A 143,845-nucleotide genomic window follows, 5' to 3' on the forward strand; every position below is an offset into this window, starting at 1 on the left:
AAATAAATAACTGCCAAATCAAATATGTGTGTAAATAGTGTCTCTGTATGTTGCTATCAACTTGTGCGGTGGAGGTCTGAGCAGTTTGTTCTCAATGTGCCATATCTGGAGTGGAAACTTGATCTGATTTTATCAAGTACATAAAGAACAAGGGTATCCATGTGCCAACACCAAGAATGTATATTAATGCAATGCACAGCACATCTGTTATTTAATCTGCTTGGAGTCCTGCTGTCAAGTGTGATGGATCCATTACATCTGCATTGTGTACTTTACTGAGCACCCTATAAGTATGGCCTCTGCACTAGGCTGAGGTTAGTTAGAGGTAGGAGATTCATTTTTCTCTGAATCGTAAAAGGTCAAATGATTGTGGGGATACTTTTCCTTTTCCGGTGGAGTAAGAGCTACTCTAGCTCATCAAAGTCCTTTTGTCTTCCACTCGTAAAAAGAGCCTGACAAATGCAAGAGGTGCTAGAGTGGAGATTTATCACCACCTGTACGTTCCTTCACATAGCTGGGCAGCAGTGGAGTTGCATAAAATAAAATAATATTGAACTGAAAGTAACCCTAAGATCACATATTCAGCTTAAGGTAGTGATATTTAAGCGTGCGCTGCTCCTAATATGTTGCAATTACAATTTTGTGACTTAAATTCATCTGGCGGTGGAAGTATTTCTCATACTTGCTGCACTACAGGAAGCTCATTAGATCCCTTACCAGTGATGTGCAACTGCAGTTGTGTAAATAACATATCCAGCGTATTTAGAATTTTGTTTCCATTTAATTTTCACAAAATAAATAATTGCTTTCAGCTCACCCTACACCCAGTTTCGCTTCTGTATTTACAGCGGGGGAAGTGTTTATGTGTTCTTTTATCATTGCTGCCAATGACTGGACAGACTAGGAGAACACAGAAGGCGAAGGTCAGTTTCATCCAAACTCTCGGAGCCTCTCAAAGAACACTTGAGCAAACCAGAGGTTGACCAATTCCTTCCTGCTCTTCTGTGAAACACTGGTTGTGTTCTTTTGCACACTTACTGAGGATAGAGCTGTTTAAACAGATAATAACACTGGCCTCAAGTCTTGTTTACTTCTGAGTAACTTTCCACTTGTCTCGCTGCTCCTCTCAGAAGAAAGTGCCAACGCACTCATTGAATTCATATGTTCACCAAACTGGCTGGATAACAGCAAGGGGAAGAGTTACAAAAGGAGCAGGGGTCCATTAGTAGCATGTGATTATGTGTCCACTGTGTGATGCTGGTAAACAAAACCTGACTCTGAGGCTCAAAATATCCTTTTGTGATGAAATCTATAAAACACTGTCTTTACACTGTTTTACTAACAGCAGGATTGTGTAATACTTTCACAGCATTTTATTGGACCAATATTGGAATAATGGGAATTGTTTTGAGTGGTGATGTGCAGAGGTCTTTTATTAAACTTCAACATTTAGAACTACTTGGGTCCTTGTTTTCAGTATTATGTTTATGAATTTTATGATGTAAAGGATGATTTTGGGCCAAATTCTCAGTTTTCAGAAGGCTAGAATGTATTATTGCCTTTATCTTTAAGTTTTGTTATGTATACTTAAAATCTTAAAATCAGCTATGATAACTGCATACATGGGGTAAAAATTAACACACCAAAATAAACAACGTATTAATAATTTATAAATGATCTGGTTTAGGGGTTGCATTTGAACTCTACAGTTACACTATTTTTTTTTTTATCAGAGCTTTGAACTCTTCCTGGGAGACAGAATCACTGAGCGGCATTGTGTTTTGAAGGTTGTTATTCTGTGTGCCCAAACGTTGGTTGACCAGTCTGCTGGAGAGGAGTTTGAGCAAGACAACTTCAAGATCATCTTTTTCTTAGTCATTGCACATTTGCATATACAGGGAGTGCAGAATTATTAGGCAAGTTGTATTTGTTAGGAATAATTTTATTATTGAACAACAACCATGTTCTCAATGACCCAAAAAACTCATTAATATCAAAGCTGAATGTTTTTGGAAGTAGTTTTTAGTTTGTTTTTAGTTTTAGCTATTTTAGGGGGATATCTGTGTGTGCAGGTGACTATTACTGTGCATAATTATTAGGCAACTTAACAAAAAACAAATATATACCCATTTCAATTATTTATTTTTACCAGTGAAACCAATATAACATCTCCACATTCACAAATATACATTTCTGACATTCAAAAACAAAACAAAAACAAATCAGCGACCAATATAGCCACCTTTCTTTGCAAGGACACTCAAAAGCCTGCCATCCATGGATTCTGTCAGTGTTTTGATCTGTTCACCATCAACATTGCGTGCAGCAGCAACCACAGCCTCCCAGACACTGTTCAGAGAGGTGTACTGTTTTCCCTCCTTGTAAATCTCACATTTGATGATGGACCACAGGTTCTCAATGGGGTTCAGATCAGGTGAACAAGGAGGCCATGTCATTAGTTTTTCTTCATTTATACCCTTTCTTGCCAGCCACGCTGTGGAGTACTTGGACGCGTGTGATGGAGCATTGTCCTGCATGGAAATCATGTTTTTCTTGAAGGATGCAGACTTCTTCCTGTACCACTGCTTGAAGAAGGTGTCTTCCAGAAACTGGCAGTAGGACTGGGAGTTGAGCTTGACTCCATCCTCAACCCGAAAAGGCCCCACAAGCTCATCTTTGATGATACCAGCCCAAACCAGTACTCCACCTCCACCTTGCTGGCGTCTGAGTCGGACTGGAGCTCTCTGCCTTTACCAATCCAGCCACGGGCCCATCCATCTGGCCCATCAAGACTCACTCTCATTTCATCAGTCCATAAAACCTTAGAAAAACCAGTCTTGAGATATTTCTTGGCCCAGTCTTGACGTTTCAGCTTGTGTGTCTTGTTCAGTGGTGGTCGTCTTTCAGCCTTTCTTACCTTGGCCATGTCTCTGAGTATTGCACACCTTGTGCTTTTGGGCACTCCAGTGATGTTGCAGCTCTGAAATTTGGCCAAACTGGTGGCAAGTGGCATCTTGGCAGCTGCACGCTTGACTTTTCTCAGTTCATGGGCAGTTATTTTGCGCCTTGGTTTTTCCACACGCTTCTTGCGACCCTGTTGACTATTTTGAATGAAACGCTTGATTGTTCAATGATCACGCTTCAGAAGCTTTGCAATTTTGAGACTGCTGCATCCCTCTGCAAGATATCTCACTATTTTTGACTTTTCTGAGCCTGTCAAGTCCTTCTTTTGACCCATTTTGCCAAAGGAAAGGACGTTGCCTAATAATTATGCACACCTGATATAGGGTGTTGATGTCATTAGACCACACCCCTTCTCATTACAGAGATGCACATCACCTAATATGCTTAATTGGTAGTAGGCTTTCGAGCCTATACAGCTTGGAGTAAGACAACATGCATGAAGAGGATGATGTGGACAAAATACTCATTTGCCTAATAATTCTGCACTCCCTGTATCAATACTTTGAGATGGACTAAAGTGTTCTTTCAAAACAGCACTGATTATGGTCTACACCACAAAACCCATACTGCTGAATGAGGCATAAGCATGTGCGCACAACATTGTTTGATCAGTGGGCTCTAAATCTTCGGCGCACTCTTCCAAGAGTAAAAGTGCGTCACGAGTGAGAAAGAAAAACTGTCTATGTGTCTGTCAACACAGACATCACTGAGGTCCTGTCATTTCAGCCCAATACATGGGGCTTATAGAGCTACCCATGGCGTGAAGCTTTAACTGTTCCAGTCCACATTGGTTGACTACACACCATCACCACAGACTTATCATCATCTCGCTGACAAACAGCCTTTGTTCTCGGGCCTGGGTTTGCCTCCTTCTGGACTAGAATTCAAACTGGTTCCCTGGGGAACCCAGCCAGGGATTCACTACGCTGGCTCTCATGCCGAGAAAAAACAAAGAGAGCCCAACCAAAAAAAACAGCAAGGGGGATACATTACTTAGCAGCGCGTCATCACATGAATTTCCGTGTGTGGTTTGGCTGCATCTGTGCTGGATGTCACTTAAACATCAGACTATTCGTCCTATCTGACAGAGTAAATGGAGCAACGCCTTCAGACTGCTTCAGACAGACAACTCGATCCGCATGCATCATGCCCATATATCACACATCGCTCATCTCACGTAATACCAAACACTCCCTTTTTTCAGCCATCAGTTTCAGCTCCAAACTTCTCATGACTCCATCAGATATGTCAGTGTTGCTTCAACACCTCCATAACCACAGGTTAACGAGCAACTGTTTACTTATCACTCTGCAGTTTTTGTATCTATGTCTGCAGAGAGCAATAAGCTCAAAGCCCAAGCACCAAGCTTTAACTTTATTCTTCAGCTGTAGTGAATCCCTGCTTGTCTAACTCAAATGGTTTTCTTACCATAACCATAACAGAGAGTCCACGTCTGAGCAGATTCTCTGCTATCACTTTGTGCGTGCCTAATATTTTGTTAAATGTAATTCTGATGGACTACAACTATGATGTTTTCCTTTATGGTATTAGAATGCTAACACATATTAGCTAAAGCTGATGTCAAATAGAAAAGGATTTGGTCAAAAACCAAACCTAACCAAAATTCAAGCTGTGGCTTTTGAGATTGGTACCGAGTGAGTTTCCAGAGGAATTTCAGTTCATCATGTGAAGAAGATTAATGTCTGCATAAATATCTCAGCAATCCAAGCAGAAATTGTCAAGATAATTAACTGACGACCGCAACTGTCCACCTGTTTTTAGAGGAAAGGACAGATGATAGCTAAAACTATTACTATTCATCATTTGGTAACCGTGACTGTTACCAGATGAGGAATATTAATGAATGAATAGGCTTTATGAAAATTTGGACCAATCATTGATGAGGTAAAAGGATGAAAGTCTCTCCAACATGAAAAAAAAACCAAACCTTGGTGTCAAACTAGTGGAGCAGCTAGCGTTGCCATTCATCAGGATCTCCAGACAGCCAGAACAAAGTGGACCTTCATGGGTCCTTATAGATGTCGTTTTGTTGGCTGTGGGAGGCGCAGGTGCCGGTGTGAGGCTGGATGCAGAGGATAGCTGCTGTAGCACAGTGTGTATGGATGATGCTTACAAATTATTACGAAAGGGAAGTAAGACAGCAGGTACGATGGTTGGTAGACAGCAAAATGAGTTGGAGGCCGCCAAATAAACGACACAAAAAGGGGAAAAATTATGTATCTACTATTGCAGAATAGTGATAATCAGTAGTTAGGAATCTAATCCTTTGTTGTACTGGAACCTTAAAATGTAGATAAGTAATAAATTAATCATGTAAGCAAACATTCGATTCTGCCGGGGCCGAAACAAAGTCCACATACTCCCTTTAAATAGATTTGGTAAAGCCCTCTTCCTCCATTTGTTTCTACAAATCTCAGAGCAATCTTGTGATTAATAAGCATAAACTCAGCTTTGTCTCTTTTGGCACTTGTTTTGACCAGAAACCTAACATCACAATCACATAATTTGAGTTGTACAACAAATTTTTCTCCAACGATCAAAATACTGCTGGGAGGTCCTTTGCGGTATATACAGACTATACTTGGAATAAGCTCTCGTCTTTCCTTCCAAAACCCCAATAATAAAATTGTCAATATTCGGTTAGCATGGCCACACACAAAGTTGTTACACTGTAATCATCTAAAATTGCAAATGAAAGCACAAAGCAGTTCTCTCTGTGTTTCAGACTTCAGCAGCACCTACTGTATGAGTGCTACATGTCAGACAGCATTTCATGCAAAGCTGAGTCAAAGCTTTGTCAAAAACACAAAAGTCAGCTTACTGTATGATTTAAAAATCATCAGAATTAATAAACAATCATGAATGTCTGTCGTTGTGACAGCGCATCCATGACATTTAAACAGTAACAATCCCAAAAGCACAAATGCTGCTGCTTCAGAAAAAGGGAAAAAGGATTATCTGTGTCAGCAGAATTCATTTTATAGGCATCGATAAACGTAGCAGTCTCAATCAAAAATGGTAAATGGTCTGTATTTATATAGCGCTTTACTAGTCCCTAAGGACCCCAAAGCGCTTTACATATCCAGTCATCCACCCATTCACACACAGGTGATGGCAAGCTACATTGTAGCCACAGCCACCCTGGGGCGCACTGACAGAGGCGAGGCTGCCGGACACTGGCGCCACCGGGACCTCTGACCACCACCAGTAGGCAACAGGTGAAGTGTCTTGCCCAAGGACACAACGACCGAGACTGTCCAAGCCGGGGCTCGAACCAGCAACCTTCCGATTACAAGGCGAACTCCCAACTCTTGAGCCACGAAAATGTTTACAGTGTCAGTAAATTGATAAATCAGTGTAAAGTTCTGCATAGGTTACATGTCTCTAATGTAAAACTTGAAACACTGTTTTACACGAGTGAGGCAGATGCTCACTGTCGCCGGCTATTTTGGCCCTCTTTTTTCAAAACACTCTTAAAAGCTTTTTAAAAACTCTTGGATTTATAGTCCTTGACCTCTTTTTTTAAGTGTCTGAAGAATTTAGATGTTTCACCAGTTGGGAAAATAATATTATTGCTGCTGTGTCACATGTAGCCCAAAGACGTAGCTTATTTCTAAGGAGATAGTCGAAACTCTGTTTTTTTTTTTGTTTGTTTTCTTTCTTTCAGTGGTCCACTCTATTTACTCTCTACACTTTCTGTGTAGAGTTTGCATGTTCTCCCCATGTCTGCGTGACTTCTCTCTGGGAACTCTGGCTTCCTTCCACAGTCCAAAGACATGCAGTTAGTGGGTTAGGTTAACTGGTGACTTTAAATTGCCCCTAGCTGTGAAAGGTGGTCTGTCTCTTTGTCTTGACCCTGTGACAGATTGGCGACCTATCCAGGGTGTACCCCACTTCTTGTCTTATGGAAGACTCAAGATTTAAACTGGAGCTTAAAATGATGATACTGATGCTGATAAAGTTTACTAGAGTCGGTTAGTTACAAAATCGCAACACAAGAGAAGATGCCAGTAGAGGCAGAAAGTAATGTGCACTGTTTGTACATCTGTACGAGGAAAATAGAGTGTATTTGTGAGTTTTAACCCTTCAGGGGTCTTAATGTCTGCGGCAACAAACAAATGAGATTCTTCTGCTTTTACCCTAGGAATCCTTTGTGATGCAACAAAACAGCCTGTTTGCAAAGTACTTCTTGAGCACAAGAAAACATAAAGTTGGTCTGAAACCAGGAATCTTTTTTCCTTAGCAGACAGGGGATTTACTGGGTGAGTACAAATCTTTATCTCCATTGACAATGGGAGTAAAACAGTCATCACACAAGCCAGTTGCAGCTGTTTATCAGTAGGATAGTCAGGGTCCTGTCCAACGAGGGCTTAACTGAAACTGAACATCTGCCTCTCATATAACCCCTGGGCTTATGAGGAGTTATTATTGTTTACAAGATTGTTTTTTCCCTCTTTCTCCATTCAGCCACCTTTACCCCAATCATAAATAACACATGACCTTTGGCCTTGATTTTTTAATTGGAATTACAGGATGATGATATTATAGTCATGCAGACAAACTTCTTTCTTTCTTTCTTCTTTCCTGTATTATTAAGACCCTATTGGCAGATTATGTGTAAGTCCGTGAGAAGTGATCCCTATTTGTGTTGCTCAGCTCCGCCCATTATGCTTGTGCCCACAAGAAGCAGAGCCAGGTTGTGAACATGGTCAGTTATATTTTTCCAAAGATAATGGACAAATCCTGGGTGGCCTGGATCTAAATTTCATTCATAATTCATGTCACACAGATTTTAGTCCAACATTGAGGCCAAAGTACATTTAATACAGTTACAAGATCTTATTAAAATACATTTTTTTGCAATCTGCACAGGCATTGGTTTCAACCACGTTACTGTGGACACCAGTTAAAGCCAGACTTGTAACATTTCATGGTCATGAAGTCAGGACCTTATGTAGCTAAGAGTAAGCTAAGGGTTGCTTCACTTTTCTGGATATGGATATTATCCTTTACTTAGTAAAGCGGCTCATTCTTCAAATATTATTGCTCACAAACACACAAAAAAAATCACAAAATAACACCCATGATGCGTAATGATTTCTAAAATATCATATTTGACAAGACTTTTTAATTTAAAAGAAAAAAAGAATTGTGTACACTGGGATTTGTAAGACACTCGATTTTCAAACTGTGCAAAAAGTATAGAAGGCACCCTAAACCTGTATAAACGCAATACATCCAAGACAATTGAAACAAATTCACACAATTACTTAATTTTAATCTTACTGTATAAAGATGATTCAAAAACAAAAATCTTAGTATTTACAGATCCCACAACTTTACAAAACCTTTAGCGTTTTCCACAAAATTCCCACATAGAAAAGATCTAAATACTAAGCACAGCGATAGGACTGAGGTAGGATAAAGAGACAGGAAGTTGGAAAAGAAGAAAACCAGCAGGTAGGTTAAACGGGCTAAATGGGACTATGATGTTGGGTGTGTTTTGCAGGAGGGCAGCACTTCTACACAAAATGGACTTTACATTTATTTCATTCGTTTCTACTGAGTATCATTCCCTCATGTCTGTGCATGTAAAATTATATCACAGAGCTAAATGAAGAGCAAAACTATTAATCAGACCTGACCAAACACAACCGTGCTTTAATCCACTATGGTGAGAGATATTACACTTGTCTCCTGTGTGTTCTGCACAGTGTTAGTGTCAAACCTTCACAACGTGGTCCAGTCTCTGAACAAAAAGCACTCTTTGTACCTGAAACATGCAACACATTCAACGGTCTCACGTGGGAAGGGGGGGAGCATTTTGCATTTTCATGAAATGTATTTATTAGAAACAAAGAAAAGAAGAAAGCACTGAGCAGTTAATAAATATAAATTGGGATGTTACTACTTATTATTATAAGTGCACAAACTGTCTCACCTACACCGGCTCTCCATCCACATGGCAGGCACTGAAGCAACACTAGTCTTCTTAAGGAAAATATTACTTCTCTCCAGCAGTGCCTGCTGCCTTTATACACATTCATTTCGCAGAATATTTGTGCTTCAAAATTTCTGGTCAAAAAAACCCAGCAAAACATCTTTGCTCACACTAAACTTGGACTTCGCTGCTAAGAATTAGAAAAGCAATGATGAAGAAGAGGGCTATATATTTTTTAAATGGCTAGAACTTAAACATGTTATTATTTCTTTAAAAAAAACAAAATATAATATATTCTGTACACAATGATTAAATACAGTGTGATCTGGATACATTCCTGTGTATGAAAAACAAATAACACTTGTAATAAGAACACCAATGTAAACATATTGCTTTTTGTAACACAAGTCTAACTCAAAACTTCCAGCACCAGCTGTTCAATGCATTTTATATAATATAATTTAAAAAAAAATTCTGTATTCACAGATTATGTAAGTCTAAGAAAAGATGAAGGAACATGAAGGACTATCAATGTGTTGGATGAGTGGATGAATTTTACTGTATGACTACTGTTTGTTAACTGAGTGGGGAAAGTTTCTGTCAGTCAGATGGGACAGACAAACAGCCATGGCATCAAAGCTATGGGCACTTTCTTCTCTTCGAGAGCAGCTGAGGTGACTCTGTTGGTCTTCAGGTTACTGAACTTAAGTCTCACTGCCTCACAGTAAAGACTCGGAAGGATCCTCCCTCCATGTTGCTTCTGCTGCAAATGGACATGACAAAAAAGTGTTAATTTTATCACTACACCATGAAAAAGTATGTTCTTTCAAAATTCTGAGAAGCAAATTTCAGAAGCCTGATCAAAGGTGAAGGAGCAAATGTGGAATAATCTTGCTTTCCCGTGAGTTTGTGTGCTCCTTTAAGTCAAATGAGACCCCTCCAGTTCCTCAACCAATCAGAGCCATCAAAAGCACACAGTCATGGTGCACATGATACATTTAGGAGGAAAGGACACATTTGCAGAATCACTCATTGTATTTATATTTCTGTGACTGAATCTTCCAATTACCTCATGTGTTGAACTGGACGGCTGTAATTTGTTCATTAGCGGAAATATCTCAAAGTCTTGCCATGCTACATAATCATGATAGGCCAGTGCAACTGGTATCTAATCACAAATAATTGTCCATATAGGAAAGCACTCTAAGTGGCTGACAGCATTTCCAGCCTCGAGTAATTGGATAGGATGTGATTACTTCACCAGTAATCCAAGCTGCCCACCCTGCCATGATGTTGGCACATGGCACAGACTTTCTCTCAGCCATCTACTGACCTCCTATCCGAATGCCCCGAGTGAAACCTTCACAGCTCTGCATTAGATTTCAGAGAATAAGACTTGGCATGCTTTTGACCATTCAGCACTTTGCACACTCAATTGAAATGCCTGAGTAAAGTAAGCAAAGGTCCCATGTGTGGGCCGTCCACACACCAAACCACACCATTACTCTTACAACCCCATATGCCACTAGAACTGGCCACAAGGGCTTCTTTGCCTGAGCTTAGTCCACTGGAGCCGGCCACAGATGTGAGACTGATTTGAGAAGCATAGTGTGCATGAAGGGAACCCACTACTTGCAGTATTACAGTGCACATAAATCAAGATAGGGTATAGTGAATAAAAGCACTTTTCTCTGGCATATTTTATAGTCTCTTTTACAGCTCCAAGGTGTAATGGTTAACACATTCACCTTAAACACGACAGATCCCCAGTTTGAGACTGGGAGGAGACACAAACCCAGTCTCAAGGGGTCACGAGCTAATGTAATCTCAGGTCTGGTCCTAAACCTGGAGAAATGAAAGAGTTGTATCAGGAAAAGCATCCAGTGTCCATCCATTCGAAATAAGGGAGCAGCTAAAAGTGCCTTGTTCTATTTCAGACTCTCTTGGACAGTTTACTTGTCTAAATTTCAGCAAGCTTCTGGTTTTTATTTCAGTTGCATTTGACTTTTTGGTGACTACACTTTATACAAAATTTGATATAAAACTCCACCTTCGATTAACTTTAATTTGATTTTTATTAAATTAACTCCTCCTAAAAGAGAAATAAAATGTCCCTTTTTGATAAAGCATATAGTTTGAGATGGAACAGGTGTCTCTGAATCCTCCCTTGAGTTACTGATGCTGCTGGGGCTTCCCTTGATCCACTGACCTTTTCTTCTTTACTCATGTGTTTTCCCTCTCTATGTGTTTATACACCATTGCTATATTTCGTTTAATAACTAAACTCTGCCTCTCTCTCCCACGGTGTGCCTTTTTGCTATCCTAACTTCCCCCCTGACCTCCAACTAGTAGTGGCAGATGGCTGCCCCTAACAGAGCCTGGATCTGCTGAAGCGTTCTTCCTGTTAAAAGGAGTTTTTACTCCTCACTGTTGGCAATTGCTTGTTTAAAGGGCTACATTTTAAACATAGTTGTCAGGAATAATAGTAATCTCCAAAATCCCTGTGGAGCAGTACCTTTCAGATTGGATGCCATTTTTCAGAACTCCTGTGTAGCTCTTTCTCTTGTCCAGAGGCAAAACATCAACAAAACCGCCATTGGGTTTGATTACGCCTGCATGGATGGCCGCTTTGCAAATGCTGGAGTTCTGTGAAGAGAAGATATGGTGAACTTGAGAGAGGATTTAAAAAGATGGAAAACCACTTTTTCACTGTGCAAACATTACTTCAGTTTAATAATTGTTTAATACAGCATGAAATATATTTTACAGAAAGACGTCAGCAACCACACACACACACACACACACACACACACACACACACACACACACACACACACACACACACACTCAAGGAGTAGAGTTTGAGCCAGAAGCATGGCTCCAGCAAAACAGACCATGAGCTCTTATCAACAGTTTGGAGTACAATCAATCATTTCTACTCCAAACATAGATCAGACTGTCCATACACCCTACCAGAGATTGTAACCAGACAGTTTATGCCTCATGTTTAACCAACATTCAGCTTATACACCACTGTGGAAACAGATGTGGGTGCCTCAGATTGCAAAGCATTCCTGGGTGCTGGGCATTTGTTATGAGTCAAGTGTGCTTGTTTCAGGACCTCAGAGGACCTGTGATCTGGTTAAGAGTCAGTTTCATCAGTGGTTAAGCTCTTTAAACCCAGCATTGACCTCATGTGAATTCACAGATTAGCAGCTCTAAAATAAACTTCGAAAGTAACATAAAAGCTTTTACATTTTACATCTGATATGTTTAGTCTGAAGGGCACTTTACAGTGTCCTCTCCACTGTAAACATCTTTTTAAGTCACTTCAGAGAGATATTCTAAACCAGTCTTCCTAGGAGTATTTCTTTCTGTGTCTTCTTCAGTGAAAAAGAGGCACTTAGTTTGAGATAATGCTTGAGTGGTAAAGCCCTATAGAGTCAAAGACATTCTCCGGTTTGTCATTTCATTACTCCAATTCTCCATGATCCTATGATTCAGCTGTTGTTCATGGCCATGCAACATAATCACGCAGACATAATCATTCAGACATCTCCCCGTTTTTGCTGAGGAGGCCAAGTTATAATAAACAATCAGCTAATTTTTTTTATTTATTTTTTATTCCTACCATCCTAGCATTATTGGAATAAAAAAATACACTTTAAAAGCACATAAAAGTACACACCAGCAGGTAGGTTGTGTATTAGTTGCACAAACTGAAACACATACGTTTACTTGATTGTGGTTTATTGCCCCTTAATTCAGAAGATACAGATTGGAAGCTAGTGTTACTTACATCTGTGTAAATCTTGTTTCCAATAACAGGCGACCAGTATGAGGGCTGAGCCTTGCAGTTCTCTGGACAGAAGACTCTGAGAAACAAATTGCACTTGAGTATAAATCTGACAGACAAGAGTCATAGAAAGATGTTTTGCTATGGGAGGGTTTCTTCAATAAGTGGTAATATTTTAGCACTTTCATTTAGCATTCCTATATTCTCAGTTAACGGATGTAGTTGGCAAAAAGACAAACATTTACATTTTATTTTCAACTGCATTATATTAAATTCGAAACTATTTATTTGCTATGCATACAGTGCTGTGCAAAAGTCTTGGGCCACCCCTCCCACCCTTCTTCATATTTCGCTTCCAAGGAGCCAGACTTGTTTGTTCTTGTTCTTGATTTTCAGTTATGTCCTTTTACCCGACAATCTTCAGGGGGATATATTTATTGTTTGTTAAACTATTAATGTATGCTGATGAATGAAGGTGCTCGTACCAAATTTTGATTTTGCAGCTCATCAGAATTGTACAAACTCTATTTTAGCCCTTTACACCATGTTTCTATGTATGTTTGCACAAGTTTCAAGAAACTATTTCTCATTTTCCTAGCAAAATATAAAGAAATGTGGGGTGTCTCAGAACCTTTGTACAATAATGTAAATAACTAATACAAACACCAAGTGTCCATTTACTTTAATTTACTTTTTATCTGAGAGGACAAGCATTAAATATGTCATCTACTGTTGTAGTAAAAAGCTGTTTTTGAGTAATCAAATGTTGGATGTGTGGTGACACCTTGGACAGTGTGAGTTTGGTTCTTTGTAAGGGCAGATTTCAGCCACTGTGGTGTAACAATCAGCTGTCATTTCTGTCACAGAGAGAGAGAAAAGAAAATCACTTAAAACTCTAATATATATCTGAAAATAATGCAAATCAGCACACAATCGTGACTCAAAGCTCCTCCGAACAAAAGAAATGCTTCACTTACCTTTCACTCTGGCCACTGTGAAGGCATTTCCAGCTTTATATTTACTGTAAAACACATCAAATTTAGAAACCTGTAAAGTCTTCCGAAACCAAATTATTTCATTGTGTTAGTCACAGAAGCAGGCACATTTGTTTCCTATATGTTCCCTTCAGAGTACATATATCTACCTGAGAGACTCAATGCCATTCTTTGTAGATCTGACAAAGAATGGTAACTTATCCATTCTGGAGATATCGATTAGTCCTCCGTTGTTGTCAATCACACCATGATGGATAGCAGCTCGGCAAATACTTGATTGCTGAAACAATGAAAAACAAACGCTGGGTGAAAATCCTGTAAAAATAGCAAAGCTCTTATTTACAAATCAAATACCAAATCAAAACAGTTCCATAATGCGAGAAAAGAATTTAAAAAATGTGAAAACAACACTCATTAGATTAGGATAAATGATAAAACCGGAATTTTAGGAAAAACCTAAAACTTGGATGTCCTGAAGCCTATTTTACATACAGGATACATATGAGATATTATTTAGTGCCTTATATGTTGTCGTCCAGTGTGAAACCAGACTAAACCACGTTTACGGTCCCATTATAAACTGCTGCATGATGCAGTAAGTTTGCTTCATACAGGACAGACTCACCACATCATAAGTGACAGTTCCCCAAACTTTTCCTTTCTTTTGCACACAGTTAGCAGGACAGTTGTATCTGCAGAGTCAGAAAGCAAGTTGGCCACCACAGTGCATGGATACTGCAAACTGTGTTATCTTATTTGCAAATCTTAAACTAATTTTACATTAAAACACACTGAAATAACCTCACCTGCTGCAGGTTGAGCCACGGCATTTATCTCGCAGTCTTGTCTCACACTTAATATTGTGAGCTGCAAGGGAAAAAAACATATTAAAAAGTGTAAAATATTAAAATTCATGATGATTTTGATAGGTATACAGTTGCTATAGCTACCAAGAAAAGTGCTGCTGGGAGCTTTTGAAGGCGTTGTCCTGGGATTAGTGTTCTTGGGACTGGAGGGTCTGGACACAGGTTTCTTTGGAGCAATAGTTTTAGGTCTGGCAGTGGTACGAGGTGGCAGTGGGACCTGAGGCTTCTCCACCTCATTCATGTCTTCAATCTCTGGCTGCTGAGAGTCTGTAAAAGGACAGATAGGGTTCAGCTTGGTAACCAGTTTAATGTTAAAATGACTGAGGGAAAATCGCGTGGGTTCGCTCACCTTTGTAGCAAAGGTTATTTCTGCATCCTCCTCCATAGCTTGGAGGGCACTGGGAACAAGGTCGGCCATGCTGGTATGGAGCCTCTCCGATCCAGTTGCCCCTGCAGAAATTTTGAACAATGGGCGTCTTGAGTAAGGTGGAAATTAACCATGAGTCAACGTCACTGGGTTCGTGACCTTGTAGCAAAAACACTCCTCTTTGTCTCTAAGGCAATTACATCTCATAGGCTGTCTGGAAAACAAACTCCTACTCTGCTCTTATTTTCTTTCCCCGTACCTCATAATTACTATTTTTACTCTGACTTCTGGAGGAATTTTAATGGCAACAATATGTCATATGAATGCTTTGGACAGCTAGTGTTTCTTATCTACAGTACAACTATATTAACAACTCAAAATGCAGCTTTTGTGAGCCCTGTAAGGAGAAGGTATGTAAACAAGAGCCTGGAGACCAGAGGTGTTAACGATCAGTACAGCATGGAGGAATACTGATCTTACTTTGGGGAATAGTTGCACACAAGGTAAACAGAATTCTCCCATATTTCTCCCCACACGTTCATCCTTGGGCACACGTGCACAGCGCAGCCCACTCGGTTAGTAGTTGCCCACACCAGCTGTAAAAGGGGAGGGGAAAGTAAATGGCAAACATTAGCACGTACAATTTCCGAAAGGACACACAGAAAAGTAAACAGTCGATCTCGTAACCTAGATTTGTTGCCTCTCTTTCCTCACAACCGATAGGTCCACCATCATTCCAGAGGAAGCACCTATTTAGGCAGTTATAACTAATGAGGCCTTTGGGATTTCCAAGACTGCCTGTTCTGTTATTCTTCTTCAGTCACGTGGTCATCACGTGAACCCAGTTTGCCCTCTGTGACACAACCGGGAGTATTTTCATCATCCAGTTAGAAGGAGGAAATGTCAGTTTTTAATATCTTAACTTGGAAAGAAATTCTCCAAGCCCCAGAACTGTCCACAGTAAAATAACGCAGCTCACGAAACGGAAAGCTCCTGCAGTGGTGTTGCAGATGAATGATGTGCCATTTGACAGGGAATACAAGACATCATATTCGAAAGCGTCTCCAAGCTTTCCTCCCAAACGTGCACTCTCCCCCTTCAGGAATGTTCAGTGGAAGCAGTGAGTCAGCTGGTGAGTGCTGGTAATCCAGGATAGTGCGATTAAAATGTGGTTTGACTGCCTGGACTGCACGTGTATCGGCACTTACAGAGAAAAGGTGGTGATGCTCAGACTTGGCATTGCCCACTCTGCAGCATCTTCAAAAGAATCCAGGTCAAACGGTGTGGCATGTCTGGTGGGATGAAAATGACTACCAGATGGCAGCAATCAGGTTTCAGGGAGGAGTCTAAATGTTTCTGTAAACTCATCCCAACATCCACAAAGTAATGTCTGGGGAAGGATGAGGCAGGCTCATTCATTCCTGTTTCTTTTGAGCGTCTTTCTTTCTTTTTTTTTTCTTTTTTTAAAAAAAAAAAAACTTTTTTCTGTCCCTTCTCTTGAATTATTTGCATCAAGTTATCAAACTTTGCAGGTTCTTGTAGTAATTGATCAAGTTAAGAGCAGGTTTATAAGTTACTGCTCAGGGATTTCTTAAAAGAGCAGTCCACCAGCTTAAATTTAAACTGTCAGACTCCCAATGCAGCAGATGGTGCAGTGGAAATTTCATGTATTCTTTTTACTTGTCCAAATATGGTGCCAACATTACCCACATTCTGACTTGACCACCAACACTTAAGTCAGAGATTCAGTTGTGTTATGCTATGCAGAGTTAATTGTGGGCTTCAAACAAAGATGACAAACCTTTTTCTTGTATTTGTCTCACCTGGGTGTAATGAGTGCACATTGGCCCAGAGCAACGTTCTGGACACCAGGGATTGCACTCATGAGGGTAGGGGTAGGTGTAGTCCTTCACTTCATCGTACCAGGATTGGACGTGGGAGGAAGGTGAACGGTATCTGTAGGATACACACACACACACACACACACACACACACACACACACACACACAAACAGACAGTAGGCTCAGTCACAGGGTACCAGGGGCAAAAGGGAAACATCTGGGGTATCTGCCAGGTGCTTTGGCTAGACTTGAGAAACTACATGAACCTGCCTTGCTCTACCCTTGCTCTAACCCTTTTGTCCTCAAATGATGAGTCTGAATATAACCTGGCACACGGAACAGCAGTCTGTTCCCTCCATAACAGAGGGAATCAAATCAAGCTAAAAGACAACAACAAAAAGAATTAGAGCAAAGCTAAACACAGCTTCCCAGTTTAACAAATCAATTCTAGCTCCTATTATAAACATCTCTTTTTACGGTGTTGAAACGTGCAGAGCTTATAAATGGAGAGCAGAGGGGGAGTGAAAAAATGACTCCGCATCAGGGTTTTTTGGCACAGGAAGAAAAGAAGGGAGTAGGAAGGGGGAATGGGTTTGTGAGAATGAGGGCAGATTCCTGGAAGGGCACCTGCTGCGATAGCCATACACTATTAAACACAGAGGCCTACTGTCTGATGTCCACTTGGACACACACACACAACCTCATTCATATCAGACTCCATATGAACAAGGACTAGCAATACCTATGGTTCATGCACTGACACTTTTGTTATAGTTTAAGTAGCTCAAGTACAACATTCATCACTTTTGCTTAGAGTTGATGATAATCTCTTATAAGGACGTTTAGGAGTCACTTGGTACAAAAAAGCTACAAGAAAACTGCCACTCAGTTAAAGTTCAGATTTATAGCCTTCAGAAAAATGATTGCAAATCTGCTTAAAGGAGCAGTGGAAATAAAGTTGCTCTTAATCCATATAGTAGCTGCTCAGATTTTTTATTCTGGGCTAAAAATGGTGGACTGACTGACTAACAATTCCACCGTGCTAGTCCTAGAGCATGTTTAAAACTCCTGTTGATCAAGCAGCCACCTTAAAGGGCTGAGACCCAACTTTAGCTATGAAATTTGAATTCTTACAAACTCATACAAGCCCTTTTTGGTTTAACTTAAAACGAAAACTGCACAGTTGAGAGGAGGAGTGGGATTATAACTCACTTGTTTGGGACTTAATATTAGGGGGCATGGCCATGTTGATTAACAGCCTTACGTCCACTGATTAAAGTCTTTTATCTGTACTTTGCTTAATACAAATTACCCAGCAAACATGGCTGAAAACCAGGTGTTATCCCCTTCATCAAAACTGGTCACAATAAGGTGAATGAACGCATGTAGAACACAAGCCTCCTCACGCTCTTACAAAGTGAGAAATAAAGTTTTGACTATTGCAAAGAAGGAATTCATTGCTTTGTTTTGTTTTTTGAACAGCAATGCAATGTGGTCAGTACATGGTTGTCAACAGATGTCTAGCATCACTAAAAAAAATTTTTTTAGCCATTTACAGTTTTTACATCTAAATTCCAGTTTATTTGTTGTGTAGTGAACTTACCTTATTTTGTTTAATATATACATTATATACACATTTAGATGAACTTTCTCTTGCCAGAAATTCTAACAAGGACGTCCACACATCTCAAATGGACATAAAAAAAACATCCATGACATCAGTTAGATGGTTATTCAACATCAAAGGTGGTCGCATTCCTACAAATGTCTAACAAATAATCTACAAAGTACAGAAGAGGATAAGGTCCAATGATTTTTTTTCTCAGATTTTGAAAAAAAGTCATTTTCCAAAATAAAGCAATAAAATATTCATATTTAATAAGAATGTGTCTCACCTGCCCCAGTGAACTGCCAGGTTTTGTCCAATAGACATGAGCAGGTCCTGAGGTCCATGGTCCCACTGACACTCCTCTGCCCACTGAGTGGCAGATCGCTCCAACTCATCATCCCAAATCTGCATGCATATAAGAAAACAATCATTCATCACCTGCTGTATCAAGTGCAATCCACACTATGCTTTCCTTCCCTCAACCTGCTCTTCTGCTCTTGCACTTCCTTCTCTCCCATTAAGCTGAAACTAAGCCGCACACAAGTACAACAATATCCTTAGATGGTGACATTTGAGCGGAGCTCCTAGCGCCTGGCCTTGGTCCACTACAAATCTCCAGCAATCACAGCTGAATTATCCAAATTTCCTCAGTGGGATTTATTATAGCAGTGGACAAGAGGGTGGAAAACAGAGAAGATACCTGACTCCCACTTTGGAGGGGGCACTGTGAAGTGACTGAACACTCCATACACCATGGCCCCTCAAAGTACATCCCTTCAGTAAATTTCCAGCCTTTTGGTGGTCGCTAACACATGCACACACAGACAGCACTGTAACTCCAAACACCCTTACACTAACACAAACACATCCACTGCCTGTTCGCTGGAATTTGAGAGAGCAAAGACAGTCTGCAGACATTTTCCTTCACAGTGTAACCACACTCCAGAGACACACAGGCCACCACTGCTTCTCTCAACTTTATGGAGCACGTGGTTTTCAATAAGCTTATTTTTGTCTCCACAATAATCCCTCTCCTACTTTATGTATTAATGTGCCATGCGGTCCCTTAAGTTTCCCTTTTCCAGCCTTATTCTCCTTCCTCTTTTAACCAAGCCGCATGTGCTGAGCTGTTTGCAGGTAGGACAGAGTCAGCATTATTATCCTCCCCATAAAAGCGTGGCACAGCAGGCTGGCAGTAGTTCAACATCTTGACTACATGTTTCCAGCAGAGAGAAACGATTGTTTTTATTACGGCAACACCACTTTTTGTACGTCAACTAAAACCCTGATTACCAACCTCATTGGTGCTGCTGACAGATGAAAATTACCTGAGAAGCTGCTATGTTTATATATCATTATATATATTATATATAATCCTGTGTTCATATCATTTGAGTATATATATCATATATATGATGATACATGGTAAAAGATCTGCTTCTCTTACTATGGCTCTTTGTGATGTCACTTAGAGGAGATATTCCTTATATCGTGATCTCAGGCACAACCTGACTGTGAGCACAGAAGCCCCGCCCACCTACTGTTCAACTCCTGTGTTTGCAAGGTAAAGCCAAAAACATGAAGGTTGGCATAAAGAGAAGCTTGTTTCACACAGTGATTAAACTGATGAGCTGAAGAAGGTTCAATATAAGGTAAATAAATGTAAGACTGAACTGTGAATTCTGCAAAACCACTCAAGTAAAGCAAATTAAAAAATCAAGTGCAAGAAATAAGTATAACAGTTTTTTTCCAGGGTAAAGTAAAAGGTTAGCTTTATCTGCATGATAATACTGAAATAGGTCAATAATCTTACCATGTATTCCATGTTTGAAGCAGTGGGGTAAACCCCACCCCTCAGCTTGTTGTGCAGCTGCAGGATCTCCTCACGGTCTGACCAGAGGATGGCTCGGCGGGTCCTGTTACCAGCTGTGTTGCTGGTGCCTTTCTGCTCTGCTTCCTCCTCATAGCGGCTCAGTAGCTTCCTGAGCTCACTGGAGTCTGGCAGGAAGAGGGAAGCCGAGTCTCTGATGCACAACAGCACGAGGACGAGGACAAGGGGCCAGGTCACTGTAGCGCAGGTCATCCTGACACTTGAGCTGCGTAGTTTATACTTTAGGACTAGACAGCAGCTTGTGGATATAGAGAGGCTCCTTTCACAGTTCCAGATAAAATCTGCAGGGTGGAAATGACGATTCAATGATGGTTTCCTTCCTCTGTGATTCAAGAAAATGACCAGATTACAAAATATGGGCACACACACTTCCCACACTTAACTAATATAGGAGGCACTTCTTCTAATAAAGTTGCAAAATAAATGCACACACCTAGAAACGACTGCACAGCAAGACTCTTCTTTAATATCTGTCTCTCCTTCAGGTTGTTTTTAGTTGATAACTCTTCAATATTCCCTTTGCATTGCTATGTGTTATAACTCCTACTGATGAAGAGTGTTTGGTGATGGGGAGGAGCAGTAAAATAAAATTTCCTAACTCAAAGGTGGACTTTTTTTTCTCTGCAGTTCTGCTTTGTGTAAGTTCGGCTTTTGGCCATCTTATGACTGTTTTACTATTTGGGCCAATAGACTCTGATGCAATCCAAAATAACTGCCCTGCAATAACAACATTTCTTTGAGAAGCTTCTGAATGCTTGGTTTTATTTAGGCCAAAGCATAAAAGAAATACTTCAATGTTCATTTTTTTGAGGTTATGAAGGTGTTTTTGTTTATTTGCAGTGCCATAAAATATACTGAAAGGTGTATGAAACAGATATTGGCCACAGAGTTCAATCAACCACTCTCATATAGCATGAACAAAATTATAATCATAAACTTCCATTAGATTTATCTGATAAATTGCTGATTATTTGAGGCATTTTGTTTCCTTTTCAGACACTGTGAAGTGTACATGATCAGCTTGTAACATATTGTGACATTAAATGCTTAAATGATCATTTTTAGTGGCCTCAGTCTTAATGTACAAGGATCTGTCTTATTCATAAAAACCTCAATTATTTGACCATAAACATTAATATGACATAAAGTGTCCCTAATAAATTAGTTTTATATTCATGACTAAAAATGTATGAAAAAGTCTGTGTACATAACCCACCTGGACCTAGTGCACCTTAATTATATACAACATCCATCCTGTATCACTCCAGTTATTTTAGCCAAGCCAAGCAGCACAGTGAGATCTGCTGAGGGGGACCTGAGTTCAAGCTGACAACTTCTCACTCAGCTCTCATTAGGCAAAACACTGCATTCCTCACACATATTAGGAAGGTTCATAATATTGTGTAACTGACTCTTTACCTGACCTCGCTCCGAAAGGCAACAAGGTGGAGGCAAGACGTCCAAAACTAAAGCTAAACCAAATATCCCTAAGTCATAAACTTCTAGAAAGAGAGAAGAGCAGTCAGTCAGGGTGATCAGAGAAGAAAGGAAAAATAAACCAGCTTGCACTGGTTGCTCTTATCCTTGAATCCCTTCACCTCTTTCCCTTTGGCTGGAGATGCAGCCTGAGGTCTGGCATCGGCTCTGTGTCAACATGCTGTGCCAGCTCAGGGAACTGTGAGCCAACAGGCAGCCCAGCCGCCACACCCTTCTTCTTTCCCTGTGCCCCGTCTTCACACTGAACCTCTACCAGCTTCTCTGTCTGGGCCCTTCTCAAGGCTCTCATGAATTCGATACCAGAGTGACAGACAGAGGAGAAAACCTGAACGCACGTACGTATCGACATCTCGTCTATGTAAACTTGACTCCTTTTTCAACTTCTGGAGCTCCTATCTGATCCAAAGACGGACTGACCTCATCTCCAGCTCACCACGAGGCTGAATGTAAACAAAAACACATGCCATAATGTAGATTCTATCATTTATATAACTTTTTGCAGTCACTTGAAATTTTTGTAATTTGCAATTACTTTTTTAAATTTCATTTTATTGTTTTGGGGGTTTGGGCTTTTTTTTTTCTTCTTCTTCTTCTTCAGAAACCTTAAAGGTCATCATTAAGTAAGTTATTTCTTCTGTTATATCCTGGTCCCAGAATTCTAAAATATAGGCTTCCATAAATGAAATATAATCTTTTGATCATATCGATAACCTCCAAATACACTTAAAATGCTTTGCTCATAAGGTTACTTCCTGCACATAGGGTTTCCATCATGCTACGGCACTTTCCGGGCTGCAGACACTGAAGACCGGTGTCTTGCTAACATCAGAGTTACAATGTGTCAGAAGTTTATATCGCGATGTGAGTGCATGAATAAATCTGCAGCAAATCTCACCAGGTGGGCAGTTCTGCCTTTCCTGCTGTTGCAGAGAATGTGCATTATAAAGTACGGGTTGTTTCGGAGAAAGAAAGAAAGAAAGAAAGAAAGAAAGAAAGAAAGAAAGAAAGAAAGAAAGAAAGCGTGCTCACCTCTCTGTTTCTTTGTTAGTATCCAGTAGATTGAGTATTTTCGGTGCAGCTTCCTCTGAGCGCCGGAAAGCTGTTAATTCTCTTATGAGAGGAGCAGGCTGCTGCTATTGGTGGTGTTCCCGGGGAACATAGAGACTGTGTAACTCCTGAGAACTCTGAGAGCCTTATATAGAGAAGGAGACCCCTTAGGACCAGAGGAAAAAATTAGTGTCTCTCCCCACTCGCCAGCTTCCCTTAAGCAGACTATGTTCTTGGCACACAGAGCGCACAGTGCGCAGACTAATGTCAGGAGGACATTTACAAATATTGTAAATCAGCGGTCTGTCAAAACAGCCAGCGGCAGGCGGTGGGATTATAATGAGTCATTTACGTTTGGCTTAGATAAGAAAAAACGCTTCAGAAGAAACAAGCGCATAAGTGGACCATCAGCAGTTATAACAAACATGACGAAATTAAAGGACAAACTTTTTATGCCGACGCCAATTCCAGGGTCATTATTATAACTCGAGACCACACACGAGGATCGATAAGTTGTAATTATTGGATTTGTGATGGTTAATAAATAATTTGCCGATGCTTTCTGGATTAGTTCATCCACCACTGTCCATTGGCTGGAAGTATTTTCTGTTCGGTCATAATTTTCATATAAATGCCGGTAATTCACTGTTATTAAAAGACAAAACAAATAGTGCTGCTACCATTTAAAAGAGCCATCAGGTCATTGTGAGGATAATTTATCTCATGACTTACAGCTCTGCGCAAAAATCTTGAGCCACTCTCGATTTTGTTATATTTTGAAAGGAAAATTGGAAATCGGTGAAGCGATTTGCTGAAAAACGTGTAAACAACCATGGAAATAAAGTATATAAGACGCATGTGCGTTTCGTAAGTGCTTCAATGTCAATCTTTGGTGTGGCCACCTTTCGGCACAGCCTGGACGCTCTCAGGCTAGCTTTCTTGTAATTTCTTTAAGTAGTCTTCAGGAATAGTTCTCCAGGCTTCTTGAAGGACACTCAAAGTTCTTCTTGGATTCTTTTTCTTGGCTGCCTTTTGTTCTTTGTCAAGATGATCCTACACTACTTCAGTAATGCTGAGGTCCGGGCTCTGGGGAGGCCAATCCATGGCTCCTAGTGATCCATGTGTGTTTTTCTATCCATCTATGTTTTTACTGCAGTGGCAGTGTTCTTGGGATCATTGCCATACTCAAAAATTAAACCACTGTCAATCAGATACAATCCAGATGGTTTTACATGTTGAACAAAATCTTATGTTACTTTTCTGTGTTTATAATTACATCAGTTTTGACAAGATCCCGAGCAATATTGGCAAAAACAGAGCACCAAATCATGACGAGCCAGATAAATCTTTAGACCCTTCTTGTGTCCTCTACTTGACAGTTTCCTCATTTTTTTCATGGCACAGAACGCCAAGGATATGCCAGATTTTCAGCTAACATGTATCTGGAAATCACCTTGTTGGTGAAAAAACACTATTTTAGGTCAAACTGTTTATAACTAACAATGGCTATCAAGTGCAAGTATGAATGCCGTCCTACATCCTGACTTGCACTTACATGTGGGGACTCATAATTTAAAAATAAATTATTTACAACCCATTTAGGATCTGTAATTTCTTGTGATTGTAAAATCTGAATGGCATCGTCTTGGATTGTCAGTTTAACATGAACATGTAAAACCATCTCAGCCAGATCAGATGGAGGCCTGAAGGCCAATTGTAGGAAACATATCAGCTTCATCTGAATTGCAGCCACATCAAAGGGTAGAGCTTTTAAGAAGGTTTTATCTGTAAAAAAGCACTTCCTATAATTTGCGTCATTTGGATGAGAATGAAGAGGAAGGAAGGAGGCTTTGCGAGCTTGCATGAGAAAACACGAATCATCTGCCCTGAAAAGCGGCTTCATGGTATGATGCTGCCATATCGCCTTACTGACCCTGCAGTGTTCTAGCTGTGTTATGACCCAAATAGTTTAGATTTTATTCCATCGTATACTTGATTTTTATTCTGAAATATACCAGATACGTACAAGAGCGTGGCACTCAGAGGGCATGCCAGCAAACTAAATCCCCAGACAAATTCTCTTCCCACACGGTCTCTGCCAGCACAGGCTCTGAACTTCTTCTTATTATTGCTTTCTTTTGTTTTCTTAAATACATGTTTAACAGGAAGTCTGGCCATCATACCCTGCAGAGATGCTTTTAGTGATGCTCATGCTTGATGAACTTCATTACTAATAAAGTATTCTCTGACAAAATGTAAGAGACGTTTCATATTTACACAGGACGTCAGACCAGTTTTCAATGAGGAAAATCTTGCTTCGAGAGAATTGTGATCCAGATTTTGAAAATAAATACATTTATTCATTTTTAAGGAACTATAAAATAGAATTATATAAATACAAGCTGCATCGAGCAGATAAGGTCAGTAAAATGACACAATAGCTCTGACCTCATTCAGTTCTTGACCTTGCTGACTAATCGTTACGGACTGATTAGTCAAACATAAATCCATCCATGTGCCGGGAATAAGCGTGAATATTCGATCATGTTGCATAAGATTTCATGATATTATCATCGTTGGTATTCCGGATTTGAATCTTATTGTGGTTTTGATCACAATCGGTGTAAATATGAGGTAACATTTAATAGTATCCAGATTTCTTATTATCTAAGAACAGGCAAGTGTTTCCCCTTTAATGTGTCAAATATACTTATCTCAGCAGATGAGGATGAGCAGTTTCTGGTTGTGTGATCTCTGATACATTCGAGTGTTTTATTTAACAAATATTTTGCTGCTTACTACTCCAGACTTTAAACTAATAACACAGCTGTATGCCCGTGTGATAGGAGTAAGGATAATGCCATCTGGCTTTGTAACACTTGTTTTGTGTGCCGTTGCAGAGCAGAGGCATTGAATACATTAATGGCTAAAATATTTAGGACAAGAGCTTTGTGATTTGTATATTTCAGATTGTTTTAAAACTGCTCCCCTTCTTTTGTCTTTATGGTGCCACCGTCACTCTCCTTGAACTCTTTATGCACAGATACTTCAGATAAACCTAATGGCTTAACAGATTTGTACTTTTCTGTTTTACATTTAGTCAGCGGGACTCCTTTGGGATTTATCTATGTTGTGTGCTGTAGCCACTTGTTGACAGAGTAATGATATAGATAACCCATCCTTGATGACTTGTTACAGATGTTGAGGTACAATAACTTACTTCTCAGAAATGTTATTCATTACACGGGTCCATTAACCTTGATATATATTATTCATTCCGGGCCAAATGGAAACTGGAAACTCTCAACTCTGCATTAGTCTCAGTTGAAGACAACAGAAGGATTGCACAACTCAAACATCCCCTTCTTGTTTACTTGGGTAGTATATAAGCATTAGCGGGTGGAAAACAAGTTTCCTTTTTGTAAAGATCAAGGAAGAACCACCATCCGTGACATACAACTGTGACAGGACAGTTTGTTTGGACAGACATCCTTGAAATTCTGGTTGCCATGTTGTTTACCTTCCTGAGAAGGGAACTGAGAGCAAGTGAACCTCTAAACACGAAGCAGTAAAAGAGGAGGAAAAACTGGGGGAGAGTGAATGAAGAAACCATATGGTACACGGGGCCGATTATAAAAACTAGCCAGTGGGTGGATTGTAATGGAACAGGAAATGCATAAAATCACAAGTACTGAGGGAAAGATTAGTAAACTGTAAGCACTAACACAGGAATTAGGTGCGGAGAAGCCTTTTTACTGAAGCTTTAGAGGTTTGTAACATCTTTATTGAAGGATGCCATGTACCTCGTTCAAGGTTACTAAATTTCAAATAAACATTAGAGTAAGAGCAGAAGCACAGTGTTGTTTTTACCTGTGTCCCAAATGTGTACTATACACTCACTTGGCAGGTCATTAGTTACACTTTCCGACTACCAGGTTGTAGTCTTTTCTGCCTCCAGAACTGCATTTCTTCTTTGTGGAATAAAATCATATGACATGATGTCAATCTCCCATTCCACCACATCACAAAGGTGCTCTACTGGACTAAGAGCTGGTAACAGTGGAGGTCATTTGAATAGGATATTCAGGAAGTGTGAGATGCCTATAGCGCTTTGGGGTCCTTAGGGACTAGTAAAGCAATATACAAATACAGGCCGTTTACCATTTACCATGATTCAAGCTTTGTTATATGGCACAGTATCCTGCTGGAAGTAGGCATCAAAAGATGGATGCACTATAGGGCCAGCATACTCAGATTGGGTATGGTATCAGAATGATGCTCATTTGATACTGAAGGAGCCAAACTGTGCCACGCTATGACACCACCACAACTAGCCTGAAATGTTAATACAAGACAGGAAACCAACCACCAACTGGATGGAGGCACACATAAGGTTATAGTACAGGGTTTTAGAAGGGTGCAGTTACAATCTATGGCATTGATTTAATGCAGACATAAATCCACTGAACTTCAGTAGGTCATCTTGACCTTGTCTAGATGTCTAAATGCAGTGAGCTGCTGTCATGTTATTGACTGATTCTACACGTGCAGCTAACTAACAAACTGACCTGTGAGAGTCTATCAGGAAATACAAACTGGCCAATTTGAAGCTTTTAAAGAGATTTTTGATTCTTGACAACAGATTTAATCATATCAGAAAAGTAGATAAGCGACAGTCTGGAGGTAAATATTAAAGGGAAAAAGTCAGAGTCTCCTTGAAGAGCCCAGTGTGACCCTCGGCGGGGCTTTTAATAATGGAGTCACAGAGCATTGTGCTCTTACATTTTGAAGTCATGGATATCCTTAAGTGCACATTCTGAACAGTAAGAAACTAATCTTGCATTGCAAATTGCAGCTTGCACCCAAGGCATTTGAGAAATGGCAGCTGGACCTTTAAGTGTATTATTATGATCCTTGTTAACTTTTATATAAACCCAGCCACAGGGGGCCACAAGCCAGTATACTCTTAGTGCTGCTCCGGGTGAATGGGAAGGGTTGCATCAGGGAGGGCATCTAGCATAAAATCCTTGCCAAATCAAACACGGGAATCATCAAAAATGTGATCGGTCTGGGCCTGGGTTAATAACCCAGTGCTGTTGGCCAACAGGGTGCCACTCAAAACTGTGCTATTGTTTGCCAAAGTCAATAGAAGAGGAGAGGCAGAAGGTGTATTCAGAGGCAGCTAGAAAGAAGGAAAAGCAGGAGTGTGGAGGTGAGAGTGGGAACTTTAAGAGGAACTATGACTGGAAGATAGATATACTGTGTGAGCAGGAGACCAGGTGGAAGGGAAGCAATGCCAGGAGGTTTAGAGGTGGATTTGAATCGTTTTACCACAATGTATATAAGAATCAAAATAGATTAAAGCCTTTTTTTATGTAGTTAAAGATTTATGCTATATAATCGATCCAAAGTGGAAAAAGAGTCATTAAAAAATTAATTAATTAAAAGCCCAAAATTACCATGACATTCATGGCCATGATCACTGTACCTGCAGATACACAGAGATGTCCAGGAGAGAGGGCAGAGTACTGTTTTTTACCATAATATTTAATACAATCTTGGAACGTGACCTGACACCCGAGGCAAGACCTTTAGTGGAATCGATTTTCAAGAACAAGAGTGATGTGCAGGGCTTTAGTAACTACAGATGGATAGCGTTTGAGTTATAACATGAAGACAGGAAAGTTGTTGAAGATGGGTTAAGAAGAGGTGACGATCAGCAAGCAGCACTATGGCTTTATGCTGAGAAAGAGCACTACAGATGTAACGTTTGCTTTGAGAGCATTATGGTAAATGGTCTGTATTTGTATAGCGCTTTACACTATACACAATCATCCACCCATTCACACACTGATGATGGCAAGCTACAGTGTAGCCACAGCCACCCTGGGGCGCACTGACAGAGGCGAGGCCACCGGGCCCTCTGACCACCACCAGTAGGCAACGGGTGAAGTGTCTTGCCCAAGGACACAACGACCGAGACTGTCGGAGCCGGGGCTCGAACCGGCAACCTTCCGATTACAAGAGCCCAACTCTTGAGCCACGATCGCCCGCATTAATGCAGAAGCATAGAGGTGGGTCAGGAGTTGCACCATCTCTCTGGATCTAAAGAAAGCATGTGATAAGGTGCCAAGAGACGAACTGTGGTGCTGCATGAGGGAGTCAGGAGTGACAGAGTATGCGATGGTGGTGCATGTACAAGAAACAGACAATGGTAAGGTGTGCAGTAGCAGTGACAGAAGGGTTCAATGTAGAGGTAGGAATGTAGGGAGTGATAGCGCATGAGTTTACATACCCGGGGTCAACTATCCGAACCAAAGGGCAGAGAGGTGAGGAAAGCAGTGCAGCTATTGTGCAGCAGGTGGAGAAAAGTGTCAAGGGTGACTTGTGACAGAAAGATGGCAAGAGAGAATGGGGAGACTTACAAAGGACCTGCTATGACATACAGTTCAGAGGGGAAGGTGGCTGAAATGAAGACAGACCAGATTACAAATGAGTACATCAGAGGGACAGCTCAAGATGAGATATTTAGGGACAAAAAAGCAAGGTCAAGTTGGTCTGGGTGTGTGCAGAGTGGGGATATATTGAACTAAGCATGTTGAAGATGGAGCTGCCAGGCAGCAGTTAAAGAGGAAGACTTAAGAGAAGGTTCATGGTTGTAGTGCAGGATGGAGGCAGATGATCTGCTGTGATAACCCTTAAAAGGGAGTAGCTGAAAGTAGCAGTAGTACCACGTGTCCTGTAGTGTTTGCAGCTTGAAGTGTTTAAATGGTTCTTCTGTCTACCAAAACATGTGCCTCGCTGTAGTTAACAGTTTAGTTGTTTGTGTGGTAAAACTCAACTGCTCCACTACATGTGGTTTGACTTTGTTGCCTAAAGAGACTCAGAATAATCACTAATTCCTGTTGCTTCCGTCACCTTGGCCCAACAATATTCTCACATTACAGAAAATAACATGTGGTGCTGAACCAGTTCCATGCATTCTTGCACTTAAGATCTGGTAGTGAATGGTGCAATACTTGCTGTTGAAAAATAGGCCCTAGTTTTAAAATCAAAAAACAAAAACAAACCATAGGTAGGAGCAGGCCACGACATCATTCCTGAAACAGTTGAGAGAGCCTCTTTGTTAGTAAAGGTGGTCTGTCTGTAGATGTTCCAACGTGACATTTTCTTTTCAGGCTATAATAGGGAAGATCTTAAAGTAGCCTTCTAACGTTAACAAGAAAAATACTACACTCCACTGTAAATTTCACAGTAAAGCCACATTGCAGTAGAGGAGTGAGCTATAGTAAGAAAGGAATAAATAGTAAAGAACACTAAAGGGCAGAAAACCCTTACACTGCAAATTTTTCAATGATAGGTCTGCTTCCCATTAAACCAAACGGAGGCGAGAGCAGCCATGGCCTTAAAGAGCACTGAGGCTGCCAGTGAGACCACAGGAGGGGGAGATATAACATACTACAAATACTACACATAGTACATGTTGACATACAGAAACAAGAGACCAATTAAAGCATGTGTGGTAGACCAAGACTCTGTGGATCATTTTGGGTTTGTTTGTTGTTTCAGTTTATTGTGCACATGTTTCTGTAAGCCAGGCCGCGGAGTAGAGGCTGCAAAGGTTTTCAGCAGATAATGAAGCCAGGTAGTCTTTAGACTACACTTGATTAGCAAACTGCTTTTTGCACAATCCTTTATTTGAACAATAAACAAAATAGATGCTGGAGGCTTGAAATTAAAAGACAGTATAGATTTTTTTTTATGTCAATAATATCCCAACAGTTCCCAGCAGACATTAGAGTTAGGAGCACATACTGAAAGAAAGACATCATTGAAGCATTTCACCAGCACATTTCCTGACCAGCCATCTGAGACCCGAGATAAAAACTATACAACTGAAAGCATAAGCCATCTGTTCTAAAGTCCCATCATCCAAACATTCTTTAAAAAGGGAAAAGAAAGAATGCAAATCAACAATGTCACAATGTGTGCAGAAATGACTACGAAGCCAGCGGCAAGACTGAACCAGATTTTAGGATGTACTGACTATCTAAGCAGCATGCCATTCCCTGTGTGTGACGATCAGCGGACTGTGATGACAAATGGCAACGAGACTGAATGAAAAATGGTAGGATATAAAGTGAATGGTAGGCTGTAGGGCCTATATATAATGTTGACCTTTGGTTTCACGTGGGGAAGGCTTCTGATTTGAAAACCTACAAGGAACTTTAATCAATATTTTCACCACGTAACGATGCTAAAATACTTTAAATCTAGTGTGTAATTTTGAAAAATGTTACTATGTTACTAAACTTTAATTTAAAGATAGGAACCAACTTTCTCATTGATTCCCATTTCAAGAGACTTATTAAATTCACACAAAGCTCTTAAAATAAAAGAAAATAAATGTCATTACACTGCAGCTTTTCTTTGATCAGAGGCAGGGAAATGGTTAACCACTATCTCGCCTATGTCCCCAGTTCTTATTGTATAAAATCATGTGAAAATACTTGTGCTGCTGTGTTAATACTGAGATACTGACAATGGTGGTTGGAATAAAATGGGCCTTGAGCAAAACAAACAAACAAAAAAAAAAACCCATGACATAAATTGAAATAAAATTCAAGCAAAGAACTAGTTCAATTTTATTTGTTGTGCTTTAGCCGCTGTAATTTCTTTTCAAACCAACTTAAATGCAAGCATATTGTTCTGAAGGGAGCAAGAGCATTAGGACATCCGATAAATGATCAATGACGAAGAAAAACAGAAAAGAAATAAACCTAACATTTTTTTTAGTGACATAAACAAAAATCATCACAATAAGTGAAATCATCAACAGAAAATAAAATCATCTTCAACAAAAGCAAACACTAGCTCCTTTTATGTGCATGCCTGGGGTCTTTATGCAGAGCTTAGCACAGATGTTGTCCAACTTCCCCGCAACACTCAGTTTTCCTCCCTCCACTGTGAGGAGCCACGGAGCCACAAAAGAGTAAATACACAGGTGTCAGGTACATTCCCTTTACTCTTCACCTACATTAGACTTGCAGTCGCTGCCTGATTAGGGTTAGACTCGTACACTGAGTGGAAAAACGTCACACAATGAACCTAAGGCAGCCCCCCTGCTTTCTGCTGAGTTGGGGGTTAAGGAAGATGGTGTGGCTCAAAACTACACTGATAAGCCACCAGTACACAGATGGAACCTTTACATAAGAAAAGACAAACAATTAAAAATCATGATAGGAGAAGAAAATGTACAAGGGTGGGGTTTGCAGTGGGATCTGTCTTAACTGGCTGCCACTTCTCCAGTGTAAGAACTGAGTCTTAAAAGAACAAAACAAAACAAAAAAAAACAGGCACATTCCTTCAGAACCCAAACAGGCATTCAGTCAGCTAGACCTTAGACTTTTTTCCTTTACATTTGAATCTAAATATTGGTAAATTATGCATTTTACTGTACTTGTAATCAATCAGTTTATATTTTGTGCACAGAAGCTTGTTAAGTTCTAAAGCTCATTAATATTTTGTAGATATTTTTTCTTTTACCCCCTAAATCTAAACCCGAATAACATAAGAAGGACCTCAAAAACAACAAAAACGTTCAGTTCCCATTCCCAACTCACTTCCCGCCCCCCGATGTTTTTGATGGCTCCAGTAGACTTAAAAAGCATCATAAAAGTGACAAAACGGAGGAGAAGGAGTTGGTGGTGGTTGTGGTGGTGGCAAAGAAGAAACCTGGCCTTGGGAGGAGAGACTTGTGATAATGCTGGTGCTGGGCCTTTTCAATGCACGAGGGCAATTAACAGGCTTTTAAACTGCTGCAAATTCACTAGGCCGACAGTTCCCCCTTAACTAAAAAGGCAAACACTGATAGTCCATTTGCAGCCCGTGGTGGATAGTTTTTCTTGCATGAGTGAGTCCACTGTTTGAGCCGAGCTGTGGGCTCAGTCAGAGGTGAGTCTCAGGTCCTAACCTGCAACCCCAATCTGCCTATTCAACAGTCCTTCCTTGCTGCTTTAAAAATAAATCAAAAAAAGAGGAACTCAAAACACAGCAGTGGTGCACAGAGAAGAGAGCAGTCACAGGGAAATCTTTGTGAATGCAGCTTGCCTCTCTTCTTAAGAAAAGGAGAAGAAAAAAAGGAGACGAGGAAAAAGGTGTTGGAAAAGCTGGTTCTCAGGAAAGCGGGGACAGGAGGGAAGAAGAGGAAAATCTTGCAAGAGAACAAGTTAGGCAGTGTTCCTGTTCATTAGTTTTGTGTGTCTGTGTCGTGTGTAGATGTACTGTCAACGAGTGCATTGAGGATGCATGTTCTGTGTGTGTTTGTGAATATATTCAGGGTATCTTGCATGTACGTTGGGATGTGCGTGTGTGTCTACAGCAGGTCGACGCGACGGTAGTACAGCAGGTAGGCGGTGCGCTCTGCAGTCTGCTTCACCACCTGGTACTGGTTGATGACCTTCACTGTCTGGTCGTCAATGCGCAGCCAGCCGTTAAGACCGATGTGGAAGACATCCGTGGTGTAATGACCGCCTGTCGCACTGTTTCCATGGTGATACACAACTGGTGAAGTTGGAGAAAAGTGGAAAATTTTATTTAAGGTATTACTCATCCATGACCTCAATGTTGGGCACTGTAGTGCCAGCAATTCTTAAGTAAAAGCAAGCCAGTAAAGATCAGGTGATCAGCACATTGGTGTAGCGTAAAGAATACACTATACCTACAGTACATATTACAATGTCTCCTCATATATTTAAGAATAAATAAACCAAAAATGCATAAGCAGCTTTATGTGTCAGCTTCATTCTCTCACATGGTTGGGAATTGTGTTTGCTTTGGTTCATTTAGGTTTGCGGGCATTCATTTATGCACAGCTCTCAAGGTCACATCACACAACATTTCAATGGGGTTCAGGCCTGTTCTTTGACTGGAACACTAGAACACCGATTCTCTTATTTTTCAGTCATTATTGTAGATTTGCTGCTGTGGTTGGGAACATTATCCTGTTGCATCGCCTAATCTAGGAGTCCTCTGGTTGTCAGATGGCCTAACATTTGATTCTAGAATACTTTGGAAGACACAGGAATCAGTTCTTGGTCCACTCAGTGACGTGGTGCCGTGCATTGTGGTCAAACATCTCTAATTTGGTCTCATCTGTCCAAAGGACATTGTTCCAGAGGTGTTGTGGTTTGTTCAGATGCAACTTTGCAAACCTAAGCTGTTCTGCCACGCTCTTTATAGAGAGAAGAGGCGTTCTGTTGGCAAACCTTCCAAACCAGTCATACTTGTTCAGTTTTAACATGCTAACTACAAATGATTTAACTCTTGGGTAACCTGCAGTTTCTGAGAAATACCCAGCCAGGCCTTGGGGTGAATTCGTTGGAACACCCACTCCCAAGATTGTGGTATTTTACAAACACGCGCCTGAATGCTGCAGACCAGCAAACTGCCAAAATGTCTGCTTTTACTGAGGTGTTGCCAATGATCAGTTGCACCTGGCTGCTATTTACCCTCTTAATTCCTTTGAAAGCAGTAAAGATGTATTTAAGCTTCACTCCTGCATTTTTGGCTTGACTTTAATTAACTAAAAAAATGACACTGTGTGAAATTATGTTGTTGAGGCTGTATTTACCCAATTTTAAAACCCGCTAAGGAAGATGACTTTGTTCCCTGATATGACCTTTGAATTTTTTTAACATGACTATGTTCCTGATATCCTAATCACTAAATCTATTTCTCTGACATATTAGGGATAAAGCAGAACTCAAACCATTCCAAGCTCGAGCTTGTTATTGACAGTTGTTTGTGCATTTTTCATATTTTGTATATTGCTCAACACTTGAAAATAAAACAGGATGTTTAATGTGGCTTTTGCTTGAGCTGAGTGATGTTTGTGTTTTTTGTATTACTATCCAAAATAATTTCCTGGCGTGAAATGAAAGAACCAGCTGAGGTTCAACAAGACAGAACAGCAATCTTTTTTCACCCTTGGCAGCATTGTTATTTTGTGGTCAGTGGAATCGCATCACAACGAATTACTAACTCCCAGAGTGACAACAGAGTATAAAATAAAGCTTAATTACAACATTATGCAGCAGATATAAAAACAATATGGCCCAAATTAACAAAACACAAACCTGCAAAGAGCCTGTAAGTTCTTTGGCCTTTCACAACTTTGCTTCGCACTCCAGAGGACAAAAGATCTGAAAGAAAATCCACTAATTAGACCATGATGTTTTTAATGACTGCTTAAACCAGGACTAAAAAACACAGAACGTTCTGCACCATGTTTTACTGTTGCAATGTGAAATTTGACAGCCTTTAATGAAAATCATGCTGATGTTGCTGTAATTAACAAGCAGTGAGGTCTGAAGAGTCACTTGGAAACACATCTGAGTTTGCACAATTTCTGTCAAATCAAGAAGTTGAAATGTCATAATTTGATGGTATAAACTGCAGCTGTAAGCTCAATTTTATCACATTCACTTGTGGCATATTTGACTACAGCACAGTATTAAATTCAATATCACTTTAAAAACCACATTTTTTTAACATTAATTCGAAAAGCTTGAAACAAAAAACAAAAACAATATACACTTCTCAACTTTTGCCAGTCTGCTTTGTTATGGTGCACACCAATTATCTGGATCAACTCTTAAAGGCACTGTGGGCTGTTCATGAACCAAGTATAACACTGACACATATATAGACTAGGTAAATCGAATTAAAGGCCTTGCAATGACACTGACACCTCAGTGGAGTGTTGATCGAGCCATACCTTTGCTGATTTCCAAGTCAACGGGGTAATCAATATTCTTTGTCAGTTTCTGGCAGCCTCCAGACTTTTCAAAAACAAATCTCTTGAGATGGAGCACCAGCACAGGGGGCAGCTCTTCTAGAGTAACCCTTCGGCTTATCTCAATCTGAAAGCAACAGCGAGAACAGTGAGCAGTCGCAGAATTTACCATGCACATTAAATAATACAGTTTCACAGTTACAAAACTAACTGTAGAAATAAAATTTGTCAAAAAAAGTGAACACAAAGCAAGGCTTTAACATTTTGCTGGAAATAAAATCAGCTAAGACATTCAAAGCAGCAACTAGTGTTTTTATATTCTCTGGCTTTTAGAAGTACCAAAGTAACATTTCAGGACAAAAAGACCAACGTAAGATCCCCCCCCCCCCCCCAAAAAATGCTTATTATACAGCTGTGGAGCAGATGTTCCTGCACCAGTTCTTCTAGCCTGATGTTCTAACACAGCACTGTTGCACCGATCCCTGAAGTTTTCCTCCTCCTTTAGTTGTTGTTGGGTCTATACCATGGTTCAAGGCAATGATTACAATATGTGTGATGAAATCAGTGATGTTGTGTTCTACAGTGTGTACCCAACATCACTCTTCATCTAAACATCAATTCCAAAAATAAATTACTACACAAAATCACGTTATTTTGTGTGATCTGTTAAAGTCAGAAAAAACATTAAGAAAAAAAAGAAAGGGGAAAAAAATGGAATTCGAGATCACAAAACTGCAACGCAACACCGATCTGAACTGAAACATGTCATCAAAGTTTACTTTTCTAATACCTCTTGCTTGGTTTTAGAAGTGTAGCCCTGGACTGACTCTCGAGCCACCAAGGTTTCGAGAGCTTCCTGGACAGTGCGGATCTTGTCTGACTGGATGTCCAGCTGCAGGGTAAAGAATGGCTGCAGAGTGGCCGACTCTTTAGAGTTTTGCTGATACACCACCGATCTAAGAAAGAAGCAAAACAGCCAGTTGTTAGAACTGTAAACCAATACCAGCAAGATTTTTAATAATATTACCTCTCAGTAGTCAAAACATACAACATAACACAATCAGCTCAAATACATTATGATGCACTTTCTAACCACTTTCTGAAATTCCTGTTAAAACTACTCAGAGGGATTCAGTTTGTTTTGCAGTTTACAGCTTTCACTATAATCATGCAAGTCATTTAATTAAACCTTTAAATTCAAGAAAGATGATAATCTACTAATGATTACTGCTGTAATTCCCCAAGTCAAACCAATTTCTCTGAACAGCGGTTTAAAAGGAGTAGATGGGTTATAGCCAAGCTCTGTGGGCATACCCACCACTCTGTAAACACATGCCTATATTCAGTTTCTCTCACAACCATTTCGGAGAAAAAAATCCTTAAGGACATTTAAAACACTGTGCAACCAGCATACACCATCACCGTGCCAGACCAGAACCTCGCAGAACATATTATTTAGTCAGGCAACAGCCGCAGATTCTTAACTTTGCAATTTGTCTGAAAGTTAAGACCTTTGTTTGTGGATGGTTGCCCCACGTCATGCTGTCGAGACTTTTGACCGCACTGACCCACATGGGCTGCCATTCTGAAGTGCTGTGGTGCGTGCTGGAGAAGAGCTGGAAAAAACTGGGGGTGGATGACTAATTTGTGATGTCACCATGAAACGAGGTCAAAATCTTTAACCCAGTAACCAGCTGAGGACTCGTAGATGGAGCCGATACAAATTTTTGATTGGTGTATAACAGGAAGCAAGACAATGCAACATTATTAAGTTTAATCAGAACTTCTTCCTATACAGAGGGTTTCACAGCAATCTGGCATGTACCTGATGTGTCCACCAAAGATATCAGTTATGGGTGTGCGGACAAAGTCAGCTTGGCGAGTGATTGAAGTCTTGTTTCGGGGACCCACTTGCTCCCACTCATCCTCACTACCTTCCTCCTCCTTATCAGCACCATCCTCCTCCACACCTGGCTCGGACTCTGGCCCATTAGGTGTGAGAGCTTCTGTTAAAAAAAACATAAATAAATGTAAACCACTCTGAAGAACAGCTATTTGATCTTTAAAGTGCATGAAAGCAAAATCTCTTCTAAAACTGAGCCGTCTTAACTGAGATAAGTACAAATATCTTCCATTCTGAACTACAGGGCTATAAGTTTTGGATTGATTGGCTCTCATTTGAGTAGATTCTCATTTGCTGGACAATTGCCAGTGCTCCTTTCAAAATAAAAATAAATAAAAGTGCTATATCAACAGTCATTAATTCATTCTGTGATGGGAAGAGCTCCACAATACCTGTGAAAAACACCCCCGCATATGGGTGGCTGCCAGCAAACTAACAACACATTAAATAAGCCTTTGCTTTGGCTGCGTTTTGTAAAAACGGCCAAAAGGGTTTACTGTAAACTCTGGAACAATTTCCATGTCAAAGCTTAGCTAGCAGTCCTTTGGCCTTTGGTTGTAAAGTTATCAGAATTGTTATAATGTTTGGTCTAATGATGAAGGCATGAGAATATGTCCACAGCTTCACTCAGGCACTTCAGGCTCTCAGTAGCAGCAGCTCTGCCCAGACCAAGCTGGATGTGAAGTTTCCCTCTGAGCCATTTTTCCATTTTGGCAAGAGTCAATTAAAATGATTTCAGCTTATAATAAAAAAAAAAATAGAAAAAGGAAAAGAGGGAAATGATTTAATATGCTGCAATACTAGCTTTTTGTTTCTATTTAGAATTAATTTAGGCCAACACTAGGGAAGTTACTCTAAAGATAACATAAGCAAAAAAGGGCAAAGCATGCTTAGACTTAACCTGGCATATGCTATTCATAGACAAGTTACTTACTCTCTTCCTGAGGCGAGATTAGTTTCTTCAATGCTAGCATCTCCTCATGCAATCCATTGAGCGTGAACCCAAGATACTCCTCCGCGTCCTCTTGTCGACCCTGAGATTAAAGCATAAGGACATCAGCCACATTAACTCTTCAAAGAATGCCTAAAGTCAAATAAAAATCTTGCAGACATTAAAAAAAAAAAAAAAAAAAAAAAAAAGCAAACTCATTCACTGAGGTAAACAGAAAGAAAGCATGCACACAGTAAGAGGCAGGATGAAAGGAAGCCTCATTAAATATCGAAGATAACCATCTCCTACAGTGCATCAGAGTTCTTTTCTTAATTAAAACCGATTCAGACTTGAATCAGCAGGTTGAATGTTAAATAGGAAATAAGTTATGTCCTGCTAAGATGTTTCTTAAATACAACAAAACCTCCCGTGGGCACTGTCTGTCCCACAAGAAGTACATTTAAACTGTTATTTAAAAACAAAAACACCCTTACATGCTGATTTGCAGTGTTTATATAAAGCTGACACCGTGGTTTACCTTCTCAGAAAGACTTGATTTGATGAGAGTGAGGAGTTTGTAAATGTAAGTTGGTTCAAAAGGTGCACCAGGTCGGATGTCTTTTGTGACCTTATCTCCAACAGCTGTAAACACAGTTAGGAATCTTAAATCATCAGTGACGCCAACAGGAAATGACGCAAATATCTTTGGGCATGCTGTGTTAATATCTTACCCTGCTGTTTGGCTTTAGATGGCACGGGCATATTGTTGAACTCGTTCACCAGTCTTACACTGAGAGACACAAACAACTGCGATGTCTGTATGGCTGATGCTTTTTAATAAAAAGATATAAACTTGTAGAAATGCTACTTACAAGTTGTCTATCATGGGTGTGGAGGTGCATGGTCTCTGCGTTTCATTGTGCAGAGGAATGGACTTCATCAGGTGATACATGGGAGGGCAGGCAATCAGGGCCTGTAGAGTCTGTGTGTTCAGAGTCAAGATGAAAAATGATGTGTAGGAAAGGTATTATGACAAGCTACTTAAAGATATCTGCATTTGATGCAAATGTGTGATTAAGTTTTAAACTGAGGAAATCCCCGGTGGTCTTTAAAAGTCTTAAAATTGAGACGTCTTTTGCATTCAATTAGTTAAAATACACGTGGGAAAAGTCTCAAATTTCCCACCAGTTTGAGAGAAAAAAAATCCCAACACTAAACAAAGAAACAGACACCAAAATCACAGCATTGTTGTCAGCAATATCTTATCACATTTACACGCGACTGATGTTAAGATATCAAATGAACCAGATATACCTCAAAATAACTAAGTTGTTAGCAATCTAAATGCCATCAAACGAGCAGGCCCTATAAAGGTTTTGAAACAACGTTACAACCAAGTAATATTTTTACAGTGACACACGTGCCCTGAGACTTGGGCCATTTGGCTTAATAACAATGTAACATCAAGAAACTAACAACCAAGTAGTTAAAATCAAAAGAACAATAAAATATGAAGCATGAAAAGGATACAGCGTTGATATAGCACCAGTTTCCCTTGTTGATCAGTCCTCTCGGCTGCAAAGACACTGGTTTATGTATCAACTTCACATTCTCAATAAGTTCTGGGGATTCAAAGAAAACACAACATTCTTAAACAGGTAGCTTCGCACAGCTGTGACAATGAAAAAAGTATGTGTCATAGCGATAAATCAAAACAATTGTTTCTTCGTCTATTCCTGCCTCAAATGGCAACAGCATAAGAGACTGAATGAATAAGACCAAGGTCTTGCTGTACCACGCCTAGGAAGGAAGACTGTCATTCAAAAAGACAGCTTCCATGGTAACGTGGGAATAGTTTCATAGTTTCACACAAATAAGAACAAAAAACATCAATTTGGCTGAGACTAAAGGAACAGAGGCAAATGCACATTTAGACAGAACAAATAAATCATAAGTACAATCATTGTTACTTCTTTACAAATTGGTATTGTCTCCATTTTCATAACAAGTCAAACCACTGAGCTCACTTTTAAGTTACAATTAAAACTAAATGTCAGTTAATCGCATCTCATTTATCATGTCAGTCACAGACAGCAACCCTTTAACAGCTTTTTCCTATGGGTATTATATTTTTCCAATATATACATATTTACAGTGTAGAAATGGACACTGTTTCATGTCTGATTATGGTCTACTTTTCTGATTTTACCAACCTCTAACTACTTTTGAACAGTGATATGCACACAAGTGTGAAGTATCCAAGAAACTTGCATATAAAGAAAAGGCAGAAAAAAAAGATAGTTTGCTGCAGTGCTAAAGAATATATATACATTGATAGATTATTTTTTCTTTTTGGTCCATTTCAATCAATCACTTTTATATATACAAACAGCTAGTCTGTGGCTCCAAACTGGTGTATTTCAAGCTAGTCTGGTTGTTTAAGTTCAAGACTAAACACCATCAAATAAACACATTTAAATTAACGTGCTTAGAAACCAACATGCCCGCTACTCAACAGCGAGTATACATTTCCATCTTACAGTAAATGCATTAATAATTATAGCCTACCTTCTTTGCTATGATGTGCCATACTTGCATTGTGTGTACTTCTGCACACTTCTAGAATAACTACTCCCTAAAAAAATGGCAAAGATTGATCGCTGTCACGCTACGCGAAATGAGAAAGTTTTATCTGAAGGGAGACATAATATCTGAAGGGTACCTTAGAAGAGAGACAGTGTGTTGAATATGTGAACTTTCACAGGATTGTGTTTAAATTCTACCTCAAACCAGTGTCAGAGAGGACAAACTAATTAAGCCTGGTAAGTTCCCGTAACCTTCTGTGACAACAACCACAAAATGTAGTGTAATTAGGTTCATCTCCCCAGAAAACAATCAGCACACCACTGTTAAGAGCAAAACACTGAATACGATTTGAGGACAAGAAACAACACAATATTTTGCATTTTTCATTCTGTCTACCAGCTTGTAAAATCAGACTGTTCCGATCAATAACACATTTCAAGATGCTGTTTCACTGTGTGAAATCTGAGGCTGTGACTCATCTTGAATCATTATCTCATTTCCTTAAGTAAAAAAAACAAAGTATTCATGAGGTGTCACATCTCAGCTCCTTGCAGTTGATCATTTATACCCATACTGCAGCTCTGATAGGAATAACTGGAATGATTTAAACAATAAATAAAATCGGATAGCCATCCTGCATGTAGCACCACCATCTAGTGGTCATTTCTTGAAAATGAATGCAACTGTCCCTTAACTTCTCTTTAAAGTAAGCTGTCAGTGAGAAATCTGTGCATCTCAAACTTACCATACCATCAGTATAATGAGCTGCAAAAATGTATCTCTTTTTTAAAATATACCCTACTCTTTCCAGTGATCCCAATTTTAAAAGCTTATTCTGTTAGATATGCAAGTATGAACAGTACAATCACCTCAACACTGCCACCAAGTGGGATGGATTGAATTTCGCAGAATATACTTTTTGCAAAAAAATAAGTTATAAACTTACACCAAATTAAAAAGTAGTAATAGTGGAATGTTTTTAGAAGGTAAATTATCAGCTTCTTTATAAAATACCTGCAAGTTTAGGGGCCATAGGATCCTCAGATACATGGACAGGGCCTTCTTTTACTTCCCCAACTTTCTCAGGCTGCTCTGGCACAGCGACAGAGGGAGATACTGCTTCCACAACATTCTTTACCTCCACAAATGCCTGAGGGCCACCAGGTAGAGGCTTGGAATTGTGAAAGAGGCTAGCCCAGGATTTCGGAAGATTAGCAGTAGGTGCAGCTGGAGTGGCAGGTGAATGTGCCTGCTCTGTCACTACTGACTGGGCAGCTGACTCTGGGATGACCTGCTGAACCTGGTCCCCACTCTCAATGTCCTCTTTGTGTCCATCTACACTGACAGGAGTGGTAGACTCTGCTAGCCCATTTGCCACCCCATTGTCTGCCATCTCTCCTCCCTCTAGTTCAGTAGTCGTAATGGAAGTGATGACAGAGATGACAGCAGCTGAAGTAGGAAGAGGTGATTTGGAGAGGGGGCTATGTGGAGTATCTGAAAGTTCAGGGCTCTGTGGAGCCAAATGATCTGGCTGCTGATCTGCAGTCCTTGGTCCCTCTGTCATCCCTCTGCTTTGAGAGGAGGATGAACAGGGGGAAGTGGCATTGTTGCCATCTGATAAAGAGGCAGCTCCACTTGCTAAGTCCAAAGAAGAGTCATCAGGGCTATCACTAGTCCTCTGATTGGCAGTGGATGTGGGGGCACACTTGGCTGCTGCCACAGCAGCTGTTGGTGTTGCTGTGGAGGCGGGTCCCGGGGTGGAAAGTTCAGCCCCTGACAATGCCTTACTGTCCACATCCTCAGTACTGTGGTGTGGGCCACTGAGTGCATGTCCGTTCACCAGTGCTGTCACAGGTGTCCCATCCGCTGTACTGGTGCTGCTGCTGTTGCTGCCAGTTGACGGTTCCAGGTAATTGTAGTACCCAGGCGGTCGTTTTTTCTTTTTCTTTCGCTCTCTCTGTCCCAGGCTGCCAGGGAGTCCGTCCATGTCCGGGCACGGCTGGTGATTGTCCAGGGCTGAGGCCTCCGAGTCAGGTCCGTCCAGTGAGTTGAAGTGTGCCCCGTCAGGGACATCAGCTGCTGGAGAAGCCGTCTGTTGAGCTTTCTGGGCCGGCTGGCAGCCCAGGATGAACTCAGGAGCCTGTGGGTTTAGGGTACTCGACACCTTGTATAAAGGATCGTTGCCCCCAACAGCCTTGGAATCCATCACCTCGTCAACACCAAACTCAATGTGCTGATAGTCTTCTCCTGCAGATAATATTTCAGTCAATTAGAAATACAGAGCACTGTTTAGATTAATTCCTACATATTAAAACCAGGCTGTGGTATCTGACTTTGCTGCAGAACGTCACATAAAATCCTTTTTCCTGAACAAGCAAACTGTTACTCAAGGGGTCGTGGGAGCTCTGACAGGATCAAAGATACCAACAAAAAGAAATTCTTCTAGACCTATTTTTGACAACTACTGCTGTCCAATCCAAACCAAATTCCTTCTGGTCTCACATAAATTCCAGAAGTGGGGTGATTCAACACTTAAAATTGGGTCTGGGAAGGACAATATAGTCTTATGGATAAAACTTCTTTCACTTACTTATGATTCTGATTTGAAGGGGAAAAAAAACCCCAATAAACTAAAAATAAATAAATAAAAAACATTTTTGGCACAATCCTGTGTGGTCAGTGGCCAGATGTTATCAATATTCTGTTGAAACTATTCAAGTTAAACTGCTACAAAAAAAACATTTAATGTCAAGTTGACAATCAATAGTTTTAACTAATGGTTTATTATAAGCCAAGTTTATTTTGCTGACAATTTGAGATACCATTTTTCTCAATCATTCTTGAAGATTTAATTAAAATGTTTTTGTTTGTTTGTTTTTTATTTAGGCAATGACATGCGATTTAACAAGTGTCTAAAATCACATTAAAAAAAGATTACAAAGGGATACAATACGGTTGATAACCAAAGGTAGTCAATAGAAAGGAAGTCTGGCTTAACTGACTGCAGACACGCATCAATAATCCTTACTTCCTGAATATTTTTAACAGCATTTTTAAGTGTTGGAAACTTCAGCAATACAGAACAATGTAAAACAAATACATCAGTTTTTATAAGTTAATTTTTGGACAAAATGTGTCACACAGCAGTTTGAACTGTAAGTTATTATGCAGCGAGAGGTGCAAAGTGCAAAGGTGAAACATTAGCAAGTGCAAATATGAAAGAAAAAAATCATCCAAGTCATCATGACACAGCTGATTGGCCAACCAAATGTAATCTCTGATCCCCTGCAGAAGGTAAGAGGGCACTGAAACACAAGGTACTCCCTCTACTGAGATGAGAGGAATCTGTTAGTGTTAGTGTTACTGAAATTGCACTTCATTACTGTAAAATGCATTCAGCAGTGAAACCTCAACTTAAGAATAAACATGTACACACATGTTAGCAACCGCATAAAATCATCTCTATGCCCTTAGTAAATAAGCCGTGATTGGTAAGTCATTAAAATGCAATTCAATTTTATTGTAACGGAGACCTACAGTAGTGAAAATGTATTATATGCAAGAAAAGATAAGATACTTCGCAGTACCTTAAGCATGCAAAGCTATATAGGTTTTACCAACAGGCAAGAGAAAGAATACAGGCAAAAAGTTTAGAAAGCCACCAGTTTTTGAAACCTGGATTTTCAGTTTTACAGCAAACGTACAAGAGGGTATCAGACTCCTCAACTCACCGCAAACCTGCAGTCCCATAGACTCCATAATAAAAGGTACAGCAGGAGTGCAGTAAGATCCTAAATAATCAATACAAATCAAGGTAAGGCAATTGTCATGTGCATATAGGTACTATTTGAAAGAAAGGTGGCTGCTCTAACATTTTTGATTTTGGTGGGCAAAAAAAAGAAAAAGAAAAAAAAGGTGGTGGGGAGGGTCAAGATTTAGTGGAATTTATAAACCGTTTCAAACAATATTGCACAAATGTATAAAAAAAATACAAATAAATGACAGGAAAAGCATCTTCCTGCAAGGCCAGCCAGATCAGCTATACCTGGGCTTCAGCCATACATTTAGTCCTGCTCTGAAAAACAACTTGATGCCAACTAAGAGCAGGAGAACAGTCAGCCCATGTCTACTTTAGAGTATTTTGATGTATTTTGAATAATTAAAAAAATAAAATATAGGAAATTAGCTTATGTAAGAAGTACATACCAGAAGACTGAGTGACACACTGGACTTTGTCATTGAACGGAGGAAGCTGCAAAGAGAGAGAAAATATAAGTTGTGATAAAGACCCAGCAGGTAACCACAAAAGTAATACTTAAAATAGACATGACTGATATCTTAAGACCATTGTCAAGTGTAGAATTACCATTTACCAGATATATGCATTTTGGCTCAATGGTCAATTTCAGTAATCCTGAAGCCCTGATTTTGGACTATTAGGGCTGATAAGCAAATTTATTTGAATTATATTTCTCCAGGAACCTTGCTGTTTCCATTGAGAGGATATCCTGACGAGGCCAACACGACTACTCAAAAAATAAATTTAATTCTTTCTCTTTAATTTAATAATGACTTATTAATGGAATAATGACCGCTACTGCTTTTTCTGGACCAATCTGCTTACCTCAACATAACATCGTGGAGTCACAAAAAACTGATTGATCTCATCAGGGCTGAATTCCCCAAAGATGTACTGTGGGAACAAAATTAATACAACCATTAACTGAAAAGGAAAGACAATGGAATAAAATACACTATAAAATAAAATAAAAAGTTAAAAACAATCAAGAACTTTCAGATTATTCATTAGTATAAAATATAAAATCATGGGGAACATTTTTAAGCAGTGTTCACTGTAGACAGGTCATTCAACCTCATAACTGGAATGCAGTCATAAGGTGCCGTCATTTCAGAATCTAGGTATTGGGACACATACAGCAGTCCTTCATCACTCATTCAATTTACAATGCTAACCTGTGCAAACTGATGAGTCATGCAGTGTTATACATAAACCATGAGCACAAACAGCTCTGAATCTAGACCTGTTTTATCTAGGTGAAGTAGGTTTGTCAGTTTGTTAAAGGTTAACACAAAGCATTCAAAAGAATGCTTTGTGTTAACCGTTAGGCATTATAAAAAGCATTGTTGTACTTAAACCAAGCCAAAGCAGGCCTCTGATGTAACTTCACGGACTGCTTTTAACACATGTGTAGCTTTGAGGTGACACAAGATTACTGGGATTTGAATTAAACATATTTTACCTACTTTTCCACCTATACCACCCACTCCCCTTATATAATGGTATCTTCACTTTACTTATTAGTGTAGCTGAGTTAGTTGCTTCTGCTTTGACACACACAGACATGGTGAAACAGAGAGCAGAGGAAAGAATCCATCACTGACGGCATATGAACTGATGAGAATTTAGCCATTCCGATTCCGTTATCAATATCACTTATCAATCGATTCATTTATCAATTGTCATTCCATTTTCACCGGCTCCATTTTGAAAGTCACTACCATCGCTATTTTGCATCTATAACACACAAACTGAAATCAGCCGATTGTAGTGCGAGTGCAAGAATGGATAAGCACTATTGATAGGCAAGCAGACTAACAATTTCAAGGAAATTGACTGCTGGGAACCAGTTTTTGTAGAAAACTGGTTCTTGATTCCCATCCTTACCTCTCAGACTGACCGACAGACCTTGTTATAATCAACAACTTGTGTCACCCGTGTTTACCAAATTAACACTTGTAGTGAGGTAGGTTCCATCAGTTCAAGACGCTACATGCCATTAAACATTCATCAGTCAAGCGCACACACACAGGACACGAGGAGGTGGCACTAACATAAAATCTATGATCATCTTCGAATTGTTTTTGAAGTTGATATTTCAGGTATCAAAAAATGTATATATGCATTGCAAAATTAAAACTGTTAGAAGTTTATTATTTTGAAATTTTAATAAAGCAACCAGCTAGACTTAAATGAGTAGTCAGCTGCTCAGCCAGCAGACCAGCACTTATGGAAAGCTGCATATATGAACTTGAAATTAAGACTTCAAAGTTAACTCGTTTTATTAGATTAGCCAAAAACAATCAAACTACAATATTACTCATTGCACACACTACAACCAGCTTCAAATGAAGCCAGGTCTATGGTAGTAGGGGTTCATATTATGTGTAGTGGATGCAGGCAAAATGAATTAGAACGCTTAAAAATCTTCACGCAGCGCTTCGTCATGCACCCTCTGATGACGTTTAGGCAGACTGTATAAAAACCGACATTATTTGTCATGTTTTTACTACACTGCTGTTTTCTGATGTTGCTTACAGTGTTATTAATTAATTTTCCACAGAATCACCACGACATCAACTATAATTGTGCGTTATACCTTGAAAGGAAAAAAAAAAAAAAAAAAAAAAAAAACACTGAGCCACTGAAGGGCCCACATGCACAACTTAAAAAAGGTAAAATGGACTCACTAGCCATGCTGTTAATCTTTTCGGTGCAATAAACAGTGGAACGTGAAAGGGTAGTCACAGAGAAAAGAAACTGCAGCTCAAGCATATATAACTTTTTGCAAACGAGGCCCCACGCGAGGGCCCACATTGCTGAAATGGCACTACAAGCGACAAACAGCCAGCAATGATCCAGCGGCCTCAGGATGGCTAATACAATCACAACAGAAAGAATGTCCCTTTGCTCCTTTCTGCAGGCATGCCACACGTACCACACTAAGCTTCCCTTGCTGATTGTTTGGACTGCGGATTACAACAAATTAGCCATCTGTATGATTTTAGCACAATTTAATGACGACATCACACAAACAAGAAAGAGCCAAGAATAAGAAGTAAGAAGAATAAGTAGTCATAAGTAAGAATAAGACTAGAAAGATAAGGTGATTTATAGACTTTAGTGAGTTTCACTATTGGTGACTGACTATTAGCGATAGTGTGGTTCACAAATTTAAAATTATGTCAGTGCTGTGAAATATACAGATATGTACTACGACAATTCTAAAACTGATGTCGCGCAAACAATCTTGTTTTATTCTAAGCACAGGCTTGTTTACCTAAACTGATCTGCGGAGTTATTAATGGGCAACTTGGCTGAACATAAAAATGCTGCAGTGCCAGTACAAATAAGGTCAGACTAGTTTTTCAATGAGTTTGCCAAGCATGCCTGTGCCTGCCTGGTAGTGTGATGTAGTAAAAGGGTGGCAACAATTACAAACCATTAAAATTATTAAAAATTGGGACAAATAACGGCGTTACAATCATTTCCATTTCGTCTGCTCTCAGCCAAAAGCAACTGCTCATAAATGTGCGAACACTTTCAATTTTGCTGTATCAGAAAATTGATTCAGCAGACTAAGCCATAACACAGGCACATATTCCCTTTTAATTAATATGAGGACTTATTTGAACATTCTGATTCCCATTGGAAGATGAAACAATGATACTAGAAGAACAATTTAATCCTGTGGGCCCCCGATATTAATCATCCCAAGGACAAGTTCCAGATTAATGGCAGCTAAACTCACTGAGTGATAAATGTTTTTAAGGTGCAGATTTATTTTTACATTCATTTTTAGGATGCTTAAAGTTTGATGCTGCTACATTTTTAATGTGTCACATTGAGAAGAGTTTCTAATCTTTAGTCTCAATTGAACTAATAACAGTGGACTAAATAATTTGCTGATAAACGGCCCTCTGCTATCACTATGTCACATAATCATGTAGATCGGCCAATAGTTGTTGATAAAAGTAAAGTTACTCTGATAACTAATCTTCACAGCTGGCATTTTCTTTTTGTTTTTCTTTAAATTGGATTAATTTACAATTTCCTGTTTCCCAATCATGGATTTCTTTGTGTTTCTTTGTGTTTTCAGTTTTCACATCTATAATGGGACACATGCCAATTTCAAAACAGGGATCAAACTACTAGAATCCCTCAGTAACAAAGCTGATGTGGTTTATACTTAAACTTCTTTACAGCTTTTTTTAATCTCTAACAGTCAATGAGTAAGATCTAAAGGGAAGGCCATTGGTTACACAGCCTTGCTGATACAAGGAGAGGAGATAAATACAGCTCCCGTGTTCAGAAATGAAAAATAGCCATCACTGTGTAAAGATCTTTATGGTGTTATAACATGTCGTACTTACACAAGCAATAAATGCTACCGTGCCTATACCCCTGAACTACAGCTTAAGGTTAATGATGGTATTTCAGCAGAGATGTAAGGCTTTTTGTGGTCAAGACAACTTTAGAAAACCTTGACTCAGATGTCTACATTGACAGTGGTAAAATACACTTTTTTGACAGACTATCATAACAGGACTATCGGAATAAAAGGTTTAAATATTCATGTAATTTAAATGTCTCTTTTTTAAATCTTAGAGGTTATTAAACTAAACCAAAAACCAATACAATCCCAAATAAAATTACCACCCCAAAAAATAAAATATAATCACTGAAATACTTTAACTAGTTTTCAAACTAGGGTTCAACTTTGCCAATAAGCTACAATAAAGGAGCAATAATGGTATGTTAATTTGAAGTGTCACATTTGGTAGATTATGCATTAACAAGATGACTTACCACAAGCAGAACACTATCTGCCTTTATCTCCCAGTGCAGAAGAATTGATAAGCATTTCCAGAATTACCTGTTTGCTAAACTTCTACTCAGAAGACCGATGTCCCTTCTGGTGCTCATATGTCTTTTACTGCCTCACCTGTTTATCGACCAATTTTAGCCCCAGTGTTAGTATTTTTACTCAGCAATAAATCAACAGCAAACCTTTCAGTCGCCTGCCTTCTGTGACTACTTTACAGAGGGATGGCTATTAAAATGAGGGGTTTTGTAACAGAGTAAAAGTGGTGACAAACAGAGGAAAGCAGACCCAATGAAATAGTTGATGATGCTCCAGATCTGCTGGGTTACCGTTGCTGTGGAGCACAGTCTGGAAAACACTAATTTAGAGTGTTTGTGAAAGCTTCCATGCATTACTATTCACTCTATGCTATTCATACTAACAAAAACCAAAAAAATACTATGCAACTCTGTATCAGTCAGTTCAGTTATGAGAATTTATTTCACCAAATATTGACATGTAAATTTAAAAAAAAAAAAGGGGGGGGGGATGTTCAGCCGGCTTTCCCCTGAAACTTTCACTTTAATAAAGAGTGAACCAATAGAAACGCTCAATTTGGAAGCCAGGAAGAAAGTTGAAAGCATGCAGAATTACTTTAGTACAGCAGATTTCCCTTACTACAGTGGTTAGCCAGGTTCCGTTTCCTGAAAAAAAGTTAGAACTGAACACTTCACTTGACTCCATTTCTGATTAATTTTTACTATATGAGCTTTTTCTTCTCTAAACTTTAATTGAGTCTCTTACTAGTAGACTAGAGACCTGGCATGTTTCTTCATGTAAAACTAGACCTCAAAATGGGCCTTCCAACATGACAGCTAGCTTTTCCAGAAATAACACCAAACTTGTTAGGTTACCTCCAATCCAAGCTCAGTCACGTGGACGGTGGCTCTGTAAGCAGCGTGCACGCTCAACCCTGATCCTCATTGTTTCCATATCAAGTAACTCTTCGCTATCAACGAAGGCCCACACTGTCGAATGTGTATTTAGCTAACTAGCTAGCGGACAGACCGCAAAGTCTAAGCACACCACCTGTGCAAAACAGTTAGCATACTAGAAGCTAAACGAGCAGCACGAAAACGTTACACCGCTCCAGAAACACTTATAAACGCCAAGTGATCGCATGCAAAATATTCCACTAGACCGTTATTATGCTTTCTGACTACCCCGAGAAAACCAATAACTTACTGGTAGTTATAAAAATAAGATATGGCAGCAGGCCTGTGGCAGCACTGAGCAGGTGGGCCATGCATACACGCAGCAGTTTTCGGTCACTTTTCTCTAAGAAATATTACATGACATTTGTGGAATATAACTTCGAAGTATCACGAACATTTGTTTGAGCAAGTTTTCGTGTCGTTTAATTAAAAGCGGTTGTCATCGCCCCAAGAACTGCGACGGAAAGTACTGCTGGTTCATTTGAATGGAAGGACCTGGGGCCTGTTAGCTCACGTTACCATGCTGGTGGTATTCCAATGAGGCTTAGGGGGGGCATTAGCAAGCACTTTTTAGTACTTCAGCAGTTCAATGACACGACAGGCCAAATGTTTAAAATAACAACACACAACTGACCAAAATTTAATTATTGTGTGGCGTTAGCTTTGGTCAAAATGGTGCAGAATCAAAGAGCGATCTGAAGTCCAAAAATAAGAGACTGCACGAGTTGTTTTGGAGGCTAATGATAGCCAGCTAGCTAGCTAGCTACCTGGTTGCTGTAAGAAGCCATGCTCCCGGTGAGGTTTTCTGTCCTCCGCTGACCAGATGAAGAATCCCCCGGAAAGGTGTTGTAGGTTTCTACTGACAGCTACAAAAGGTGGTCTATTTCGACGTCATTGTCATTTGCCCAACGGTGTCCTGCCAGTCGAACGTTTTGATCTATGTAATGCATCAGCACTTCATGCTGTTCGCCTTGCCGTCACCGCCATTTCTGTCTAGCATCTTCCTTGCTTGCTAGCCAGAGCAGCGCGCGGTCGGTTGTAACGGCAGCGTGAGCTCAGGGAGTAACGCCAAATACTTCCGGTGAGTGCTGATTCTAAGATTTCATAATAAAAAGGCTTCATTAATACTTTTAGTACTAATACTACTACTTACAATGATAACAATATTAATATTAACAATACTCGAAAATTTAATAGAAATAAATTACGGGGTGCAGATGATTGCCTTTATATTTACAAAGTTTCAGCATTTAGACAGTAAATGAACCGAAAGAACAAAACCCAGTGTGGATAGTAACCAAAATTAAACTCAACTGAAAAATAAATAAACACTAAATAAAATATAATAGAATATAAAATTGCACTCCAAGATCCTGCAAAGGTTTCAAGGTATTGTGAAAAAAATCACATTCAGTGTAGCTTCAGTTTGTAAGTGATATTATGATTGCTGATGGTTTACGCTCACTGATAGGTTATCTTGCTTGTGTTCATCACAGCTATATCATATCATATCATATCATATCATATCAGATCTTAATGACCGCATAGTACCATATTATCCCAACATCACACCACCCTCTAAGACTACAGGATTATTTGTGGTTTCTAGAGGTTCTAGAGAGTCTCTGCAGTTTTAATATTAGACTCAAAACATTTGTTTCAACAAAGCTTATAGATGATAAGGAAAAGGCCTGGATAAGAAGACTCTGATCCATCACTTATTCATGCTGCAATATGCTCAGACTGCTGTAAAACTTCAAGTAATACACTGTGGTGTACTGAGGACTTCTTCTCCAATCACGTCTTCCCTCCTCTAGTCTGTGTTTTTTCTTGTCTCTCTATGCTCTCTTTTCTTTTATCTTTCTTCCTTTATCTTTTCAATCCCCCACTACTGGTCATGGTGGATGGTTGAACCTCACTGAGCCTGGTTCTGCTGGAGGTTTCTTTCAGTTAAAAAGGAGTTTTTCTTTCCTACCATCGCAAAGTGCTTGTTCATATTAGGTTGTTCAATTGTTGGGGTTTATTTCTAGAATACTGTAAGGTCTTTACGTTACAGTACAAACTGCTTTGAAACAACTATCATATTGAATTGGTGCTAAATAAATAAACCTAAATTCCATTTAACAGCACTAAATATTCAGCTTTTAATTACATGAAAATTCTCCAATTGTCTCGTGGTCATGTCTTAAAGAAATGCACGGAAGAATATGTTACCTATAATTACAGATTGCAGAGCAAGTTAAGAACTCGAGGCATTTATTCTGAAATCTGTGAATGCCTCGGCGGAAATGCTAAAAATAATGTTATGAACTTACAAGTATGAGCGCATGCGCGGTGTGTGTTCTCACTTCAGGTTGGACGTGAATCGCAATTTTTTTTTCTTTTTCTTTTTGAAAGTTAAATAAAAATAAACGTTTTATTTTAAGCACATTTTTGTTGTTTTTTATGAACCTTGGTGATTTAAGCTGCATAAACACAGTCAAAACAGTGAAATAAACAGCAGCAACTACATGCAATCAACCCCATGTGCCTTTTAAATGAGTAATGCCTTCGACAGTGCAGGACAATACCCAAACTAGTGGGCGTGGCACAATACAGGTGAGGGAAGAAGGTAATCTCAAACAGGAAGCCGTGACAGGTGAATGATCTTCTGGCCATAACAGAAAACAAGACCGTACAAAGAACAGTATCTGAAGGTATGAAACACAGGCATTATATATTTGTATCATTCACAAACGCGCAACTAATTAAGCTAACGTGAATTTGCAACAGGGACGAACTTTACAACAGGGAGGACGTTGCGAATGAGCAACTTGGAAGAACGCTCTGTTTTCTCATGTTGAGATAAGATATCATGAAACGGATAAAAATCATAATTCACAGACGTTTACAGTGCCTCAAGTTATCACCAGCTTTTGATAAGCTGCTTCATTAATGAAGAAACGTCTACCTCATCGAGACATTTTTTTAAGTTATCCCCCATGCTGCTTTATTGCTTGCAGTGCGTCGTGGATAAAAGCCAACTACCCACTTTGTTTATGACAGGCTGTAAAATAAACAAGATACAGGTCTATAATTGTATTATGTTGGCACAGGAAGATGCCAGAGAGGGGAAGACGCGATCAGAGTGGTGACGGCAAAAGCGGGGATAAGCGCTACACGCACAATCGAGACTACTCTGGGTATGACGCCGAGGAGAGGGGCACTGCAGGTGACAGGAGGGCCGGAGAAAACAGACAGAGGGATATGACAACTGCCTCTCACAGACATGAAGGAACCTCAAGACGGTAAATGTAGTTCTAAACATGGTCTGCATTCACTAAACCTTCATAAAGCCCGAAGATCATATTTAACTCTGCAATGTTTTGACCTAAAATTACATAAACCTGTAGCAAAATAAATTATTTAAAAACATTTTACTTTCCTTACAGGCCCAGAGAGACTTCAGGGGATCTCTCTGAGATGGAGTATTACGAACCACAACCGAAGCCAGCGCTTTACAATTTCAGATACATATTAACCAGCAGAGGCAAGTATATTTGGTTTTAATTTCTTCTGTGAAACATTACATGCAAGCTACAATTTTTTTGAAATATCCCTAAAATGCATTCAGGGATGTAAATTATATGATAACGAGAGGATAGTGCAAAAATTTGAAAATATAGCACAATAGTAAATTATTTTTAAATGCTGCATTGGAACAGTTAGTATTTATTTATTTATTCTGTTGTTTAATGTAATGTGAAAATAAGTTTCTTTAAACAATTATTTTAAGGCAAAAGTCAAAATCCCCAATTTGAAAATATCTTTTTCTTAAAAAGCCATAAATCTTTGTCTCCAGGTATCTGCCAGCTTGCAGAGGTGTTTGTGAACCTGCTTATCATAATCTGTGCCGGGGTGCCTTACAGCAACAATGGGGGTTACCGTGACCTGGCCAGCCTCGGTGGATTATACACTTATTACTACGGTGGTGCCAGTGCCTTCACTGGAGCCGATGCAAAGAGAGTGCAGGAGCTAGACCGGCTCTTCCATGAGCTTAAGCGGCCTCCGTACATCTTCACCATGGCGGCTGGTGGAATTTTAATGATCTACACTTTTGCCATGCTGGGCCTGGGGATTTTCAGAGTCCCTTTCCGGTGTCCTCCTGTGCTGCTGGTTGAGGCTGTGCTGAGTTTCCTGATCGGTCTGGGGTACATCCCAGGAATTGCCATCTATTTTATCAAGCTGAAGGAAACCTATGACAACCCCATCTGTAAGGAGAGGGAGCAGATGTACAAGAGCAAAGGGCACCAAGGGTTTGATTGCAAGTATAATGGTGCAGACATTGCAGAGGGACTGTTTGGGGTCTTGGGGGTGGTTGTTTTCATCTTTGGTGCAGTGTTAGCTATCAGAGCTTTCAGGTCAGTGCGGGAGCTGAAAAAGCAAAGAACAAACCAGGATGATAATTTTTAAGCTGCCTTTCCTTTTTTTATTCACAAGTGAACAAAAGTAGGAGTGAGAAAAAAAAATCACTTTGACAAGACTTTTTTTTCTTGTCACTCTCATTAGGTGTTACTTGTATATAAGCTGTTTTATACATTTTTATGCCTTGATAGTGTTTTATACACACCTAATCTTTTTTATTCTTTATACCTGTTTACCACATCTTTCATATTTTCTATGATGTTGTAGTTATAATAAACTACCAAAATAGTATAATCTTACATGGTCATCTGTCATTGCATTTATCTGTGAAAGAGATGGCTGAAACAGGCTGAACTGACTTCCTGAAAACAAATGTCTTTGACATTTTAAAAGGAAATGGAGTTGAGTGTCACATGGTTTCTTGTTATAGTTTTAAAGCTTTTCTGATGGCTTTGGGGTTTTTTTTCCCCTTTTATTTTAACTTAATGTGTTGATTTAAAACACACACACACACACATAAGTCTGAGAAAGACACACACTCTGTTCTTCTTATAGCACTCACAAGAGATATACTTATTTTTAATTAAAATTTATTCTCAGAATTTGTCAACCACTTTACCTGAGCTTAGGATAACTCATAACTCTGAGCTTCACCAACAGATGGGATCTACTGTGATTAGGAATTTACAAAGTTAAAACATTACATATAATTCCACAGCAGCGGTCACTGTTTCTTCTCATTTATTTTCTTGATCTGAGTATTGAACAGGACAACACATCAGCGATAACCGCATAACCTGCCCTTTTGGGCATGGATTAAGGGGTGAGATTACATATAAAAAAATGCAAGGATGCTAATAATTCTAAGAATGTAAGAAATTTTAAAGTGATTTTGTTTTTTATTGGGTTGAAATAAACACCCTGAACTGGATACGTGGAAGACGATGGATGGATGGGTTGATATAACCGTTAATAATGATAAGTAAAGTTGACACTGGACAAAAACAAAAAAATTCACAGTAAAAAGTTTTATTGCTACTTGGCTTAAAGTTAAAAACAAAACAAAAACCAGCCTGTCTGCTGAAAACTAATGATAGCAGCATTTAAAATAAAATAACCACCTTCCACTCTCAGTGTTCAAGAACATACAATTCTTTCTGACAAACCACAAAAGTGCCCATTGTTAGTTCTTTTCCTAAATAATTAATCTTCTTAATGATTCTTAAAAAAAACTAAATTTGTAGCAGTAATCTGCATGCTCGAATAAAAACCTAAAAATATCGGATATGCTCCCTTTTGTACAAATAAATCACATTTTGTATGTATTCTATGTTTTTTTCCCTGTAGCCTTATATTTAGAGCATGCTTTCAACAATAAATACAGTTATAGTACCATCAATAGTACCATAATGGGTGACAGATTTCTTTATAAGCCCAATGACTTTAAATTCTGTAGCAAAAAAGGGAAATATTAATTTGCATGAAAAAAAAAGTACAAAAATAAACATCACTTTCTTGGCATTCAGGAAAAGAAATATTCAAGCATTTCTTGAAAACAATATGCATAAAGGAATAGTGAGATTAAACAATGGCTACTTTGGTCACATTTTAAACAAATGGAGCATCTCTGATCGGTTTCATTCACCATATTCACACAGAATTACAGTCAATCCATTGTTTCACACAGACATGCATACACTTACAGCACGTGTGCGCTAAAGCTTTTATCTACACACAAACACAGACATTTTGCAACACAGATGCACAGGGAGCTTGTTATGATGTGCAAAGAGAAATTATACCGAATAGTTAACAAAAGAAGAAGGTTAAAATAAAAACACTGAAATTGCAGCCTAACAAATGCACTTACCCTCTACTTTGTGTACAAATGCATTTAACTGCATGAGTATTGAGCTCGCGAGCCCCTTCCACTAAAGAATTAAAGGGAATATTTTAAGCCAATGCAATGTACCCCTCCATCTTCCCTCTGTGCATACAATCTGCTTATGTACATGCACACTGATTACCGATGGATCATTATCCAAATGTACTTGTATTTTGTGAGTATATTATACCGGACAGAGGGTGAATACATGGTATCAACCAAAAGACAGACTGAACGCATGAATGTACAACAACGGTACAAATGTTATAAAGCAAAAGGAGCCAGTTAGTTTAAAGAGCACTAAATATAGCAATGCAGTACAGTCCCAGCCTGACATGGCAGCTGGGGGCAAACTCATAAAACCACACTGCCAAAGTGCCAAAGGGACATAAAAAAAAGCAACACAATGCAAATTACAAACACAACCTCCACAAACATTATACACACACACCAGCCAATATTCATTATCAGACATATTGAAACATGAGTCGTATAGTTAAAGGTGATGGGAAATTGACGCTCTGATATACAGGTATATATGTACACTTTGCATATTTTACAAGGGATTTTACCACTGTGGGATATGAAACCTTATAGAAAGTTCAGTTTCTCCTCTCCAGACTTCATTAACATTTCAGATATGTATCAGTAACATTCACAATCATAGGCTAGCTTAGCTCTCCACGTGGCATTTACACCTGCAGTGCCCGTCAGTGTTCCACTGCCAGTAATCCAGATGTGTGGGCTCCAATTGTGGAGGTCTAGGCACAGACAGAACCACAGAGTCCAATGTGTTTGGCATGTCAGACCCAGCAAGGACTGATCAATAAAGTGACAGGAATAAAATGATTATCTTTATCACAAAACTGGATTTGCTATTTGTAATTTTAGATATTTTTAAAAAAAGCATTTGGGAGTTAAAATTAGTTCTTGAATTCTGAAAAAGCAGAATACGGACAGTACCGATGCATCTAAATATGATCTCAGACTCCTACATGTGGATAATAACTGTATGTCCTGATTTTCATTAACTTATATTTACACAGAGTAAAAGCAATGCAGGAAGATAGTGTTAGTTTATGTAGTTTTGTGGTGTTAATTTAAAATATTTAAATATAAGTTAAGATAGTAACAAAACTCTAAGTGGTGACAAACAAAAATACTTTGAATGAAAAAAATATCTTTGTGATGTTAATAAGACTTAAAAATATTGTAAATTAACTTTATTGTCAGTGTCGTCATAGACAAAAGATGATGCACTTGGCTGAGGGAAGCCACAATAACCTCAGAACACTATGCTAAAAAAAAATTATATAATAAAATTAAATATACATAACTCTGGATATTACTATTATATTCTATGTACAAGGTGCTTTTGACAGTGTATATTCTTTTCAGGAGATAAAACAAGGAGGAATTCATACCCACACAGCATTTAAGGCATCATCACTGACTTCTCACTCGTTCACATGGAGCCAAAGACCTCATTCACAGACAGAACATCAACGGAAAGAAACAAAAAGCTCCTCGCTTCAAAATACTGAGTAGTGTTACATTAAGGCTAAAAGAGAACACTGAAAGGTCTGAATGTACAACGGCTGTGTAGTTCCTTCCAACATGTAGTGGCAACCAGAAAAAATAAAAATCTATTGTAGTAATCACTGACAAGAGCAATTACCCAACTTTGGCCTTCTCTTAGCCACAGCAGCTCTGCAGAGTTGCTTCCTCTTTTGGCACAATGCGGGGAGGTTCAGGACTGGACAATGTGAGGTTTCCAAGGCTGCAGAACATATAACTGACAGTTTAAACAATAATGTATTTTTTCTGTCATATATATGACAATAGAGTTGACTATATATTTAAAAAACATGAATGATGTGCACTGCTGAAGCATTGAGTTAGACCCCCTTTTGCATTCAGAACTGCCTTAATTCTTCATAGCATAGACTCAGCAAGGTGCTTGAAACATTCCTCAGAGATCTTGCTCCACGTTAGCATGATAGCATCATACAGTAGCTGCAGATTTGTCAAGCGCACATGATGTGAACCTCCTGTTCACCACATCCCAAAGCTGCTCCATTAGATTGAGATCTGGTGACTGTGGAGGCCATTTGAGTAAAGTAACTCATTGACATGTTCAAGAAACCAGTTTGAAGGAATTGACGTTATCTTTCTGAAAGCAGCCATCAGAAGATTCGTACAATGTACTCATAAAGGGTTGGACATGGTCAGCAACAAGACTCAGGTAGACTGTGGTGTTTAAACAAATCTCCATGGGTATTAACTATGAAGAAATAATACCTCCCACACCCTTACACCACCAGCAGTAGACTTAACTGTTTATGCGAGGTAGGATGAACCCATCCTTTCATGCCATTTACATCAAATTCTGACACTCCCACTTGAATGTTGCCACAGAAATCAAGACTCATCAAACAAGGCAACGTTTTCCCTTCTTTTGTTGTGCATGTTTGGGGAGCTAACACAACTTGTTCTTAGCTCACAGTAATGTCACCCAAGGTGGATCTTCTTAAAGGTTCAATGTGTCATGCAGTCAGAGGTGCTCTTCTTCATATGTTGGTTGTAATCTGTGGTTATTTGGGGTACTGCTGTTTACCTATAAGCTCAAAGAAGTCTGCCCATTCTCGCCTAACCTCTGACATCAACAAGGAATTTTTCCACAGAGAACTGCCACTCACTGGATATTTTCTCTTTTTCAGACCATTCTCTATAAACTTTAAAGGTGGCTGTCTGGGAAAATCTCAAATCAGCAGTTTCTGGAATATTCGTACCATCCCGTCTGGCACCAACAGCAACACTGCATTTAAAGTCACTGAAATGACCTTTCTTCCCCGATTCTGATGCTCGCTTTAAACTTAAGCAGGTCGTCTTGATGAGGTCGACACATCTAAATGCTTTGAGTTGCTGCCATGTGATTGGCTAGTTAGATATTTTTGTTAATGAACAGCTGAATAGGTGTACCTAACAAAGTGTCCAGTGGTTGTACTTATTCTTAATGGAAGGGACTGAAATAGTGCATTCTTATTTGGGCACCTTTTACTGCTGCGACACTCATAATATTTGTACATTAACTGTGTGTAGCCGCAACTAAAGTAGCCATATGATTACAAAGGCGTGTGGACATAAATGTGCCCAAGTAAAAAGCTACATCAAGCTCTTCCTTTTGTGATATGTCATCAATACACAGGCAGCAAATCTCAATGTTTTTATGTTTTTAGTAAAACATACAGGTGCTGTAACTTGTTCCTTCACCAAGTCAATTTATTCTACCGAGAAAGCTAATTAAATGATATGCCAATGCTTTTAATGTAGTTTTTCAGATAACACAGTGATAAGGCAGTCCTTCCTGCATTTTGTTTTTGTCAGTTGCACACATATCTATGGTGTATAATAGATGACTGAAAAAAATGCAAGAGAATAGGGTTTCAGTTCTCTTAAGGGTCTAAACACCACACGCCAAACCTCACCTGGATGTATGTGTAGTGCATTATAGAGGTAAGATTTAAAACATTTTGCAAAGTAAAAACATCAATAATGAAATCTGCCTCAAGGGACAGGATGGACTGATGGTGTCAAATTTTAAAAAGCAGAAGCAGAAGCAGCCTCCAAAATTCAGATATACTAAAATGTAAGTACCAGAGGGGATATTTTCACACATGCAGTACAAATCCTGATTTTATATCTCTTGGCCTTACAATATGTAATACTTCAGTTTTGTGTCTTAGCTCATTTGTCCAGTCCACTATCCAGTGACCATAAAACTGACTAAATTCAAATGAATCTTTTATCTTCCTATGAATGTTTTAAGGAGCTCATTCTATAATGCACTGTCACAGAATATACTGCAGTAACAGTTGTTAACCTCTACTAATTGCCTCTTGCTTTACAACTAAATGACTTTGATATTGCATTGCTCTACATAGAAAAAATATTCAGTCTTAATGTCAGCAGTGTAAGCACATCACATCGGCCACCCGCTAGATGTGAGTTTGTACTTTACTATGTAGGAGTGATAGACAATTCTTTATATATGGTGTGGAAATGCTAACGATAAAAAACAGACACAATGAAAATGCAGTTGTGTTGTTTTCAGATCTGTGTGTATTATAAGCATTTAGACTCTCTGATTTCCTTCGTAAGCCACAGGTGGAGGAGGAGGAGGAGAGCCGAAGCTGTGCCAGTCCCGGTCTCTTAGAGACACTATCCATCCTGCAAATTCAACTATCAAACTCACGTCTCTGAAACACAGCCAGGATGTAGGGAGCTCTAGGCTGTGTCTTCTGTAGTAGGCACTTTTTCATGTTTCCGTCATAGTACTTCCCTCCAGGATCTGAGAGACAACGGAGCTCCTGGAGAAAAGATCTGACATGATCTCTTGCACACCCTCCAGATTGCTTTGCTTTCCAAGTAAAGGGAAATGCTACTGACGAGTTCAAACACTCGAGGTATCCAATTTCAGGTCAGGCTTGTTCTTTGTCTAATACAGCCAGCTTTCTGTTTCACAATGTTCTGTTACAAACTGAAATCTTTTTTTTTTTTTGCCTTTGTTCTCTCAGATACTCAGACCGTACACTTTTTTTGACCTCACGTTAAAAGGCATTATTTAGTGACCATTAAGATGCCACAGGTTTGTCTCGTTCTCACAAAGTATCTGAATGGCAACTTTCACTGGACTTTCCCTCGTGTATGAGAAAACTCTTCTGTCCCAGAATGGCACAATCACAGAAATCCTCCCCCTTAGAGGGCGGTATCATAAACCTCCTGTTGTAGGATAGGAGTCGGGCCTGGACCTGGAACCAGGCTGGGTGGAAATGCTGGGGGGTGTGGATGATCCCACACCGGATCTTTTAAGGAGGAGGGTGTGGTTGGTGCAGAGGGGCCTGAGACTAGAGGGCTCTGGCCTCGTAGCTGCTCCCTGACTTCCTGCTCCAGACTAGGAGGCACAATCAGCTGGTCCTCTGGGTCCTGCTGTGCTGGAGCTGTGAAATAGCCAGACTTTTTCTTGGGAGCCTCTAGGGCAACCTCAATTAGGTTGTGACTGTCTTCAGGGGCTACCACAGAACCATTGGACAACTTCTTCCCAAACAGGCTGGATGTGGAGGGAGATTTCTTAAGGTCAGCAATCTCTCTCCCACATACAGCAAGCAAGCAGCCGTTTGTAGCAGAAACCACCACGCTGTTCTGTCTGCGCATTTTACCACCGGGATGGTCAAAGCCTCGTTTTTCAAAGTCCAAGTCTTTGGAGCTCTCATTGGGCCCCGACCGCAGCTGAAAAGCACAACAGTGAATGTCTACTTCCACTTCTAATTTGCTGCCATTGGAGATGACACCCTCGAGTGGAGCTTCATCATCACTGTCCAAGCCATTGTCCGACTGGTTACTTGAGAATGTGGTGCTGGACGGCTGCTGCTGGAATAGACCTGGGTGGGGTCCGGTCCCACCTGAGCCTGGCACCATGATGCCGCACAGTGTGGTAGCGGGGTGTAGGCTACAGCGTCTCTCTGGGCGGGTCACAGTGCCAGAGGACGGGTGTTCATCTGAAGCGGTGGACCCCGCTTCGCTGCCGATCTCTGAAGCTGATGTCTCACTGCTGAACTCAGTGACAATGCCACTGCTGGAGGAGAGGTTGGTGGCTGGGTCGCTAGGGCCCGGGATCACAGGCGCAGGAACAGGAGCAGGAGCAGGGCCCCGTGGCTCGGTGGTGGTGACCGGCGGCTCACATGTGCAGCTGTCCTCACCAATGTGCAGGGACACCACGACAGCGCCGATGTTGTCCTTGCAACCGTAACTTTGGGCAAGTGAACACAACTTCTTAGCAGCAGCACGGGGATCCCGGACAGCCTGCACGGTGCAAACAGCCTCCTGGTAGGAAACTCGCTCAAACAGGGCTCGATTCCCCAGGATCAAGAACTCATCCTGGGAACAAAGCGGCTCAGTGTGCACCCAGGGCTTTGGAAGCACCCAGGGAGACAGATAAGAGCAGCCCAACAGGCGAGAGCAGCATGTCACTCCACTCACTTTGTTATCCTACAAAACAGAAGCGCCATTAGAACTGCAGCAGAGCGTATAGCCTCATAATGTTTACACAGTGGAATATGACAGAGCATATTAACACTAGATTAGAGGCTATGTGCAATTGCTCCCATTTAACAGCTGAAAACCAACATGGGCATTACCTCTGTAATAATGGCTTTACTGACTTTAACCCGCTCCATTTCCTCAGTGCAGTTCTCCAAACTGTAAACCTTAGAGAGAGGTACAGGTTGTCCATTTCGGCACAGCACGGCTTGGCAGGTACCCACATTGGCCACAGTAAGGCTAAAGGATGCTCCTGGATCTGAAGTCTCATGGTGGATGTAACACAGCAGGCCAGATGCACCCAGCTTCTGACCGGCCATACCAAGTTTCCTGCGCCCCCACCAATCGGCAAACGACAAAAACAAACTCTTACAGTCAGTGAATGCAAGTAAAAGCCAGGTATTGATAATGAAAAACAGTTACACAGAACAACATGTTACCTGTGTGAGGTGAGGAAAGTGTTGCACATATACACACTGTCAACACTAGAGTGCTGCAGCTCCTCGCACAGCACGTCTCCCATAGTGCACTGCAACAGGCGAGGCACTTCCTCGTTGCGGTCTCCGTCAAAGATACCATAGCATGCTTCCACGCTGTCTCTGAAGTGGTCTACAGCCAGCACAGACACACACAACCTGTCCCCAACAAAAGACGCACAATAATAGATTTAGCACATCCATCCACAAAACTTCGCCACGCTGTGTAAAATGTACAGCGCTCAGCATATTTATCACAACACCACTGATAAATCTATGGCAATGAATGAACAGTGTTTGTAATTACCAACATTATTTATTGTTTCTGTAAAAGTTCATCTGTCACTATGTGTTTCTTAAATATGACAGGCGGTCTAAGAAATGATCAAGTACTGAGAATAAAAACAAAGTGTAAAATATTTAAACTGTGCATTTAAATGAGAAGACATTATGTTCAATGTAGAGACTGAGAAATTAACCAGCGGCCTTCAGTTGCCACTGCATTAGAAAATTGCACTGCGTGGGCTTATGGCAGTGCAGTGAAAACAAGGAATCGATGAAAACTGCATCCACACAAAAACAATGTGAAACTCAACAGTGGAAAGAAACAGATGTGCATATTTTAAGATCAAGAAACTGTGCTGTTGCTTGGCTGGGCCCAAACTCTTAAGATGGGCTGAGGCAACAGTGTTATAGTTTCACTGTATGAAAGGTAAATAAATTATAAGCCAACACTATATGAATTATTGTTAAAAATAAATGATTCCAGCAACAGGTAATGATAAAATTGATATTAAAAAAAAAAGACAACCCTATAACACAGTTATAGAAGAAAAACACAAAACAGAGAAGATCTGTACACACTTGTTCCTTTGCCCGCTCATTTCAGAGTAGCCATGCTTCCAAGGACTGGAGGCGCTCAGAGAGTCTCCTGCTGTTGTGGTAGATTTCTGGTCTAATTTCAGGGTGGTGATGTGGCTAAAAATAAAAGAGAAAAAAAGAAATACACTAGAGTGCACTGTACACCTTTATTGTGTGCCCCTATGTGACAAGAAGTTCAGTATTGGGTGCTGCGCCTCACCTGAAGAGATTGAGGGTTTTGTGTTCCAGCATCAGGCTGCTGTTGCCTGTCAGGTCCAGCTCTTGTAAAGTGGCAGGCAGGGAATCGGGCAGCTGGATCTCAGTGAGCTCATTGCAGCTTAGATCGACAAGCTAAAGAGATGCAAAACCAGGTGAGCCGAAACACGCTTAAAGTTGATCATGTGACACAAAGAAAACTGCAACGGGCCTGACCTTGATCTCAGGGAGGTTGAGGATCTCTGGAAAGACGCTGATGTGGTTCGAGTGTGCTATGAGGGTGTGCAGTCTCTTACAGCTGGACACAGTGGAGGGTATTGTTTTTAGATTGTTGCCGCTTAAATTTAGCTCCTCCAGCAGTTCCAGCTTACTTAGCTTACTAAAGACACAAACATGAAACAATAACAGCTGGGCTGAAACGGGAAAAACTTACATTGAATTTATAATGCAAGTAATGCTTCAGTAATTATTCTTAATAATAACTTCTTTAACTGCACAGTAACCCTAAAGAAGCACCACACATTTTGTTGATCCTCATAAAGTATTTTGTGGGTGCTTAAAAGGGTTCAATTTGCACCTTGGTTTAAACTAATAGTTAAGACACACAGAAGGCAGGAGAACTCACCTGGCAGGGAATGAGAGTAACTGGTTGTAGGCAATGTGGAGGATCCGCAGGTTCTGGTGTCCGATCAGCAGAGCGCCACAATTCTCGCTCAGGTTGTTCTCCGTCAGGTAGAGCTCCTGGAGTGTGCTGAGGCTCTCCTCTGATTGGCTGCTCGGCGGAATGCTTTCCAAGGCATTGGCTGACACGTTTAAGTATTTCAGGCTGTAAGAGAAGACAAACAGAAAAACAATTAACACAACAGCTCAAGTAATCAGCAGTGCATCTGAGGAACGCACCCACCCATTCAAATCCCGTTTACCGCAGCTGATGTTCAAGCTAAAAGGTTTTGAAGACTGTTGATGGCTGATAAACGGTATCAGTAACATCGCATGATTCTCATATTGAATATACTTGACAGAGTATATTTCAGTGAAAGTGAAGCGAGCTCAGTCTGCTGGTGTTTGGGAGGCCGGGTGCAAATTGAATTTGATTACGACACATTTTCACCCTGTTTGCGATGAAACATGTTTAACTGCAAATTAAATAATATTCCAGGTGGCCTCAGCTTCTGCAGCGAAATGAAGACGACTGAGGCGTCTGAAATCTGCATTTAAAGAATTATAGAGATTTTAGGAGCTTCCATATTTTCTAACATAAAAAGCCTTCTTCTAATTTATTCTTGCGGGTGGAGCATTGATTTGCATTTCATTGACCCTGCGCATTAAAGTGGGCCAGTAATATGAGCTCCAGTGGTTGTTATGTAATTGGTGTCAAGTCATTTTCTGTGTTTATCATGTACTATAAAGTAATAAAACTTGTCCCTCTGACCCAGTGAGGAGTGAATCTCATCACGCTGTTGTTATAAACCAGCCTCAGACATTACTGGCGTGCACTGACAGCTCTCCAGCTCATACACACCACGATAAAGTTTACAGCTTATTTGGAGGTCTGGCTTTTTTTATGTTTAACATAGTTAAATAAAAAATTAAATGGAGTTGTGTTCAGTTAGTTACTGAGAAACCTAATTAAACTATATACACTGTTTAAAATGCTTTTAATTACAAATGAGTAACATCCGTGAGGTTAAGGTTGTCTCCATAGGAGAGAATCGTCTTGGATCTGGAGACTACTGCATCAAAACCCTTTACCTTCTTAATGAGCACGTGCTCAGAGTACAACAAATGGGATGGATAAGCTAAAATGTGACTCTTTTTGACCTGGTTGCGTATTTCTGGATATTCTGGGTCACTAAGTAGTTGGAGAAAAAACCCATAAAAGGTACGATGGCTTACAAGGAGTTGTTCTATACATTTGGGCCACCTCTGTTACTTTGTTATCGATTTTCAGTGCTGCTTTCATTCTGAACTTTTACAAAAATAAAATACTGGAGGCTGCCAGTGCTACCTGTCAGCCTCCTAGTAGATTATTATGCTATAAATTAGAAAATCCTTGGTAATTTCAGAAAGTTTACCTGAACTTGTGTGACATTTTAAGCAGACACACCTATGGCATGAATTTCAAAATTCTAAGTCGCCTCGTTCTCGAGTTATGGCATGGACAAACTTGGGTGTCTGCACCGCCTGCCCGGGAGGGTGGTGACAATACCCCATCGGTCATTTATGGCTAAGGGATAAAAACATAACTTTATACGCTAAAGTTTGTTTACCAGCAATCAAATTTCTATCATTCTACCAAACCTGAAGAAACACCTGCAGCCTACAGAGTAATTTCTTTATTGCCCAGTTCATAACATTTAATAAAGCAATAAAGAAAGATTAGGCCATCTTCTCCTTTATTTCCCAAGGGACGGCCACAGCAGATCGTCAGTTTGATCTGTTACAGATTTTACACTGGATGCCCTTCAAAACACACCCCTCCCATTAATCCAGGCTTGGGACCAGTACCAGGAGTCCAGTAGTTTGTGATCCCCTGAGGCTCTGGTCCCATAACAGGGATCTTTTTTGTGTAAGTCAAATATGTTAGCCACTACACCATGGTATCAAAAATTAAGTAAGTAATAAGTAAGTAGCTAAGTAATAAAAAAAGATCATTAAATTTAATAAGTTACATTACAGTACATGTTTTGAATAAACGGTTACATTACATTGCATTTTTCAGATGGGTAGCTAGTATTCTGTAACCTATTTTATTTGGAATAAAAATAACCCTCCTAACATCGCTCTCAGGAAACACATAATGCACAAAGTAGTCACTCCCATTACATCTCGGCAATAGAGACAGTAAAGTGCATTAGACCATTTGAACTGCTAATGGGTGTTAAAAGATTTACCACACAGGAAACAGGAGAGAAAATGAATCTCCAGTTATGGTGTGGAATGCTCCACTGATCTTGACCACAATCTCTTCCTATAATCTCCACTTCATTCCCAAAACAATGAGCTGTAGTACAATGACTGTCCACTGCAACACAACAGGGAAGTCACTGCCAATAAAAGTTTTGAAGCAGGCGAGCCAGCTGATAAAGGACACAAATGATAACACGAAAAAGTCAAAAAGGCCACTGAAAAAAGAAGGAGAGAGTACAGCGATTCAGACTTACTTTAAGGCCTTCAGAAACAGACTCTCTGGAAGCTCAGCTAGCATGTTGTGCTGGAGGTCCAGGGCTTCCAGAGGGACATGGTCAAGGAGTTCAGGCACTCTTTGCAAGCGATTGTATCCCGTCAGCAGCTTCCTCAAACTCAAGCTGTTAAGCAGTCTGCTGGAGGCCAGAAGACACATCACAGAGCAAGATCAGGACAAGAAAAAGCACTTATGAAACTTTGCGGGTGGTGGGTAGCCCTCACCAATCTATCAGTGACCTACTGACCTACAGTTTACCTGCCCATTCAAACTAGCACAATCGCTTTTCCCCCAGATACCAGCAACAAAGTTATGAGTGCGTACAAAAGACAGGGGAGCAGCATCCAGTTTTCAAAAGTCTTTTCTGATTCATTCACTGTTGTCTGATACAAATACTAGAGCCTGGCAGTGAATGAGGGTACTCTGAGCCAGGCACTATAAGATGGCCACGTTTTAATGTTGCAGCCAAAACACACAGACACAAGAAAACCTCACACCACATTTTCACTACTATAAAAAATGGTCTTTATCTGCACCAGCTGGCATTCATGCGAGTAGTTAGAAAGAATGTTTAAAATCATATCTCATTATTAAGGATTTTAGGCAGCTGTTTATTAAACGACAGGCGGAATAAATTCAATTTGTGCAAAAATGTTTAAAAAAGGTTCATAACCTGGAAGGAAGCTCCGACAGGAGGTTACGTGTAATGTCCAGCATCTCAATTTTTCTGCAGTCACACACCCAGTCTGGAAGATACTCCAAGAGGTTCCTGTCTCAACACACACACACACAGAAACACACACACGAACTGAGCAGTTGGTCAGGCCAAACCGATATTCTCCAGGGCTATTTAGCCCTGCAAATGATCTGTACTTTAACAAAAACAATTAGCGCGTGCAGTTGGGGATAGATGTTTGGTAGAAAGAAATTGTGCAGATGTTTCTCACACTGGCAAAAACACAAGACAGCTTATTTAACCACTGGCCTATTTCAAAGTTTGAAAGGTTCGTGACCTTAAAAGAGATTTCTCAGATTTGCGCATCTTTTACTCATTTATCTGTCCAGCTATTATTTAATCCCTACAGGCAAAGTGACTCTAACAGCTGAAAGGATGAGAATATGCTGCAAAGGGGCTTCAGCTGCCTTTGCCGACATGATAAAAAATAAACCAAAGCGATGATTACAATTCCTCCAAGTCCCATAAATTTTCCATAAATATTGTAACTCCAAATCCTTTAACAGTTATATAAGTACACAGAATATGTTTGGAGGTTGTTGGGTGATAATGATCTATTTCAGTATTCATGTTGATTTACAACCACATAAACACTGAGCAGAACTAGATTAATGAGCACAAAGACAAAGATACTATTTTTAGACATCAGCGTCTCTGTAGCCACTTCTTATTCCCAGCCAGAACTCACTGTGATAGGTCCATGTGCGTCAGCTGGTTAGGGACTGGATAGATGTTGACTGTTGTAAGGCCTGTAGGCAGATAAAGGCAGCAATCATCAACCAAACATCTGGACCATTCCTACGTGCACTTACATGATGCATGTAACAGTGGAGGGAAGGGCAGGAACATACAGACAAATAGCCAGTGATGCATTAATAGCAGCTACTTGACGCTCTATTTGACTCACGGTTGCTGCTGGCATGAAGCATGCGCAGTGTGAAACCGCTGAGTGTGAGTGTCCCCAGCTGGTTGCGTTGGCAGTGCAGAGTCTCCAGGTTGCACACAGAGCCGAGGTCTAGCGATTCTAAGCAGTTGTCCCGCAAGTCCAGCTGGGTCACCTGGCTCACTACCTCTAGATTCTCACTTTTCACCCACCGCAATCCATTCAGCCTATATTTAACAGAGAGAACAGAGCACAGAAAAAAGGATTTTGTATGCAAGCGGCATGATTTTTAGGGCTGTCCCAAATCAGTTTATCTTTTAAAATATCATATCACAACCTTTGATGCCGGTAATACATTTAAAAACACCTTCCTCACATAGTGAAACGAAAAGGAAATACATTCTGATTTCAGGAGTGCACGGTACATCACTGTACTCAGATACATGCTCTTTAGTAGCTCATCCATCTTTCATGAGAGCTGCCAGCATAAATTCACCACAGCTGCACCTTGGTCCTTATAAATATAGCCTGCACACCACAACTTAACTCACAAGGTTGAGAAATTATCTTGCTGTGGTTGGAGGAATGGTTGCCAGCTTAATCTTCGCACCACAAGAAAAATTAGCATGTTTTTTTATCCCAGTTTACCAGCCATGGAGGTCCCCTTGAGCAAGACACCCCACTTGTACGGTGCAGAGTTCTTTCTCACTGTGCTGCCTTGTATAATCATCCCTCTGTTTTCATATAGTTGTGTTTTTCTCTTTGCCCTTTGTCAGTCTCTTGTGCCTTATATCTTTCCATATTCTTTTTATTTATTTTTTTATTCCTCTGGACTTTGTGTTTTCATGTTTTTGATTTTGGTCAATAAAGGCTCATTTTGTTTTCTGCCTCGTCAGGCTCTGCATCTTGCAGTCAGGTCCTCTCTTTGCCGTCCCTCCATATGACATATTGTTTATTTGTGAACTGCTTAGAGGCTGGCATATACAGAGTGGAACAATGTCAGGATAATCAATTCAGGACACTGTCAGAAGTTTCCCTTACTCAGTCAAAAGAGCTTGCAAAGACTACGATGACCTGGATGACTGAGAACCTTCACAGACATATTTTCCCTTACTCACATACTACAGTATATCACACAGCAGGAGATAGTTTACTTCAAATGCATCCTGCTGGAAATGAACTGCGCTTCCAGGATAGAGCACGCAGGAGGTAGGACACATGACACCCACTCACTCGCTTAAATTTATTGGACAATTTCCTGTGCTAGCCTCGCGCAGGCTCAGTCAGCCATGTGATAGGGAGCTGGCAGGTTAAAGGCCACTTAATGTCAGATCCAACTATGTTGATGATTTGCGTTCTCACATTCACAGTACAGGTACAGTGTCATGAAAAGTACCCCCCCCCCCCCCTTCCTTATTGCTTAGTTTTTTAATATTTGCCACACCTACATGTTTCAGATCATCAAACAAATTGTAATATCAGATAAACATAACGCAAGTAAATGCAAAGTGCAGTTTTTGAATTAAGATTTCAGATATTAAGGGGAAAAAACTATCCAAACCTACCTCACCCTCTGTGAAAACTAACAAGCACTGAATCATGAATTAAGTGTGATTAACATGATTTTTTCAAAAGATTTTTCTTCAATAGAGTGATTTCTTGATTTCAGACTTCCTGTCTGAGAAGTAGTAGCCTAAAACACCTTAAAAAGCAACATATCATACCATGATGTAAAAATACAGCTTAGATACAAGTCAGTGACATTTATCAGTCTGGAATGTGCTTTAAAGCCATTTTTAAGGGTTTGGGATTCCAGTGAACCACAGTAAGAGCGATTATCCACAAATAGAGAAAACTTGAAAGAGAGATAAACCTTTTCAGGAGTGGCCGGCCTACCAAAATTTGCATATCGACGACCCATCCAGGTGGTCACGAAAGAGCCATCTACAGAACTGCAGGTGGCACTTGCTTCGGTTAAGGTCAGAGTCCACGCTTAAACAATAAGAAAGGGACTGGGCAAAACTGCCACCTAAAAACTACACAAAGATTCGGTCTTTGGTCTCACATTTGTCAAAAAACATCTTGATGATCCCCAAGACGTTGGGAAAATATTCTGTGGACTAATGAGAGAAAAGTGGAACTTTTTGGAAGGTTTGAGTCCCGTTACATTTGGCATAAAACTTCTCACAGTGTAACCAGATGGGTTACTCTCCCTGCTCCAACACTCTCTGTCTCTCTCCCTCTCTCTCCCTGCCGATCCAGGTTGCTCCTTTGCCTTTTCTCTGAGCGTGATATCAGGCACCAGGGAATTTTTTTGCGATAACCCAGGCAGCTTTGATCATGTTCTGCAACAGTTACAGGTACTCTAATCTGTGTGTTTGTCCTCCTCTATCCTATCTACCCTACTAGATTAACCACCATGCCACAACAGCATTTTATAAAAAAAGAACATCATACCAACAGTGAAACATGGTGGTGGTTGCAACTCTAACTCTGAATGACTCAAAAAAAGAAAGAAAATCAAGGATTGGTGGAGTAGTCTAGTCAAAGTCTGTTTGAGATCATTTAAATGTGATTGAGATGCTTTTACAGGACCGTAAAAAGGCCGGCTGTGATCAAAAAGCCTTCAGTGTGGCTGAATTAAAACAATTCTGCAAAGAAGAGCGGACCAAAATTCCTGTACAGCAATATGAAAGATTAATTGCCACCTACTGCAAATGCTTGGCTGCAGTTCTTGCTGCCAAGAGTGGCACAACCAGTTATTAGGTTTAGGGGGCAATTAATGTTTGACATAAGGTCGAGTAGGTTTGTTTGGCTTGTTTCCCCTAATAACGAAAATCTTAATTTAAAAACTACATTTTGCATTTACTCAGGTTAATTTGTGTATTAATGAAATATGACACGTATGCAAAACAACTAAGAAATCAGGGAGGGAGCAAATATTTTCTTCAGGGCACTGCACGTCTAAAAACGTTTAGTGCTGCAGTGCAGTGAAAAGTACAATTCTGGACAGCTCCCTGGTGTTAAATTGGACTTAAATTGGACACTGCATTTATTCAGAGGAAATGTGCCATCTATGAACATTTGTTAAAGAAATAGGTAAGGCTTAGGTGAATGCAGCCCTGGCTGAAGTTCAGGACATTTAATGGAGAAAGAGACAAAAGAGGAACTTGTAGCTAATTGGCAGCACAGAATTATTCTCCACCTGCCACCTCTCTTTGTAGGCACTGAAAGAATGACAGTCATTAGTAGGATCCTTTTAAATATTATATCCTGATCCAGCATTATTCTATTCAATAACATATGGCTGAGCAGAAGACCAAGCAGAGAAGGATATGACAGAGTGGAATGAGTCAAAGGGAAGCGCAGATGCTGAGAGCTGTTTGTTCCTCACTGGCCTCTTACCGGAGGTCAATGTTTTTCAGGTGGCTCATTCTGACCAGAGTGCACAAATCCAGACTCTCCACTCTGTTCCCAGCCATAGCCAGCTTGTCAACTACACTCAATCTCTCCAGCACAGCAGGGACGTGAGAGAAGCTGTTAAAGGAAAGCCCCAGGCTGTTGAGCTGAAACAGGCCACCCATCTCATCAGGCAGGGAGCTGAGGTGGTTTCCATCCAAAGACAGCGTCTGCAGGCTAAGAGAAAGAAAGGGACAAAACAGTCCTTTGCTTTCTTTTACTTTAGAGAGCGGACAAAATATCTGCTCACAACAATTTGTATTTGTAGCCATTATCTATTGCACAGCGACCTAGGAAATGCTGCATGATTTAGCTTTATTTTATCAGAGTGCATAACAAAATGTTCTGTCCTTTTCAACTCCCTTATTCCCTCATTATGTGTATAGTGGATTAAAAGTACAAACCACAATGGCGACTGGCAAAAAATAATTATTGCATCCTTTTCGAAAAATATAATTTAATGCGCCTTTTATTTATTTTGCAACTCTGGCATCTAACTGACATTTCTAACATCTTTTGTCTGTGCTGCTATCAACTGATATCTCAACAAAGTGTACCTATGCAATGTACGCACTGTGTGCAATTGACGTGTGCCAAACCTTTGAAGGTTGCCTATCTGTAGAGGGATGGCGTGGAGACTGTTACAGGAGAGGTTGAGTTCAGTTAGGGTGAGGATCTCGCACACACACTCGGGGAACACACCCAGACGGTTATGAGATAAGTTCAGGCTCTTCAGCTGAGAAAACCTGACAAAAGAAAAAACTGAATGTGAAGTCTACGGGCTCTGCATTTGCAAAAAAAAAAAAAAAAGTATATCAGGAATGAACACCATCAAGGCCATCAAACTGTGTTTGAATTCACCACTGTCATGTATCACAGACATACTGCTCTCAAAAAAGTTTAAACTGGTCGATATAAAAAAAGAACACAGATGGGCTTTATGTCTGGAACAAAACAGCGATCAAATCATGCAAGTTAAAGTACGAGAGGTAAATGTTTATTTGTGGTTCTGCTTTTTGTCATCGTTGTTGCCTTCAGTGGATGACTGGTTCAGCACACTGTGGTGAAAGAGCAGTAAAAATAGTTTAAATCCATGTTGTCCACCCTCCAGCAGAGGCTGAACAGCACTTCTCAATAGTCTGGTGAACATTGTTGGACGTGTGCTGCACGGTAGGAGTTCTGTAATATTTTGTAATGCTGCTTCAGGCTTCACCATGTTATGCCTGTTTCAGGCAACAAAGAACAGTATTCATAACTGATAGGAGTGATTTAAATACACACACACACATATATGTATTTAAATCGCTCCTATCACTTCCCTGATATTAACAGTTGATATCTCAGTTTAGAGTGGCCAGGCCTGCTTTGCATACAACACATAAATGTGATTTTCATTTCTCTCTTCATGTGCATTTGTTGATTAAAACATATAATCACACCCTGTGGTCACAACTAGAAATTCTATCTTGATTACTAATTTTCACCTCCCATTTTGCACCCCAGATGCTGGGAGTGTTGTCATGAGTCACAACATTATTCACATGTAATATTCTTCTCCTTCTTCTTTCGGCTGCCGCCTTTAAGGCTTGCTACAGCAGATCGTCTAGCGCTATCTCACCTTATCCCTAGCGTCCTCTCCTATCACACCAACCCTCTGAATGTCCTTCTTCACTACATTCATGAACTTCCTCTGTGCTCTTCTGCTTTTCCTCCTGCCTGGCAGCTCCATCTTCAGTTTCCTTTGTCCAGTGTATCCACTATCCATCCTCTGCACATGTCCAAACAATCTCAGGATTGACTCTTTAACTCCATCTTGAAACTTTTCAACCTAAGCTTTCCCTCTGATTAATTCGTTTCCAATCTCTGCCATCTTCAACTCCACCTCCATCTGTGCAACAGCTTCTAAACTGTATATCACAGCAGGTGTCACTACGGCGTTGTACATCATCCTTTTCACTCTTGCTACTATCCTTCTGTCACTAATCACATCTGACGCTCGTCTCCACCCACTCCACCCTGCCTGCAGTTACTTCTTTTCCTCTCTTCTGTACTGTCCATAGCTTTGGATCTTTGACCCCATCTCTCTCACACATGTATTCTGTCTTGTGTCTATTGACTTTCATTCCTCTTCTCTTCAGAGCTTAACTCCACCTCTCCGGGCTCTCTTCCACCTGCTCTCTGTAGTTACGTCTGCGAACATCATAGTCCTCAGAGACTCCTGCCTGACCTCATCTGTCAGCCTGTCCACCACAATTGCTCACCAACTTTATTCTAAAGACAACATCAAGAAGAGCAGTGAAAGAGAAACCAGTCTTCTTAGTAAGCTGCAGAAAAGAATCTTTTTATAACAGCATGCATTCAGTACACTAACACCCATTCAACCAGGCATTCAACAGAAACTAAAGTGGGTTGAGTCACAATTTATAGCAATGTGCTAATGACCTCAGCTTGTTTAAACAGGCTCAGCTCCAAGGAGCAAGGACATACACCTAAATTCATGCCCTATGTAATGAAAGCCACACATACGGAGCCACAGATATGACATAAATGAGTGGGGATCATTAAATGTGTGATAACAAAGAGATGTGCAACATATGCTCACAGTAACACTGAAACAGCAGACTAACTGGAAAATAACTAGAGTGAAAAACATAGTAATCAATGAATTATTATTAAAATTTTAAAGAGACTATCTAATAAAGCACATAATTAGTGAACAAACAACAAAATATTTTGTGATATTATTAAATAACTAATTTCCATCCTAAAAAGTAACGAAGGGACGGCGACTGTCAAGTTTAAAAGGTTTTACTGATAAAAGCTTTCCAAAGCCCCGGCCATCAAAATAACAAGCACTGGGGATTCATTGCAGTGGCCAAGGCATAGTTCAGCGAGACAGATACTTAGCACCATACGGATATGATAGCGTGCTCTCCAGCCACAGGACGATGTAATACCATCTCTTTCTTGCAAAGATGTTTCATTTGATTTCATGTGGTTACCTGGGGAGGTTGAGCAGGCCTCCAGGTCCCTGCAGGCTCATGAAGTTGTGTCGCAAGTTGAGATGGGTAATGTCCTGACTGTAAAACAGATATTCAGGCACTGCTTCCAGACTGTAGCAGGACAAGTCCACTAGGCTTACCGTCTGAGACACCACCTAAACACGCATGCAGACACAAGCAGACTGAGTTAACACCGAGTTACAATTCATGTACCTAAAGCATCACTCTTACATGCAAACTTGGCTATGTCGAATATTTTTACATTAAAATAAGCATGACATGGTGCAACCACAGCTACAACTGTCAGGCAACATTTCTAAAAATGAGAGCTACGAGCTCACATCTGATGATTCATTTTAGAACAACATATTAGCTACGTGTTTGTCGTCTATTTAAAAGTCAAGGGTCAAGTAGTGAGTTGTGCTCAGCTTTATGATATATGACAAAAACTGAGTTCCACTGACTTCCGTATCGGCACTACCGAGCTGCCTCATCAAGAATTAACTCAGATAGTTTCCCACATTCCAGTACAAGAAGTTTCTAGGAAAGCAACAGTTAAAACAGTAACAGAATAACCAGTTAAAGTCTCATCTTATTAACCAAAAGCATGATGATTTGCAGTATGTTAGGTACAGCTTATGCATTGGATGTCAAAATGTCTTTATATCACGGGGCAAACACAGCCCACAGACCAGTGAAACTCCCCGTTCTGTCACTGTACAGATGTTTAACTGCAAATTTAATCCTAGGGTTATCTTAGTATTAAAAAAGTCACGTAATTACAACAGCATGTCGTTTTTCTACACAATAGGAAGACACTGCGCTAGTAAATGAAGAAAGTAATCTGTCAGCATGACTGTTTGGGCTTTAACTATAAGAAATAATTGTGAATAATTACAGAAAAGTTCTGGGAGCTCGATGCCGAGACTGTCCTGTAGGTTCTATAAAACTTAGCAAAAAATGTCAGTTTCTGTTTTTTTCTTTCTAACTTTGGACACACTGTAATAAAAACAAACAAATTTAAAAAAGAGAAAAAAACAACAACTTTTCTGTCATTTAAATCTTTTCCATTACTTATCTCTTACTTAGTTGGTGTAATATAAATGTCCATGGGGGAGGTCTGGGAGACATTTTCCAAAGCAATTCAGATACTGGTGCCAAGGCCTTACAATTGACACCTCTGGCTTATGCTGTCTATATAACAGCCCTGTCTTTAAGCTTACCATCATCATGGTTGTCTTTCTTTTCTTTTCTTTTTTTCAGGAAACTGATCGTCATGCGTGTGTGTGTGAGGTTTGAGTTTGTTCTTGATTCTTTACCCGTTCCTTTAAATTTATGAATTGTTTATATTCAAGTTTTGTAATAGTTAGCCCTGAAATTTGCATTCTCTAGTGCATCCGAGTTTGTTATTTCTATTTCTTCATTATGTGAGTGCCCCTTTCATGCCCTGTCTGTCCCAGTCATGTCTCTGTGTTTTGTTATCCTTTCTGTCTCCCCGGTCACATTCCCGTGTCTGTCTGATCTCACTGCGTTTTGTCTGCATTCCCTGTCTTGTCTAATTAATACTTGTCCTGTCCCCGTGTTTATCCCTTACTGTTAATGTCTGATTATGTGTCCTAGTCTGAGTCTTAGTGTGTGTTTCTTCCTGTTTTATTTTGATAGTCACCAGTCCTGCGTGAGAGACGGTTCAGGTTTGCCTTCCCTGTCTCGTTAGTTATGATTCAGTTCAGCTATGTTCCCATGTGCGTCCACTTCTCTGAATCACCCTCCTCTGTACACATTGTTTGCTTCTCCCTCATTGTAGGTGAAATCTTCTGCCTGTCAGTTCTCATTATGTCCTGTTATTGTTTAGTTTTGTATTTGCCTTTTTTGCAACGAAGCTCTGATTTTGAGTTTAGTTCCATTTGCTGACTCCTACATTCTACCTGCTTACATGACAGTGATTTTATAGAGTTGCTGACGCCTTGTGATCCTGTCCAGTTTGCAGTGCTGTTGTGAAACTTTCTCCACATAAATTTTAAGCACCAGGGAGGGTGTGATTGCATCTAGAGTTGGGATTTTACTGCTGTTTGTCACTGGATTTTTTTTTCCCCTCACAGACCTGGGAGACTATAGTTTACATGCTGGCCATCAGTCCAGGCTATGTAGCAGTGCTAAGTCAGTCTACTCTGACAATCATCTCCCCCATTAGCTCCAGAGCTGCACACTGTGCAGCTACGCAGAAAATGGGATGGCTGCTCAGTCAAGCATGGCATCACGTCACTGGCTGATAAAGACGAAACTGCTCTTCTCCCACAAAACAACTCACAGGACAGATGCCCTCTGTTCCTTCAAAAAAAAAAAAAAAATCAGTGATGCGACACTCTGAGATCGAATTGGAAGGTCGGGACAGATTTTGCTGTTTTGAATTATTTGCTTTGTAATTCAACACTGAAACGATGAAACACAGCAAAGATATGTCAGTTTAGGTATGATGGGTAGTTCAGTCCTTAATCAACGTGACACAAAGTTTCCTGCAAAGCTGAGAAACTGGAGCACTTGGGCCACTAGCACAGCCGATCACAGCTTGAGTTACAACATCACAGTTTAATATTTCATTGAGATTCTGTAAAATGTGTTAATGGCATCTATAAAAGTAAAAGCCATTTCTTGAGAAATATCTAGTCCAGTCAGGCTGGACTTGATTAAAATCTCCACAGACTTGGACATTACTTTTGAGTGACTAAAACTGCATTTTAGCTGCTATGTTATCAGTTTTGATATTTTATTTGATATATATACATACATACATAAAGCCTGGAGGGCTATTGCTTAAGACGATTTGTAAAAAATTAGAAGAAAGTCTGTCTCTTTGGAACCAAAATATAAAGAAATGTTCTTCAAATAGCTAAACGCTCAACAATCGAAGTGCCTAAGATGATGTGAGTTTCTTTTGCAGCAATTAACATCTGACAAACACTGAATTTTCATTGTTAATGTGATTGTTGTAAAATGCAAATGCTTTTTTTTTTTTACAGTCTGACTTCCAAGATATCCAGAAGTGCTAATTAAGAAAGCAAAAATGCACTCCCTGACCGTTAGCCTCGTACACAGGCTTCTGATTTAAGCGATGTAGCATAAACGTCGGCCCAAATCCACCAAAAACCTTCATCGGCCATCAACTGCAGTCTCCATAGAAACCTCTAGTCTAATACTCAGCTAAAATACAGTTCGCTAACAGGCTCGTCTAACCCAGTAATCCATACCACCGTGAAAGAAAGAGATCTTGGACTTAGCATGAATCTGCAGCTAATTGGATTTTCTTTATTTCTGTTGGCTTTCTCCTTCCATGGCTAATTGTATGTTGGCTCAGCCTCTGTGGAGGCTCTCACAGAGGCTGTTCAGCTCCAAGAAGGAGCCGCAGCACAACAGACATTAATTAGGATATTAGAGACAAAGCAATCTGCGCAGTGCAGAGACAATGATTTTCTTTTTGAAGAGCTCTTAGAAGTCTCTGAAAGGCCCATAGATTTATTGTATATCACACAAATACAAAAATACATTCATTTCACATCATCTGACTCACAGACATTCTGATTTAAGTTTTAAAAAAAAACACAGGAGATAATTAATCTGTATTTCAAGAGTGGGACCACCTCCACACACGCCCCTTCTGGTTCTATATATCTACATATGACCCCCCCCTTTCCCCATTTGTTCTCATTTTCCCACCCTCCCTCTCCTCTGCAAGGCCCGCCAGTCCCATCTGAGGTCTTCCCCAAACCGCAGCCTCAATTCATGTTCACGCCATCTGCCATTACCTACTAGAAATGCCGTCAAACCTAAAGTGAGGATGTGGTCCCAGCTAGTGAATGTTTAATGTACAGATAGTGAGACGCGCTCGCCTTTGACTTACCTTTGACGCCTGCCGGTGCCATCGCTGATAGTCTGCAAGTGTGTCAAAGTTGACAAAGTATGTCTGGGCCTGAGACCCGGCTGAGCTGAACATCAGACAGTGCTGCCTCCGCTTCACCTCCTCCACCTCGACACAAAGACAACACAGAGATGAGATCAGGAACACTGAACAGACATATTTAATTTGTGGTGATTTTGTGTTTGTTTCTTTTAGTGTGTTTTTGTCTGCTACATTCAGTGATTCTGATTTTGACATTTCCAAAAAAAACCTTAGATAACATGTTTAAATCTGGTCAACTTGGATAAAACATTAGCTGGAGGCCACAAAGACTGCAGCGATAGCGCAAAAGCATTTAACTCTGTATTTCTGTGACACTAGTGGACTCATTCAGCACAACTGGAAAAAGAAAATAAAAAGAAAACCTGGGATACACATTAGCCACAATGCAACTCCAAGAGCAACACTGATTCTGCTATGCTAGTAGAGAATTCATTCAAGATCTAAAACTTGCCAATGTGGAAGTCCTTTAAATCCTGCATTCCTTCTAATGGCCAACAGGGGGAGATACTAAGATTTCCAAATTATGCCTGGTTGTGTAGAGGCTTATAGGAAAATGACCCTTTTTCGCTCACTTGATGCCAACCTCAGGAAAAACTTTTTTTTTCTGGTGAGTTTAGGGTCTTAGCGTCCGTAACAAAGACATTATTAAAAGTTCAGAAGGAATACACAGTAGCAGGTGTGTGACTGAAAAGTGTGCAGTGCCCTTCGGTTTTTCGAGCCGAGCCACCACTCGCTCTACATTTGCAGTTTCAAACCACCAAGCTGCCAACCGATGATTTCCATCTTTTATATACAGTCTATGGTTTCACGTGGAGATACAGAGTGTGCCACTGAAGTTTTATCAGCTCAAACACAAACACACCGATTTTTTATGTATTTTGCGCTTTAGTGTGCAGCTTTGCTAATCTTTGAGTAAGAGGATCTTGCATTCTCTGTTGGCTGAGAACTTTTCATGACACGGTTCTGCAGGCATGTCATCTTTTTAACTTTATCCAGACGACCAACCCAGCTGTGTTGTTGAAGAGTGTTATGGCACAGCTTGGAGCATGTCCTCCGCCCTGGAGAAAGTGAAAGCTTACCACCCTTTCAGGCTGTCAAAGCTCTAAACCCTGAACTCTCACCTTTCCCCCCACCAGGGGCAGGATGTGCATCTTCCCGGTGAGGCTGTCTTTCACAGAGGCCACGATCAAACAGGTGCCACAGAGAATGACCTGCCGCTCGGCCCACTTGTGCAGCTGAGTCTTGCCCTTCCTGACGCTGAACACGCCTTTCAGCAAGGTCCGCTCCTGCTGGTCCGCATTCACTGGACGCTCTGGGAGAGAAAGCCCACGCACAGATGTTAGTGCAAATCTGCAGCAATCGATCTAATGCAAATAAACCCAAAGCCACTGCTGAGATAAGCAAATTGAGCTAATTAATTGCAAATTTTTTGCAGTTACGCATTAGACAAAGGTTCCAGAAAATGAAGTCACATAAGTACTCGAAGGTCATTATGATATCACCTGTCCGTTAGTCAGCTCCACAGTATAGCTATTCCAAGAAATGGTCTTACATCAGTGCTTAGGACACTGCCCTGTTATCTCATATGCTATTTGTACATCTGGGTAGCTCTTACTGAAAAATAATTCATTTGTTCTTCCACTAATCAGAAGAGAGTTTAAACTTTAAACTCCATTATTAAGCATCTATTAAATTAAAGCCATATTAGAGCTCTTCTGTTCAGCTCAGTTGGAAAGGTTTCTCTCTACTCCCTGCTGCCAACCCAACATATAAGAGGCATCAGTCATATTGATGAATGAGTCAGGGTTTTGTCACATTTAACTCCACTCTGCTCAGTTTAATTATGCCAAGTTGCACTACAGGTAGTCTTAGCTGGCCATTGCTGAAGGATACATCAGACAGCAGTGCTGCCGTCTCTGCCAAGTACACTCAGGTTAATAGCAGGTCAAACAAGCACAGAGGAGACACTGCCTCAGCCTCCTGTCCTCTGTTGTTAAATTTTCCTCGAACCAACTTATGCTGCCTCCCACTCGGAGGCTCTCGTTGGCAATCTGCTTTCGCTCTCTCTCGCTCTCGCTTCACGTCTAACTTGTTTTCATTCTCCACCTCCCCTTCCGCTTCACAAGGGCATCTAAACGAAATGAGAGCCCCCTCATGTTTTTCTTCGCCAAGGAAAACTGATAATGAACAAGCCAAGTGCTTCTGACAACAAATTGGCTCGCTGGCAGATCAATAGCAGCTCCTGATCCTTGGGTGTCCCTCACTCAGAGAGAAAATTAGAGACACAAAAACCTCACGGGGTCGATGACGGGTACAATGGAGGTATCTAAAAGGGGGAAAAACAGCTGGACTGTAGATAAGTGCTTTTTCTTGCCGCCTGTGGCAGGAAACTGTCGAGTCACGCTCTGCTTTAGTTACTCTGTGTTCCCAGAGCTTCAGATTAAAACTCGCAATTAAGAAAAACATCATCCCTCTGCAGTGCACAAATCAGCTCGATACAAACTGACACAGACCGACAGGATGCCCTCACAGCCTTCGCAGCACATCACCAGAAACAACCACGCTCTATATCCGGCTTTGTTAAGGCCCATTTGTGGTAATTTCATGGCAAACCTTTATAAGAGCACCGCATGCAGGATGGTAACACATACGCCCGTCTCTAGTAAAAGACAGAATTCCAAAACAGCCCTAAAACCAGGAAAATGTGGTTTCATCCCTGATAATATTGTCACCCCCTCACCATTTTCTTGTGTATCATCACATTTTTTTCCCAAATCAAATTTTTCTCAGTAACACTAATCATCTGAGAAAGAATTATAATTATCTGTGGATCTGTGTGAGAATCATCGTGCTTGCTCGCTGCAAGAGCACATTGGGCTTACAAAGGAAAATCAAAGTGCCTTGATTAAATTAGTTAACTGTGGGAGTTATCAATGAGAAAAGCGCCCAAATTATGAATACAAATGTGTGCATTCATGGTGCGAACGTGCAGGTGTCCAGGCATACAAAGTCACGGCACTGTCCAAACGCAATATAAAACATCTCCTAGCCATAAAGAGCCAACTTCTAAAATAAAAGAAACACACATGCTATCCCCAAAGGTCTGCGGGGCGATCAGTTGCTAAGGAAACAGGTTGTTCAAAATCAAAGTGTGAGTATGTAAGCCCTTATGATGTCTCCCTCCAAATCAATCCCATCCCTCTCACGACAAAAATGCTGACCGTTTCCCCGTGGCTCCAGAGGGGGTGGATGACACGGTCGTAACATGTTGCGCAACACTGTTTTCTCAAGGAGCAGGGCTGCAGACAGCTGCCTTCAAACTAATCATCAACCGGTGTCAAACGTCCTCCGGGTGGGAGGCTGCCAAACCTCAGGGACAAGTGACAGACCAGAGAGTGGAATGTGTGATTTCTCAGAAGTGTGGCTGAGACCTTCGCACAGCAAATTTAGTGATATCTCACTTCAGATCCAATATAGAAAAGTTGCCAATACGCACAACATTAACACTAACTCTAAATTCTTTAAGGAATACGTTTATATCACAGTATGCCAAGCCCGATGAGTAAAGAGTCAAATTAATTTTCCACTGAAAAATAAAAATGGATAGATAAACAAAGGAATGAGGTGACAAACAGAAAGGAACAAAAGGGGAAGTGAGAGACACGAATGTATAATATAGAAGGTGATTTGATTATTAAAAGAATATATATGGAAACAAGGGAGGAAGTCTAGAAAGATCCAGAGAGCTATTTGGGGAAAACTGAAGCCAGTATGCACTTACAAGCCACTTAATTAGGTACACCTTTTCAACTGCTCATTAAAAATCTCTAAACAGCAATGCAGTGGATTTACACCTGCAGACATGATCAACACGACCTGTGAAGTCCAAACTTAGCATCAGAATGGGGAAGAAAGGTAATTTAAGTAACTTTGAACATGGCATGGTTGTTGGTGCCAGACGCGCTGCTCTGAGTATTTCAGAAACTGCTAATCTACTTGGATTTTCCCACACAACCATCTGTTTTACAGAGAATGGTCTGAACAACAGAAAATATCCAGGAAGCAGCAGTTCTCAGTTCACACAGGCTCAACAAAACTGGACAGCAGACGATTGGAAACACACAGAGTGCAGATCCTTAAAAGAGAATAAAACTGGAATATCTACATACTTATGAGCTGGTATTATTATTGGTTCTAGGAAACTGATGAACATTTATACTGTTCTCTAATGTTTTGTAGGCCTAATGATTAAAGAACAAAGTAGCCTGTAGATGATTCATCACTGAAGAAAGGACAAGGGTCCAAACCAGGCAAAAGTGTCTGTTCTTTCCAAGGAGAAAAACTCTACCAGGAGTTTTAGTGTGTAGGTTCCTCATCTTGGTTCTTTCTATTGTTTTAAAATCAGTTTTTGTCCACATGTTGGATCATTTCAAGGCAACCGCCGAATACAATACTCCCTGTATCCCAGAGCTTTTTTGTCTTGCTCAAGATCGCATAGATTGCATTAGCATGCAGTAGGGGGTCAGTGGAGGCGGAAACACGGTCTGATTTGACTCAGAACAGCAAGCTCTTTTTGGCAGAAAATTCTAATTCAGCCCACCACACAGATACCTCCTCTAGGTGGTCTGTGTTTATCTCAATTTAAAATAACTGTTCGTTAAACTTTGAGCAAGAGTTTAACTCCTGACATCAAATAGAGCAACTGTGCAGAAAACCAGTGGAAGACACGCAGCTGAATGCCGCCTTTGAATACAGATGACTTTAAAACAGAAGATTAAACTGGTGTTTCTCCCTCAGTAAGCCGTCTCTCTTAAAAACTCGCCATGAGTCTAGGATGACGGACGTCTGCAGGTTTAAAATGGGAAAGAGAAAATCTTGGGAGGACCAGAACTTCATCTCAGAAACAGCATGTTTATGAGGAGCTGGCAAGAGCTTTGTCGCTCGGGGCAAGTCTGTGCAAACTTGGATCTGAACAGAATTAAATTTTTTCTTAAGCCTCAGTCCGACTGTTTCTCTTATTTTTGTCAGGGCAAACAATTTATTCCCTTCTTTCACACCGCAAAATGTCTCAAACCTTCACACACCAGTTCAGGATGTCCACAAACTTAATTTGGGTTTAAATTCCATCAGAAAGTCAGCATTAGTCAAACCAACAACTTATAAGGTGAGCTGACTCTGATTAATTTCCCTGTGAAGCAGATTTATTTCCCTCAGGTCTGATCCTGACAGCGGGCCTTACGTGAACTGTGGACAGCAGCTACAAGCCGCCTTTCTCAAAGACGTAAAAGATCACGCAGACAGAGGTGGAACACAGCCCGGGGCATGAACGCCAGAGCTTACAGCCAGCTTCATCTGCGCTGCAGCTGCACAGGCTGACACAAAGATCCGCTGGCCCTCAGGTCTCTGCGGTTGTTTTCACTAGAAGTGTTTTTTATTAAGTCAGTATTTAGAAAAGTTTACTCCCCTGTCCATGTTTGTTTTAATTTCATCCATGCAACACAGCTGAAGGGTGTGCGTGTATGTGTGTGTGTGTGTGTGTACAGTGGGTGTGGAGAAAGAAGGTCCCAGATGAGTTTCCTGAACATATAAGAGGAAAGTAAAGTTTAATAAATTACCTGCTGCATTGCACTTTGAACCTCTTTGGTGGCTTGAGAAAAAAGAAAATCAGGCTGTAAAGCCCTGTGGTTAGAAATGAAACTCACGTGGCAGTGCGTAGGTAGAAACGCACATGTATTCGCACCACTGTCTTATTATAGAAAGTCGGCATTCTCGTAACCATGATCCACCGTTTGTATGCCTGTGAGACAGTCTGAGATGAATACTTCTCACACTGTCCCACAGATTCTTTTGAATGATCTGAACAAGCCTGAAGACATAACTAATATCAAAAAAAGAGCAAGCTCATAGAAACAATTTTACAAGGGCAGTTCAGCGAAACTTAACAGAGCATCTTTTCTTTTATCAGTTTTCAGGAATCATTAAGAAGGTCATATGTGGATTATTCGAGGCTTCTGTGGAAAGATGTGCTGCTGAGGTCTTTACTGTGCCATTTTAATACCGTGAACATTATAAATAAAAGCCCACCTCCCCTGGTTTGTGATGATGATCCTGGGCTCATAAAACCAAAGCGATCTGCATGGTGAGACAATCTTTAATAAACGTGGTTTTGGGGGAGTTTCCATTACAAACGCTCTCAGATTCAGAGCCAGTAAGGTCCAGTAATGCAGACTGTGCAGAGCGTACAGCTGGCACGCTCAGTGTACCACATTAGGTGGTCTTGTAGCAGCTGTAGTCTTTACTGATGGATCACAGTTTCACTCATCTGCTTAGTCAGATCGTTACCACAACAACGGTTGTTAGGCAAACAGACACCTGGAGGAAGACACACAAGGCCATCGACGCTGTAACTTTTTTTTTTGTTGTTGTTTGGTTTGTTTGAGGTTTTTTTTACTTTTTGTCTTAACTTGAGTTTTGTGCATACTGCCTTAAAAATGTGAGTAAGTTGCTCTCGGCTTGATTTGATAAGTTAAAGTCCTCATGAGTTGAGACATTGCAAAGCTAGTTACAGTAAGGATGCAAGGAGAAATGAGAAATATAAATGCGGTCAACCATTCAAAGCAACAGACAGTGCACGTTGGGGGAGTCATGGCAGGGTGGTGTGGGTGGAGATAAGCATCAGGGGTGATTTTTGACAGAAGGATAGCAGCAAGGTTGAAAGAGATGTTTTACAAGGCCGTAGTGAGTGTTAAGATTTTTAATTTGGAGTGAGCAAAATGGACAAGATTAGAAATGAGTAGGTCAGAGGAACAGATCAGGTCGAGCAGCTTGGAGACAAAGTCAGAGAGGCAAAGTCTGAGATTGATTGGACATGTGCAAATAAGGGATAGTGGATATACTGGATGAAGGATGCTGAAAATGGAGCTGCCATGCAGAAGGAAAAAGAAGAAGAGCACATAGATTCATGGGTGTGGTTAGGAAGGACATGCAGACGGCTGGTGTCACAGAGGAGGATGCTTGGCATTGCGTGAGATGGAGGCAGGTGATCTGCTGTAGTGAGCCCTTAACGGAGCAGCCAAAAGAAGAAGAAAAAGAAAAAAAGAAGAAATTATTAAGTTAAGTTACATTAAGCCATTGAATTGAACCTGCACACTGTTCCAGACTTGATTTACTTTTCTCAGTTTAAACCTGCAGAGTCAGTACAGAGACGACCAGTGACGCTGCTCCCAGTGACAGTTACATAAACTGCTGTATAAGCCAAGTCTATGGGGATGGGGGCTGAATTCAATGCATTTCAATCCTAAACCCCGTAACAGACAGAACCGCTTTCACAATGGACAAAAATAATTTTTACTCTCGTCGCACTAGAGGATAAACAAGATAGCACCCTCTGTGCAAGTAGCTAAAAATCATAGCTGCATTAATCTTTTAAGCATTTGCTGGATGACAAGTAGTTGCAAACACCAGGTATTCAAAAGGGGTTGCCCAATGCTTGAGGGCGTAGCACACTCAACCTTTGCACAACCCCTTTCGATTGCAAGACAGCTGAGAGAGGCAACCAATCTCCAGACAGACATGGTCTGACTCAGACTGACTGCCTTGACTGGCAAAGGCTGGCAAATAATTGCTGTGTACTTCATAAATGCAGACCTACTCGCAACACATTGCAACAGTCTGAGCCAATCAATGAGTACAACTCAGACACGTCATCATTCCTGTCTGATTGCCTTGTCGCTTGTCTTTATTGCCATCTTGACACAGCAAAGTCACAGCAACTGTGACTGGTCTCGCCTTCGAAGTAACCGTTTGCTCCAACCAATGTTTTCCCTAGTGTGACTGTAACATAATGTGAACATATTAAAAGGTATACGGCAACTTTCCATCATGTCTTTCTTACAAAAAAAGGCAGAATCCCTGAAGAGTTTGAACTTTCTAGCAATGCATCATGGGAAGTATGCAAGTTTTGCCTTTTAGAACAAAACTCTAATGAATTGAGTGAAATTTCATGTGTTCACTCACTTAACTGCAGTGGAGTTTCCTGAAGTTAAAAGAATTTAAACTAAAAAAGAAAAACATTTTATTTACACTTTTCTAGATCACAAAGCGCTTCACAATAAAAATGCTACAGCACTAAAACAAAAAGTTACTTAAAAGTTTAACATTTTAAAAAGCTGACTTTTTAGCTAGTTGAAAAATTGGTGAAAAAAGTGGTTAATTTTAAATTACGTAAATTAGAAAAGATGAGTTGGTCTGATTAAATCTCTGCACCTGTGCTGTGAGTTAAAATAAAAAGACAGGGTTCTCTGTTACCAGCCAAAGAATTAAATGCAACGGTAAAGCTTGCTACTTAAGTTATTTTAATTCTTCATAAGAAACCTGTACGTGAACACAAGAGGTGACTTGCCCATTTTATAGATATCTGTCATTTGCTGACATCATTTGTGTCCCCACAACAAACTCAAAGCTTTATTACCAGCTGTCACTTTAGCAGTTTAGCAGGTATTTCACGGCCAAATCAAGTTGTCCTCTTGGCCTGTACTGGGCATTAAACGAGCCTGAAAACCAGTCATGTCTTGTCCCTGGTTCTCTTTTCCCATGAGTCGACAAAAGGAGGCAGGAAGTCTCCAAGGGGCCTGGCTAGACTCTACCCAGTGTGGCCTGATTGCTGATAGTAGCCAAGATCTTACCAGTTCTCATGTTGACAAGAAGAAAACAACAGTGGGCCACTGGACACATGAGGACTACCAATAAGACTCAGGCCAGAGTGATCTTAAGATCCGTCAGCTAAAAAAAACCCAACATCATTTAAAAAGAAGCTAGCAAAAGAAAAAAAATGTACAGCTTAAATATCCTGATCTGAGGGCTGATTATCAAACTGAAACTATATACAATAAAAGGTCTAGGACTCAAAATATCGATTTTTTTCCACGGGGCATCGAAACCGTTAAAAGCATCACAATAATTATTAATGGTGTTCTAAACATTTTTAGGATAAAAGAAAACTGGGCGTCACCGTTCTGTTTCACATGCATCACAAACTAATTATATCTGTTGCTAAGACTTCATGGTGAGTTTGATTTGTTTAACTTTCCTCATCTGTCACTCATCAACCACAGAACTTCCATACAGAGCAGATTACGTTTGTCTGTAGAGTGTATTTCAGTCACTACAGCAGTCCTGCACTTCACTCTGAGGAGAGCTATGTGCCTGATGTGGGAGGAAGTGCATGTGAACCCTTTAGACACTGTGGTTTACCCAGTCTTGCTCTTTCTCTGGATACGTGAGCAGTTCAAAGCCCAAGCTTAAGTTCCACTGACTCAGCGGGAACATCCGCTGGTTGAAACTCATTATAGCACACCAATCACCATTTATGCTAAAAGGAAAATCCCTAACTGCAACTACTGTATGAGTATTAATAGAGCAGCCTTCAAACGGGAAGACTGAGAGAGGTTTTAGGTGAGCAGCGCTTAGATGCGTTCACAAATTCGTCACTGGTTTCTCCAGAGTCGCATCCATTCTGGTGCCGCATTAATCACAAAGACACAGGGACACTTAGTCACTCCAGACCTCAGGTCAATGAAGCATACAACACCACAGGATGAATGATGGTCAGTAATCCATCATGAGGCCATGACTGACGTGTTTATCTTAGACTGTACTGAAGACTGGAGGCAGCTTCAGAAGCAACAAACTCAGAGAGCCCTAAAACAACCTCTCTCACTTAATCCAATCGTACACACTCGCCAGAGGATGTGGCGAAACCATTTTGGAGCGTTCTAAGAATGTTTCTGTGCCCTCAGGTCTGTGTGCAGAGGAAAACTCGAAGCACATGCCAGATTCCAGTCAGCAGCAGCAGAAAGTGAAACCAAGGGCTGATTGCCGCCGCTGATGAGTACTCACCACTGTAGAAACGGATCAAACAGCTGAGGTCTGAGTTGGCGGCTTCTTGCTGCACTCGTACAGGGTCTGCATAGCCCATTGACGCCAAGTAGTCATACACCATCTGGAGCGGACGCTCAGAGGGATCCAGCCTCCTGCGGGACCGAAGGCAAGAAGATGAAGAGGTGTGACAGCGACAGCAACAATTATAAAATACACCTCACAGAATCTCAGATGAAACAGATTATAAAAGTAAAAGCTTCCCGCCAACAAATGCCACGATCCGGGTTAAACGGGGCACCAGACCAAGCTAAAAAAGCACTCCTGCCAGAGTCAGCACCACAGTTAGGATTTTGTTTCTTGTTTTAACACAAACTAAAAAAGAAGATGCATTCTTGCAAAATCACGCAGTGTCATGGGTACACCATCTGCTGCAGCAATGCTTTAGGTCTGCACAAATATTTAAAAATGAATTTCCGAGAAGAGGCACCTTTAGTATCTTTCTTATCATTAAAACATAGCCATTAGGGGTTTTTATTTCGACATTACGGTAAGTTTGTTGAAATGAATGAAAATGATATTAGATATTTCACTCTTAAACCATGAGTTTGAATTCATCTGTAAATCTCTCAGCTCTCTGTTAGTCACTGAAGCCTAACAGGATGAATACTAATAGAAGCAACCTTTCACATAAATGCCCACTGTCGAGCTGAGTGAAGGAAGCCCCGAAAGCACAATAGCAGCTGCAAATCCAGCTTTCACTTTCAATCTAAAACAAAAGCTTAGAGTTAATTTATGATCACTTAGTCTCTCACTTCTGAAAACTGTTTTATTTTTTTAAGACGGGTCAATCTGCCAGCTCATAAAGAGCTAAACACAGATCTTTTTCAGTATCTGTCAACAGGAAGACTTACAGGGGGGAAGAAATGTGATTAAATACTAACATTTAGAATAAACGAGACAGAAAAGTGCTTGAATTTCAAAAGATTCTTAACAACAGCTAGAGCACAGTACCCATGCCTGAGGACATGACTTTACCTCACTCCGCCTGGAAGATTTGCAGAATCATCTTGGTTGATTTTAGACAGCTGTGACATCAACATCTAAAAGCAGGATTTAGGCAGCTTCCAGCAGGCAGAGTGATGATGAGTGGCAGTCCCTATTGACCATTCACACTTCACACTGATATGCCTCATTTATTCACAAATCTTCCCACTTTGGCCAGTGCAGCAAGAAGCTGAATCTCTGTCAAATGGTGCCCAGCGGGTTCATCTGTCCTCGTGGAAAGTTATGCAGCCAACTATCATGGTGGGTTCTTGATTTAGTGCAGACATACCCAGTATTTCATAGATATATGAGAAGTTAACTGGGCCTCCTAAAAACACAATGGTACGGATACACGTGCGTTTTTAAAAACTAAAAAAAGCCTTGTATTGCTTCATCTTTCGATATTTTACATTATAAGTTGGTATCTTTTTTCATGTACGTTTATGTGGCTGCCTAAAAATAAAACTAAAATAACTGATCAAGCCTTCAGTTTTAACTATAAACACCAGCAACAAAAAATTAGTCGTTAGCACAAAAAGGAATAAACCGAAATGTGCAAACATATTAATTAGTTGCTATTCTTGAACTGTGTTTTGTTTGAAATAAAAATCAGTCAAATGTGTCAACTTGAATGTTAGATAGAAAGAACTTAGGTAGAAGAAAGTGCTTGTATGAATGGGTGAGACATATTGAGTGCTCGAGTAGAAGAGTGCAAGATAAGAACCAGTCCATTTACACAATAGACCGGTTGCAAGACCACCACAGACCTTACAGAGAGTGACAGAAAACCTTCTGGCTGTGTGGCAACAGTGCTAACCACTCCACCAAAGGGCTGTTTAGCTATTGCAGGGCAGTATTACCAAAAATTTCCTTCTGCCTTCTTCTGCTGCTAGATTAGGACAGTTTTTACCATTTCCCTTGATCAGGAAGCCTTTCGATTAATCAAGATTTTAACTTCAAGATAATGGCCCTGTATCACTTATCCTCAGGACTGAGTTGAGCTACTAGATCCAGCTTATTTTACATTTCTGAGCGAGCTCACTGATAAAGGAGGTCTTTGGTATGCAGCTACTAACTTACTGGAAATAAGCCAGTTAAGATGTGTGGGATCATCTCTTTGGAAATGTTCTGGAAACTCCGGTTATACCCAGAACATGTTGAAGGGATTGCATATCCCATCTGTCCTGGAAACTCTCATGGATGGAAAAGCCTCTTGCTGGGAAAAAGAACACTAGACTGCTTCGCTCACCCTGTTTGCACTGTGACACTGACAGACATAAGTGGTCCAAAAGGGGATGAACAACAGGATGAAAGTCCTCCATCAACTCTACTGCCTCAGTAAATTTATCTGCAAAGGGAGTTTGTTGAACTGAAAATGCAAGCAGGAAAGAGCCCCGAACGTGCCTTCCTGTAAGCAGCACGTAACTACATGCTCTAAAAAGAAAATCAACAGGAAAAGCCGCATAGCTCACAGCTGCGTCGTATGCTTCACATAACCATTTATAGAACGAATGCATCTATTATCAAAGTAATGAAGCCTTTTTATGCACAGAAGGTTCATCCAAAAGGTCATAAAATAGGGATGAGAAAATATATTACTAAAGGACCGTTTGAGGACAAACATTACTGGAGTTCATATGCACATAATACATTTAATTGTCTTTACCGTATGTGCTGCCAGTTTGTACAATTTATGTTTTTTTAAATTATTTATGCAGTTCTCCTAACTCGCCATTATCCTGTTTTTCTTTTCTTTTCTTTTTGGAAGTTGAAGACTTTAATATTACATTTAAATCCACTCAGTCATACTCACTGGCAGACCAGACTGCTTTACTGCTGGAGTATAAACTGAACCAACAGGGCCCATCCACAGGCTTACCAAAAGCCTTTCATTTATTACCACTCTGCATCCGTCTCCAGTGCCTGCAGCTCTCAGTCAGCAAAGATATAAAGACATTGTTTCATATGCTACTATTGGCTAACAGCATGTGAGGTGATTACCGACCTCCAGTCATGTTTCCAGCATAATCTCTGCAGCACATCTGTGGCACCATCTCCCACCAGTTATTGCTTACTAACACAATCATTCACAACTCTTTGCTCTAAATGCATCTGTTGGCACTTTGCTGGTTCCCCACATTTTTTATAAGATTTTGCTCTTTCTTATTCATTTAAAAAAATTGAACAGACAGAAGCGCTCAGACAGAATGAGCCATAACTCATTCAGGCTTAAGCTGTACAGCTGAGCTCTCGTTTTAGGCTCCTTTATGTCTTCACGTAGGTTTTCCAAGGGAAGCAAACAAGGAACTGAATTCTTCCTGGTCACGGACTAGTGAACCAGCTTTTCATCCTTTCACAGATCATCAATTACTATTTCGGTCTACGCATGTCTTGTACAGTGGTGAGAGGCGTAGAGACATGTTCCCTGAGCGTATCCTTGGTGGGGAGCTGTGGGAGTGCGGGATGATAGGGCAACTGCAGCAAGTGCTCAGTGGTGTGTTTACCTTCTTTGCATTAACTGAGGATGAGATTGTATTATACATTTTTAGCAAGCTCCCATTTCACGTGCTTATATTTGCATAATTCTTCTTGTGCTTTGATTTGTCTCTTATTTTCTTAACATGATTAATTGGTATTTATTTAATGAAGCTGTTGGATGCCTGATGCATGTGTTGGCCCCATCTTGAGTAGCTGATGTGGACTGAACTCTCTTTACTCTGCAGTTGCTGAATGCAACTTTGTCACCATGATTCGACATGATGTAAATTTACCTCACTAGGTCTCCGTGCAGTTGAACGTAAAGTGCGTGTCCTTTCTTCTGAGCGCACAGCTCCTCCACTGTGGTACTGGTGGAGCAGAGCACCAACTGCAGGTCTGTCTGAGGGGTGGAGGAGGCCTGTGTGCCAGAGGCAGGTGGCTGAGGGTCTACTGTTCCCCCATACAGACACACACAGCCCCGCTGGGTGTCCCCTTTCAGCCAGTCCCGCTCTCGTGATCCAAACCTGGTTTTTCTCGTCATGCAGCTTCGACTCCCGTTCCGCTTCATGTTGCGCTGCTAACACAGAAAAACACAGAATATTAGTCTTTCTCACACACAGATTGTAATCAAAAACATAGCATGAAAGCCAAAGGGCATCTGAGGAAACAGAGAGTGGTTCAAGATGAACTACACACTCTCCCAGACGTGCTGGGGGTTTAATCCCGCCACAAATCAATTTGCACTGGTAGTTACCAATTGGATAATCTTCATAGAAATGTTCGCTCTTCCCTAAACTAAAGTCAACCATTAAAGTTTATTCGTTCGCATTGAGGGTGGACGGTGTGACTGCTGAAGAGAAACCACAGCACCATTATTTTCACTAATCGCCCGTGATGACATTAGCCGGATGTGGAGTAGCCTAATGTTACTCTTAAACAGACATCAATGAAGAATAATCCTCTCCTGAACGATAAAATATCAGTAACAGCAGTTCTTGGTGAGGCTGGAGTTTATCACGTGGGATGCATTTAGATCTAATCAGTACAAAGAAACATATCAAAGGTCTGGAGAGCATCCGTTCTGGTGACAAACAGGTATCATTGCTGTTGTTTTTAAATGATGTCATCTTCAGCCTGCACTGGCTTCCATGTTCGATAAGCCTGAGAGTAAAAAGTGTGATAACTGATCGTTTTTGGTTGGGTTTTTGAACAGCATTGGCCACAGTTTCTCAGTATTTGGTACTGTTACTCAATAACTGATTTAATGACTGATTTCCTGTTAAAATAACGGTAATTTTATCTTGATTAATCTGATGAATTACTTGGCAAATCCTCTCATTTAATGCCCAACAGAAGGCTTAATTTGTTTCTTTTCTTAGACTCTTTCTTTACGGTAACAAAGTCGCATCCTATATAAGCCTCTATTCTCAAGGTCAAGAATAAACATCCACACAATGGATCATACCTGGAGCAGCATTGCTCCAGAGGTTAGAGAGCTAAGGCTGTGATCAGGCGAACGGTTGATTTAAACGAAGAGGTCACAGAGAAAGTAAAGTGCAGATGTCTTCTTTGTCCGCAGCTGTGAAGGTGTGTCTGATGAAGCTGTGGAATCACCCCACTGGACTACAGATGTCCTGGGCACCTCCCCAGTATGGATGTGTGTCACTGTGGGAATGTGACTGAACAAGCTGTCCGGACTCAGAAGGAAGTACCTCTACTTTAATCTATATCTGAGACCTATAACTGTGAAAAGAATTCACTTACTCACCTTTCTGTATTGATGCTGACAGGCAGGTAGAAACTAATGCTCTGGGTGCAAACATCAAGGTGTTTAATACTTATTACCTATTTCATTGCAAATCCTCAAATACCTCTTTTAAATATAATAAACGTTTAATACTCACAGTCTAAATGAAATACCAGAGCTGAGGTTCTCTGTATGTACGCGCGTGTCTCTTGCTTTGGGGACTTGCGTGTCATTACTCATCATGTCTTCCCCTAAAAATTTCTAAGAAAACTGTTCAGCAGCGGGCCTGGGTATATGCGAGCTATGAGTGCCTGTAGTGTGTGGTCTGCCGCTGTTACCGGCTCCGGTGCATTCCTGACTGCCTCGGATCAATTATCAATTAGACGCGATATCACAGCATTTACATAACACTGCTGGGAAGGATGCGCGCGTATCCGTGGATGCACTTTGCCCTGTTCCGAGCACCTACTGCGATGTAACCACCTTGACATGACAGTTGTCGATCACTTTAAATCCCCCCCGGCTGCTCCCTCTGGTTATGACCTGCCTTTAGCACTCGGATCCCCGTCGCAGCGTGAGCTCCGGGACCACTGCGGCTGCCGCGACCCGCAGTCTGGTTCAGCCCCGCCTGGTGGACCACCGTGTCCGGCTGCCTGTCTATGCAAGCCCCGTTATCTCCGACATCACCTCCTCTCTTGATGCCCGTTCGGACGTTGGTCGCAGCGACCTCCGCGTTATTGTCCTCGTCCTCCATCGCCATGTGTGATCCCTTTTAACGGCGACAAAAAGCAAGCGATGTCCCGGCGCGCGACTTGTAAATTCCCACGGAGAGGTGAAAATTCATCCTGTGTCGGTGCAGCGACGCCATATCCCGACTCATCTGACTGCTGTCAGATAGGCCCCGGAGAGCTGATCAATAAACATGAAATGGGCGGGCTCAGGGTATTTATTATTCAGCAGCCTTTCTGAAGGGGATGCTTCATAATAATGATGAGGCAAGTTTTCCCACTTGATGCAGTCATAAAAACACGAGAGGTGTTTGCAGGGCGTGTCATTAAGCGTTAACCCTCTGCTGCACCTATTCAATGAGAGGGGAGAAAGAAAGGCTCTTATTAGTCTGTGGATAAAACTTTTTTTTTCATTATCGTTAAGTAAATAGGGAGAAAATGTTTAAAAATGCATTTATCTGTTGGGTGTGTCAGACATGGGTTCATGTTTTTGTAGTGTCTCGTGATGGGTTTACAGTCTGTGTTTAAAAGCAGTTGTTCTGAGCTGTGTCACAAACATTACGGTTTTTGCGCGTGACTTTGGGTGTGACCGGCCTGTCGCTCTGTGACTGCTGGGATATCCTGCATCTCCCCCACGACCCTGAATTGGGTAAGTGGAAAAGGTTGATTTGATGGATGGGTGGGTTTAGATTGAACCTTATCACACATAGCTATTGAGGTTTCCTGAATATCCACAGCACATCGTTAACGTTTGCTGGCATTCATTTTTGCACAGCGTTAAGCTCCAGTCACAGCATTTTAATCTTATTGAGGTCTGAACTTTACTGGATCATTGCAACACCTTGATTCTTTTCTTTTTCAGCCCTTCTGCTGTACATTCACTGCTGTGCTGCCATGTTGCATGACCCAGTTTTAGCAAAGCTTTGGCCGCCAGACGGATAGCCTTGTAGTTGACTCTAGAATACTGTGGCATTGAGAGGAATTGACTAAATCTCTGTCAGCAGGTTACCCGGGTCCTGCAACTACAGAACATGCCCGGATCATCATCCCTCCACCGCCGTGCTTGATATTTGATGAGAGGTGTTTGTGCTGATATGTTGCATCTGTTTTTCACCAAACACTGCACTGTGCATTATAACCACACACTTTTGTTCAGATGCAACTTTGCAAATCTAAAGTGTGGCGTCATGCCCTGCTTAAAGAGAAGAGGCTTTCTCTTCTGTGATGAACTACTGTCCTGGACTTCATCATTTATCATGCTGACTGAGGCAGGTAGAGTCTGAGATGCTGGTCTTGGGTTTTTTTTTGTTTGTTTTTGTTTTACAATTTCCCTGAGCATCACAGAGTCTGACTTTCGAGTGAATTTGAAGTGATACACATTCCTGGCAAGACTGTAGCATCGTCACACACCTGAATGTTCCAGATCACACTGATCAAATGCTAGCAGCACCTGCCTGCTACTTACACTCTTAATTCCTATGGAGGGAGTAACTGTGCATTTAGATTTTCATTAGGCAGCCTGGAGTCCTGTGAAAACCCTTTCACGTGACTAAATCGTGAGTGAAAAGTACCCAGTCAACAAGGAGAAAATTTCTGAAAACCGGAAACAAAACAAGGCTTCTCTTCAGACACATTTTTATTATTATTTTTTTAACAGTTAAAGTCATTTCTAAAGCAAATAACCTGATCTTCTTGTCTTACTATATGAACCTAAGAAATGATGATAGATAAATGACTCCCATACCTTTTTAGATTGCTCTTTGACACCTTTATGATCATTTCACTTGATTGCAATCATTTAGAAACTGTGCAGTAGACGCTTCATTTTGGCCAGAGGGTTTGAGTAAGCAATTTACTCAAGGGGCCACAAATCCAAGTGTTATATGCTGACTAATCTAGAACTTCAATTCTGAATGCCTTACAATTTACTTTTCATTTTGTAGAACTCCCTCACAATAAGGCACAAATGCCAGGATCCTGAAACATTAGAAACATACCTTTTGGCGCTTTCTTAAATCTCCCCTCTATATCATAAAGGTCAGTTTAATTTTATCCCAGGTCCAGTCATGGTTATTAAATGCCGATTAAAAACAGATACATAGCACTCACAGATCCACTCATACTTTGAGTCGATATTAACAGCACAAAACATTTTTTAAATCTAGGTGATTATAATAGCAATAAACTCATTTCTTATCCCAGTTTTCAACATTTGATAAACAGGACATAAAACAATTAGAAGTGATCCATCCTTGGTATAAATATTAAATGAATAATTTAAGCCCAGCATTTCTCTTCAGTAGACTCTTACACACAAGACCCCAAAGCACAAAAGAAAACTACCGTAGCTCGTGTAGATTTTTGACTTTTTATTCGCTTGATCATTTTCTCCAACCCAAAGACAATACACAGCATAAATTGAAAATATCCCATTTAATAGTTTACAACTCTTCATCTTTAGTCATCCTTTTATATTTTCAGTCTGACATTCACACTCACCTTGAAGCCACAGAACTGTGATAACAGTTCATACGAGTCAAAAGTGAACCTCATGCCTTCACCCTCCCCCAACTAATCAGATACAGTTTTGTTTTCAGTCAGGGCAGGTCAGGAGTTCGGGTGTGTGCGTGTACAGATTTGGTTTTCAAAATACAGCAGATGCATTTTTATTTATTTTTTAATTTTTTTAATTCAACAGGGGAAGTTCATGAACGTGGTGGCAATTCAGACGCTTTCCCAAGCCCTTTGCACACTGAATTCACCCCAACAACAACAAAAAAAAAAAAATCCAAAAAACAAAACGAACAAAAAAAGCAATAATCAATAAACCAAATAACAGATGCTTTAAAAACATCGAGAGCAATGTGAGCACTATTTCAACAACTCCTTATTGTACATGTTAGTACTGACCCATGAAGGTGGTGTGACAGATTTGTATAATTGGAACTTTTCTAGCACTTCAAAAAGAGTCTTAGATCGAGAGTAGAAATGGTGTTATTTACACTGGTTTTCACATGCAGCTCAGAAGCTGAAAGCAATTGCAGCCACAAATCATGTCCTATGTAGACAGAAGACATGTCGCACACCATCACATCCTCTCGGGCATGACTCTTTCTCTCTCTCTCTCTCTCTCTCTCTCTCTCACACACACACACACACACACACACACACACACACACACACACACCTCTGATGAGTACTTGATTCCATTTCTTCTCTTCCTTTTACAGTTACAGTGTCCAAAGCACTTATGTTGGGTTCATTTCCATTTGTAGGTTTTAAACAGCATGAATGACTGAATCATCAAAATAAACCATCTAATGTGACGGACAAGGGTACATACTGGTTGAGTAAGACAATACAAACAACACAAAAACATTCAGGAACAGTAGGAGTATCAAACTTCCTTTCCCATCCCTTCAGCCTTCCATTTTGCACAGCTCCCCCTTGTGGTTATTAGCCAGCTACACAGGCTTTTTCCCCTCTGCCCCAGTTTTGTTTTAGTTCTTCAACAGCAGAAATGGATTAAAAACAAAATTATAAAGACTCAGACAAAAAGAATCCACCCACTGCTGTTCATCATGTCCTGCCTTGATTTACAGCCACTTAAAGTCTGGTTTAGAATAGCAAGGACCCAGATCGTTTTCTCTTTAACTGGTATATTGGAGATCACAAAGCGTTTACTGAAAGTTGTGCCATGCTATAATGGACTAAAAAAAGGACCCAAAAGAAAGCACTGTGTTGTTCTGAATACAGCGAGCGCACAAAATATCCATCGTGGTGAGCTGAAAAACCCCTTTGTGTGGCACTGATAAGGGCCTTGACTGTTTGGGAAGATGCAAAAACAAAAAGACAACCAGGCAGCTAAGAGAGATCACACACCAGAATAATGAAGAAAGAGGGGGGGGCTTCATTTCACAAAACAATTTGCAGATTGAAAAGCGTTTAATAGAGGTGAATTGTCAAAGAGTGCACATAAGGCCAGAAGGAAGAGCAGCTTCTTGGTAAATAAGCCGCTGCTCTTCCACAGGAAGCCACGGGTACATGAGGTGTTTGAGGGGCAGAGAAGCAGATGGAGCAGGGTGCCATTTCTGCTGCTGCCTCTGTGCAGCACTGTGCTTAGGTTTCTCAGTAGTACATCACCCATACAACATCTGTTAGGACAGATTTAACCCTTTTTTCCCCCAACATCCAAAAAAAAAAAAAAAAAAAAAAAAGGAACCCCATCATGTGGCCCAATGACTCAAAGTATCATCGTAAAAGAAAAGACGACATCATGAATGAAGCATGACAAATAGTAAATCATCAGCATGTCAATTGCATCCTTCTTAAGATTCTTTTTGTACATATATGCATACAATTATACTTTCTAGCTAATCTTTTTAAGTCTTCATGTGGGTTTTATTTAATCTGATCAGCGTTCGTTTTACAACTATATACAATGTACAGGCAGCAGATCAAATACCTTTTACAATGAATGAGTGATGATACAGGGAAGTCTTAATAGACTAATGTTGACTAGATCTATTTAGACAATATACATTGTGAATAATTGGAATTTTCTTTTAGAAAATGGCATCTAAAAAAAAGGATGAAAGATAGTACAAGAGACAAAAATTGTAAAAGCCCTCAATATGTACAGAAAAAAAGCCAATATAGCATTTGTCAACAACAGAAAAGAAGAAAAAAAGTTAAACTGAAATTATTTTCTCCATATACACATATCATAGCTCAAAAATATTTCCAAAGCTAATAGTCTCTCTGATTTGGTCACAGAAGTTAGAAGACAGTGAAGCATAGTGAAAATAATTACACAGCCTGATGAAGATATCAGCACAGCATCGTCACAGGGCTGCTAAGGTTAAGTAATGAGATGCACAAACTACTGTTAGTTTCTCTCATGCAGATGCTCCCCCTGGATTCTAACTCGTGACTAAGCAAGATGTCAATCTACTGCCACTGAAGGTTAACAGAAAGAAAGAGCATTGTGAGGTATTAAGGTTACCGTCCCCAACAGCATGGTCAGAATTCTGATTTGGAGAGGACGAGAGCAAAGAAATCATACTCCAATCATCAAACAAACAGTCACCAAAGAAGAACCTGTCCCAGTATGTGATTCAAAGTCACATTTTAATTTTTGTTGACTTAAAAGGGGGCGTTGTAGTGATATTTGTACATTAATAGTTTGCAAAAAACACCTGAAACCTCGATGCCAGCTTAAGAAAAGTTTACATCTATTAGCTGCCATTATCTTTGTTTTTGTTTGTTTAGTCATCATCATCCATCAGGTATTTTAATGGGGGGGGGGGGGGGGGGAGAATCTGCCACACTGTAAAGAAACAACCAAGAAGATTAAAATACATGTGTCAAAACTAGAAAAACATTACTGCTGACATCCTCGTGAGCTCATGAGACTGATTTGGGGGTGACTGATTTTTAACTCGTCATTAGACTAAGCAGTGAAAAGGCTAAATCAAATCAAGTGACATACCCATTCTAATCCACCGGGACCATTTACCCCCTCAGATTGAAAACAGGACCATCACACAAGCAGACTTACAAACAAAGCTCATACAGAACTCAATAAATTCAGGGGCTTTTATCTAGCTAAGTCAGAAAGGCACATCACTTTGATATCAGGCATAAATTAAGTCAAATTACTGCAGAGATAAACAGACTTTCACACAAATAGTGCCAGTAAGATGAGCATCCCCATCAAAGAAGACATGAAAAAAAAGAATTAAGGGGAAATAAAAGCATTCAGTGCATGTAACTACATTCATAACAAGCTTAATTTACATGTATGTGCATGGTGACCACGTTCAACCAGGGTAAATAAATCTGAAATGTAACTCATCTAGACTCGGGACACAGATGCAGGAAGAGTTTAAAAACACAAACTTATTATCAGATCAATTTTTAGGCCTGGATTATATCCACTCTAACGAATGAACACCCTCAGACGAAGCAAAGCAATGAACAGTTGAATGTTTTACGTTGATCTAAAAGCTGCTGCTTTACTACAGATGAGATAAGAGCTGAGTAGGTTCTATGAAATTAGCCACAGGTGATCAAAGTGAGCATCTTGGATCTGTTTGTTCTTAATGTGACAAACTAACGCAGACGATTCCCTATAGAAACATAGGATAAAGAGGCCTACAGTCAGAGTCGGAAAAGACGAAGTCCAGGTGTGATTGTGATCCTAACGATGCTCAAACATGCTTTAAGCAAATTAATGTAATTCAAAATGAATACAACTCTGACAAGTTATATCACTCATGATGTGGCGGATCAAAAATGAGGTTACCCAACAAGTGTGTGACTGCACTGAATAGACCTTTCAAAGCTTTTTTTTTTCCTGCTGCCTTTGTAGGATTGAAGGTTCATAGGTAAAACACCCAAATGCAAAGCCAATCATAAGTATCAAGGGAGCAGGGTTTCCACCTGCAAGTCCAAATAAAACTATGGTTACTGCAGTGCTTATTAGTGGGCAACACTTTTCTTCTACAGTGACTAGAGAAGTAAAGTGTACCACCGTGAATGGTGTGCATGTGTGCTTTTGTGGGTGATGTCGGTGCCGGGCAAAGGGTGTGTGTGAGAGAAACATACTAATCAAAGAGATCAGGAAACCAATTAAGAAAAACAAATAAGAAAAGTTCATTGATTGATATGTTTACCCAATTATTCGTGTGATGTCAATAGTCAATAGGGTCTTCGTAACATCTGCATTTTTCTCCTGTATTCAATGCTTTGCTGCTCCCCATGCAACTTGAGGGCAGCTGTCTGCACTGATGTCACGGGGGGCCGTTGGAAGAAAGGTGGGAGGTGAAAGGAAAATCGTTTTCATAGTTCCCTTGCTTGGGGCTTTTGAGAGCAACAGGAGCAGCTCATCACTGCCAGGACTGAGGGGGGAAGTTATTAACCTCAGCCAGGTCTTGCACAGCTGAGCCTTTGTGGGTGTACGTCAGCTTGATCCTCATTCGTAGTTGTTGCTGAAATTTGGGAGGGGTGGATGGATTTATAAAAAAGGAAACTCCTCATGAGGACAAAAAGAAAAAACAAAAACAAATATGTATTCATTACAATCTGAGAAAAAGAAACTCACCTTCTGTGGGTTGAGTACTCTGATGACCTGTGTGACAGTTCCCTGGTTAAGTGTTGGGACGACATTACTGCTAGGGGAAAGGAGCTGCAGCTGGAATGTCTGACAAACAGAGAGGGGACGGCGAGTTAGATGAAAATTTAATGATACCACAGAAGAATTGGGGTCATAAGAGCAGCTTAAAATACGGACACTAGACAGCAACTGATCGATGGTCACTCGAAGCCACTCATCACCACTTTATCAAATTTATTCATTAGATAAGATGACTGTAAAATATTCCATGGCACATATGCAAGGAGGGTGGTCAACTTACACCCACTAGGCCCCCCCTTTGCAGTATGCGGGCAGAAACCCTGGTTTTATTTAAATCAACATAACCGGATATTACTTTAAGACTACAAAAATAAGAGCGCATAGTGAGACTTCACTTAAATTACACTCATAGGAACGTCAACATTAGAATATAAAAACTGTACATTTCCCCATGAAACTAACAGTATTGTTTTAAAAGCCCATTACTATGGAAAAATACTATTTGAAGAGTTGAGAAGTTTGAAGATAAATCAGGTAAACAAGAGACCACAGGGCAGTTACTAAAGATCCAGTAACAGCAACAGTTACCACAACATAAATATTAACTAAAGTACTAACAGCAATGTGTCATGTGATCTGAAAAAAATAAGCATTCCTGCATTAAATAATAATTAAACACAACTAGTTGAGAGTACTGCGGATAACAGAGAAAAACAGCATACCAAAGACACTGCAAGTCTATTAATAATTAATTCCCACTAGCACTGACTGCTCAGTGTTTCCAGCTTACAGATCCAATATTTACAACATTCATGCAGGTTCAGCCTACAGAACAAGCACATTATTGGCACTGTGAGTTACTGAATAAGCCTAATGTCAGTGGAAACCCATTTACATAATGGAGCTAAATGAAAACGAACACTGTCGTGATTAGGAATTAACTACACTTTCGTCACATAATACCCGTGTTGGGCTGCTCACCTTTGGTACTGCAGCCTGAAAAACAAAATCGGTCATGTCTGCTTCTGTCGAGTTGGATGCGTGGATAGTGATAACCGCGATGTTGGGGTTGGGGTTAGCTCTCTCAAATGTAAAGTCTATTTTCAGGCCATTCTTGTTGTACGCCGTCATAGGAGGGATACCTATACAGAGAGGAGCAGATGATTAAAAAATGTAGATGTTAAAGTACTAACGCTTCACAGGTTGGGTAAGTCCAGAAAAAAAAAAATGACCAAGTGCTGTATTATGTAAGGATTGTGTCATAAAATTGTGTATATGTGGCAGTGGATGGTCAAGGTGAGAAACATACTCTCACCTGCAGCTGCAATGTCATTAAAAAGGGGCGGTGAGGTGAGGCCATCCAAGAGGAAAGCGGGTTGGGAAGAGGGCACTGAGGTTGCAGGAGCAGGGGCTGGACCGCCTGGGAAGGAGGAAGCAACATACGAGGGTTTAAGAGGACATGGACACAGAATGATGATATGCAGAGATTACTGATGTGTCATTTTCAAGGGGTTTAAGGGGGCATTGCAGCATTACTGAGCATGTGTTGTGTTCAGAATTAACATGATTATTATTATTATCCAGTCACACAATCACAGAAAAATCATAACTTTAGAAACATAGCTGGAATAAAAGTGGCAAGTGAGAATGCTGATATACATGGTCCAACATTTTGGGTATCTGCTTTACTTTTCAAGTACTGCTGTAATCACTGCAAGTGCAATTTCTAGTTCATTAAGCAAAAAGTCAAACTCAAGTTTTATAGCAGGCTCTTAAAAAAATAAATAAATAAAAGGTGTAATAAATGTGTAAACAGAGTACTCTACCACTAAGTGAGAGGTCACCCAGTAGATCAAGCAGCTCTCCTCCTGCTGAAGCTGGCTTAGTGGGCACCGTGGTCTGAATTACCGGCACCACATCGTTACCACCCAGCAAGTCTAATAAATCATTAGCCTGTGGAATGGGGACAAGACATTAACATGATAAGTACATGTATACCATTTTTAATGATACTACAAAAATAAAATACTCATCAACAGACTTAAATGAAGCTGGTTCTAAATTCAATAAAAATATGGTTTCTTAAAAAAACTTAAGACAAATAGATCTATCCTGTTAATTGTTCATTTGACTACAGATGTGTGTTTTTCGTGATAATATAAAGGCTGAAAACAGTTCTTACCTGGTTGGTTGGCTGGGTGACGGGTGGTGGATGTTTTGCTTCCACAACAGACGGCTCAGCCTCCCCATTAGTCTGTACAATCTCTGTGGGGCCATTAGAAGCAGTTTTCTCCATAATGGGCATTCGCTCTAAGAGAGCTGGCCTATTGTCAGGGAACAAACAAGGACAAAAGACAGACCAAACTCAACCACTTGAGCTTTTTTTTTTTCCCTTTTCTTTCCCCGCCCTTAAATCTACTCAGTGCTACAATGTGCCCGTCACAGATATGAGTAATTTCCTAGTAAAGTAGTTTCACCTCATATGGTCATATTTCTTGAAAAGCGCATTGTACTCCACAGCTCTCTGCTGAAGCTCCACATCGATGCTACTGCCATATATCGAGACCACCTTCTTGATTCGACTGAAACAAAAAGTGAAGGTAGAGCTGGTTATTACACAAACTTTATTTCTTACTTCATTTTATTATTATTTTCAAAACATGGATTGTTTTTCAAACACACTCGAGCTTAAAAAGTGAGACACAAGTGCTTTATGTATTATGACGCTATGTCTTGTTATTTCTTATTACCAATAATAAACACTCATATATTTAGGGCCCACTGAAAACCCCTTCAAACTGTCTCAAAGGAAATGCTGCACTGAATAACACATGTAACCATCTTAAGATCATGTGACAGTAAGTCAAAAGAAAGACTTAGCCACTGTAAGTTTAAAAAGCCATTACTCACTTTACACTAGTGAAGCGAGTAGACAGCTTCATGATAGCTGTAAGGGCGTAACCCCGGGTCACAGGTGTGGACAGGTTGGACACCAGGAGGCCTTCCAGCACGTCCAGAACCTCATCCTCAGTCACCTTTGTTCAAAAAGAAAAGAGGAAAACAGAAAATCTCATGAGCAGGTTATATCATCTTAAATCTTGTTTTTGTATATGCTCTTGAGATGTTTGTGTACCTGGATTGGCTCCTCCTCTTCACACTGCCCAGACACAAGCAGGTCCCCATACTCTCCTATGCACCAGGATGCTACCTGCACTAGAGGTTGCTACACAACACAGAAATAGAAATCACCCTCTCACACTAGTTTGAAATACCAAAGTTTTGTTATGTAATACATTCTATTAATGTATGCTACAAAAAAATTAATAAATAAAAAATATGGAGACATCACAAATCTAAGCATGACCCAAACAAGAAATGCTGCGAGAACTTGCAGGTTGCTACAAACACGGAGACGAACCTGTGAGATGTCATCCAGCAGAGCTTTGTAAAGTCTCTGTACTGTGTAGGCGTGCATCTCCACGCTGTTTGTGATGAGCTGGATGAGGTTAGGAACGGAGTCGTCTCGCACGTAGCTCCCTGCCTGGAAGGATGAGCAGAAACATCAATGAGAAACGCGAACAAACTACTAGTGAACTAAACAACAATCAAAGGACTTTTTAGGGATTAGAGTTTTGTGTATTTTACTTACGGTTGTCAGGACTCTCATAATGGTGTCTATGTGCCATCTTTTTGAAGGAGCATATCTGTAAGATAAACAATACACCCATTAGGCCCAGCAATGGACTAAAAATGTAAATGTATTAAATTCAGAAGAGCGTCGACTGCTAGGAGATAAATGCTGTCAGAGAATAAAGGTGTCAACAAAGTCTGTCAGACGATGGATCACTCATTGTATCATCATACAGCATTTCTGTGCTGGCCATAAAAAGAAAGATATATACTAGATTTTCTAATTCATATAGATACATTTAACTTGTACCAAGTAGTACCAAACCAGAACCTTTCATGCTTAAAGTACAGAAAACACACACAAAAAAAGAGAAAGTGAAACCCAGAAAACTTTAACAACCTTGAACATGACAAGGTCAGCCAGCATGTGTTTTACACTTCAACAAAGTAGCAGTGGCTAAACTTGTAAAGTGTGGTGAAGTCTGTATCAATGTCATACTTCTCAGCAGCTAGAAACACTCCTGATGCACAGTCTGCTTTGAATTCAGGGTCACAGGAGTCCAGGAAGTAGAGCAGCTCTTTCATCATGCCTCTAATGTTGTTGCCGTTCACAAGCGCAAAGCTCAGTTCCATTGCACGTCTACACAGTAATGAAAAACAGACGAGGGTCAGAAAAAAAAAAAGGCAAAAAACCCCCAAAACAGCATGACATGTTAAGTTATGTGTAGCACCGTGAATCACCTCTTGATGGACACGTCCAGGTCTTTTAAACAATCCACAATGGTGCTCCGATGTCTCTGCACTGCATTGTGGTCCGTTTGTACGGTCTTTAGTAGAGATGTCAATGCCACATATCTGAAGTTGATTAAAGAAATGTCGACAGGTTTTAATCAAACTTTAGATAAAATCGATGGCTTCAAGGTGAAATACTCCAGGCAATTTATTTACCTTATATTTTTGTCATTGTTAAGAAGGAAGCGACCTAATATGTTAATGGCCAAGACCTGTAAGAAAGAAACAAGCATTCAGATGAGTTAAAATTTTCAAAAAGATTCTCATAACCTTTTCCTAAAATGAACTCACCCTCAGTCCACTTTCAGACTTGATGTCCATTATAGTCAGTACAGTCTCGTACAGGATTGCATTGCCTACATTTTTACTTGTCTCTGTGTTTGTAGCAACCTGCAAGTATACAGACCGTGGATTTGTCAGAACAACACTTAATATGTGAGGACTTAAATCTAAGCAATATTTTTTCCAATTCCAACCTGCGCAAGAATGTCATTCATTGCTTCACTGGAGTCGTCATCACCCTTGCCTAAAATTCGCAGTAGTCTCAATATCCGCACCTAAGAAAAAGAAGAAGCAGCAGTCCTGTCAAATGTGATTTACTTTATTGTTACTCACAAGCCGCTCCTTGCTTGCTGCCATTTTCTCTCAACAGCCAATCATTGGCAGCAACTCAATGCATCTGTGGTCAAGACAACCTGCTGAAATTCATACCAAGTGTGAGAATGAGGAAGAAATAACTATAAACCTGCTTGCTGGTGCCAGCCAGGCAGAGTATTTTAGCAACTGCTCTACTCAGATTTCCCCACACAAACTTCCCAAGGATTTACAGAGAAAGATTTTTTTAAAACTGAAAATCCAGTGAGCTACAATTCTCTAGGTAAAAACATCTTGCTGATACCAGAGTTCAGAGGAGAATGGCCAGACATGTCAGGCAACAGTAATTCAAATAACCACTTGTTTCAGATACCAAGTACACCAATGACCTCTGAATATGTCAAACCTTGAAGCAGATGGGCTACAGAAGCAAGACAAAGACAAACAAAAAAACAAAAACAAAAACAAACACAAACACAAAAAAAAAAAACACCAGGGGAGGGAATCCTAACAGGATTCCCTCATTTTTGCTGGCCACGCCTGTCCCTTTATGACCACACTCACGTTGTTGAATATGTCCAATGAAGAATTAAGACAGTTCTGAAGTCAAAAGAGCTCCAACCTGATACTAGCCAGGTGTACCTAATAAAGAGTGCAGTGAGTCTAAATTCTAATGATGGTTAACTGTTGTACCGGGTAATTGTATAATGAAAAAAGTGAGATTTACCTGCAGGAAAGGGTCACTTATGCCTGACACATCATGCTCAGGAGAGTATCCAGACATTATTAGGTTCTTCAGGATTCTCACCAACTGTGGAACAAGCTACAAAAAACAAAAACGAGAAGAGGTGTCACAATATTTTGTTAAACTCTCTGAAATATGATTCTTTCAATCATTAATGTGTGTAACACTACTATTAATGTTTGAAGTTAACGATTTCTCAGTTAAAGCAGCAAGTTCTTATGCAATGCAAAAGGGGTTGGGATTCTTGTTTATTGATGCAGAGCAATATGGTTAAAACGTGTGTGACTAATTGAGATTGTGAAATCAAAAACTTGACTGTACAAATGTATTGGGTTAGAACATCTGGCTTCGAGAGAAAAAGAAACTCTGCATACACACTGCTATGATTTTGAGCATGGCTAAGCAAAGAGTAGTAGCACTAGTTTAAATTAATTCTAACATAAAGTGCATTAAAGCAGGAAACTTCCCATCACATTAATATCATCTATCCTACATAGTTTCAGTTTTTCAGGGCTTTAAAAACAAACAAAAAACAACTGGCCATCAAAGCATGACAGTTTGGGAAATAGTTTGGCATCTTACACAGCACTAAATCAGAAAACTGGGTACCATTTTCAACCATGCCTATTAGTGTAATAGGGATGGGATACATTTACTTTTGTGTTTCACTGGAGGGAAGCCAGAACTTAAATTGATGTGCAGGAAGAACTAAAATTTGTGCAAGAGGCAAAAAACTGCTTCACAGGGAAACTCGAAATTAGCACTACACGGGCAGCTTACAACACCAACTGTACAGTGATAGCCAAAACCAACAGAGGCGGTTAAGCCAACTTCAAGTCGGCAGACAGCAAAGTTAACTAGCAGTAGCTGGCTCTCCTGACTTGGTGTTCTTAGTAAGGTGAAGAGCATAAGAACTGAGGGCTGACTGTGATGACAGTTTGGTATCACTGATCTGCCGTGAATAAAGGTATCTTCAGCCAGGACATGTGGCGGTGTGATATCCCATACTTTGTGTGTTTTACCTCATTCGTATCCTTTAAGGAACAGAAGTTATATAGACAAAAATTTGTTTAGCAGTACAGTGCATGCAAGCCCAGTTGTTGTATATTCTTAAAAATTAAGGTGAGAAGCTTGCAGCATGTAAATAACAGTTAACAGTTCTGAGATGACAGAAGAACTTTTTGGTTTCCAATTTTACTTTCATGCTGCTTTGCTACATCAAGCTTTCCAGGCCATTTCACTTGACAAGATCTTTTTTTGCAGAAGGTACGACAAGAAAAAAGCAAATCCAAATCAGAGTAGGATATTAAAAGGAAATTTTAAATAGAAGACTGAGTTTGTCCTTAACATGACATCCCAGTGCAACTTTTGCCAAACTCTTTCTCAAAAGTCAAAAATAGCTAAGAAAGTTACTGATGTCACAAAATAAGCTTCCAAGCCTTTTCACAGTGATATTTAGTGAAAACATTGTTCACTGGTGACAACACCCGTGGCAATTACGTGGAAACACACCAACCTGACTGCCTCTAAATAGACACTGATCAAATGAGTGGCTTATTTGGCAAAAAAATTCAAAAACATTCAAAACAATAGTGAGAAATGTATCTGACAAATGGACCAAGAACTCTTTATAAGATTCAAAAACACCGACAGTAATGATCACCGTACAAGTTAAAGAAATTAAAAGATTTCTAAATTAAAACACAACATGACATTACTGAACACAAATCTGATTACATTTGAGGTGACTGTGAGGAGTGATTACTATTTACAGCATGCACCAGCTATGAGATCAGAATGTACTCTTACCTTCTCATTCTAACACAATGCAGGAATTGTAACAAAGACAAATGACAGAAAAAATATGAGGTAGATGTTAGGGAGGGGAAAACTGGAAATCATTCACTTTCAGAGAGCTTAAAAATAATGTTCAGATCATGAGCATGAGGAGTGAGGTCTCTGGCATAGTTTTGTTACACCTAGAGAGGGAAAGGTACAGTTGGTAGCAGTTGAAATACAAGAGGAAAAGACAGTGGTAGGAGATAAAAAGACTAAGACATACTCTGAATGTCGAGGAAACCTCTCAAACAGTTAAAATGCTTATCTAGCTTAGCTACAACAAAAGAAAAAGTGTAGGCAAAGGAAGAATGAAATGTGACGTAGGCCTTAAGACAAGTGCATAAGTAACTTCTTTAAGGTCCTTTAAAAAATAATCTGTACCTTTCTGAAGTGGGCCAGCATGTCAGGACTTCTTTCACACATCTCAGTGAGGAGGACAACTGATGTATGGAGAACACCTGGGGGACCAAACGATGACAGGATGACACCACTTTCAAGGAAAATGCTAGCGTGAGTTGTTTTGCTCTATGAATCACCCATTTGTTACTACAAAAAACAAAACAAATCAGTATTTAAACACTTTGATGGACAGTGAGCAGTCACACAGAGACTCAAGTCAGAAAAATATGCCATATATGGTAACTGTAACAGGTGACAGCACCATGCCTCTGACTTGAATATATCCAACAGGCTAATCATTCCCTTGTGACCTTATATTATTGCTACAAGGCTGAAAACTAATCTTAAGGACATCAGTGGAAAGCAGTGGCAGCTGTGTTTTCAAGCCACACAGTTGTAAATATGTCACATTATAAAAATAAATGTTGAAAGTTAGAAACTTGGTCACATTATCGATTTGACTGGGTGCTGGCAACATTCAGACACATGGTCTGTTAACGATATGCATGATTGTGGTTGCATAGGAAAGTCCACAGTACCAATACCTGACATTGCTTTGTGTATGTAGAAATCTATCTTGCAATACAGAGCAGTAACTTATAAAATAAAAATACAACTGCATAATGAGAAGCAAACATTACTGCACTGCCACAAAATGTTAAGAACAACTTATTTTATCTGTCCTCGGGATTCCCATACACTTGTTTGCCATACACCTACGGGTCATTTTTGACCCGAGGACAACACAAGGGTTAGAAAAACAACAACAACAACAAAAAAAGCCAAAACAACTTTTCCTTTGATATATCCTCTGTATGCTATAACACACGAGCCCCTGGAGTATCTGACAGACTCATTAATTCCACCACCCTCTGCAAAGGACGACAGAGAAAGGGCATCAGCTGCCCAGCTGTTATGAACAGACCAATATGAGTGGCAGGAAAGAGGACACACTCCGTTTTTGTGCAGGACAACCGCATTTCCCCATGAGCCAGCAACTGCATCCCGACAAACCATTTACACTTACCGTGGTTCTTCTCGCTCAGCAGGTTTTTTGTTGCTGGAAGGAACATTTCCATGAGTTCTGGGACCTTCCTGATGACATGTACGGCGCACAATGCCGCCTGTAGACAAATATACAAATATTTAAATAAGATATGCTGAAGCCGTTCACACAATCTCTCCTTTTTTTTTTAAGTGTTGGGTGTGGTGTTAAGTGCTCAGCACACATACCTACCTTTCACCCCCAACACATTAATAAAGTAGTAGTAGTAGATAATTAAAACATGACAAGAGTAAAGCTCACCTTTTTCCTTAAGTAGGAGTTGGACGTTTTAAGCAGCTTCTCGACCTCTCCTGCCAGGTCACGACACATTTCTGAAGAACCCATGCAGCCTAAAGTACACAACGCCAGGCCCTGGACATACTGTGTGCTGTGATTCAAATCACTGGTGTGGGAGAAGAGAGTCAAATAAGTCACGGAAACAAAGAGTCACTTTATATGCTATACCAGAGAGGAGCATATGAATACTTCACAATCTTATGAAGACTATGAAGAAGTCGATGAAGAAGGTTTTCAACTGTGTTCAGGGGACCATAAACTCATATTTTAAGTACTGGACTAAAAATTTTTTTTTTTTTTAATTTAAGTGCGCGTGTCTTAACCCAGTGTAGCCTCCACTTACTTCTTAATGCAATTTGTCATTAGGAGATGGACATCCTGCCTCTCGTCCAAAAGCAGCATAGCTCCCAAATAACCTATTCGTTTGTCAGTGAACTTCTGGGATGCAATCAGCTTCAGACACTCCAACTAAAAGGAAAAAAACCGCATCATCAAACTATTCAGAGGTGCAAACTTAAAACTCCTTTGTATACATACTGCCCCCCCCCCCAACATAACCAAACATACCTGTCCAAAGTGCGCTGGGTAGCCCAACATGTGCATATAAAGCAACTTTGCGACATTTCTGCAACGGTACGTATTGTCTTCCTCTCTAAAGGACGAGCGGATAGCAGCACACTCTTTCTGGATCATCTCACGCTCCTCTGCCTGGGTCCGTGCTGTCCGGATAGTCCGGATCAGCTCCCGCAGTCTGATCGGAGCTGGCATTCTCTGGAAAACACAAAGAAAGGAAACCAGTTGGCATCAGGACAGATTTCACTAATGGAGAAAAGCTACAATTCTGAAATTTAAGACAAATATAGAACTCTCCAGTCTGCAGCATGGTATGTCACTTTTTTTTACCTAAAATATGACAACGTATACTAGAAACCAAGAAAGGGTTTTAGCTGCTGTGCATGTAGGCAGAAATGTAGGTTTTACAGGTACCAATCAACAGTCTAGACTTCACTTCCTAAAATGTTCGCTGAAACTACAATCATAAATTTTACTTGGGTAGCAAGAATAACAAAAGGATTTTATGTTTTTAGGAATAAAAAGTATTTGTCAGTTTTCCAGTAAAACAGACTAATTAAAAAAAATCCATGTTGTGTAAGATTTGACTTTAGGTGGAAACTGTCTCTTTTGTTTAGATCTTTTTAAAAAAATAAAAGTGCAAAGGCAAAGAAGAAATGGTGAAATTCAATCCTTGCACAAAGAAGCTTCTAAGCAAACACAAGCTACAGAAAGATGTTTAAATATTTATGAAGGCACATGCTTGCTTGAAAATCAACTTTTATGTGTTTGCATCTACCAATTACCCGAAACTACACTTTACCAAAACAGATCCAAGAGCTACAAAGATGAAAACATGAATTGCAAACTGCATGTTAAATGAACTCTTCGATGAGGCAAATCTAGCACTAATATGAATATCACAAGAAAGCTGTGAGCCAATGCAACAAACCTCGGGGAAGCTTTTGCCATCCTCTAGAGGAAACTCACCCGGATATTATCCATACTTTATCAAGTCTACTTTCATTTTATACAAGCACAGAACACCGTTTCGTTGGCAGGGTCTGAGATTTTTTTAACATGTTAGGAGAGAGCTATTCCGGTCTGTACCAGTGAGTAAATTATCTTAAATGACCGGGGTTTAATGATTACTACAGCACAGAGACTGAGAGCAAAGTCAGTTAAATTTATTTAATATGCAGCCCAGCAAATGTCAGGTTGTTGGAGCAGACGTGAGGCTTGCAAAATATGCTCAGCCAAATTGAATTTAACACAATAACATTTTAGAGAATATTTAAGTTAAAAACCAAGTTTTTAACTAGGTTTATTCAGGTAATTTAACTAATGACCACACATTTCTAACATCCACCTTAATTTTAACTGTCAAATAAACTGGAAAGTTATTAATTGTGGTGTTTTACTGAGCAATAGGTACATTTTGTCTCCCATCTAATGGAAAGCTTTTATGTAGTAGGATGCAGGACATAATTAAGCTGCTACTGCAACAGAAATGATGGTAATTACTTGATGAGCAAAGCCATAACTCTATCCAACTCCAGCTATGCAGTGCTGAAGTGGGAACATAATGCACTCTGACATATGAACCAGAGCAAAGAGCTGATGGCCTAGCAGATCCACAACATTTTTCAGGAACAATCTCACGTATTGGTTGTGTTGCACACAAACAGTGACTTCGCCACAGTTCCATACAATTTATACCAGCACTGAGGGCATGAGTAATGCAATATTCCACATACAATACGTGTTGCCAGAGGCATGCACTGAGGCACCACTCCTGTTTTTCAGACATAACCTTCACATCAGCACTGGTTCAGGAGAAGTTGTCAAAATCTGGAAAAAAGAAATCTGAGTTTTTCCTTCTTTTGCTCCAAAGTTTTTTTCAAGACAAACTCATTTTCCTCACGGTCTCTTTGAAAGCCTCATTCAAACTGATACAACATTTCCCTCAGTATAATCTGTAAACAAACTTCTGTACAGATACAATATTATACTAAAAACAAACAAACAAACAAAAAACCCACATGATCGTAAATTCGTGTTTTCAACCCTGAAGCTACAGAAACAGAGGTGCATGACCGGCCAAAACACAAAAGGACGGTTCGCGCCAGCAGATGACGTCACTTTTGGTGTGCACCGCTGTTGCAGAAGGTGAGAACAGCAAGTTTAATGAGCCTGTCAGTCCTCTAAATGTGCGACTGCATCGATTAGTGCTTTATAAAATAATGTCTACGACCTTAACCGAGTAGCATACAGTAAAAAGATGGTTAGAAGTCACAGGCTTTCCTTGGTTTTATTGTCTAGATCAGCGATTCCCAAAGTGTGGACCAGGGACCGCTGCTAGGCTGTGAAGGCACTGCAGGTGGACTGCAGTATAAGTAAGTGAATTAATTTAAGTTGCACTTAAGTTTGTGTCCAAGTGGTAGGTTTGTCACACATTGGCCTGCATATGACTGGTTAGCATTACCAATTTACAGCCAACACCCTTTCGCTTGTTTTTGAAGATTTGAGATCGGCTGGTTTTTAAGTGGGCCACAGCACTCTTGACTTTGGAAATAGTCGATCTTGATAAGCACAAGGATTTTAATAACATTCACAAAACAAAAATGATTATATTTTTGTTTCATAAACAATCTCATACTAGCAGGAAAAAAAGAAGTTTTATAAAACAGTGACACACAGTAATTTAACATATTTTTTTATTCATTTTGTAGTCAAGAGAGAATTTATCCCTCAGAGGCAATTACTGCTGTCACGATAAATATTTGCTTTTGAGTTTTTGACTTTTGTCCTCCTCAAACATCTTAATGAACCATAAGTGACACTGTATGAAACAAGAAAAACAGATCAACCGTGTGGCTCTATTAAATCATTACACGAACACATAATGAAATCAAGCCTCTGATTTATCCACAACAGCTCTGTCATGTCTTATGGAAATCATATGTTGTCAGTGTAACAAGAAATGTACAATCTCTGACTGTTTAGAACAGGCTTTTATGTAACCAAATACAAACTTTACATCTGTCTACAATATACCTGATTACATTGGCCAGTATTCAGCAGAAGCTAGATTTTTTTCATCTGAATGAATAAAGAGGGGCGGAAAAAACTCCTTAACATTTCGTTATTAACGCTAACACTTGTGGGATCAAAGGAAATCCTCTGAAATTATGCCAGTCTGAAGGAAATAAGGACACACACACACACACACACACACACACACACACACACACACACACACACACACACACACACACGAGGAATGAGAACATCCTTTGCTGAGTAAGGTGGTGGCTTGTGGACAATCTAAGAATTCACTTTGATCAAAGAAGAATAGGAAGGGTGGTCAGGCAAGGCCACACTTTAATAAAGCCAGAGACTTACTGTTCATCTTAACACCGTTTAAATTACCTGCACTGAATGGACCCAGTGTTGGGCTCCATTAATCATGGCTCCCCGACTCTTGCTGTGCTCATAATCAAATGTGTACACATTAAAGAACGTAAATCCAGCCACTGCTGAGAGCTGATTAAATTACAGTTTCACATTCTTGCAGTTGCAAAACAGCAGCACATTCTTCTACAAACAAAATATCAATTTTAATTGCAAATTACTGACATTGCCTTCAGATGAACAGTGTAGTTTGCCTTCTCATCCACAGATGAATGTGAAACTGCGGTGGGGAAGCAAGCTTGTTCAACACTTGTCGAGCGACAGCTTTTAGTTCACTTTATTGTTCCTCACTACAAAGACCAAATTTTGTAAAATTGTTTCTGTTCTTATCAAAGGTTTTTGGCCTTAAATGAGTTTCGGGAGGCTTAATTCACTAAACAACACTTTGTTTTTTCCTTTACCAAATAACCAGAAATAACAAGAAAATGGAGCAACTTCTATTTTGTAAGGCAACAACCCCTCAAAGGCCCGTTTCGAGCTAGGATAAACCCTGATAATATTTATATACAAGAAGAACAGCTGTTATACTGCATCCAGATTGCTTTGGACATTTTTACACTCCTCAGACCATATAAAAGCCTAACACTATGAGTTATCGCATGCATCTGCTGACATGTTTTGCATACACTGAAACATTCATAGAAGAGCTAACCCAAATCTGTTTTCAAAGAGCCTGACAACCAGCAACAGGTTAAAAAGCACGTAACACTTCCCATTTACCACAGGGAGCAGTCACCCTGTCGAGACACAAAGAACCACTTTTTTTTTTTTTTGTGGTTTTAGATTATATTCCTAAATGCCACAAGCACTGTATGGGTAGAAATAGAAAGCATGATGTAACATCCATTTATGCTGTCTTTTTTCCCTTTTTTAAAGAACTGCACATTTAAAGTAGACAAAAAGGTCAGACAGCTCCAAAAAGAACCATATACAGAGCTGTGACTGGCAAACTTTGGCAGACTGCATAGGGTTTTTGTTTTTTTTCTTCCTCTCACCATTCAGCTAGACATCAAGACGTTCTAAATTAAATAATACCAACACAGACTATTCTACTGCTTCTTTTATAACCAACTATAGATGCTCGGCTTTACAGAGCTACAAATAACTAAACACTGAAGTTCAAACGTGAGTATCAGCTTTGACATGGATTACATTTACACCTTGGTTCCTATGTGCACATTCAAATGTTGAGTACCGTACTTGTGTATGGGGAAGAAGCACTCGTAATAGTCAAAATATTCTGTTGGGTGTTTTACATGTACTCACTCCAGACCTTTATGGTTTTCCAGATTTTGTTTTCCTCTCTTAGCAAACATGCAGAGATCAGACAGATCAAAAAGCCTGCCGATTTCTACATCTATGTGCAACTGCAAATAGTCATTTTACTGTTGCAGCTACCACGCCTTTCTTCTACCACTTAAAAAATCTTAACCTGCTGAAGACAACACTGAAAATAGAGAAATTGCTTTTTTTTGACTGAGGATCAAAAGAGCCATCAAAGAGCCAATAATGAGATCAACTTTAAGTTCAGAGACTCTGAAGGTACACAGGAGATCTACAAAGGTCTGTGTGTGCCTTCACCATCAGTTGGAGTCAGTTAAGCTAAGCACTTCTTAATTTAGCTTTGTCAGCCTGCAAATTGACAAAGCCTGCTGGAAACTAGCCCTGCTTAGAACGGGTCTTTGGTAAGCTTTTCCTGCTCAAAACTAATCAGAGGCAAAATGTGCAACAACCCCAATGCTAAAATGAGGAGGAAAAAAGACAAAATAACAAATGGCATTTACAGTACCTTATTTATCACTAAGTTTGTGCGGCTATTTACTTAGGGTAAAACCATAAAGACTAATCAGTTTCTGTCCAAACAAGATACAGAGACAGTGCTAACTCACTCAGTACTTAGGTTGGCCAAATGACATTGATGTGGAGTCAAAATGAATCCTAAACTGGAAACCAAACCAAAAGATCTTAAATAGCCCTGAGGCAAAGCCTGGAGCTATCTGATTTCACATTGTGTGGGGCACTGATATGCAGACACAGTGATCATGTTAAGTTGTTTCAGTGCTGTGTGATTAATGCACGCTAACCCTGCTTATAATGCACCTGCTCGAGTACATTTTATGCATGGCATCACTGCCATTAGAGGTAAAGGTTAAATGTTTTTAATTAAGGTCATAACTGCATGTTTCAAGCACAACATTATGCGCCGTTCTATAATAATGCATCCTGGCTATTCCTTTGCTACAACTAAATATGACTTTTTATCATTAACTCTCACCTAACTACAGCTAATAACAATAATAATAATCTACCCCATATAACAGACAATACATGTGAACAGAAAAGGTAATGCAGGACAACATACTGCATATTTAGTTTTATAAAGTGAAGCCAGTAGGAACTGAATATGGCTGGAATCTACAGTAGTGCGTGTGACTTGACTGTGAGGAAAGTAAAATTATACATTTAACAGGTTGATTTTCATTAGGCCTTCAAACGTATCAGTACAGTTGGTCCGGAATCCCTCGAAAGCCCACGTCAAGCATACAGATAAAGTAAACTGCGCGTCAAAGGCGTTGCAATACACTTGGCTTGTAGTTTATCAAGACTGGTTTTGTGTGTCGGTGCCACAAACAGTGGACCTGAAGAGCTTACTTCGACCTAAGCTTGTGGAGGCGTAATTTACAGCTCCTGTCAAAACCCGTAGAGAAATCACCCATACTGTACGTCACCTCATTTGCTCACTTCCTACTTGCACCTGACTTCCTTAACACTTACATGTAAAGTGATCCTGGAAAATGAATTAAACTCGGACGTTGATAACGCAGTTATAAAAACAAAAAAGCGCGTGTCTAGGTATTTCCTTCTCATTTAACAGCTTGTCAACACTAATTAACCATCTCACGAAACTGGACAAAAACCCAAGTCCACGTCCTCAGAACACCAAGCTAGCTATCGTTAGCTTCCTTGGTATTTCAATTAAACGCTAACTTATGGATTAAACGCTTACAGTTGGTTACATATTAGGAAAGTCTAACTGTATTAATAACCACGCCGTGAAGTGTCACATGTTTAATATGACTTAGAAAACGCAAATCACACCTCTGAAGAGCCAGCTAACAACTAGCTAATTTAGTAGCATCTTAAAAGGGCAAGATATCATGATGACACTACAGGAGTAGCTTCATCTTAGCTGGCGCTGTATTACATTAAAGTTTACATCATCAGCTGTATACAATCAGAGGCAGGCCATTACACCTGGCTCTGATCGCCGATTGATCAGGACATAATGCAGTTTAGGCCTTCTTGAGGCATTTGGATTATCAAGCTAACGTAGCCACCTGACCATTAGCTTGCTTCTTCATTACCTTAACCGAATACTCTCTGAATTAAATGCAACTTGTGCCCGCTAGTTAGAAAGACAGGAAATAATACATTGTCACTGCGCGTTGCCTTGATGACTTTGATTTAGTGGACACAGCATACTGCTGAGCTACACATCCCTAGTGCAGCAAGACTATAACTATGCTAAACATGCTAGCTAACTTAGCACAGCCCCGGTGCACTAAGGGCTGCGACTTCCTATGCAGCGCCACAGTGACAGTTGTCAACGTAAATACAGTCAAACCGCGGACAACTACTCACAGGCAAAGCCATTTCCCCAAATTTATGCCGACATATTGTTGCTAGGATGTACTTACTAGCCGTAATGATGCCAGAAAATGACTGGAATCGTCTCTATTAGCAATGGAGGGAGGAACACACTAGACATGCAAAATGGTGGCTACTCCAGCCTCAGCACATCTACCGCAGGCGGAGGGTTACACTGACAGATCGCAAGGGGTTCGCGAAAGAAGAGCTCATGTTTATCATCAGCGTACAGTAACGTTAGCTGTACGGGAGGACTTAATCACAGTCTGTGCCCCTTACTCGAGACTCCTGCCTCATATGTTCACTGGACAACATGGGTAATAGTTGAATTATGTCTTCATTATGATGGGAGATGTAGGTAGGTGACTGTACTCAACCCTTTCTTATCATTTACTAATTGCTGTGTGGCTTGTTCGCTTCCATCGTTCTCACAGTAACTATAATGGGCTAACGTTAGGCTTGTTATCATTAGCCAGCTAGCTGATGTTATCCCGTTGTACTCACTGACTGGATATCTAAATAACAGTGCATAACGTGACGTGCCGTTTGCGTCTGAATGTGTGTCATCTGCCACTTGCCTCACAAAGGCGATTTCATGACCAGACGAGATTATTTTGTTGAGATGGCATATTTTTGCTCGAGCGTGCGGAAGAGTACATTTTCACCCGGTCAATGTGGTGCTGCGGTCAGTTTACTCGTGGCAGTCAGTGATGACGACTACATGCAATGTTGTGACATTGACAGTCCAACGGTTTGTAGCGACATCTAGTGTTGACTGTAGGATATGCAGTTAGAAAGAGAGTTGAAAATGAAATTACAAGTGTCATGATCAATTGTAGCACTACTTTTTCTTCCTATTATGGCTAAAGGGAGCACAAAGGTATCACAAACTGTGCGAGAGGCTCAGAAATAGTAAGGCTTTTGTAACAGAAAAATACTCTCAGCTTTGTCAGTGTCCAATCAGTGGAGGCATCTCTGTGCATTTTAGAATAAAAAATATATGCATAATAAAAAGTAAATGTTCATGTATTTTTTTTAATTATTTGAAATAGCACTGTCGCCTCACAGCAAGAAGCTTCTTGGTTTAAATTCAGTCTGAGGCCTTTCTGGATGTTCTTTCCACATCTGTATGGTGGGTTCACTCTCCGAAAACTCTTAACTTCCTCCCACAGGTCAAAGACATGCATGGGGTTAGATTAACTGGTGATCCTAAATTAGCTTCAAGTGTGAATATGAGTTTGAATAGTCTCTATGGGTTAGCCCTGCAATAGATTGGCAGCTTGTCCATGGTATACCCTGACTCTGACTGGGATAGGCTACAACTGCCCCCCCCCCCCCCCCCCCACACACACACACACACACACACACACACACACACTTCACTCAAGGAAAGTGAAGGACTGGATGATCATTTTATTTAGCCTATAAAAGTACCTCTATCCTATAGGTTTATCTATACACTTTAGTGGTAATCTTAAAAATATATCCCTGTTAATCGAAAAATGCCAAATTGAATGTATTTTTTTATGTGTGTATTTATTGTAAAAATTCTCCTATGAGGCCCTAGCACACTCCCTGGACTGCCGCTCTCACATAATTTCATTGTGTAAAACAAAAGACTTATATTGTATAATGTAAGTTACAGAAATACTGAGTGTATATCTGTACTAAACAGAACTGAGTCGTTGCAGTTTTCAGTTTAGTTTTTTGTTTGTTGTAAATCTAAAGATGTGCTATTTATTTGTTGCATACTGTACTTTTCTTTTTTAAATTTGGTTGTCCAGAATCACTCTAGAAGGCTTCTGTATGTTGTCAGTTTCTTCATTTGGCCATACAGCAGGAAAAAAAGTTTACTTTGTCACTGTGACAGGATGCAGCATCCCGTTGTATGTTGTGTTTGTACTCTTTGTCTAATGGCAACATGAACTCAAAAGTGTAACTGACTTATCAAATGTGTAAGTGCAAAATAATTGTTTGAACATTAATTTCCCCTTTCTATTTAATAACAATATTCATAATACAAGAATATGATTAGAACAATAATTTAACCTAAGAATATGATTTGACACATTAATCCTTCAAGGTCCTTTCAGATTATGGGTTTGTTTTTATGTTTTATTTATCTATCTATTTATTCATTTATTTTCGGTAGATTTCAGATGCGTGGGTGAGTTCTTATGATAGTGTTTATTGGGGATGTGATGTGCTGAGTAGTCCTTGGATGGATATTTATTAGTTATTAGTTGAGGTGTCATTGTCAGGTTATAGTTACAGAGCTTATGAAGTTAAATAGGAATCATTGCTTCGTCAAAACCGCCCACAGAAATTTACTTACTTTAAATTGATATTTGAACATGGTCGGGTTTTTTTCTCCCACACGACCTGAATGCAGCATAGTATCTTTCACTTGAACTCCCCTGCGTCCCTACACATCCCACAATGCTGTTCGACGTTAGCTTCATTCCTTTTACGTTTAGATATCAGCTGAGCTCGTGCTGCGCTGCAGTTGTGCGCGGGTGCCAGCGGATCGGGATCGGAGCAGCTCGGAGCTGCTCGGAGTCTCTCTGTCCGGGCTTGGACATCGTCTTAACCCGATAATCGGCTGAAGAAGGGGCTTTTAAAAAAGACAACAACAAAAAAGACCGCAAGAATGTGACTCTTAAATGTGCCCGTTTTTTTTATTTTTTAATCTCCGAAAACGACCCAGTTTCTGATCTAAACGATTTGATTTTTTTATATTATTATTTTCTTCATCATCTGCTCCCTCTGAACATACTTGGACCGTCCGGGGTTAGGATATTCTTTTTTTCTTTTCTTTTTTTCAATTTTTCCAACCGGTTTGGGCAGTAATATGTCCAGGCGAAAACAGACCAACCCCTTCAAAGTTAACTGTAGGTATTTCAGGTATTGTCTCTCTTACTATTTCACGAGTTTTATTGATGACACTTGCGCTATCCGTGTATACTTGGGTCGGTTGACATGATCACGCTGCGAGGCAAGCATTGTGAGTTTTCTCTCTCTCCGTGTGTGTTTGTTTGTTTGTTTTATCTATATTTGTAGGATATAAACATCGTAACTAATGATATTTGTGTTGCCAGACAGCTTTTAAAGAACCAGGAATTAGGCAAAAGGCAGTTTGGGGTTCAAAAGTTGTTTTTTGTTTTTATTTATTTATTTTTTGAGGTAGAGGTAGGTTAGGGTTAGCACTTTAATTGTGATGGTTAATGTGAGGGTAAGGGGTTAGGGAGTATTTTAACTCTATGAAGATTGTCCAAAAAGATATGCATGTGTATCATAGTTTAAAAATGCAGTCCCAGGACACCTACTGTTGCAGGAACTACCACAGAATTAGTTTTGAGTATTTTGGCAGGTGCTTTTGTGCATGCATTGAGTTTTGGGTTTGTTTGTTTTTTCATGGGTGGAAGTTGGATTTTGTGAGGTGGCTGTAAGTGTGATTGGTCCACATAGAGCCAATGCAAAGAGTGGTAACTTCCTTATCAGAATTCTTTGATTATTTGATAAACAAACATGTATTTTAAGTTTGAGTAAATCAACCCCCATTTACCAAGACTACTGGGTTTTTTTGGGTTTTTTTAAATATTACAGTCCTGGTGACTTTTCTTTGTATTGAAGGTAAAAACCTTTTTGGAATGTGCCAAAATGTGTATATTTGGGAACAGGTTTTGCCAAAATAACAGATAAAGCCATGAAATGTGGCAGGTTTGTAGTTGATGCCAAGCTGGTAAACTTGTGTGATCCAGCCCATGAGCCCTATAACTAGAGACCATCTTGCAGTGGGATCACACAAGTTGTGACACATGCCAGAATACTGACATTTAGACTCATTAGTACTAAGTATTCAGCACTCATGAGTTGGACCACACCCATCTTCTGACTTAACCGTTATTTCGCTGAAGAATACAGATATGTAATGTTTCGTGTCAGCGCCTTACAGCTTTTGTGACATTACTGCACTGGAAAAATTTGCCCACAGACACATATACAAACAACTGTCAGCATTTTCGAAATTCAGTTTGAGGTATCTCTATGGTACATTTTACCATGATGACACACACAGAATCACAAGTAGAAACCAATAATAGCTACTCTATCATGCTTGGTAATAATGCAGTAATAACCATGCATACTTAATGCCAGCGTGTTGACGGGTGATGCAGCCACTTTGATTCAATCTTAGTGCGGTCCCACTTGACCACAGTTATTATTTACAGGTATATGAAAACAAAAGAAACGGGCATGAAATGGGCAATAAATGCAGTGAGAGCAAGCTCAGGTCAGATGCACTCAACAGACTAGAAAATCAATAGTGACCATCTTGCAAGGTTTTTCCAGCATAATTTTAGTGTTTACCACACCACAGAAAAACCACTCGCACAGTGATAAAACTATCAGTCAGTTTTTATGTAGGGTTAAATTTAGTCTTTAACCCGACTCGCTTTTTCATTTATCAGTTGTTTAAAAATAACTAAGATATGTAAGATACCCAATACTCTCACCTTACCTGTATGTGGCGTCATCCCCAAAAGGCCAATTTCGAGCCAGGAAAAACCTTGTCTGGTGATCAGAAGGCATTACTACACTTTAATGCAAATACTCGCCGCACCACACACAATCTCAAACTCGGCCTCATTTAGATCTCATCTGTAAAGTTTTGTGTGTGTGTGATTAGTACTGTTGTTGGCACTGTCTTTCACTTCAGTTCAATTTTATTTATACAGTGCCAAATCACAACAACAAGCTACCCACAGACAGACAAACACCTGCCAAAGTACTCACACACATACAGGTACACAAGCTTATAACAATGCAAGCTACACTATTGCAGCATGTAATGACAAATAACTGAATGTGTTACATAATATGTGAAAGAGCACACTCCTGGTACATTTTTAAAAATAATTTAAGTAGCCACTATCACTTGTATTTTAATAGTGGAGCTTATTACTTGTTGGTGCTGATTACAGGCTTAAAATATTTTTTATAAATATCTCTCCTTTAAGGCCGACAAGCTTATATTGACTAGAAATGTTGTGTGAAAGAATCTTTCAGTTAATTTAGGTATCAAGGCTTGTGGCTAACCATGTTTCTGGTGTCAGTTTTGAGATGTTATTTTTGTCAGTTATCTGCTCTTTTAAAAAAAAAAAAGTATGAGGCATTTAAAAAAACAAAACAAAAAACCCCCCACCTATGACTAAACCATGAACAGAAGGGACAGAGGTTTCAGCTTGTACAAACAGTAGCTATGCGTGCACTTGATTCAGTTTTCTCTGACAGCTCAGATTTAGGACAAGGTTGCAGGAGAGCATTACTGAGCACACAAGCAGAAAGACTTCCCTTGTGTTGTATGCAAGAGTGTTTCTGTTATTTCCCCTTTCTTCCCTTATTGAATGATACGTCTAATATTTTTCTACTACACAAACACTTTTCATGCTTACTTTCTAATTCTGTTCAACATCTTAGTTTTCCATCCCAGATTTTAATTAAGATTTTATTTTAATGGTAAGCAGTCATCTGAATAAACAAACATCTGGTTTCTGTTGTTTATATGTGATGGTTTGCTGCTCATCTGTTAAATAATTTTTTAGCTAAATAGTAATTTCTTCCATTTAAAGAAGGGACCTTGGGCTTACTGGTCGCTTACAGTGTGATGCATACTGACTGGATTACTGACATTTGTTGACCAAATTCTATTTTAAAATAGTGTCATATTTTTATAAAGCACAGATAAATTTATTGAAGCAGATCTCAGGAGCTCTTGGGAGACCCTCTAATGTAGATATTTTGTTGGTGACTCATCTTCTACCAGGATGCTCTTGTCAGTGCTTACCCTGCTGACCTCTTATCTTAAGCTAGTTTTTGTCCACTGAAGGGGATTGCCCAGTGTAATCTACTGAAGTATGCTGCGACCCTCCTTTCTAAAGAGTTTGTTTAAACTTCTGGAGAAATGCATCTCACACTTGCTGCAGACCGCAGTCATCCCTGTGAGCTAATGAGCTCATTTGTTGCTCTGAAACACCTTTGAGAGTGAGCGAAAGGCCTCAGGAGGCCCCAAGACTGTTGTATAATATGTTGTTTGTTTTTTAAATTCTTGTGAGTGCAGAAGGACACCTTTTGCACACCAACTTTCATTCTTCCTCACCATGATTTGTTTTACCTGTCTTTTCTTGTGAGGTATGAATTGCATTCAAAGAGCTGTCCCCTTTGAGTGGGTCAGACCAGACAGACTGACAGACCAGACAGGCAGGGAGACAGTCTGACAGGCAGGCGGGCTGACACACATGCACATGCTCACACACACACACAAATGCACACACTCAGTAGTACGCACACACACACACACACACACACAAACACACACACAGGGAATTCCAGACAATGATACAACAGCGGTGTCTGTCTAGCTGTTAAGTTTGATGTACAACAATACTCAAGATTTTTATGCATTACATAAAAGTATTTTGTTTGGAGGTGGTGGTGCATACCCTCGTGGTGTCAAGTGGATGCCTGTCAGGGAAGTACAGTATATTTGTGTAACAGTATATGTGAGGCTTTGGTTTCATAATTTTTCTGTACCTAAATGTAGAAGTTCTGAAAACCTTTATTAGTATTAATTATAACAAATAAGGTGTTATTTCAGAATATTTCACATTATATATGTATTGTTGATCCAACTATGAAATTGAGTTCTCAGGTGGGGGGGCTGTTATGAATCCAACTTTGAGTCTCGTGTGGCTACAAGGTGTTTGTCAGTCTTGTAGTTGAAGCAAAATCCTAATCTAAACATGTAGGTTATTCGTGGTGAGAACTGATCCGATGTCTGGCCCACCGTCCTTGTTCTCCAGAAAGTCTGTGGACGTAAGAGGGGGGGGCCCCAGTACTTCTGCAGATTCAGACAGTGTTGTGTGTCTGCATGTGTGCGTTTTTGGAGGGGATGGCTGCTGAAAAGGAGAAGGAGGGGCCTTTGAATTCAACAGGACCCCCATTGCTCTGTGTTTGAGTAGAGTTTTGGCATTCTGTCTTTTGTCTGTTTTGTTTTGTGCGCTACCCCTCCGTCACCCTACCACCCCCGGCCTGCCCCCCCCCCCAACCAGCCCTCTCCCTCTTGTGTGTGTCTCTTGGCTGATGAGTTTGTCTCTTTGTCTGGATTCAGTCAGACACTGCGTCACCTCCTGCCTACAGACACACAGACTCAGAGATAACATCGCAGTGCTAGAGACTGAGGGAGCGAGGAGGGTGGGTAGTGGTGATGGTGGCGGCGGGGGGGAGCAAGGAGAGACAGATGTACAGACAGAACCGTAGCGGTGGGGGGATGGGTATCTCTCACACATCAATCATTGGCTATGTGCCGAGAAGCCAGCCTGTTGTAGTAGTTCACAGTTCAATACTCGGACCCACTCTAACGAATGCTTGGATTTCTGTGGGAAAAGTGCCCAAACTGTGTTCACATACCAACTTCTCACAAGTAGCCAAATGACTAGCTTTAAGATTATACTTCTGTCTTGCTCACACACACAATAAAAGAGAAAGTGTGTGTCTGTGCACCGTGCACAGTACCTCAGGATTGTGATGAATGCTGTAATTACTTCTGCCAGTCTCAGGTAACTGAAGTCAGGATCTCTCTCTCCCATCTTCTGATCTGTGTAAATGGAGAGGGAGCACACAAGGGAAGAAAATTGGATTTTAAGCTATCATTAATTTTCGCTATCTCAAGTGGTGATGTTCCTATGTGTGAATGCCAGAGGAGTTTTCACCAAGACTGCATCCAAAGGAGCAGTGCTGGCAGTTGAATGAGCATTTGCGGAGTCCAGTGTAATAAGAAGAAAAGTGAAGGGATTGCATCGCATCCTGCAGCCAAAAAGAGCCGCTGTGTACAATAAAGTGTGGCATCGCGGCAAGTGAAATGAGCTACATATGGGCTGTCATGGTGCAAAGCTTTATGCTCCCCCTCGGAGCTGATGGTAAAGATATAGAAGTAGACAGAGCTCCATATATAAGCTGGGAGGACAGAGGGCGAGCCAGGCTGTTCAGTGTGTGGGTGGTACTGAAGGAGAGAGAGAGAAACGGAGCAGCTAGGCAGTTAGCTGGAGGATAACAGTGCAGGCTGCTACCCCCGTGGGACTGCAGCATGGCTGTCGGAACAGCTAGCATGTATCTGTGATTGTATATGTGTGTAAAAATAGTGGGGGTTGGGATGCAAATGAAGTAAATGTGCATGCATATATGCAACTGGGCTTGTCTCGCTGCTTTTGTATGAATCCTGCTGCTTGTTGTATAGGTCATATAAAACCAGATGAATCTGCTAAGAAGTTCTTCTCAAGCTGATCGCGCCCCCAGAGTGCTAAGAAAAAGGTAGAATGGTTTCAATAATTTACTCTCTGGGACAGCTTTCTATCAGTTTTGCTCTGATTATAGGTTTTGTTTTCATTAGCGTGTTATATTTCTGCAATAATCTCAAGATTTTTTAATTGTAATTGGATGGCGTGATCCACATTAAGTGTGATCAAACCATGGAACTTCAGCAATAGGTGAAACCACTTCTATTAAAAGATTTAAAGATTTATACCTTCTTGTGATACACTACAGTAGCGGATGCTGTAATGAAGTTGCTATGGAGATAAAGCTTTCATATGCCGGGTACAATGTATGGGTAGAGACAGTTGCTCAGAATCGTTTTCTTTTTGTGCCCAAGGCAGGACAAAATTTCAAGGTATACCTATAAAAGAAGCCTCATTTGGAATATCATCAGTTCTTCTGATTGTGCAGTCAGATGAAGATGTTTTTGAGCAAAAAGCCTTCAGTTCTTTTTGTGCTTCACTATAGGCTGCACTAAACTCATCAGATTCTGTCATACACAATCCAACAGGCAGTCTTGTTGTCCCTGGTTCTGATCCAGCATCTGCTGAAGTGGAGATTTCTCTCTGAAGTTATGTCAGGATTCCAGGTGCCTCTTTAGCTTCCTTGGCAACATGTTGGCATTTTTAACTCCTTCCAACAACAGCTGCAGTCAGGCTGAAGGCCAGTGACTGTCAGTCATGGCTTTTTAATATTTAACTGCACAAAAAGTATACCTGCAGTACTATTAAGGCACACTATTATGGCCCAAGATTTTGACGCATAGAACCAGATGGTAGTAGTTGTCCTCTGTATAAGATTATTGTTCTATCAATGTCCAGGATATGTTAGGGACACATCCTCATTTGTATTTCTCAGCATCTTTAGGTGTTGTGACTTTTTGCTTACAATATAGGGAGTGCAGAATTATTAGGCAAGTTGTATTTTTGAGGAATAATTTTATTATTGAACAACAACCATGTTCTCAATGAACCCAAAAAACTCATTAATATCAAAGCTGAATGTTTTTGGAAGTAGTTTTTAGTTTGTTTTTAGTTTTAGCTATTTTAGGGGGATATCTGTGTGTGCAGGTGACTATTACTGTGCATAATTATTAGGCAACTTAACAAAAAACAAATATATACCCATTTCAATTATTTATTTTTACCAGTGAAACCAATATAACATCTCCACATTCACAAATATACATTTCTGACATTCAAAAACAGAACAAAAACAAATCAGCGACCAATATAGCCACCTTTCTTTGCAAGGACACTCAAAAGCCTGCCATCCATGGATTCTGTCAGTGTTTTGATCTGTTCACCATCAACATTGCGTGCAGCAGCAACCACAGCCTCCCAGACACTGTTCAGAGAGGTGTACTGTTTTCCCTCCTTGTAAATCTCACATTTGATGATGGACCACAGGTTCTCAATGGGGTTCAGATCAGGTGAACAAGGTGGCCATGTCATTAGTTTTTCTTCATTTATACCCTTTCTTGCCAGCCACGCTGTGGAGTACTTGGACGCGTGTGATGGAGCATTGTCCTGCATGAAAATCATGTTTTTCTTGAAGGATGCAGACTTCTTCCTGTACCACTGCTTGAAGGTGTCTTCCAGAAACTGGCAGTGGGACTGGGAGTTGAGCTTGACTCCATCCTCAACCCGAAAAGGCCCCACAAGCTCATCTTTGATGATACCAGCCCAAATCAGTACTCCACCTCCACCTTGCTGGCATCTGAGTCGGACTGGAGCTCTCTGCCCTTTACCAATCCAGCCACGGGCCCATCCATCTGGCCCATCAAGACTCACTCTCATTTCATCAGTCCATAAAACCTTAGAAAAACCAGTCTTGACATATTTCTTGGCCCAGTCTTGACGTTTCAGCTTGTGTGTCTTGTTCAGTGGTGGTCGTCTTTCAGCCTTTCTTACCTTGGCCATGTCTCCGAGTATTGCACACCTTGTGCTTTTGGGCACTCCAGTGATGTTGCAGCTCTGAAATATGGCCAAACTGGTGGCAAGTGGCATCTTGGCAGCTGCACGCTTGACTTTTCTCAGTTCATGGGCAGTTATTTTGCGCCTTGGTTTTTCCACACGCTTCTTGCGACCCTGTTGACTATTTTGAATGAAACGCTTGATTGTTCGATGATCACGCTTCAGAAGCTTTGCAATTTTGAGACTGCTGCATCCCTCTGCAAGATATCTCACTATTTTTGACTTTTCTGAGCCTGTCAAGTCCTTCTTTTGACCCATTTTGCCAAAGGAAAGGACGTTGCCTAATAATTATGCACACCTGATATAGGGTGTTGATGTCATTAGACCACACCCCTTCTCATTACAGAGATGCACATCACCTAATATGCTTAATTGGCAGTAGGCTTTCGAGCCTATACAGCTTGGAGTAAGACAACATGCATGAAGAGGATGATGTGGACAAAATACTCATTTGCCTAATAATTCTGCACTCCCTGTACACCCTGTACCGGGGCAGGTCCACCACAGGCGAATCAGATCTGGGTGTTTGTCCCTAACATCTTGGCGCACAGCTGGGGTCTTTCCTCCTCATCCACAGCCATTGACTGCAGCGCTAAGCAATCCCTGGAATCACCTTGAAGGTGGTGGCATAGGGTTTGGCTGTGCATCTCCAAGTGTTTAATAAGTTTAACTGTGGAATGCTAAACTGTTGCTATCCAGCCTCAATGCTCTGCATCTGATTTCAGCTGAGTGTGTCACAGCTTTTTCCCATGGTACTTTTAGTTCTATAAAGTAGACAATACAGAGAGTGGTGGACCAAAGTACCAGATCTGGTCTTTGGGCAGAAGCAACTATTTCTGATGGGATTATAAGCTGTTGACCTGTATCAAAGAACATTTTCTAGTAACAACCTCCTTCAAAAGTCTTCCTGGTCAGTGATGGAGGGTATTTTTGTCATTGTTCTTAAAGTGGCAGTGGTGCTGCTCTTTTGGCATTGATAGACAGAGACTTCAGCACCTGGTTGTGTCTCTAAGTATACCTGCCTTGACAAAGGCTCACTTTAATTAAAGTCATGATGTGCCTGAGTGCGTTTCCAGTTGATTGTCCCTTTATTCAATATTTCCCACTTCATCCACTTTTGCTGTTGGGCTTCTAAGATTAGCAAATCTTGCAGCCGCCTCCTGCCACTGGAGTTCTAAAACTACCAGCTTTCGCCATTTTCCTTTGTTCCACAAGGGTCTATCTGGAAACAGGCCCACTCCTACTCTCCTTTGCTGAATGTAGCTCCCAATCTTAGAAGGATGGAGTGCTGATTTAGCCTGTAGTACAGTTTCTGTTGGTGTCCATTTCCAACATGTTGTTAATACTGGCATGACGGGTCTTATGGTTGTGTCTCAAGACTATGAGAAGGTCAACTCCAGTCTTGTCTTGAAGCCTAGTTTGAAAGAGCTTGTTGGCTTTTTCTACATGTACCACAAGTGAGAAAGTCAACTTTTCAAGAATCTTACCGACGGTCCTTCTACTGTCTTTCTATCTTCAGGGCCATTCCACACTTCAACCATCACAGGACTCCAGCACACTATTAACATGGATGGCAGAGACGAATTCACAGAGGACAGTGAATGCTGCAGCAACAACTCCCAGGAAGTCCAAGGGCAGGATAGCTTCTCAGGTACAGGATGGAGGAAAGGGTCAGGGAAGGACTGTTGGACTCTGTAGGAATGTCCTTGGAATGAGGGGTGTTAGTGAGAATAAGCCCTGCCCTGTGTTTTGTTGTCTGTCCGTATTGATAGGGCTGTGTTTGCCTCCATAGAAGACAGCGATAGTGACCCAGAAAACCACGGCGAAGACTCGTCCTCCAACACCTCTGCTGACGACCACATGACCACCAAGAGAACGCAGTGTCTCCTACAAGGAGCAGGAGTCAAAGAGGTGAGAGGGCTGCTAATTTAGACACCTTCACTCCAGTGTTTGTTATGATGGTGCTTTGAATGGCAATAATGTTTATTTCATTCTAACAAATACAAAAAAGGAACACGCACAAAGGTTGTGGTAAGGTTCTCATAACTGGAAAAATAATTTTATCTATTTCTCACTGTGTACGTCTTTGAAAACAACTTCTTGGCACATCATCAATTAGTTTGAACACAACTTATGCATTACACTAGAAGAGACCATACTGGTAACGTTGTGGTGTGGAATAAACACACAAACAAAACACGACAGAGATTAAAAAAAAAAATGAAGACAAGTATCTGCCCTGCATCTGTTTGATTATGAAATATGTGGTTTATAAACGAGTTGGTAGGCGTGAGAAGAATTTATCAACTCTCATCCATCAGTCGTGCATGAAAAACAAGTCAATGTGAACCGTAATTTGCATCTAGATGCCCACCCTGTCATCTGCTCCAGTTTTATGATGTTTAATTAGGTTCATGCATCTGTGAATTTAAAGCTAATGTGCTGTGCTAGAGAATATTGCAGATATTTCTCCTGAGATAACCGGAAAGGAAGTAGTGATATTTCACCAAAATCTTTCTATTTGTATGCAAAATAACAATTAACATAATAAACTTTTGACATTTTTGTTTTATTACTTTGAAAAGATAAAAGTGAAAATGATAAATAATCAGTTAAAAGACATCACTAATATAGTAAAAGTGTGGGGGGAGTAGTGGGCTACCTACTTAGTACATCTACAGGAGCCATGGAAACCCATGCCATGAAACCACATGCAGTTACTGAATCAGCAGAGCGTTGGTGAATTTTATGCACTGCTCTGTAACTTTACATGATCTGTCACATTCACAGATGAGTTGCTGTGGTTCCTAAAAGCTTCCACTTTGCAATAATACAGCTTACAGCTGATCGTGACTGTTTGTGAGGGAAGAAATTTCATGAACGGACTTGTCCTCGCAACGCTGGCGTCATTTTACAGCAACACACATGAATTCAGAGAGCAAACCATTTTTTCACAAATGTTTGTAAAGGCAGACCATATGGCTGTTTGATTTTTTTAGACCTGTGCAATGGTTCGAGAACACCTGGATTCAAAGATGAAGAGGTCTGGCCCAATATTTTTATTCAAAAGTGCCCTTTGAGTTATTAAACACCCCCAGGTCCAACCAATATGTTTTCTGCCTGCACCTTCTGTTTGAAAATGTTCTGTGAGTCACATCTGTCTCAGCACACAGTGTGATGTCACTGTCAGTGAGTCACCGGGACTTGTAGGAATTTTGCTCAGTCATACACTCAACACATCTTCATCCACTTGTGAAAATGCTTCAGACCAAAACAAGGCCTCTTTTACGTTTTAACTGCCATCATACAAATTGGAAATCTTAATTTAATAAATAACTCAGAATTCAGATTTGTGATTTACAACTGTAAGATGTAGGTGTAAAATCATTTGAATGTAGTGTTAATGTGCTTCTGAAACGAGTTTAAATGGTTCTTGACTTTCCTCAGGAGAGCGAGGAAGGGGGAGAGCACAGCAACAACTTTGTTTGTCCTCTCTGCCCGCTGGATTTCAGCAGCCCAGATAAGCTCATCTCCCATGTCTACCAGGTGAGAATAACATCGTCTCACCTGCCCCGATCTAGTACAGAACCAAAAAAAGAAATGCAATTTTCAAAGCCGTGTGGCAGCAGCCTATCTGCTCTGCAATCTGTCTACTTTGTCATATAGCTGCATAGTTTTGTTTTTTAAACTCTGTATGCTGTTTGCATTTATACTACCATGCATAACAACCACAGCATCAATTATAACTGTTGCAGACATGAATTTAAATATTATAATTTTACTTTTCAAGTTCATAATATTTTAAATGTATATTTCCTTTGTTATTTTTTTCTTTTGCAAACATATTGCAAACTGATAATCGCCTGCAATACAAAGTTATTATATCTTTTAAGTTTGCTGCTTTTCTCATCTCTGTTTGCTGTCTTGTAACAGCACACGACTATGATGAGCAACACCAAGAGCTATGTGTGCCCAGTGTGTGGGCGAGCCCTGAGTTCGCCCGGCTCACTTGGACGCCATCTTCTCATCCACTCTGAGGACCGCCTCTCCAACTGCGCTGTCTGTGGTGCACGCTTCACAGACACCAACAACTTTAACAGGTTGAGCTCATCTCTGCTGTAGCTCTCATCTCAGGTCTTAAATGCAGATTGAATATAGATGTTGTGATAAAATTATACTAACTGGGTCCTGAAGTTTCTGTGTTTATTTAGTGCTTATTATTTAATTATGTCATTTATCTTAAAAAATTTTAAAACAATATCTCATATGTGGTCCCTTTATGACAAGGTGAAAAGACACCACTGATTCAGAAGGATGAGCTATTTAAAATGAGGCCTTTTAATTTTTCTAGTATCTAAAAATTGATTCTGGCAGGAGTGTAATGTAGAAATTTAAAAAACTGCATGCTACTTTTTTTCTTTCTTTTTTTTAAAGACAAACCTTTTCTTTTGTCGAACCTTTGAAAATATAAATTGAGTAAAAAGAAGTCACATTTTCTCTTTAATACATTATAATAGAATGAGAAAGAGCAATGGTTTTCCAAGTGTGGGATTAGACAGAATGCAGAGCATGAGGGATGAATAAAATTAGTACTGCAATGACAGATTTAATGGAAATAAACTTGCGTGTTGCTTAGCAACTACCATTACATTTCTAATTTAAACAGCACTGACAAGGTCAGGACGCATTGTAGAAGGAGAAGCAGTGTGAAGTGATGAAAAGGAGAGAAGAGAAAAGTCATGAAGCATTACAGTTGGCAGAAGCATTTGCTGCTAAGTTTGGAAAAATAAAACATAAATACTTGTTATTCTAAAGAGAGACAAAAAAAGGTGTATCTTAGATGTACGTGGAAAAGCTGTTTCATGTTGTTCCAGCCAGCTACAATAAAGTAACATAACCAGCATCTGGCAACCAGTGTTTTCTGAACAGTCACCTCCTCTGAGGCTGTTAACAGCCTGTTAAACTTCTCTCCAGAGAGCTAGCCAGAGTTCATTTGACGCATGGCCCTTATTCCTCTCTGAAGCAAAAAAGTTTGGGAAACGACTAACATGGAATCAGTCATCTCTTCCCATTGCAGCAAAGTGGTTTCAAGTCATGTAACTCATCGCAGCTTGACAGAAGCTAAATTTTACTGTTGCCTAAAATATGTGACCATACGAGCCAGGCTAACAAAAATTCAAGGCAAAAACAATGCCTGTCAGTCTGATGTATGAAGCCTTTGTTGCAGGCTGGTGGAAAAAAATCCCTGCGGGGTGAAATCTCGGATTTCAGACTGCTCTGAACACTTAGTTTCAGATAGTTTAGTGTTTTTTTTTCCTCCTGCTCTTGTCTCTGTGTAACGTAAGCGAGAGAGTATATCACAGATATCGTGATCTCAGGCACGCTGTGGCTGTGTGCACAGAAACCCCACCAGCTGTTCAAAACTCAGATGAAAGTTAGTTTATAGTGACGGTGAGAGAGCTAAAAGCATTTTACTTAGACGCAGTATAAAATGAATACGTTTATTTTTAACAGGAAACAAATCTCGTCTAGGAGACCTCAAGTGAAAGGCTCTATGATCCCCACATTAAAGATTTAGACAGGAGCAAGCTTTCTATCAGGGATCTAATGCTTCTCTGGAAGAGTCCAGACCACTTAAAAAAAAAAAAAAAAAAAAAGGATGTTTACCTGATTCATGTTTCCTGTCGTAGGGAGAAGCTTAAAGAAGTCCTCGACACAACTAGGATGGATTTTACTGGGGGAAGGGACACCAGTTCCATGTCCCAGTCCCTCTCGAGCAGCCCCATGAGCAGCCCGGGCCCCTGCACTGACTCTTGCCATGGACTGGGCCCTAGTCCCAGTTCGTGTCAGGGTCCTTGCCCGTGTCAAGCAACTAACCCCAATCCCAACCTATGTCAAGCCCAACGTTCTTGCCAAGGGCAGGGTCATATCTCAAGCCAGTGTCAAGGCCCCAGACCATGTCATGGCCCTGGGCCAGGATCAGGACCGTGCACAGACCAGGGACCCGCATTTCCCTCACTGCCCGATAGTCTCCTCTCTGAAGGGCCATCCCTCGCCTCAATCCCTGATGCACTCAACTCCTCCTCTTCAGGCCTTCCTCCTATCCCTGATATCCTGAGCCCTATGCCAGTGTATCCTGCCGGAGTGCTGCTGGTGTGCAACAGCTGCGTGGCTTATCAGCAGCTAGTGGCGGCCCAGTCACCGATGCGAAAATGGGCTCTGCGTCGGAAGAACGAGCCCTTGGAGGCCCGACTGCAGCGTCTGGAGCGTGAGCGCACGGCAAAGAAGAACAAGCGGGCGTGTGAGACAGAAGAAGAGAGGGAGCTGAGGCGGCTGCGGGACCGCGAGGCCAAGCGCATGCAGAGGATGCAGGAAACGGAGGAGCAGCGGGCACGCAGGCTGCAGAGGGACAGGGAGGCCATGCGATTAAAGAGGGCCAACGAGACACCAGAGAAGAGGCAGGCCAGGCTGATCCGCGAGAGGGAGGCAAAGAGGATCAAGCGACGGCTGGACAAGATTGACCCTGCTCTGAGGACACAGATAGAGCATGATCCTGCAGCCATGGCTGCCCTCACAGCAGACATGAGTCTCTTCCAGTTTCCCTGCCCTATGCCTGTCCCCTCCATTGATAATGGTCTATTCATGAAGCTGCCCTAGTGGGTCCAGGCCAATCGGGTGAGGGCAGAATCCAGTTGGCTTCTCGCAGCATCATTAACCTCTGCACTGCGCCATCAGGCTGCCTGTTCACAGAGAACCATTCCTAGCTGGTTTCCTCTCAGCTCGATCTGCGTCGAACAGCTTCGCACACAAGCTGCTTTGTTAAATACAACAAAAACTTCTTCAACGTCTTTTTTTAAACAGCCTAGAAAACCTTGGGAACAGGGATGAGAATGTTTCTTATTGTATGGATGATGACATAAGAGCATGTTGTAAAGAGATTTTATCTGTTGCGTCAGTGGACTAGCAGATTTAACACAGTTCATACTCATAGGAGCAGTTACACTTCCTTTGAGGGGACAAAAAAAAAAATCATTTGCACATGGACCTTCAGTGACAGGAGAGGGGACTTTGTAGCCACAGTCCCCTCTCCTTTCTGGTCCACTCCGCCAGCCCAGTGACTCTGATTTCCAGGTAGCTACACCTCTCTTCAAGCTGCTACCATGGGTCCCTGGGAAGTTCGTGTTCAGTCAAACTACTACCTCAGCTGGCGCCGTGGACGCGCCCTCTGTCCTGTGGCTTACTGCGTTCCAACTCCAAGCTTCCAAAGCTCTATATGTACTGTACACTACTACCGAGGATGCAGGTCATTTTTGTTTGTTTTCTTTACATTGTTATGTTTGTATTGATCATTCAGGCACTTTAATAGGACACACACATTCACAAGTGATTTTAAAAACAAGAGGCGTTATAGATTCTGACATAAAGTTTGAATGAATGTCCTATTGAACGTGTTCAGTGTTGAGCTACATTCCTCTTATTTCTGAGTTTTACATCTCAATGCAGTCCACCTTTGTATATTCTCTTTGCCAAGATACGACTCTCGCGTCTTTACGCTCCGAACATTTTTGCCAATGTCATTTATATTTTGACTTTCTTTTACAGAGGTTTTCTCTGGCTCTTAAAAAACAACAAAAAAGTAAAGTCATAAAGTCTGTGCTGCTGTTATTGTACTGTAAAATACATTAGTTACCTCTTATATGTTTGGGCTCATTGCATTGAGGAATATTCTATTCCTGTAAGTGGTTGCAAAGAAACAGTACACAACATGTTACCCGTTGACCTCAGAATTTGTCGCATTACTTGAATTCTGCCCTAAAAGATGCATTTGTTTTCCTCATGAGCGGGTTCCGACATGGTGGGTTTTTACCGTCATACGGGAAATCGTACACAGATAATGCAACCTCTGCTTTGTGCAATTTGTGTAGCATCCACATGTATTGTAAGGCTGCAGTACCTTCAAGATGTGTAAACAGTACCACTTAAATTATGTTTTATATCTGCAAGTCACTTTTATGGAGTCACATGACAAGTGGAAATTGTTCTAAACACTTTTTTTGTTTGTTTCCTTCATCTGTTACTGAGCACTGGGGCTAACTTCACGGCACATACAGCCCATACCAGGAGATTCATTAACCTCATTCCAGCACATATTTATGCAATATGATGTGAATATATATATATATATATATCTGTTTTTTTTTTCTTGTAAAAGTGTTTTGAGGTGTTTTGTTGATTTACAAAATGTTAAAATTAGAGGCCATGGTTGGATAACCCTTGTTTAATTTCCTGCCTGTTACCTCCACTTCTTGTCTTTGCTTATCCAGATGGAAACATTTAACAGTGTCAAATGAGCAGTTTCAGAAGTACTCTTTAAAGAAGAACGAGCAGCGGTTCTGTTTGAGTCACTCCTAGACAAGCCGCAACCCACCTGGCTGTTAGTTCCAGCAGGTTTAATGAAGAAAAAACAAAAGACCAAAAAATTAAAGGGAGTTTTGGTTTTATCCTCAGAGGCTTTTTTCTAGGAGTGCATCAAACCTCTATGCAACAGATGTTATTTATTAAAGGAAATTAATTCACTTTTCACTGAAACTATGCAGAATGCGACCTCAATTTTAAACAGACTTCAAAGCAAACAGTTCAGCTACTCAGGCAGTTTAACTCAGAGGGCTCAGGGCCTGGATACGGCACCCCAGCCCATAAGAATCATTTGTAGACCTGTCATGCAAACAGAACAGTTTTAGGCAGTTTTGGGACTTTTAGTAGAGACATTTTTGTCTTTTTTTGAGAGATGTTTCCTCTTCCTAGTTCAGCACAAAAAGCAACAGGGTTTCACTGCCATCCTTCTCATTATACACTCTACCAAGGGCAGATCAGTGTTCTCAACAAAGGCTTCAGGTGTCGTCTCTCTCTCTCAGAATATGAATACTGGGTATTCTCAGAGGTTGCTCTTTGAAATTGCTGTGACCCTGTTTGTCCTACAACTTCACTTACTAGTTGAAAGGAAGTTCTGTGGACTCTGACGTGGCGCTGTTCTTTGGCAGCAGCGCTCTCTCAGTGTGGATTAGGTAAAAACACTGCATGTCCTGAAACTGCACTCGTCCTAGAATGGTTCAACATGAGCTTGTGTTCTGTTTGTTTATGCCTGCCTGTTTTTTACAGTTTAATCGAAAAATGTTTCAAGATGTTGGCCTTTCTATATTCTATCAGGATTTTCTCTCAATGTCCATGTTTACAAAAGAAGTCTTTCTGATCAAGGCCAAATGAATGAGCTAAACTGCTAATGACAACATGCTAGTTGTGATATCAATGCATTCTGACTGGATGGCACTTTGGGGGACGCCATCCTCTGTTACTGGAATAACAGATGTACAGACCGTGACGAAACCTGGATAAGAATGTGGAAATAAACATTGAATTTATTATAATGTTGGTTTGCAGCATTGTTTACATTTTTTGCATTGTTTTTTTTTTTCCTACAAAGCACTGCATAAGATCAGTTCTGTTGTTTCCAAACCTTGAGCCCCTGCAGCCCATTGTCTTCATTAATCATTAACAAGGGGAAGCATTTAGGTTTCAAGAATCAAACTAAAGTAAAAGCACAATCTCACCTGCAAATTGTGTTTATACATGAATCATTAGTTCAACTTAAACTCGCTGCATTACCACCCTGGTCATTCATTGTTTTAGCTGAAGTGGCTTTGTCCTCCCAGGAGAACCTGACCCCTATTTTTAGATACACTGGGTTAATTGGCAATTCTAAATTGTCTGTAAGTGCTAATAGTTGTAAAGGTTAATAGCTTAAACTTTAAGCACAGAGTGAGATCATCACTGAGTGCCAAACTTAAAAAATGTAGGTCTACGCATGTATCCTCATAACAACTCAGGACTTTAGTGGGCACCATGCACGCTTAGACTGAAATTCATAAACATTATGGTGGACAGGGTAGTAGTTGACACCGACATCAAAATAGCCAGCTATGATATACTCCCCAAGACCATCAGGAAATGATGAAACACAAACAAGAAATGTCCTGCAAAATAACAGACATAATAAAAGGAGAAACAAATTTCAGGACCTATTGTGATATACTATGTGAGGTAACCAGTGCAAGTACCAAATGCGCTCAAATCCCAAATAACTAGATTACATAATAGGGTTACCTGTGTGCATTTTACTTTGGACAGCTGTGTACAGACGTGTAGCTTCTGAATGTTTCCATTTACTGAAAGTAAATTGATACATTTTATACAATTTGGCTTATAACACATATAAAACTAAGCTAATGTAACATATGTGTTAAATACTTGTGAATTTCACCCAAAACACTTTCTTTTTTTGGATTAAATATGTCATTTTTGCATCTCACTCTCCTACCTGTGTGATCCGAGTCTGTGTGCGTTCATGTGCATGTGTGCGCTGCGTGGTGACGAAGGCGCGTGCATGTGTGCCCCGGTCACAGCTCCTTTCAGCATGGCCGGAGGAGAGGTGTACTGGCAGTCGCATGACACACACAGATCGAACGCATATTTCTGTGTTGCAGGTATGGAGATGTTCTTATGTTTTGGAGATGCAGTCTTTCATTTATTGTTCTTATAAGTTGTTTTGATGTTTTTTCAGTGACATATTATTTATTTTGTGCTTTTTGTTTTTGAGAGCTTAAGTTAATGTTTTAAAACAATTTGTTGTATTTGATTCATTACATTAATGTACATTAATGAAGCTGCAGGCTCAGCTCCTTTCAGCATGGCCGGAGGAGAGGTGTACTGGCAGTCGCATGACACACACAGATCGAACGCATATTTCTGTGTTGCAGATGTGCAGTAAAGAGCCAAAGACTCAGTACTGTCTCCTGCCTCTTACTTTCACGCCAGAACACAACGCAGAACAACAGGCGTAACGCATGAACGGGTTACACTAACACTGTGTAACAATGTGACATGAGCACTTTTGTTCAGCAGCTCTTATTGTATACTACTATATTTACCAGCTATACATTACAGGTCAAGATGTGACAATCAACTTGTAAAATGGGTTATTCACAAGCAGCAAAATATAAAGTAGATAAAATAACCTCCCTCTAAAGTGGGTGTAGCTTGTGTAGAACCAGTGTGCACCCACTTCTTAAAGCTGGTCATGAAAGCTGTATGCTCTGAAAAAAGAACAGTTTAAAAAAAAAAAAGCCACAAGTTACCATAACATTCATGGCCATGATGGGATGAGTGCGTGTAAACCTCTGACCACAACTATAATTAAAAGCATTTTTTCACCAAAAGGACTATATATATATATATTATATACCGTATAATCCTGAGAAGATCTTTTATATACTATTGTAGGTGTATAGAACCTACAATAAAGAAACTGAAGCCACCAGTTTCTCTAAAATAATAAATGCACAACAGGACTAAGAATCACAGCACACAAGTTGGATAATTGTTTATATTTATATTTGTATATATATTTATATATATATATATATTATATTGTGTTTACTTAACAAACATGATAAATGCAATGTCTCCAAGTTAGCTGTAACAATAAAAATACAATATCTTTGTGTCCTTAAAGTACATAGAATTAAAACAGCAAAACAAATCAAAACAAACAAACAAAAAAACCGCTCTAAGTAGTTCACAGAGAGGTACAAATATACAGTACAAATCTATTTTATTCAAAAAGGATACAAATAAAAACGCAACAAAATAGAGATAGTAATGCTTTGTTAAAGTCAGGTAGGTGTAGGATATTCTAAGGGAGCACTTTGGGTCGACAACTCTAAGGCTTCTGATTAAGATCAATACATATTGGTACGGCCATACGATATTAAAACTCACTATACAAAGTTCATACAACCTGGATTATACTTGAGGATTGAATGTTACATTTACATAATTGCATATATTTTTGCAGATTTAGGCATTTAAAAAGATGCTGTTTTTTGTTTTGTTTTTAGTTATGCGTCACATAAAAAGCAGTGTCACCGTGTGCAGAAGGAAAAAAAAATAGTACAAAGTCATATCTGAAAATACACAGACTTTTTAAAACTTTTAACCGTTCTCATTTCTCCTGATTTAATTCGACATCAGCGGCACCAAAACCGTCCTAAATTCACCTTTGCAATACTGGATCAACAGGAAGTAGTTCACATAGAAATCCCATCGAGCAACGCCACAAAACATTGAAGAGAAAAAAAAATAGTCACATTACCACCGATAGAAAAGTTTTGGCTTTATGCAGCCTTTCTCACTTATCCAAACCCGCCTCTGCTGTTCAGACTGTCAGAGCACAAAACACCAAACACCACCCATTAATTTCTAAGGAGGAAAGAAAAAAAAAAAACCCTACAAATTCTGTGCAACAACAATAAAAACAACTGTGCATCTGTCTATGCATGTGAGGAATTAATAGATTGCCCTCCTTTTGCTGTCTTGTGTACAAAAAAAGTGCAGAGAAAAGCCTCCTTTCCATTCCCACATACTGGAAAAAAAAAAATAAAGGATCTGAATGTTAAATATGAGCCTAAAGAATCTATTAAAAACGGAATAAGAAATGTGTTTAAAAAGAAAAATGAAACCAAACCAAAACGTTGCAGAGTTCATGTCCCAAAGAAAGCCCACAGTCAACCTTTGAGACATCGAAATATGAATGTTTGTCATTTCTGATTCACTCTTATTCAACCTGAAACTGGGACGCTGAGCCTACCTGGAGCATCGTTTCAATTTCACATATTGTACAAAGCAGAATTTAAGGCATTAACGACAAGCATCATCGAAGCTATCTATACAAAAAATACAGCTATCTACAGAAACGCACAACCTGTGATTTCTCCGTGATTTTTTTGTGTGCTTTACATTTTGAAACTCTTCAAACTACCAACAGATTTCAAACACTGTAAAGGAGGACATTTAGTGCAATTACTTACAGCAACAGACGATCAGTGATGTGGATCATTAGACATCTTTATTTGAGTGGATACTTCCCAAAAGCAGAGGGGGAAAAGAAAAAAGTCACAGGTGGCACTGCTCGCACCATTTAAATGTCGTCAATTGAATCCTGACCTTACACATAATGCAGAAGCAGCAATCGCGCCATGGTAATGCAGGACGAATGCATTGCTATTTGGCAAAGTGTGTGGCGTCGCAGGACAATAAACATCGATGAGAATCACTGAGCATAAAATACAAAGTGGTAAAGCAAAACACTGCTTAGATTCCTATTAGAAGAGTAATTTAAAGCAAAAATCAGCGTGGAACGACTGCATCCGCCGACCTGCCCCGCTGCTTCAGAGTTAAGACAATGAAGGGTACAATACTGAGGTTACTGCATAGAGAAGACTACGTGAAATGTTTTCAGGTATTGTGTATATTGCTTACAGGATGAAAAACTCCAATCAGATGATCAGATATAAAAAAAAAAAAAAAGTCTGGGTTCACATGTTTGCTAGTTTGACTAACCTGTCCATATCAAGTTTGACAGTTATTAGTTGAAATCTTTCCTCCTGTCCACACCGGCTGTAAAAAGGTTCATTTCAGGCCTACACTGACATTTAAGTGGGATGTGAGGGCAGCAGGCGAAACAGAGACATCCAGACTTGGCTCTCCATGGCCAGCTCTTCTGGAAGGACAGTAAGGGTTTTCCGAGTAGGACACACCTGGA

General features: G+C 40.3%; 6 protein-coding genes across 18 annotated transcripts; 2 read left to right on the forward strand and 4 right to left on the reverse strand.

Moving 5' to 3' along the window:
- Window positions 1-8,242: 8,242 nt before the first annotated feature.
- On the reverse strand, window positions 8,243-22,955 carry crispld2 (cysteine-rich secretory protein LCCL domain containing 2). Its single transcript, XM_026168529.2, has 15 exons — window positions 22,819-22,955; window positions 20,215-20,573; window positions 18,688-18,806; window positions 16,774-16,906; window positions 15,431-15,546; window positions 14,933-15,033; window positions 14,668-14,850; window positions 14,524-14,584; window positions 14,343-14,409; window positions 13,867-13,997; window positions 13,700-13,743; window positions 13,507-13,579; window positions 12,726-12,801; window positions 11,442-11,572; window positions 8,243-9,689 (listed from the first exon to the last, which is right to left on the reverse strand). Exons 2-15 carry the CDS (start codon window positions 20,482-20,484, stop codon window positions 9,638-9,640), a joined length of 1,557 nt encoding a protein of 518 aa, XP_026024314.1. The 5' UTR covers window positions 20,485-20,573; window positions 22,819-22,955; the 3' UTR covers window positions 8,243-9,637.
- A 7,426-nt stretch (window positions 22,956-30,381) lies between these two features.
- usp10 (ubiquitin specific peptidase 10) lies at window positions 30,382-51,558 on the reverse strand. Of its 2 annotated transcripts, XM_026168543.2 has the most exons (15): window positions 51,418-51,558; window positions 45,677-45,745; window positions 45,259-45,304; window positions 44,784-44,843; window positions 42,067-43,299; window positions 39,997-40,088; window positions 39,339-39,448; window positions 39,198-39,256; window positions 39,005-39,108; window positions 38,470-38,569; window positions 37,458-37,638; window positions 36,423-36,588; window positions 35,615-35,759; window positions 34,974-35,039; window positions 30,382-33,399 (listed from the first exon to the last, which is right to left on the reverse strand). In XM_026168543.2, the coding sequence occupies exons 1-15, from the start codon at window positions 51,436-51,438 to the stop codon at window positions 33,212-33,214; spliced, it is 2,640 nt and encodes an 879-aa protein (XP_026024328.1). In that variant the 5' UTR covers window positions 51,439-51,558; the 3' UTR covers window positions 30,382-33,211. The 2 variants fall into 2 exon arrangements, with proteins under 2 accessions (XP_026024328.1, XP_026024335.1); XM_026168550.2 differs by lacking the exon at window positions 44,784-44,843.
- Window positions 51,559-51,593: 35 nt separating this feature from the next.
- On the forward strand, window positions 51,594-55,353 carry marveld3 (MARVEL domain containing 3). Of its 3 annotated transcripts, none has more exons than XM_080298519.1 (4): window positions 51,594-51,731; window positions 53,746-53,937; window positions 54,082-54,179; window positions 54,492-55,353. In XM_080298519.1, exons 2-4 carry the CDS (start codon window positions 53,750-53,752, stop codon window positions 55,100-55,102), a joined length of 897 nt encoding a protein of 298 aa, XP_080154645.1. In that variant the 5' UTR covers window positions 51,594-51,731; window positions 53,746-53,749; the 3' UTR covers window positions 55,103-55,353. The 3 variants fall into 3 exon arrangements, with proteins under 3 accessions (XP_080154645.1, XP_026024389.2, XP_026024396.2); XM_026168604.2 differs by lacking the exon at window positions 51,594-51,731 and adding an exon at window positions 53,193-53,346; XM_026168611.2 differs by lacking the exon at window positions 51,594-51,731 and adding an exon at window positions 53,204-53,346 and having other exon boundaries at window positions 53,750-53,937.
- Window positions 55,354-58,144: 2,791 nt separating this feature from the next.
- Window positions 58,145-93,784, reverse strand: phlpp2 (PH domain and leucine rich repeat protein phosphatase 2). Its single transcript, XM_026168571.2, has 18 exons — window positions 93,505-93,784; window positions 89,708-89,841; window positions 80,932-81,122; window positions 79,751-79,876; window positions 75,856-76,010; window positions 73,453-73,599; window positions 72,800-73,030; window positions 69,419-69,621; window positions 69,200-69,260; window positions 68,449-68,544; window positions 67,756-67,911; window positions 65,217-65,417; window positions 64,808-64,970; window positions 64,596-64,726; window positions 64,379-64,492; window positions 63,479-63,673; window positions 63,137-63,368; window positions 58,145-62,987 (listed from the first exon to the last, which is right to left on the reverse strand). Exons 1-18 carry the CDS (start codon window positions 93,777-93,779, stop codon window positions 61,698-61,700), a joined length of 4,101 nt encoding a protein of 1,366 aa, XP_026024356.2. The 5' UTR covers window positions 93,780-93,784; the 3' UTR covers window positions 58,145-61,697.
- Window positions 93,785-102,240: 8,456 nt separating this feature from the next.
- On the reverse strand, window positions 102,241-120,026 carry ap1g1 (adaptor related protein complex 1 subunit gamma 1). 2 transcript variants are annotated; one of them, XM_080298530.1, is made up of 23 exons: window positions 119,890-120,026; window positions 112,733-112,936; window positions 112,509-112,633; window positions 112,130-112,271; window positions 111,851-111,947; window positions 110,806-110,882; window positions 108,568-108,663; window positions 107,723-107,803; window positions 107,538-107,636; window positions 107,403-107,458; window positions 107,196-107,309; window positions 106,954-107,094; window positions 106,474-106,528; window positions 106,243-106,365; window positions 105,958-106,047; window positions 105,735-105,859; window positions 105,302-105,406; window positions 105,007-105,148; window positions 104,651-104,777; window positions 104,140-104,244; window positions 103,806-103,966; window positions 102,792-102,890; window positions 102,241-102,678 (listed from the first exon to the last, which is right to left on the reverse strand). In XM_080298530.1, the coding sequence occupies exons 2-23, from the start codon at window positions 112,931-112,933 to the stop codon at window positions 102,577-102,579; spliced, it is 2,463 nt and encodes an 820-aa protein (XP_080154656.1). In that variant the 5' UTR covers window positions 112,934-112,936; window positions 119,890-120,026; the 3' UTR covers window positions 102,241-102,576. The 2 variants fall into 2 exon arrangements, with proteins under 2 accessions (XP_080154656.1, XP_026024433.1); XM_026168648.2 differs by lacking the exon at window positions 119,890-120,026 and adding an exon at window positions 119,834-119,860.
- On the forward strand, window positions 119,989-137,587 carry znf821 (zinc finger protein 821). 9 transcript variants are annotated; one of them, XM_026168698.2, is made up of 6 exons: window positions 119,989-120,156; window positions 131,708-131,839; window positions 131,981-132,099; window positions 133,636-133,734; window positions 134,122-134,288; window positions 135,879-137,587. In XM_026168698.2, exons 1-6 carry the CDS (start codon window positions 120,153-120,155, stop codon window positions 136,843-136,845), a joined length of 1,488 nt encoding a protein of 495 aa, XP_026024483.1. In that variant the 5' UTR covers window positions 119,989-120,152; the 3' UTR covers window positions 136,846-137,587. The 9 variants fall into 9 exon arrangements, with proteins under 9 accessions (XP_026024483.1, XP_080154684.1, XP_026024474.1 ...); XM_080298558.1 differs by having other exon boundaries at window positions 120,026-120,156; window positions 131,984-132,099; XM_026168689.2 differs by having other exon boundaries at window positions 120,038-120,197.
- Window positions 137,588-143,845: the final 6,258 nt, after the last annotated feature.

This window comes from Astatotilapia calliptera, chromosome 1 (genome assembly GCF_964374335.1).
Source record: "Astatotilapia calliptera chromosome 1, fAstCal68.1, whole genome shotgun sequence".
Classification (NCBI taxonomy): domain Eukaryota; kingdom Metazoa; phylum Chordata; class Actinopteri; order Cichliformes; family Cichlidae; genus Astatotilapia; species Astatotilapia calliptera.

What these genes read in the sequence shown, in the direction of transcription:
- marveld3 (XM_080298519.1), top strand. Translation starts at nt 53,750, where the DNA reads ATGCCAGAGAGGGGAAGACGCGATCAGAGTGGTGACGGCAAAAGCGGG. An exon ending in CATGAAGGAACCTCAAGACG is followed by an intron (nt 53,938 to 54,081) that starts GTAAATGTAGTT and finishes CTTTCCTTACAG; the next exon opens with GCCCAGAGAGACTTCAGGGG. An exon ending in ATACATATTAACCAGCAGAG is followed by an intron (nt 54,180 to 54,491) that starts GCAAGTATATTT and finishes CTTTGTCTCCAG; the next exon opens with GTATCTGCCAGCTTGCAGAG.
- usp10 (XM_026168543.2), bottom strand. Translation starts at nt 51,438, where the DNA reads ATGGCTTCTTACAGCAACCAG. An exon ending in CTCCACGATGTTATGTTGAG is followed by an intron (nt 45,305 to 45,676) that starts GTAAGCAGATTG and finishes CTCTCTTTGCAG; the next exon opens with CTTCCTCCGTTCAATGACAA. An exon ending in ATCTTTGGTGGACACATCAG is followed by an intron (nt 36,589 to 37,457) that starts GTACATGCCAGA and finishes CTTCTTTCTTAG; the next exon opens with ATCGGTGGTGTATCAGCAAA.
- ap1g1 (XM_026168648.2), bottom strand. An exon ending in AACAATGACAAAAATATAAG is followed by an intron (nt 107,310 to 107,402) that starts GTAAATAAATTG and finishes AATCAACTTCAG; the next exon opens with ATATGTGGCATTGACATCTC. An exon ending in ACTCGCTTCACTAGTGTAAA is followed by an intron (nt 105,407 to 105,734) that starts GTGAGTAATGGC and finishes TTTTTGTTTCAG; the next exon opens with TCGAATCAAGAAGGTGGTCT.
- phlpp2 (XM_026168571.2), bottom strand. Translation starts at nt 93,779, where the DNA reads ATGAAGCGGAACGGGAGTCGAAGCTGCATGACGAGAAAAACCAGGTTT. An exon ending in GCTTCATGCCAGCAGCAACC is followed by an intron (nt 69,261 to 69,418) that starts GTGAGTCAAATA and finishes ATCTGCCTACAG; the next exon opens with GCCTTACAACAGTCAACATC. An exon ending in ATGAGCGGGCAAAGGAACAA is followed by an intron (nt 63,674 to 64,378) that starts GTGTGTACAGAT and finishes TGTTGGGGACAG; the next exon opens with GTTGTGTGTGTCTGTGCTGG.
- crispld2 (XM_026168529.2), bottom strand. Translation starts at nt 20,484, where the DNA reads ATGACCTGCGCTACAGTGACCTGGCCCCTTGTCCTCGTCCTCGTGCTG. An exon ending in AATGGCATTGAGTCTCTCAG is followed by an intron (nt 13,744 to 13,866) that starts GTAGATATATGT and finishes TGTGTTTTACAG; the next exon opens with TAAATATAAAGCTGGAAATG. An exon ending in GAAACAAGATTTACACAGAT is followed by an intron (nt 11,573 to 12,725) that starts GTAAGTAACACT and finishes TTCTCTTCACAG; the next exon opens with AACTCCAGCATTTGCAAAGC.
- znf821 (XM_026168672.2), top strand. Translation starts at nt 122,691, where the DNA reads ATGTCCAGGCGAAAACAGACCAACCCCTTCAAAGTTAACT. An exon ending in AAGGAGCAGGAGTCAAAGAG is followed by an intron (nt 132,100 to 133,635) that starts GTGAGAGGGCTG and finishes GACTTTCCTCAG; the next exon opens with GAGAGCGAGGAAGGGGGAGA. An exon ending in GACACCAACAACTTTAACAG is followed by an intron (nt 134,289 to 135,878) that starts GTTGAGCTCATC and finishes TTCCTGTCGTAG; the next exon opens with GGAGAAGCTTAAAGAAGTCC.